The following is a 144,179-nucleotide window of genomic DNA, read 5'->3' on the forward strand; positions in this document are numbered from 1 at the left end:
GTCAATGTCTTTTCCCAGAGTAGAGGGATCCAAAACTATAGGGCATCGGTTTAAGGAGAGAGAGTGGAAAGATTTAAAAGGGACAAAAGGGAAAAAGTTTTCATGCAGAGGGTGGTGCATGTATGGAATGAGGTGTCAAAGGAAGTGGTGGAGGCTGATGCAATTACAATATTTAAAAGGCATCTGGATGTGTACATGGATAGGAAGGGTTTAGAGGAATATAGGCCAAACTGCACTGAATTAATTTAGGATATCTGGTCAGCATGGACGAGTTGGACCAAAGTATCTGTTTCTGCACTATACACTCTATGACTCTATATGACTGTTGATGATATCTCCCATGACTTTACTGATGATCAAAAGTAGACTGATGGGTTGGGTCTGTCTTGCTTTTTGTGTACTGGATATATCCCTGAGCAAATTTTCCACATTGTTGGGTAGATGTGGCTCTTGCAATTGAGTGTTGTCACAGTGGCACTGAAATGTCTCCTTTGAACAGGCACTTGGTAAACAGCTTTGAGTTCCCTCTGGATGTTTGTTTTTAAAAGAATCATGATTGGGTCAAACAAACCCACCTTTGATTATACTCACTTTGTCATCTAATAGGTGTAACCCGGTCTTATCAACTCTGGAACCCAAGTACATCACTTCGACTGCGTAGAACACACACTTTTCCCTGCCAAGGCATACACCTGCACATGATACAGCTAAAGGCAACCTGGGGTAGACTTTGTAAGATGTTCTGCATCGTCTGCTGAAAAATGGCAGAGGCTGATAATACCCCAAAAGGCAGTCTCATATATTGGCACAACCCCTTATGGGTATTAAGGGTTCAATATGTCTAGGAATCCTCATCTAACCACAATTACAAGTATGCATGGCTCATGTCCAGCTTTGTGAAGGACAGCCTCCCTGCCAGCTTTGTGTATAAATCCTCTAGGTGAGGGATTGGACATTTATCCAGCTGTGAAAGGGAGTTTACCATTTGTTAAAAATTCCCACAAAGGTGAACCAACTGGTCAACTTCATAATTGGTATGACTGGTTTGCAGATTCCTTTGCTTTCCGGCCTTCAGATTTCTGCCTCTACTTTTGCCAGAAAGGCAAATGGCACTGGACGGGCCTTGCAGGAATTGCCTCCTGGCCAACTTGCAAGGTGGCCTTGGCTCCTTTGATTGTTGCTAGGCGATTCTGAAATGCCTCCTGGTTTGTAATTAGAAGTTTACTCAGGCAACCATTTTCTAATCAAAAAATATTGAGCCAATCTAGGTGAACCTTTCTTAAACAATTTCAACCCATCAAGCTTGATTCCTTTTACTACAATCAGTGGTAACTGAATCAGCTGCTTCTCATAAAAGTTGTATCCTTAATAGAACATAGAACATAGAACATAGAACAATACAGCACAGAACAGGCCCTTCGGCCCACGATGTTGTGCCGAACTTCTAACCTAGATTAAGCACCCATCCATGTACCTATCCAAATGCCGCTTAAAGGTCGCCATTGATTCTGACTCTACCACTCCCACGGGCAGCGCATTCCATGCCCCCACCACTCTCTGGGTAAAGAACCCACCCCTGACATCCCCCCTATACCTTCCACCCTTCACCTTAAATTTATGTCCCCTTGTAACACTCTGTTGTACCCGGGGAAAAAGTTTCTGACTGTCTACTCTATCTATTCCTCTGATCATCTTATAAACCTCTATCAAGTCACCCCTCATCCTTCGCCGTTCCAACGAGAAAAGGCCGAGAACTCTCAACCTATCCTCGTACGACCTACTCTCCATTCCAGGCAACATCCTGGTAAATCTTCTCTGCACCCTCTCCAAAGCTTCCACATCTTTCCTAAAGTGAGGCGACCAGAACTGCACACAGTACTCCAACTGTGGCCTAACCAAAGTCCTGTACAGCTGCAACATCACTTCACGACTCTTGAATTCAATCCCTCTGCTAATGAACGATAATACTCCATAGGCCTTCTTACAAACTCTATCCACCTGAGTGGCAACCTTCAAAGATCTATGTACATAGACCCCAAGATCCCTCTGTTCCTCCACCTGACTAAGAACCCTACCATTAACCCTGTATTCCGCATTCTTATTTGTTCTTCCAAAATGGACAACCTCACACTTTGCAGGGTTGAACTCCGTCTACCACTCCTCAGCCCAGCTCTGCATCATATCTAAGTCCCTCTGCAGCCGACAACAGCCCTCCTCACTGTCCACAACTCCACCTATCTTCGTATCATCTGCAAATTTACTGACCCATCCTTCGACTCCCTCATCTGTAAAGATTCCCTGGTATAGGTTCTCAGTCTAGATGAGGTTTGTGCAAACTTAAGGGTTGGAGTCCAGAACGAATTTTGTTAAAGACCAGGATCTGTGATCACTGGAACTATCACACTGGTATCAACTTCCATTAGAACAAGGTGACTATTTAGTCAGACATTTTTTGATTGGTTCTGATTTGAATATTGCTGAGCAATTTAACTGTTCCAAACCAGATGTCGGCTGACTTTCCAGGGTGTTCACTCTCCTGGATAGATTAGATGAGATTCCCTACAGTGTGGAAACAGGCCCTTCAGCCCAACCAGTCCACACCGACCATCCGAAGAACAACCCACCCAGACCCTTTTCCCTCTGACTAATGCACCTAACACTATGGGCAATTTAGCATGGCCAATTCACCTAACCTGCACATGTCTTGGATTGTGGGAGAAAACAGGAGCACCTGGAGGAAACCCACATGGAGGATATACAAACTCCACACAGAGAATCACCAGAGGCTGGAATCAAACCTGGGACCCTGGTGCTGTGAGGCAGCAGTGCTAACCGCTGAGCCACCATGCCCGCCTATGTGCTCTCTTTGGCAGGTTAGATCTAGTGGGACTCTTCTGCTGACTTGAGCTCACATACCAGAAACAACTACAATGGCTTGCTGGTCCAGATCCTGAAGAAAATTTTTAAAGTTTGGCTGAGGTTTGGTTTTGTTTTGGGGTTTTGCTGTGGTTTGACCGAGAGTCCCTCTGTCCAGGACAATGTGCAATTGTCTTCACTCAAGTCATGTTCCCCAAGCTCAGTCGGACTAGTGAGGGTTTCTACTTCCGTCGGAATACTCTGTAACTCGTGCTCTACCTGCTAGATTTTCCAATAATAAAGTCAGTTGTAGTGCATGTTTGAAATCTAGTCAGGCTTCAGCCAATAGGCACTTTTCCATAGTTACATCATTAATCCCACATACCAAACGGTCCCTCAGCATCTCATTAAGGGGTAAACCAAAGTCACATGCCTCTGCCAGTTGTCTTAACCTCGTCAAAAATCTGGACACATCCTCCTGATTCTCAAATTGCCAAGTAAAATTGATAGTATCTCAGAATTAGAGGAGGCTTAGAGATACAATACTCCTGAACTAAATCTGTCAACTCTTGAAAGATTTTAGTATCTGGTACCTCAGGGAAGGTCACTGTCCTAATAACCAAGAAAGCTGCATGTTCATAAGCTATTAGGAGAACTACACATTGCTTTTCACCTGTCCCAATGTCATTTACTCACATTCTTTCCACATCCTGGGTTAAGTCTTCAACGGCAGGATTGAATGAGTCAAACTTTAAATAATGGCTTGATGCCAGAAATGCTTACCCCAACTCAAAGATGACAGTTGCAAGCAAATTTCTTCAGTCATGTGCTTTTCTCTTGACACCACTGAAATAGCTCCATAGATGCTGGTATCCTGTCACCAAGTCACCCCTTATTTACAGGTGGTGAGTCCTTGATACTGATCCAGATCCCTCAGAGCTAGCTCAGAGTGAACAGAACCTCTGACACTCCTGTTTATATCTGTCAGCCAGGGCTCCCTGACTGGACCAGTTTAACAGCCCCAGTCAGAGAATTTATGTTTCTGTTCCTTAAAACCTACCTCTGAACAAGTGGTTGGTTATCTATTCATGTATCTCCTTATATAGCTGCCAAATGTTTGTTCTGATTATGTTCTTATGAAGACCTTTAGAACCTCTAAGCTAAAGGTGCTATATAGATGCAGGTTGTGTTTATAATAAGCACTGCCTTGTTTTAAAGGTGGAGCCTGTACTGTGAAATCTTAATGCAGCTCTGTTTCACAACCTGAAACAGTTCGTCACTGAAGCTGGTTTGTTTTCAGACCTGAGACTTGGAGCTTCCTCAATATTGTGAAGTCGGGTGGCAGTTTCTAGCATTGCTGTAAAACAATGAGGATGTGGCTGATCTGAAACTGTCAGCAATCTCACAATGCGCTGACTAATTGTGAAGGTTTGTGACTTCCTTTTGCTGTATCTCTGCCTGTTTTTGCTCAGTTGCTTTGTACAAATGCTTTTTAAAACAATCTGAGAAATTTTCTGTTTGTAGTATTGGGGATCTGAAGCATTTGCATCGTGTATTTGTGAAGTGCAATTCTCTGCCCATGCTATTTTTGGACAGAAATGTTTCAGAGACACTTAAAGGGTTAATTTAGCAGCGCTGAATTTGCGGAATTGGAGCTGATATTGGTGTTTTCTACCAGTGCAGCGGGTTGTCTTTGAGGCTTTCCTTCTGCTCTCGGAAAGCAGCTGTTCGCAGTATCTTGTTTATATTTTTGACTTTCCTCTTCTGGCACACAAAACCTTCACGGAGAGAGAGGACCATTTTGTAAGAGTTTGGGTCACACACTGACTTTGATCATCAATTTGTTACAATCTGGACCACGTGAGGTGAGTAATGTGAGCCTCATGTTGGTGTATTCATGTATCTGTGCATGTGATGTGTGAATTTATTTCTGTGTGTATCTTTCCGTAAGTTTACATGTCACCAAGCATTTGTATATGTGCTTTTCCTATAACTGACCATTCTAATGGGTTAATTTAAAAATGTATTCCAGATCATTTTAATTGATCCATAATTGCATAGCGGAATTCATTGATACTTACTGCCCCAGGCAATGGGGAGGATAAGACTTGTGTGTCAGCTCTGATCTGGAATTGCCACATCTTCTGAAGACTGTTTCCAAACTCACATGCTTCACATATTTGGCATTCTCCTGGGAGAGTGGATTGAAACCAATAACTCATTCTACGGGGTGGAGTTGGTAATTAGGATCAGCACCCCGATTTAAGGTCAATATTTGGAGTCACAATCTGGAATGAGATCATAGCATGGCTGGTATGGGGTCAGGAATTGGGGTCTGTGTCCTGCTGGCATCGGGATTTGGTTCTGAATCCTAATGGGGTTAAAATTTGAGGTTTGACTCCTAATTTGTGGATGGTATATGGGGTTTTGGTGAAAGAGTTTTGTAAACTCCTGGTGACTAATTTAGTTACTGACTGGGTGACGTGTTAAACTGCACAAGGATCGTCTGATCGTAAATGATCCATTTACAACCAGATCCGGTTGAGAGGGGTGTACTGGGATTAAGGGGTCAACCTCAGGCTGCAGTTAATTGGAACTGTCTTCAGAGATCCCACTGGATTGTGATAAGAGTCTAGCTTTCCTTGTGCGTTGTCCTGTTTATAAATGTCAAATCTCTAGAGAAACTAAATCCATGGGCTATAAATAAGAATCCTGAAAGTAGACACGAGTACACCCAGGAGTGAATAGGTCAGCCAGAGACATGAGTGACAATTCTTTATGCCTTTTCAACCTTTCAGTGTCAGCCTCTGCTGTTCTCCCTCCAATATTCTTTTCTCAGTCTTCAAATGAAGTGTTACTAGGGGAACACGTTGGGACTAGTAATCATAATTCTATTAATTTTTAAATAATTATGGTAAAGGATAAGCCTTCCATAAAAGTTAAAGTTCTTAATTGGAGTAAACAAATTTTAATGATATGAGACAAGTACTTTCAAAGGTTGATTCAAGTAGACTGTTTGCAGGTAAAGGGACAAGTGGGAGGCTTTCAGAAGTGTGATAACGAGAGATCAGATGCGTTATGTTTCATTTAGAATGAAGGGTAAGTCTGGTAAGAATAGGGAACAATGGATGAATAAAGATATTGATATTCTTGTTAAGAATAAGAAAGAATCATAAATTACATACAGAAAACTGGGATCAAATGAATCTTGACGAGGATAAAGAGTGTAGGGGCATTCTTAAGAGGGAAGTCAGGAGGGCAAAGAGGGGATATGAGATAGCCTTGGCACATAAAGTTAAGGAAAATCCAAAGAGATTTTACAAGTACATTAAAAGCAAAAGAGCAGTTAGAGAGAGGATAGGGGCCCTTTAAAGATCAACAAGATCATCCATGTGTTGAACCTCGGGAGATCGGAGCATTACTACATGAATATTTCACATCAATGTTTATGGTGGAAAAAGAAATGGAGGCTAGAGAATTCAGGGAAACAAATATTGATGTTTTGAAATCAGTTCACATTGCAGAAGAGGAAGTGCTGGAGAAAACATAAAGGTGAAATGTATCCCAGGACATTGTGGGAAGTGAGGGAAGAAATTGCAGGACTCCTAGCAGAAATAATTGCATCATCTATAACCATGTGTGAGATGCTGGAGGGCTGGAGCATGGATAATGTTGAGCCTTTATTTAAGAAAGTCTGTAAGGAGAAGCCTGGGAACGAAAGACCTGTGAGCCTGACATTGGCAGTTGGTAAGTTGTTGGAAGTGATTATGAAACATATGATTTATATGCATTTGGAATGGCAAGGACTGATTAGGGATAGTCAGCATAGATTTGTGTGAGAGAATTATATCTGACAAACTTGATTGAGTTTTTTGAGGAAGTAACCAAAAAGATTGATGAGGGTAGAGCAGTAGATGTTGTTTATATGGGCTTCAGTAAAACCTTTGACAACGTTTCACATGGTAGACAGTTCATAGAATCATACAAAGTTAGATCACATGGGATTCTGGGGAAGCTTTCCAATTGGTTAGAAATTTGGCCTGACGTTAGAAGGTAGAGTGTGGTGGTGGGGGGGGTTGTTTTTCAGACTTGAGGCCTGTGACCAGTGGTGTTCCACAGGGATTGATTCTGGGTCCAATATTGTTTGTAATTTAATTAAATGATTTGGATGAGAATCTAAGAGGCAAAGTTAGGAAATTTGTGGATGACACCAGAATTGGTGGTATAGTAGACAGTGGAAATGTTTTTCTAAGAGCACAACAAGATCTTGATCAGCTGGGCCAATGAGCAAGGACTGGCATATGGAGTTTAATTTAGATAATGCGAGGTGTTACATTTTGGTAAGACAAACCAGGGCAGGACTTACACAGTTCATGGTAAGGCTCTGGGGAATGTGTAGAACAGGGAGACCTCAAGGTTCAGGTATATAATTCTTTGAAATTTGCGTCACAGGTAGATAAGGTGATTAAGAAGGCGTTAAGTATGTTTGCCTTCATTGCTCAGACCTTAGAGTTTAGGAGCTGGGACATGTTGAGACTGTACAGGATATCAATGAGGCCTCTTCTGGAGTACTGTGTCCAGTTCTGGTTGTCCTGTTATTGGAAGGATATTATTAAAGTGGAGAGGGTTTAGAAAACACTTACTAGAAGGTTGACAGGAATGGAGGTTTTGGGTTATAAAGTAGGCTGGATAGGCAAGGACCTTTTTCCCTGGAGTGTAGAAGGTAGAGGGGTGACCTTATAGAGGTTTATAAAATCATGATGGGCATACATAAGGTGAATAGCAAGGGGCTTTTCCCTTGGTTGGGGGCAATCAAAACTAGAGATTATACTTTTAAGGTAAGAGGAGACTGTTTTTAAAAAGGACATGAGGGGTAACCTTTTTACACCTGGAGTGGTTCGTGTTTGAAATAGACTGCCAGAGGAAGTTGTGGATGCATGTACTGTTACAACATTTAAAAAAAATTTGGATAAGTGTATGATTAGCAAAGGTTTGGAGGGTGGCCTTGTTGGTAAGGGAGGATATTCAGTCCCTTGCGCGGGCGGACCTAGAGTCAGGGGATGTAGAGTCAGTGTGGATAGAGCTTCGAAACACTAAGGGTAAAAAGACCCTCATGGGAGTCATCTACAGGCCCCCAAACAGTAGTCTGGATGTTGGAGGTAAGTTGAATCAGGAGCTGAAATTGGCTTGTCGCAAAGATGTTACTACAGTTGTTATGGGGGATTTTAACATGCAGGTAGACTGGGAGAATCAGGATGGTATCGGGCCTCAAGAAAGAGACTTTGTGGAGTGCCTCAGAGATGGATTTTTAGTGCAGCTGGTGCTGGAGCCGACCAGGGATAAGGCGATTCTGGATCTGGTATTGTGTAACGAACCAGAATTGGTCAGTGACCTCGAAGTGAAGGAGCCATTGGGAAGTAGTGACCATAATACAATAAGCTTCAATCTGCAATTTGAGAGGGAGTGGGTACAATCTGAAGTGACAATATTTCAGTTGAATAAAGGGAAATATGGAGCTATGAGGGAGCAACTGGCCAAAGTTCAATGGTTTAATACCTTAACAGGGAAGACCGTGGAGGAACAATGGCAGATATTTCTGTGTATAATGCAGAAGATGCAGGATCAGTTCATTCCTAAAAGGAAGAAAGATCCCAGGAGGAGACATGGGCGGCCGTGGCTGACAAGGGAAGTAAAGAAACATATAAGGTTAAAAGAGAAAAAGTATAACTTAGCGAAGATAAGCGGGAAAACGGAGGACTGGGAAGCTTTTAAAGAACAACAGAGGATTAGTAAGAAGGAAATACGCAGAGAAAAAATGAGGTACGAAGGTAAACTGGCCAAGAATATAAAGGAGGATAGTAAAAGCTTTTTTAGGTATGTCCAAGGCAAAAAAATGGTTAGGACAAAAATTGGGCCCTTGAAGACAGAAGCAGGGGAATATATTACTGGGAACGAAGAAATGGCAGAGGAATTAAATGGGTACTTCAGATCTGTGTTCACTGGGGAAGACACAAGCAATCTCCCTGAGGTAACAGTGGCTGAAGGACCTGAACTTAAGGGAATTTCTATTTGCCAGGATTTGGTGTTGGAGAGACTGTTAGGTCTGAAGGTTGATAAGTCTCCGGGACCTGATGGCCTGCATCCCAGGGTACTGAAGGAGGTGGCTCGGGAAATCGTGGATGCGCTGGTGATTATTTTCCAGAGTTCAATAGAATCGGGGTTGGTTCCTGAGGATTGGAGGGCGGCTAATGTTGTGCCACTTTTTAAGAAGGGTGGGCGGGAGAAAGCAGGAAATTATAGACCAGTTAGTCTGACCTCAGTGGTGGGAAAGATGCTGGAGTCTATTATAAAGGATGAAATTACGGCACATCTGGATAATAGTAACAGGATAGGACAGAGTCAGCATGGATTTATGAAGGGGAAATCATGCTTGACTAATCTTCTTGAATTTTTTGAGGATGTAACTCGGAAGATGGACGAGGGAGATCCAGTGGATGTAGTGTACCTGGACTTTCAGAAAGCTTTTGATAAAGTCCCACACAAGAGGTTAGTGAGTAAAATTAGGGCGCACGGGATTGGGGGCAAAGTACTAGATTGGATAGAGAATTGGTTGGCTAATAGGAAACAAAGGGTAGTGATTAACGGCTCCATTTCGAAATGGCAGGCAGTGACCAGTGGGGTACCGCAGGGATCCGTGCTGGGACCGCAGCTTTTTACAATATATGTAAATGATATAGAAGATGGTATCAGCAATAACATTAGCAAATTTGCTGATGACACAAAGCTAGGTGGTAGGGTGAAATGTGATGAGGATGTTAGGGGATTACAGGGTGACCTGGACAAGTTAGGTGAGTGGGCAGATGCATGGCAGATGCAGTTTAATGTGGATAAATGTCTGGTTATCCACTTTGGTGGCAAGAACAGGAAGGCAGATTACTACCTCAATGGTATCAAATTAGGTAAAGGGGCTGTTCAGAGAGATCTGGGTGTTCTTGTACACCAGTCAATGAAGGCAAGCATGCAGGTACAGCAGGTCGTGAAGAAGGCTAATAGCATGCTGGCCTTCATAACAAGAGGGATTGAGTATAGAAGCAAAGAGGTGCTTCTGCAGCTGTACAGGGCCCTGGTGAGACCACACCTGGAGTACTGTGTACAGTTCTGGTCTCCAAATTTGAGGAAAGACATTCTGGCTATTGAGGGAGTGCAGCGTAGGTTCACGAGGTCAATTCCTGGAATGGCAGGATTGCCTTACACGGAAAGACTGAAGCGACTGGGCTTGTATACCCTTGAGTTTAGAAGACTGAGAGGGGATCTGATTGAAACGTATAGGCTTATGAAAGGATTGGACACTCTGGCAGGAGGGAACATATTTCCGTTGATGGGGGAGTGCCGAACCAGAGGACACAACTTAAAAATACGGGGTAGACCATTTAGGACAGAGATGAGGAGAAACTACTTCACACAGAGAGTGGTGGCTGTGTGGAATGCTCTGCCCCAGAGGGCAGTGGAGGCCCAGTCTCTGGATTCTTTTAAGAAAGAATTGGATAGAGCTCTTAAAGATAGTGGAGTCAAGGGGTATGGAGATAAGGCTGGAACAGGATACTAATTAGGAATGATCAGCCATGATCATATTGAATGGCGGTGCAGGCTCGAAGGGCAGAATGGCCTACTCCTGCATCTATTGTCTATTGTCTATTGTCTATTGTCTATTGATATGGGCCAAATGTAGCAAGGGAGGCTAGTTTAGTTTGTGAACATGGTTTGTGTGGACTAGTTGGAATGAAGGGTCTGTTTCCATGCTGTATGACTCTATTAAACAGGAGAGCTTTTATTTTTAAGCTGTGTTCCCTCACTCTATTCCTAGGAATAGACATAGATCATTAAGCCTCTCAAATCTCTCCCACACAAGCATGGAATTTCTATTCGATCAAATATCTATCAAACTCAACCTTCGCTGCTCTGTGGAGAAGATATTTCCAAATACTTCCTTATCTCCATCTGAAACGAAGGATGCACATGTTTAAATGGTGTCCCCTAGTTGTCCACATGTGGGGAGTATCCTTTCAGCATCCACCTTGTTAAGTCCTCTCAGGATTGGTTACATCTCAAGAAGATCATGTCTCATTCCTGTAAACTCCATTGAGTACAGGCACAAACTGCTCAACATTTCCACATTGGATAAACCCTTCATCTATGTTTCTTATTACACTGCTTGGCTGCTGCACTTCCCTTTCACAGTAGTGACCCTATCTTGCATCTCCCTTGGTACCACGAAAGCCAGAGTCATAGTCTCAGGCGCTTCCACTGTGTTAGGAGGAATGCAGTTGCAGTTAGTGTACTGACTGTTATGGACTAGGCCAAACCCCCTCAAAACATTTCAAGAAGGTAGCCCAGATTCTAACTTTGCTAGTTGTTTTAAGCAGGTGTAATGTTGATATTCCAGGAAGGATGCAGTTGGTTCAACCACTTAGTTTTGTACAAAATAGAATTTATTTACAATACTACAGAATGAAACACAAACAAACGAGAACAGAATATTGAATAAATTAACCTGTCTGAAAACCCAACAGATCATCCCAACTTAATGAAGTTGTTCCAATACTTGCGACAATCCCCACAAATACCCCTTGGTACAGAAGGTAAAATTAAACACAGGGTCTTACAGGAGAGATGTCAGAGCGAGAGGAGGATCAGCATGGACATGATTCTTTGGGTTCAGCAGCTTTTTCAACTGCCTGACTGCTTTCAGACCAAACCAAACCAGAGAAAAGCTGAACTGCGAGAACTGGCCACCCCCTTTCATTGTACAAGTGTTTTTTAAACTGAAAAGCCTGTTGCCTGAGGCAGTATCTGTCAGCTATAATCAAATTGGCCCCAAAACTCTTTAAATTTAGACTTTTCGGAATCTGTGTCTTTTATGACCTCTCTGAAAAAAAACCAAGGACACCATAACCTTGTTAAGGGAGCAGTATGATCACAGCAGGCTTGACATAGTCATGCACCTCTACCTCCACCTCTGTTTAAATGCCTTCAGATGGCAATCATTAAACACGCATCACGTAAAGCATGGTGTCAGAGTAATACAGTTGAAAATATATGGTGGTCCTTATAGTGTCCCTCACATCCAATTTTATCGACAGCTTGCCTCACACTGTTCTAAAATAACTCAATACTCACTGGATAGCTGCCGAAAAGCTTGCCTTTCCTACACTCGTGCTATCTTTAAAAACCCATTGTGCATTGGGGCAAGCTCCTTTAGTTCGAAGCTGCACTGCGTGGTTCCTGACATTTGACCTGACATGGCCGACGGGGGAAATGAGTGCCCCACTTTACAGGTAGGGATTTAGAGTTCCTCCTGGACAGGACATCCTCTTCCCCGAGAACCAGCCGCAGACATCATGGCACCAGATTATGCCACCTGAGGTGATACTTAAACAGAAAGCTTGACATGATTTTAACAGGCCTCCATCCAGTAAATGGGGCTAGTTTTCAGACAATGGACCTTGCCATGGTAAGTCAAGATTAGCTTCCAATATTAGTCCAGGGGCTTAGACACAATCAGTGAGTATTGAGACCATCAGTGTCTGGATGCTCTTATAAGGGAGAAGCTGAATGTTAGGCTGCTCAAAACCCATCTTGAATCTTTCTGCTCGATGTGAGCTGTTTTCCTCTTGGAATGAGAGAGATAAAAGTGGGTTGCACAGTTGTAACATTTGATCCTGGTGGGGAGGTGTCCTGATCGGCTGAGAAGGCAGTGCAGAGGGCATGCAGGGTCACTGCTGTCAGGGAATGGGCAATGAGAGCAAATGGGGAAGATGTTGTAGGCAGTACTTACAGTGATAGAGCATGAGCCTTAGTGAGACAGGAGTAATTTTGCTGCGATAGAGTGAGTGTAAGATATCAGAGAAGATGGTGATATTAACCCTGGTGGAGCGGAGAAGAATATTGACCTTCTTCTTATGTTGCTGGGCCTTTCTCTAGATGACTGAGACTGTACTGACCCAGGTGGCAAGCTCAGATCTGGCTGGGTATGGTCTGGTGTCATGACCTCCACTGCTGGTCCTAGGGGAAGAGGATGTCCTGTCTCTGTACTATCCTGACCAGGTTGCAGCAAAATGCTCTAGATGCCACAACTGACCTCGATAGACTTGTTGTCAGATTCTGCAACAAATCCTGCCATAGCTCATATCACTCAGACCTTAAAATATCCAGGCCTGAGAGTTTGCATAATCAAAAGATGATCTCATTAAAAATAGGGCTGGCTAAGGTGCTTCCATGAAAGCATCTCTGCTGAGAGAGGAGAAATGTATTCTCAAGCAGTGTCAACATGTACAGAAGCTCGGAAGTTGTCATCATCAGCTAAAGGATATTCAGGGAGAAGATATGAGGCTTTGCATTACATCGAGAGACTTTCCAAGGCTGAATGAAAACCTTAGATTGTGAAGAAGAGAAAAAACATTTGCAGCAAAGGCCACAGAAAAAGCAAGGGCAAAGAACAGGATGTAAATACTGTGGAGATCATCACACAAAAGAAAAAGAAGTCTGTACAGCACGGGGAAAGCAGAGCTCCATCTGCAAGGACAGCTGAAGCTGAGAGCCCAATGCAGTGGGGTTGCAAAGACAGAAACATAGCACAGTATAGGCCCTTCGGCCCTTGATGTTGTGCCAATCTTTTATCCTCCTCAAAGATCAACTTAACCTAACATACCCTACATCTGGAGTTTCAGTTGGTGAACATCTTAAAAAATCACTCAGAAGTAGAGATTTGTATAAATCCAAAGGATCTGAATAAAGCCTTAAATAGATCTCACTACTTCATGCCACTGTTGAAGAAGTTTTATCACAAGTTACCAAGGCAAAGGTTTGGGTTAGGATGTTTAATGAAAACTGCAGTTTTCTAACTACATTTTGGACAGCGTTTGGGAGATCCTGATGGTTCTGCGCATGTCGATATTTCCACTGCTCCAGAAGAGTATCGTTGTGGAAAACATGAGGCAGTCATTGATCTTCCTGGAGTGAAAACTGTTGTGATAATCTGCAAGGCCATCGATGTGGAGACACAATGGAAGAAACCATTACAGATCGGGATCAGAATCTAGAGAGACAGTGAATGCCAGAGAAAGCTCACCAGATAAACAAGAAATAATTGCAGCAGAGGATGCTGACTGGTCAACTTCATCACTCATGTCTGTTATAAAGACCACTTTTCGTTTTCTTTATTTAGTCCACATTCCAAAAATAAAAGAAGGAGGCTGTGCAAACAACTTTTAAAACCATTTTTACTGGAGTATACTGTGAGTTGAATACGATATTGCTTCCTCCTGGAACAGGGACAGCTAAAGCAGACACTATGAACACAATGGGTTCTGAACAAAAGGAAAACTGCTTAGCCACAATGTTCTGATTAGCTCCTGAACAAGTGACCATGGCTTATGAGGGGGCAATGCAGCAAAGGACCACTGAGCCTACAAAGAGAAGCATCAAACAGTCTCTCCTTCTCTGGGTTTCTGTCTTGTTTGGAGACATCCATTATTTTCTTCTTAAATACAGAAACTTGATGAATGTTTTCTTTTCAACTAAGATCATCGGGTGGGTCAACTGAAGACTTTGAATAGTTTGATTAAATATTGTCCCATTTGTGACAACTCTGGAAATGGAGCTTGATTTCCAGCACACGATCCTCAATAACAACCTCTACCAAACAGAGTCCACTTGTCAACCAATCAACAATCTCCTCTCATGCAGTATAAATGGTGGTGTTTCCCTTCCAAATTGTCTGAATGAGTACATGATGAATAGATTTGACAAATTGTGCCTTTGCTCAGTAATTCAAACATCTAGTAATGACAATACCAGTGCTGGGCACAACAGCATCAATGACGAAGTCATGTTGCAGTCATGTGCCAGCAAGATAGGACTTCAGTCAGTTCTTATACAGCAAGGACAACCAGTTGTATTTGTATCCAGGACAGGTTAATGCGAACTGAACAGTATTATGCTCAGATTGTGGAAGAGTGCCTGACTATTGTCCTTGTTTGTACTCATTTTAACTAGTATCTGTGTGGGAGAAGCAAAGTGACTGGGGAGTTTGACCACAACAACACTCAGAACAACTTCTCAAACCCCCTTCACCTGCTGCAATCATCTGCAAAGAATGTTTCTTTGTGTGCTGAGATATCACCTGGACATGGCATACAAGCAAGGAAAACAGATGTACATGCCAACATGCCATCAAGAACAAAGCTCCAAATGAAAGTTATTATGCTAAGGTAGTGTAAACATTTCCAGATTCAATGAGAGGCGACAACTCTACAGGCTCAGAAAATCATCAAGCCAGCAGAGACATTGAATCTGAAAGACAAGAATCTTGTTTAAATCAAGCAAACTACTCAAGCTACAACTCTCTAACTGCTGCAGGAAATTGTGATGGAAATTGGCTGAAAGCATTAAGGATATGTCTGATGATCTAAGAGAGTATTAGGCAGATGGGGGTGAAGTGATAACCCAAGATGAGTCATTATTCCTGACGGGATGCCAAAACAGAGGCTGAAGTGCATCTATGCAAGCCATTAAGGAATTGAGTCTAGTCTGAGGAAGGCAAAGAAGTGCTCTACTGGCCAAACATGAGCAATGAATTCAAAGACCATTTTGACCAATGCAGAGGTTGTAATGAATATCAAACTAAACAAGCTAGGGAACTACTGGTGATTAAATACCATGGATGAAGCTTAATGTATATATAGAACATAGAAAATAGACTTCTTCTCTCATACAAGAACTGTCTATCTCATCATTATCAGACTATTCTGACCATTGGGAGGGAGACCAGCTGACTTCAACAACTACCAGTGAGATTAACCAATACCTGAGAACAACTCTTCAGGTTGTGATTGGCAACATTTGCTCTCAATTCGGGAGGAAAATATTCAGCTCTTTCATCAACGATTGGAAAATTCAACATCACATCATCTCGACATTAACCCTAGTCAAATAGAAAGACTGAAGTAGCTGAGGTAAAAATCACCGCAGGGATCATAAGGAAATTGAACAGATCTGGCATAAACCTGGATGGGCACAGAACTAGGATGGGCTGGTATGATGGTTGCATTGGGAGATGGTAAAGGAATGGGAATAGGTGGTTGGTGGTGTGGTGGCTGGGGCTAAGGAATCATTGAGTTCTCCTAGATAGCCTGGTACACCAGGACATTGAAAAAAACAGGCAGAGTTTTGGGCAAAAGCAGAAATCACTGGAGAGACTCAACAAGTCTGGCAGCATCTGTGGAGAGAAAAGCGAATAAATGTTTCAAGTCCAGTGCTCCAAGAGGTTAGTCATGGCTCACGTCAACACCAGCCTACCAAATTGCCTTGATCCTTCGCAATACCCCTAACAGCACAACAGGTCCACAACACATGCCATCTTCCTGGCCCTATACTCCTCCCTGGAACATCTGGATAACAAAGATACCTATGTCAGGCTCCTACTTATTGACTACAGCGCTGCCTTCAATGCCATAATTCCAAACAAACTCATCTCTAAACTCCCTCCACTGTAACTGGATTCTTGCCTTCCTGATCCATAGACCATAATCAGTAAGAATAGGCAACACCTCCTCCGCAATAATCCTCTAAAACCAGTTCCCCACAAGACTGCGTACTCAGCCCTCGACTGTACTCTTTACACACTCATGACTATGTGGCCAAATTCCACCCCAACTACACTTACAGGTTTGCTGATGACACCACCATTGTAGGTTGGATCACAAACGATGATGAGACATAATACAGATAAGAGATTGAGTGCTTAGCAACATGGTGTAAAGCCAACAATCACTCCATCAGTGCCAGCAAAATGAAGGAGCTGGTCATTGACTTCAGGAAGTGGGGTGGAGGGCACACCCCTGTCTGCATCAATGATGCTGAGGTGGAGATACAGTGGACAGGACAGATTGTTGGTAATCATCACTGCCAGGAACTCGATGCTCTCAGGTATCTCCACCTCAGCATCATTGCATAAACCAAATCATCTGCCGACATTTCCGCCACCTCCAAACAGACCCCACCACCAGGGATATATTTCCCTCCCCACCCCTTTCCGCTTTCCACAAAGACGGTTCCCTCCGTGACTACCTGGTCAGGTCCACGCCCCCCTACAACCCACCCTCCCGTCCTGGCACTTTCCCCTGCCACCGCAGGAACTGTAAAACCTGCGCCCACACCTCCTCCCTCACCTCTATCCAAAGGCCTAAAGGAGCCTTCCACATCCATCAAAGTTTTACTTGCATATCCACCAATATCATTTATTGTATCCGTTGCTCCCGATGCGGTCTCCTCTACATTGGGGAGACTGGACGCCTCCTCGCGGAGCGCTTTAGGGAACATCTCCGGGACACCCGCACCAAACAACCACACTGCCCTGTGGCCCAACATTTCAACTCCCCCTCCCACTCTGCCGAGGACATGGAGGTCCTGGGCCTCCTTCACCGCCGCTCCCTCACCACCAGACGCCTGGAGGAAGAACGCTTCATCTTCCGCCTCGGAACACTTTAACCCCAGGGCATCAATGTGGACTTCAACAGTTTCCTCATTTCCCCTTCCCCCACCTCACCCTAGTTCCAAACTTCCAGCTCAGCACTGTCCCCATGACTTGTCTGAACTTGTCCTACCTGCCTATCTCCTTTTCCACCTATCCACTCCACCCTCCCCTCCCTGACCTATCACCTTCATCCCTTCCCCCACTCACCCATTGTACTCTATGCTACTTGCTCCCCCCCTCCCCCCTCCCCCCCCCCCCCCTCACCTTCCTCTCACTTATCTCTCCACTCTTCAGGCTTTCTGCCTGTATTCCTGATGAAGGGCTTTTGCCCAAAACATTGATTTTCTTGCTCCTCGGATGCTGCCTGAGCTGCTGTGCTTTTCCAGCACCACACTAATCTAGAATTTTATCTGTATGATGTCTCATCATCGTTTGTGACAGCCAAGAAGCTACAACAATGGCTCTACTTTCTCAGGAGACTTAGGAAATTCAGCATGTCCATAACGGCTCTTGCTAATTTTTACGGATGTACCATAGAAAGCATCCAATCTAGAAGCATCACATTGTGGTATGACACCTGCTCTTCCAAGAAATTACAGAGAGTCATAAACATAGCCCAGTCCATCACTCAAATCAGCATTCCATTAATTGACTCTATCTATACTAAGGAGAAAGTGAGGACAGCAGATGCTGGAGATCAGAGCTGAAAATGTGTTGCTGGAAAAGCGCAGCAGGTCAGGCAGCATCCAAGGAGCAGGAGAATCGACATTTCGGGCATAAGCCCTTCTTCAGGAATGAGCCCTTCTTCGAGACCTCGAACAATTCTGATCTGCCTGGATATCATGCAAAACAACACTTTTCACTATATTTCAGTCCACGTGACAACAACAAATCAATCAATAAATCAATCCTTCTTCAGAACTGGGTAGTTGGCTCCCCTGGTCATGTTAGAGTCATAAAGTTGTACAGCACAGAAACAGACCCTTTGGTCCAACTCATCCAACCAGCTATCATAATCTAATCTAGTCCCATTTGCCAGGACTTGGCCCATATCCCTCTAAACCCTTCCAATTCATATACCCATCCAGATGCCTTTTAAATGTTGTAATTGTACCAGCCTCCACCACTTCCTCTGGCAGCTTGTTCCATACACACACCACCCTCTGTGTGAAAAGGTTTCTCCTTAGGTCCTTTGTTAAATTTTCCCCTGTCACCCTAAACCTATGCCCTCTAGTTCTGGACTCCGCCCCCCCCCCACCCCCCCCCCCCCCCCTCCCCCCAACTAAAACACCTTGTCTATTTACCATATCCATGCTCCTCATGATTTTATAAATCACCCCTCGGCCTCCAACACTCCAGGGAAAACAGCCCAAGCTTATTCAGCCTCTCCCAATAGCTCAAACCCTCCAACCTTGGCAACTGGCTTATAAATTTTTTCTGAGACCTTTGAAGTTTCACAACATCCTTCTGATAGGAAGGAGACCAGAATTGCACACAGTATTCCAAAAGTGGCCTAAACCAATATCCTATAGAGCCGCAACATGACCTCCCAACTCCTGTACTCAATACACTGACTAATACAGGAAAGCATACCAAAAGCCTTCTTCACTCTCCTACCTACCTGCAACTCCAGCTTCAAGGCACTATGAACCTCTGCTCCAAGATCTCTTTGTTTAGCAGCACTCCCCAGGACCTTACCATTAAGTGTATAAGTCCTGTCCTGATTTGCCTTTCATCCATAACTTCTTGTAACTTACATCCATATTCGTTGCTATTAACCACTCTATAAATCTGGATGTCATCTGCAAATTTGCTTAACATTTCTCTGCATTTTTATCTTTATCATTTACGTATATAACTAACAATAAGGATCCCAGTACTGATCCTTGTAGCACACTGCTGGACACTGGTCTCCAACCCTCCACCACTACCCTTTGTATCCTATACTCAACCAGTTTCTGATCCATCTCACCAAGTTTCCTTCAATTCCATACACAGACACACAATCCTTTATCTGAAATTCTTGGGGCCAGTTGTTTTTCGGAATTCGGGATTTTTCGGAGTTTGGAATAAATAACATTTTTACAGTGAAATAAAAAACATACTGAACAGCAGAGCCACGTGTAACTAACACAAGCGCTGGGACACAACTGATGCCTGTCACTGCTGGGCCATGCCACCACGTCACTTTTGGGTGACATGGGTCGAGTGGGTGTGGAGTTGGGTCACCTGTTCACATGCCAAACAACCTTGTTATACAGAAAATAGCTTCGTGAAGAAAACTTCGGATTTCAGAGCTTTCAGATAAAGGAGAAAGGATTTTGTATCTGTACTTTAACCTTCTCTATCAGTCTCCAGTGTGGGACCTTGTCAAAAGTTTTGCTAAAATCCACACAAACTGCATCAACTGAACTTACCCATCCAAACACCTGATCACTTTTTAAAAAAAATTCTAACAAATTTGTTAGGTATGATCTCCCTCTGATAAAGCCATGCCAACTATCTCTAATCAATCCATGCCTTTCCAAGTGAGTATTAATTCACTCCATCAAAGTTTTCTTCAATAGTTTCCCTACCACTGACATGAGACTCACCGGTCTGTAATTTCCAGGTTTATCTCTGCCACTGCTCTTAAAAAATGGAACTACATTAGTCATCCTCCATTCTTCTCCTGTGGCCAGAGAGGAATTAAACTTTTGTGTCAGAGCCCCTGCAATTTCCTGCCTCACCTCCCACAGTAGTCTGGGATGCATTTTACCCGGGCTAGGTGATTTGTCTGTTTTTAAGCCTGACAGAGCTTCCAGTACCTCCCCACTTCCTATCGCAAACTGTGTAAGCTCCTCATAGCCCCTTTTCCTGAATTCCATACCTGCATTCTCCATTTCCAGAATGAATACCAAAGAGAAATATTCATTCAACACCCTTCACTATCCTGCAGCTTTATGCACTGATTGCCCCCTTGGTCCCTAATGGGCCCCACATTTTGCCTCTTCCCTTTAATGTATTAATAAAATATCTTAGGATTCCCGCTAATCCTGTTTGCAAGTCCTTTTTCATGCACCCTCCTATATATCTCGAAGGCCACAGCTGAATTGTTCCCTTTGGACTTGCTAAAAGTCCTCCTTTTCTTTTTACAGTCCTGAATTGTCCTCGACATCCAGGGTTCTCTGAACATATTGCTCCTACATTTCCCTCTAAAGGGTATTTGGTGGATCTGTACACTCCCCAGCTCCTTTTGGAATGCCCCGCTCTGGACCTACCCACAAGGAGCTGTTCCTAATCTACTGTGGCTCGATCCTGTTTTATTCTAATAAAATCTGTCGACCCAAATCCAAAGCTGTCTTTTGCAGGCCAGCTTTTTCCTTCCCCAAAACAAATTTGAACTGTACCATGTCGTAGTTCCTCTGCTGCCACATTGGACACTTGTCTGGCTTCTTTCCCCAGAACCAGAGCCAGTATTGCACTGTCCCTTGTTGGGCCTTCTACATATACAAAAAACTCCCTGGATATATTTCAAGAAATCTACCCCTCTAAACCCTTAACACTATGACTATTCCAATTTATGTTGGGAATGCTGAAATTTCCTAATATAATTACCCAATTGTTACTCTTACATACTTCTGTGAACTGTCTACATTTTTGCTCCTCTATTTCCCACTGACTCTTTGAGGACCTATAATACACTCCCAGTAAAGTAGCTGCCCCCTTAACATTCCTAAGTTCTACCCACAAAGCCTTGTTTGAGGACCCCTCCAACATACCATCTCTCCTTTTTGCAGTAACTAACTCCTTAATTAATAATGCTACACCACCACCTTTTTATACTCTCTTCTGACTCACTGAAAGATCCCATAGCCCTGAATGATGACGAAGAACTATGAAGATTTATCCTTCCAGCAGAATCTTTCCTTCTCAGTGGAACGTATCTTTGTTGAGGGGTTTGATATATCTCCTTTAGCGTCTATCACTGTTTCTTTACCATCTTACCTTTCAATGTGTGTTCCTAGTGTGCTTTAGCCAAGTCTTGTCCTCATAACATGTTAATGGCCTTTATTCAAGCTTAAAATATACTAGTTTCAGACCCATATTTTCTAACCTCAAACTGAATGTGAAATTCCATCATGTTAGGATCACTCTTCCCGAGAGGATCTTTACTTTGAAAAATTAATTGTCTCATTACACATTGTCATGTATGGAATGAGCTGCTGGTACAATTACGACATTTAAAAGGCATCTGGATGTGTTCATGAATCGGAAGGGATTAGTGGGATATGGGTCAAATGCTGGCAAATGGGACTGAATTAACTTAGGATATCTGGTCAGCATGAACAAGTTGGACTAAGGGTCTGTTTCTGTGTTATACACTCTATGACTGTTGATGGTACCTTCCATTACTTTAGATTACTTACAGTGTGGAAACAGGCCCTTCAGCCCAACAAGTCCGCACCGACCCTCCGAAGAGCAACCCACCCAGACCCATTCACCCCTGACTAATGCACTAACACTACGGACAATCTAGGATTACCAATTCACCTAACCTGCACATCTTTGGACTGTGGGAGGAAACCGGAGCACCTGAAGGGGACCCACGCAGACACAGGGAGAATGTGCAAACTCCACACAGACAGTTGCCCGAGGTGGGAATTGAACCCGGGTCCCTGGCACTGTGAGGCAGCAGTGCTAACCACTGTGCCCCCATGCCGCCCTTACTGATGATCAAATGTAGACTGATAAGGCGATAATTCGCAGGGTTGGATTTGTCCTGCTTTTTGTGTACTGGACATGGCCCTGGGCAAATTTTCTATAGGGAAAGGTTGAATAGGCTGGGATAGGGAAATCCAGAACTAGAGGGCATAGATTTAACATAACTTCAACATATTGTCTAGCTATCACCATTGTTAACAGCTAACCCGAGAATGCAACTTTTTAAAAAAAGGGTTTTGTGATTTACACATGAAAGAAGTGAAACTATCACTGTATTCTAACAGATGAAAGGCTTAACAGACAATCAATTTTTCAATATATAATTTCAGTTACATCACACTGCAAATTTTTGCTATAAATTCTGTTTTACGATCGAGCCCTCCACTGTCACCTGATGAAGGAGCGTCGCTCCGAAAGCTAGTGTGCTTCCAGTTAAACCTGTTGGACTATAACCTGGTGTTGTGTGATTTTTAACTTTGTACACCCCAGTCCAACACTGGCATCTCCAAATCATGGCATAGATTTAGGGTGAGAGGGGAAAGATATCAAAGAGACCTAAGGGGCAACTTTTTCACACAGAGACTGGTACGGGTATGGAATGAGCTGCCAGAGGAAATGGTGGACGCTGGTACAACTGCAACATTTAAAAGGTATCTGGATGGGTATATGAATAGGAAGGGTTTGGAGGGATATGGGCCGGGTGCTGGCAGGTGGGACTAGATTGGGTTGGGATATCTGGTCGGCGTGGACGGGTTGGACCGAAGGATCTGTTCCATGCTGTACATGTGATTAGATTAGATTAGATTAGATTACCTATAGTGTGGAAACAGGCCCTTCGGCCCAACAAGTCCATACCGACCCTCTGAAGAGTAACCCACCCAGACCCATTTCCCTCTGACAGATGTACCTAACACTATGGGCAATTCTCTGTGACTCTATGTTTCTCTTGCAGATAGGTGTTGTCACAGTGGTGATGAAATGTCTCCTTCAAACAGGCAGTTCCCTCTGGGTATTCGTTTTTAAAGAATCCTGAGTGTTTGGGGACAAGGCTCCCACATACCCAGGATAGCTTTGAGTTTTGCTTTCAGTCGGTTGAATGTTTTTGTTGGCTGCTAAAGCTAAAAGCTTGAGTTCTCTCCTGCTAGAGTTACAGCAAGGCTTCCTCTTAAAAATCAAAACAGGCCGAATGTTTCTTTCTTCTGGGCTGGAGAGAATCAGCAGGTGAGATTAATAACTGTACACCAAAGTTAAAAATCACACAACACCAGGTTATAGTCCAACAGGTTTAATTGGAAACACACTAGCTTTCGGAGCGACGCTCCTTCATCAGGTGATAGTGGAGGATACAATTGTAAGGCACAGAATTTATAGCAAAATTTACAATGTGATGTAACTGAAATGATACATTGAAAAATACCTGGATTGTAAATCACAAAACCTTTTTTTAAAAGTTGCATTCTCAGGTTAACTGTAACAATTGGTGTTATCTAGATCAGTGGTTAGCACTGCTGCCTCACAGCGCCAGAGATCTGGGTTCAATTCCCGCCTGTGTGGAGTTTGCACATTCTCCCCGTGTCTGCGTGAGTTTCTTCCGGGTGATCAAGTTTCCTCCCACAGTCCAAAAATGTGTAGGTTAGGTGAATTGGCTATGCTAAATTGCCCGTAGTGTTTGGTGCAGCGGTAAATGTAGGGGAATGGGTCTGGGTGGGTGTGCTTTGGCGGGTCGGTGTGGACTTGATGGCTGAAGGGCCTGTTTCCATACTGTAAGTAATCTAATCTAAAGTAATCTCATCAACGGGGGTGGAAGTGCCACCTGAGGGGTGTTTGCCTTCCTTCAGTGGGTGTTGAAGTCAAAGGGGGCGGCAAGGGAGCACTGAATGACTTTGTAGAGAGCTTACCAATCACTTGGAAGACTGCTGTGTCCTTGAAAGATATTGCTGTGTGCAGATGGATAGTCGCATAACGAGTCTGTTATTTCCCTGCACCCATGGAGGTGTGCGCTCTGATTGGTTGCTGCGCTGTTATTGATTGTCTTCTCTGTGAATGGCAAACCATTTGAACTTGTTCGCAGTTGGCACTGACTCTACCGCCGAGATCAATATCACCGAACTCGTGTCGCTTCTAGGAAGACGAAACACAGCTTTTCAACTGTTTTACCGGGTGGCAAAATGAATGCGCATTACAACTAATTAGCCAATCAAATTTTGCCACTTGTCTGAGCGTCTTAAAATTATTATGATAAGGTAGTACCCACGATTCCATCAGGGTATTCGAGCGACAGTGTAAAAATGGCATCATTGAGTAAGAAAAAGTGCAGGCAGTATAGCATGGACTATTTGCAATATGGCTTTATTCAATCTCCATCTAATAAACAGTTACCACTGTGCTTGCTCTGTGAACAAAGTTTTTCCAATGAGGCTATGAAGCCTTCCCGTCTTATTAAACATTTGGAAAAGAAACACAGTGATAAAAAGGACAACGATTTGGCATATTTTCAAACATTAAAGAATAAATTCAATCAGCGACCAACGATTTCCACTGCTTTTTCAAAGATGGGAGCCACAAATGTGGATGACCTTGTGGCATCATACAACATAGCGAAGCTAATTATAAAATAAGACCCACAATCACATGGATATTGTTCAGCGTGGGGACCTGAGATTGCTTTTAACAAAACTTGAACCAGATATATATGATTTAGCAAGACAACATGAACCACAAGGATTACATTGACTATTTTGCTGTCACAGACTAAATTTTATACAGAGTGAGCCAAAAGTAGGTGGACAGTAAGAACAGTAATAAATGATAACATTTATTTTTTGTTGTATATAAAACATATTTCACAAAAGTTTTCTGTTTTCAGCACTGCAGTGTATTGCAGTTATATGTGCAAAAACAGACTTTGGTGATTTGGGGGCATTGCAAGGTTTCAAGGATAAGAAGGGGGCGTTGAATATGGAAAGGTTGAGAAGCACTGAGCTAGACAATATGTTGAAGGTGTTAGCCCCCTGTGTTCTCTGTCTATGCCATGATGTTTAGATTGATTCTAATCTAAAAAGTAAAATAACAGATTTTTACATGAATTCATGCAGTTTTTGAGCAAAGTACAATGTAACTCAAAAAAAGGTTTTGTGATTTATACATGAAGGAAGTGAAACTACTATGGTACTGATGAAAGACTCAACAGACAATCCAGGTATTTTTCAATGTATCATTTCAGTTACATCACACTGTAATTTTTTGCTATAAATTCTGTGCCTTACAATTGTGCCCTCCACAACCACCTGATGAAGGAGCGTCGCTCCGAAAGCTAGTGTGCTTCCAATTAAACCTGTTGGACTATAACCTGGTGTTATGTGATTTTTAACTTTGTACACCCCAGTCCAACACCGGCATCACCAAATAATAACTGTGGAACAGTGTTACTGAATTGTCTTTGTTAAGAGTGTGTTTGTGGGATGATGCCTATAATTGAAACAGTTGATGATTAGTGGTTGAATAATACATCATGTATTATAAGGTTATGCCGGTTATTCCTTTCATTGTATTTTAACTGTGTTTTAAGAATAAAGTGTGTTTTGGTTAAAGCTTAGTGCTGGACCAATCAAATTATATCTAGAACACAACATCTTACACTCACCTTTTAACAAAAATATAAAATTTAGGGTCTAGGTAATCTCCATAATATGTTTTGGAAGGTCTGGTCTGGTCTGGTCCATAACAAGACTGTCTTTCTAACTGTATGAAAATGCTGAGTGCAAAGACATCAAACTATAACCTTTCACATCCAATTCATTCCTCACTTTACTATGTGTTATTCCCAGAGCAACTTGCCACTCGCCAGATATCCATCAAAACACCAGCATCCCTGGCATGCAGCCAATCTTTAAATGCCCAAAATTGATCCAGATGAGCACTTGAAGCTCACTCAAGACTGGAGTTTGAACATGTCAGAGAAGGTCAAGATGATGCCACGATTCTCTAAGAGGAACCTGATGGAGGGGGTGGTTCAGAGGAGGAACATCCTCTTCCTAGACGACTGGTAGATAAAGCCATCTCACCAAACCCTGGCAGAATAGTCTGAGGTCACGCCCATGCCAGTGCAGTCTCCATGTTGTGGAGGAAGGGCTAACCTGCTGTAAATAGGTCAATGTTCCCTGCTCTGCAATACTCTTGTTTCTGCTACTTCATACTCACTCTGTCTTTGATACTGAAGCAACATTCATGATCTGCCAGTCTCACTGTCACATGCTCCATCTTTCCTCACATGCTCTCTCCTATTCCAGCCTTGTATTTGAATATCCAAGTTTGAATACAAGATGAGAAATTTAAAAATCAAGGTATAGTCAGACTAGGAGCCAATGTAAGTCTTGGTGTGAGCTAGGGTATAAATCAGAGATCTTGTGGTTTCTCAGTATTTCTTGTCTGCTCTAACTCATGGGTCTGTTCTGTGTTCTATTTCAGTCAAGTGTACTCTGGGGATCAGAAATGAAGGGTGCAGTGAATAAGCCCGTAGCTCCAGTGAGCAAGCAGTGCAACCGGAACATGGAGCGGCCACGAGCTTCCAGTCTCACAACACCTGGAACAAAGTCCTCAAGACCCCAATCCTCATTGCCCACCAACTCCCAGCTCACCAAGGTATTACACAGCTTGCTGGTGTGGGATGGCACTGGCAAAGCTGCAACTGGGAAAAGGGCTTTCTCCCAAGATCTGACATCCCAACTTCGGTTGTAATACATTCCCATCTCAGCTAGAAGAACCATTCATTCCACCTAATGCCTCCTTTCTCCCCACTGTTGTGCAGTGCAGAAGGGAGAGAGGGCAGTGGGTGCCAGGGAATGATGAAGTGCACCAGACAGAGTAACTGTGAGGTGAAAGTGAGGACTGCAGATGCTGGAGATCAGAGTTGAGAGTGTGATGTTGGAAAAGCACAGCAGGTCAGGCAGCATCCGAGCTGCAGGAGAATCGACATTTCGGGCAAAAGCCCTTCATCAGGAATGAGGCTGTGAGCTGAGGGGGTGGTGAGATAAATGGAACGGGGCTGGGGTTGGGGCTGGGGCTGGGGCTGGGGCTGGGGCTGGGACTGGGGCTGGGACTGGGGCTGGGGCTGGGGCTGGGGGGAAGGTAGCTGAGAGTGCGATAGGTAGATGGAGGTGGGGTAATGGTGATAGCTCAGAGGGGAGTCTGGAGCGGGTAGGTCAGATAGAAGAAGGACAGGTAGGACAGGTCATGAGGGCAGTGCCGAGTTGGAAGGTTGGAACTGGGATAAGGTGGGGGAAGGGGAAACTAGGAAACTGGTGAAATCCACATTGATGCCCTGGGACTGGAGGGTCCCGAGGCAGAAGATGAGGTATTCTTCCTTGAGCTTAAACTGTATAAACCCAGTCCTCAATCAAGTCAGAATTGTAATGAAGTGGGCTTCAGTGTTACACAAGGTTTTAACCCATCCAGCAGGGACTAGAAAGGAATGAGGTTAGTTACGAAGAGGTATTATCAATTCTAGAAAGTTGGGAAAGTAGACAAGTCCCCTGGGCCGGATGGGATTTATCTGTAGATTCTCTGGGACGCTAGGGAAGAGATTGTGGAGTCTTTGGCTTTGACATTTGAATCACCATTGTCTATAGGTTTAGTACCTGAGGACTGGAGGATTGCAAATGTTGTGCCCTTGTTCAAGAAGGGCAGTAGAGATGACCCAGTGAGTCTTCCTTATATTGTAGGAAAGGTTTTGGAAAGGACTAGAACAGATAAGATTTGTAATCATCTTGCAAGCAACAATTTGATTTCAGGTAGTCAACATGGTTTCATCAAGAGCAGGTCGTGTCTCACAAACCTCATTGAGTTTTTTGAGAAGGTGACCAAGCATGTAGATGAGGTTAGGGCAGTTGACGTGGTATACATGGACTTCAGTAAAGTCTTTGATAAGGTTCCACATGGTAGGCTGTTGGAGAAAATGCAGAGACATGGCATTGAGGGTGATTTAGCAGTTTGGATTAGAAACTGAATTTCTGAAAGAAGGCAGCGAGTGGTGGTTGATGGAAAATATTCAGCCTGGAGTCCAGTTACTAGTGGTGTGCCACAAGGATCTGTTTTGGGACCACTCCTGTTTGTCATTTTTTTAAATGATGCAGGCATAGGTGGATGGATTAGTAAATTTGCAGATGACACTAAAGTCGGTGGAATAGTGGACAGTTTGGAAGAATGTTGCAGGGGACTTGGAGAAACTGCAGAATTGGACTGAGAGGTGGCAAATGTAGTTCAATGCAAATAAATGTGAGGTGATGCACTTTGGGAAGAATAACAGGAAGGCAGAGTACTGGGTCAATGAAAGATTCTTGGTAGTGTGGATGTGCAGAGAGATCTTAGTGTCCATGTACATAGATCCCTGAAAGTTGCCACCCAGGTGGATAGTGCTGTTAAGAAGGCACACGGTGTGTTAGGTTTTATTGGTAGAGGGATTGAGTTCTGGAGCCGCAATGTCAGGCTAGTGCAGACGCACTTGGAATGTTATGTACAGTTCTGGTTGCCCCATTATAGGAAAGATATGGAAACAATGCAAAGGTGTAGACACCACCACCAAAGATGTATCTCCCTCCCCATCCCTATTTTCTGTAAAGACCGTTCCCTCTGCGACTACCTGGTCAGGTCCACGCCCCCCTACAACCCACCCTCCAATCCTGGCACTTTCCCCTGCCACCGCAGGAACTGTAAAACCTGCGCCCACACCTCCTCCCTCACCTCTATCCAAGGCCCTAAAGGAGCCATCCACATCCATCAAAGTTTCACCTGTACTTCCACATGTCATTTACTGTATCCATTGCTCCCGATGTGGTCTCCTCTACATTGGGGAGACAGGATGTCTACTCACACAGTGCTTCAGAAGACATCTCTGGGACACCCGCACCAATCACCCCCACCGCCCTGTGGTTGAACACTTCAACTCTCCCTCCCACTCCGCCAAGGACATGCAGGTCCTGGGCCTCCTCCATTGCACTCCCTAACCACCTGATACTTGGAGTAAGAGCGCCTCATCTTCTGCCTCAGGACTCTCTGACCCCGTGGCATCAATGTGGATTTCACCAGTTTCCTCACTTCCCCTCCCCCACCTTATCCTAGATCCAACCTTCCAACTTGGTACCACCCTCGTGACCTGCCCTACTTATCCACCTTCCTTCCCACCTCCCCTCTCCTTTTACCCGAAATGTCAACTCTCCTGCTCCTCGGATGTTGCCAGACTTGCTGTGCCTTGCCAGCACCACACTCCTGAGAGTAACTGTGAGGCAGAGAGAGCTAACAGAGAGAAATGTGGGCTGCCAAAAAATGGCTCTAGGTAACAGAGAGAGACTTTGGGGAGAACTACAACATGCCAAGAAGAGCTATTGTGTGTCGGTAAGCATATACAGTAATCTGTAATACATGAGGTTTACTGATGGTCACACGTGGGACTGAGTATTCCTTGTCTCTGACTGTGCTCCGATTCATATTTCACCCAGAATGTGATGTTAAACATTAATGGTCCTTCCTGTTGCAGATGCTTATTAACAGTTTGCATGTTTACAGCATTTTCTGTTTATAGTCTGGAAATGAATTTGTGTTTGTGGAAACAGGCGTCTAGATAAACAATGACCTGGCAAGTGGTCAAGTCTATTGCCGATGTTCGATATGTGAAACATGAGGTTAGCTGCTCTGCATTCGAGAATATCCGACTGGAATAGAGTGTCGTAGTGTACATGTCCGCAGATCATTCAAATCTAGCTCATGGATAGCAACAGGAATCAAAAGGCAAATGGAATGTTGCCTTTCTCTCAAGGGGTTAGAGTACACCAAGCTGGAAGTTCTGCTTCATTTAAAAACCTGCTCAGACTCCATGTGGAGTAACTCTGCCCCATATCAGGCAGTGAATATCTCAGAAGGGCAGGGGGAAACAAGCTGCAAAATCATCAGATGATACTGGGGCTACAACAGTTAAATTATGGGGACAGGTTGAATAGTGCCAGTTTGTATTCCCTTGACTTTAGAAGATTAAAGGGTGAGCTAATTGAGGTGTTTAAAATGATTAAAGAAGTTGATAAAGAGAAGCTATTTCCTCTGGCAAGGGGCAGGGAGCCCAGAACAAGGGGGCAGAACCTTCAAATTAGAACCAAGCATTCCGGAAACATTTCTTCACAGACCGGGACTGGATGGCTCGAAGAAAACAAACAAAATACTGAAGTTATGGGTGATCTAAAATGAATAAAAAAGGAAGTGCCACAGAAACTCAGCAGCATCAGTCTTTGAGAAGGTTTGTAGCTCAGGTTAAGGTTCTGGATGTAAGTTTGCTCGGTGAGCTGGAAGGTTTGTTGTCAGACATTTTGTCACCATATTAGATAACATCATCAGTGAGCTTCCGGATGAAGTGTTGGTGGTAAGGCCTGCTTTTTTATTTATGTGTTTAGGTTTCCTTGGGTTGGTGATGTCATTTGTGGCTCTTTTTCTCAGAGGATGACAGATGGGGTCAAATAGATGTGTTTATTGATAGAATTCTGGTTGGAATGCCACGCTTCAAGGAATTCTCGTGTGCGTCTCTGTTTGGTTTGTCCTAGGATCGATGTGTTGTCCCAGTCAAAGTAGGACATTCTTTTTATGAGCCATCACACACTGCAGCACCGAGGAACTATGAAGAGCAGAAGAGAAATACCTATACAGGAAGAACGAGTACCCAATAAACACAATCCCCCGATTCCTCAGCAAGAAACCCAAACAAGTAGACAAGATGCACCCAGAAACTCTGGCCTCTTTACTGTACATCAAAGGCATCTCTGAAATGACTTCCAGACTACTCAGAGGTTTTGACATCATGGTAGCCCACAAACCCACCAACACACTTAAACAGTGTCTAATGAACTTGAAAGCCCCTATACAAACAACAAGCAAAACTAATGTCATTTACAAAAATCTTGCAAGAACTGTAATAAACACTACATTGGACAAACGGGCAGAAAACTAGCCACCAGGATACATAAACATCAACTAGCCACAAAAAGACATGACTCACTCTCACTAGTATCCTTACATACAGATGAAGAAGGATGCCACTTTGACTGGGACAACACATCCATCCTAGGACAAGCCAAACAGAGACTTAGACGAGATTTCCTAGAAGCATGACCTTCCAATCAGAATTCTATCGATAAAGGCATCTATTTGACCCCATCTACCATCGTCTGAGAAAAAGGACAGAATATAATATCACCAGCCCAAAGAAACCTATAAATAGAAAGTGGTATCTTCCACCTGTGCTTCACTGGAGGCTTACTGATGATGTTACCGAGTATGGTGATGAAACATCTGACGGCAAACCTTCCAGCTCAGCGAGCAAACTTACATCCAGAACTCAGCAACATCTTTGGAGAGAGAAACAGAGTTAATATTTCAGGTCCAATGACTATTCTTCAGAACTGGTTCTGAGAAAACTGCTGGCCACTAAGAGATGGCAGGTCATCATTGCTCAGCCAGATGGTGACTGCTAGGTCTCTCCAGAACAGTTTGCTTTTATTTCAGTGGAAATCTGATACTCTCTTCCCCCAAAATTCTGTGGATGACAGGAGTTAACTGAAAATGTTGTAAAGATTAATGGGAAGCCAGAGGAATGGAAAGCCTTTAAAAATCAGCAGAGGAAGAAGATAAAATATGAGAGTAAGCTGGCTAGTAATATAAAGAAGATGGCAAGAGGTTTTTTTAGATATCTCAAAGATGAGAGAGAGGCAAGAGTGGACTGCTGGAAAATGAGGCTGAAGAAGTAGGAATGGGGAGCAAGGAAATGGCAGAGGAACTGAATAGTTAGGTTGCATCAGTTTTTACAGTGGAAAACACCAGCAGCATACCCAAGCTTCAAGCGTGTCAGGGGGCAGAGGTGAAGGTAATGGCCATTATTAAGGAGAAAGTGCTGGGGTCTGAAGATGAGTAAATCATCTGGTTCAAGTGGAATATACCCTCGAGCTCTGAAGGAGATGGCTGAGGAGATTGTAGACTATAAGACATAGGAGTGGAAGTAAGGCTGTTTGGCCCATTGAGTCCACTCCGTCATTCAATCATGGCTGATGGGCGTTTCAATGCTACTTACCCGCACTCTCCCCGTTTCCCTTAATTCCTTATTTAGTAGAGGCATTAGTGATGATCAGAAATCACTGGAGTCTGGGAGGGTTCCAGAGGACTAGAAAGTGCCTAATGTAACTCCCTATTTAAGAAGGGAGGGAGGCAGAAGGCAGAGAACTATAGGCCAATTAGCCTGACCTTGGTCATTGGTAAAAAGTTTGAGTCCATTACTAATGATGAAATGGCAGAGTATTTGGACGTGCATGGTAAAATAGGTTGAGACAGCATGGCTTCAATAAGGGGAGGTCATGTTTGACAAATCTGTTAGAATTCTCTGAGAGGGTAACAAGGATATTAGATGAGGCAGGACCAGTGGATACGATCTGTTTGGATTTCCAGACAGCCTTTGACCAGGTGCTGGACAGGAGGTTGCTAAATAAGATTAGAACCTATGGTGGTAGCAGCAAGACACTAGCACAGATAGAGCATTGGTTGACTGGCAGAAGACAAAGAGTAGGGATAAAGGAGACCTTTTCACGATGGCTATTAGTGACTAGTGGAATTGTGCAGCGGTTCGTGTTGGGAGCACAACTATTCATGTTATACATTAACAATCCGGACAAAGGAGCTGAGGGTATTGTTGTTGGGTTTGCAGGTGACCCACAGATGGGTGGAGTGGTAGGTATTATTGTAGAAGGACCTGGTCAGACAAGGAAAGTGGGCAAAGAAGTGGTAAGTGAAATACAGTGTGGGAAAGTCTGACGTTATGCACTTTTGTAGGAAGAACAGAGGTCCAGACAATTTTCTAAATAGGGAGAAAGTTCAGAAATCTGAAACACAAAGGAACTTGGGAGATTCTCTTTAAGTTAATATGCAAATTCAGTTGGCAGTTAGGATGGCAAATGCAATGTTAGCATTCATTTCAAGAGGGCTAGAGTATAGGAGTAGAAATGTACTGCTGAAGCTGTATAAGGCTCTGGTCAGACCGCATCTGGAATATCGTGAGCGGTTTTGGGCTCTGTATGTAAAAAATAATTTGATGGTGTCAAGGGGATCCTGAGGAGGATTAAAAGAAAGATCCCAGGAATGAAGATCTTGTCACATGAGGAAAAGCTGAGCATTCTGAGTCTGTACTCAATGGAGTGTAGGAGGATGAGGGGGGAATCTCATAGAAACTTAAAGAATACCGAGAAGCCTGGATAGAGTGTGTGTGGAGAAGATGTTTCCACTAGTCAGAGAGACTAGGATCCAAGGACAGACTCTCACAGAGAAATGAGATGAGGAGGAACCGTTTCAGCCAGAGGGTGCTGATTCTGTGGAATGCATTGTCACAGAAGGCTGTGGAAGCCAAGTTATTGAGTGTCTTTAAGATAGATAGATAGACAAATAGGTTTTTAAACAAAAACTGAAGTTGCTGGAAAAGCTCAACAGGTCTGGCAGCATCTGTGAAGATAAATTAATGTTTTTATATAGGTTGCTTCTTGATTATTAAGGGAATCAAATGTAATGGGAAGAAGGCAGGAGAATGGGATTGAGAAACGTATCAGCCATGATTGAAAGGTGGAGCATACTCGATGGGCTGAATGACCTAATTCTGCTCCTATAGTCTATGGTTGTTTGATCTAAAATTTCAAGACTAGAATTGACAATATGGAACAAGGGAAGGTAAAGGAGCAAAGTTATAGATTGACTATATTCAGTTAAATACTGATCTTGTTTAATTGCCTCCTCCTGTTCCTACATTTGTGAAACTATGATGGATTTTTATTTGTGATGACTCACACAAGGCGGTATGATATTTTGATTGTAACAGACTATCCCAGTGAGCAATGTGATTGTCTCCATTCTGTTGTTACTTTACAATCTTTTCTCTCAGGTGAAGAGTAAAAGCAGTGATGATTTATTGACAAAAACTACTGGCAGCTTCACTTCAAGCTCATCAAGACTGAAGAAAACAGTTCCCATGGGAACCATCACTGAGCTCAGCGAGGACAAGGTGAAGAGCAGCTCAGGTAGGATGTTGTCAGGTTAGGGGAGTTCACCCCCAGGTCCTAGCTCCCAGCCCTGCTGTGTGTTTACTATTCCCCCAGAGCTCCCCCTCACTGAGGACGAACGTTTAGTTCTCAGTAAAGGCTTCACCTTCATCCCTCTACAGTCCCAGATTAATGAGTTCGACACATGTTATGACCTCGAATATTTCTTCCGCTGCCTCTGGGCCCACTTTTTCAATCAAGACTCAAGCCCACTCGCCAAGGACCCCTTTTCTCGCCTCCATCCATCTGAGCACCCCATACTGGCCTGTTACCAACCTTGGCCTCTTCATTTCTGACTTGACATCAACCATCTCAACTGTCCACCCCTCTCACCCACTCCAACCTCCCGCCCTCACAGCATGCAGCTCTCCACTCCCTCCAACCTCACCATCAAACCCACAGACAAGGTGGGGGAGAGGGGGTGCAGCAGTAGTGTGGCGCACCGACCTCTACACCACTGAAGCCAGGCGCCAACTCACAGACACCTCATTCTACTGCTTCCTTGATCATGACCTCACCAGCCATCACCAAACCATCATCTCCCAGATCATCCACAACCTCAACACCTCTGGGGATTTCCCAGCCACAGCCTCCGACCTCATTGTCTGTGAACCCCACACCCCCATTTCTACCTCCTACCAAAGATTGATTCCTGATGAAGGGATTATGCACGAAATGTCAATTCTCCTGCCTGACCTGATGTGCTTTTCCAGCATCACACTGTCAACAGGAGAGTTCACCACCAGACATTGTACCCAACCGAAACCAGGCGTAAACCTCTGGTGGCCTGTTGGGATTTTGATAGATCCCACGATCAGTGTCATCAGCTTTGCTGGACACTATCTGTCTCACTTGGCACCGTCTGTCTCACTAGTTATCATCTGTCTACCCATCATTGTCTGCCTTACTCGGTACCATCTGCCTCACTCAACACGGTCCATAACTGGGTTGAATTTACTGGGGGTGATAGGGATCTTGCCTGTCAGCTGGAGAGAACCAATCACCTTTTGTAGAGAAGGCCTGCTGTATTGTGTGCCAATCAGGCATTTAAGAGGCCAGTGTGAACCTTTCCTGCGATCAAGGACCCTGCTGGTGGGAATCCTGTCCTACCAAGTCCTTCTAACCAATCAGAGATCACAAGTAGTGACAGCTACCAGCATAATGAGCCATGGTCACCAGGGGAACCAGCTCAAGGTGAGTGATGGGTGGGAGGGTGGAAGCACATTGTCAGTGAGCTCTATCCTTCTGGTTGGGACCTCAGTCAGGCACTGAGTGCCTTTCTGTAAGGAATGTCCTATTCTCCAGCCCCAAGCAATTGCATAGAGCCTTGTCTGTCATCTTCAATCCTGGTATGGTGAAACACTGCCCACCACCAGGTGAATATATGGGCATTAGCTGCCTATTTAAGGACCTCACTTGGCAACAAAGCTGCCCCGATGTAATTCGGGGTTGTCGCAGGAAGCTGGTGGTTTCCCAGTTGATTGAATATCTCCTCAGCCTCCATACTCATCCTGGGGAAGCTCCAGGCAGATTCACTAAAACAGATGATCACTGTTTGAAAAAGCCATGCCTAGGATCTTCCCTCACTCTACCTTTACCAATACATCAGGGAGAGGGGAAACTGGGGCCCAGGGTCAGGTAATCCTCAACTCCAATTGATCGCAATCCAAATCTGTCATGAAAATCTGTCCATCTTGATTTGTCTTTATTTCATCGATGGATAGAGGATCTGCTGATTCTCCTGCCTGGAGAATTCTAAAACTTCTGAAGTTATTTTTAGTACAGCAACAGAACAGGGGGCATGTACATGAGGGGTGCCAAATCCAATGCAGCCCTCCACTCTGGCTGTGGCATGGGACCTCAATGGCCAGGTTAGGTCGTGTTACCATAAAGAGTCTATGGACTGCATCTTTTAATATGAACTGCACCTTTTCTCTCAAAATCCAGTAACAGACATGATTTGGAGATGCCAGTGTTGGACTGGGGTGTACAAAGTTAAAAATCACAGGTTTAATTGGAAGCACACTAGCTTTCGGAGCGACGCTCCTTCATCAGGTGATAGTGGAGGGCTCGATCGTAACACAGAATTTATAGCAAAAATTTACAGTGTGATGTAACTGAAATTATACATTGAAAAACTGATTGTCTGTTAAGCCTTTCATCTGTTCGAATACAGTGATAGTTTCACTTCTTTCATGTGTAAATCACAAAACCTTTTTTTTAAAGTTGCATTCTCGGGTTAGCTGTTAACAATGGTGATAGCTAGACAAGATTCTTTAACAGATTTCTTTAACATCACATTTTCAATAGAAAGTATAGACCCCATCCAATCCAAGCAGTCATCAATTAGAGTCCTCAAGGGAGGGATGAATTCAAATACAATTTATAAAAACAGTAAATAAACTGGGTTTAGTATTTAGTGGGTGTTGGAAATGATAAACAGCTCAGTTAAAAGTCCGACTCTCTGAGTTGGAGAGCTCCCTCTGCTGAGACCCCACACTAATGGCAAACGTCACTTGACAAACAGCAAATCCAACTCCTGCCCTCAGTCAGTCCAACTGCAGAATGTATCTGGGTTAGCTCTGCCTTTCCTTCCAGCACAAGCCACACAAGGAAACTTCATATCCCTTCTCCAAAAGCAAGGAACACTGCCCAGGACAGTTGGGAAAATGGGAAACCAACTTGGAAAAACAGAGAATCAGGAACAAGGTTTGGAATTCCTGCCTGAGATATTGTTTAAAGTAACAGTGCGAGACGGAGTGAACAGTGAATGTTATTGTCGGGACGAAGTGATCTGAAGTAATTGGAAAGGGATAAATCAAAAGATCACGAATTTGACATTTTCTTGCCCACAGACAGAAATTTTACCCATTACAAACTTTCAGTAACTGGCAATGTTTGTGGACATATAGCAGTGACTGGAGATTCCTGGTGTCTCTAAGATGATTGTATCAAACATTAATGACCTGTCTCAGTACTTACCAGCCCTGTGTTGAGGTGTTTTAGGTGATATTTGTTTTGACTTGTGGCTGAACAACTCTGGTTTTGATTAGATTGTTGGATTAGGACAGGCTCTCGCCAACAGTGTAGACCACTGTCCCATAAGAATGTAGCCCGAACAGCCAAGTTTCTGATATCAAGAGAGGCGCTAATCTAATGAGGGGTACATTGGGTTCCAAACGATCAATTGTGTCCCTCTCTAGACAGACGTTTCTGTGGCCAGCTGTGAAAAATCAGAATGTTGTGTTGCCTCCCTTGTGCCAGGATCAAGTATGTCTCAGAGAGGATGCAGAATGTTGTCAAAGGGGAGAGGGACCAGCAGGAGGTCATTGTACACATTGGTACCAACCACATAGGAAGGGAAAAGGTTGAGATTCTGAAGGGAGAATACAGAAAGTTAGGCAGGAATTTAAAAAGGAGGTCCTCGAAGGTAGTAATATCTGGATTATTCCCGGTGTTACAAGCTAGTGAGGGCAGGAATAGGAGGATAGAGCGGATGAATGCTTGGCTGAGGAGCTTGTATATGGGAGAAGGATTCACATTTTTGGACCATTGGAATCTCTTTTGGGGTAGAAATGACCTGTACAAGAACGGACGGATTGCACCTGAATTGGAAGGGGACTAATATACTGGCAGGGAGATTTGCTAGAGTTACTCGAGAAGATTTAAACTAGTAAGGAAAGGGAGTGGGACCCAGGGAGATAGTGAGGAAAGAGATCAATCTGAGACTGGTACAGTTGAGAAAAGAAGTGAATCAAACAGTCAGGGCAGGCAGGGACAAAGCAGAGAACAAGGTAGGACTGATGAATTAAACTGCATTTATTTCATTGCAAGGGGCCTAACAGGGAAAGCAGATGAACTCAGGGCATGGATAGGAACTTGGGACTTGGGAATCATAGCAATTGCACAAATGTGGCTCCGGGATGGACAGGACTGGCAGCTTAATGTTCCAGGATACAAATGCTACAGATGGATAGAAAGGGAGGCAGGGGAGTTGCGGGGGAGGGGGGTGGGGGTCATTTTGATAAGGAATAGCATTATAGCTGTACTGAGGTAGGATATTCCCGGAAATACATCTAGGGAAGTAATTTGGATGGAATTGAGAAATAAGAAAGGGATGATCACCTTATTTGGATTGTGTTATAGACCCCTAATACTCAGCAGGGAATTGAGAATCAAATTTGTGAAGAGATTTCAGCTATCTGTAAGAATAATAAGGTGATTGTGGTAGGGGATTTTAACTTTCCAAACATAAACTGGGAGTGCCACAGTGTTAAGGGTTTAGATGGAGTGGAATTTGTTAAGAGTGTATAAGAACATTTTCTGATTCAGTATGTGGATGTACCTACTAGAGAAGGTGCAAAACCTGACTTACTCTTGGGAAATAAGGCAGGGCAGGTGACTGAGGTGTCGGGGGGGAGCACTTTGGGGCCAGCGACCATAATTCTACTAGTTTTAAAATAGTGATGGCAAAGGATAGGCTGGATATGAAAACTGAAATTTTAAATTGGAGGAAGACTAATGTTGATGGTATTAAGCAAGAATTTTCAAAAGCTGATTGGGGGCAGATGTTGACAGATAAAGGGACGGCTGGAAAATGGGAAGCCCTCAGAAATGAGATAACCAGGGTCCAGAGACAGTATATTCCTGTCAGGGTGAAAGGAAAGGCTGGTCGACTTCACCAGTTTCCTCATTTCCCCTCCACCCTACCTTACCCCAGTTCCAAACTTCCAGCTCAGCACCATCCTCATGACCTGTCCTACCTGTCAAACTTCCTTCCCACCTATCCGCTCCACCCTCTTCTCTGACCTATCACCTTTACCCCTTCCTCCATTCACCTATTGCACCCCCAGCTAACTTCTCCCCAGTCCCACCCCCTCCCATATATCTCTCCACCCCCAAGGATTCCAGTCTCATTCTCGATGAAGGGCTCCTGCCTGAAACGTCGATTTTCCTGCTCCTCAGATGCTGCCTGACCTGCTGTGCTTTTCCAGCACCACTCTAATCTTGACTCTAATCTCTAGCATCTGCAGTCCTCACTTTCCCCCTGAAAGGAAAGGCTGGTTGGTGTAGGGAATGCTGGATGACTGGAAAAATTTAGGGTTTGGTTAGGAAACAGAAGGAAGCATATGTCAAATATAGAAAGGAGAGATTGAGAGAATAATTCGAAGAGTATAAAGGCAGTAGGAGTATACTTAAGAGGGAAATCAGGAGGGCAAAAGGGTTTTTACAAATATATTAAGGACAAAAGGGTAAGTAAGGAGTGAATAGGGTCCCTTAAGGATCAGTAAGGTGGCCTTTGTGTGGAAACCACAGAAAACGGGGGAGATACTAAATGAGTATTTTGCATCAGTGTTTACTGTGGAGAAGGACATGGAAGGTATAGAATGTGGGGAAATAGATGGTGACATCTTGAAAGATGTCCATATTACAGAGGAGGAAGTGTTGGATGTCTTGAAACGCATAAAATGGATAAATCCCCAGGACCTGATCAGGTGTACCTAGAACTCTGTGGGATGTTAGGAAAGTGTTTGTTGAGCTCCTTGCTGATGTATTTGTATCATCGATAGTCAGTCACAGATGAGGTGCCAGAAAACTGGAAGTTGGCTAAAGTGGTACCATTATTTCAGAAAGGTGGTAAGGACAGGTCAGGGAACATTAGACCAGTGAGCCTGACATCAACTTGGTGGGCAAGTTGTTGGAGGGAATCCTGAGGGACAGGATTTACATGTATTTGGAAAGGCAAGGACTGATTAGGGATAGTCAACATGGCTTTGTGCGTGGGAAATCATGTCTCACAAACTTGACTGAGTTTTTTGAAGAAGTAACAAAGAGGATTGATGAGGGCAGAGTACTTGACGTGATCAAAATGGATTCAGTAAGGTGTTCGACAAGGCTCCCCATGGGAGACTGATTAGCAAGATGGAATACAGGGAGAACCAGCCATTCGGGTACAGAACTGGCTCAGAGATAGAAGACAGAGGGTGGTGGTGGAGGGTTGTTTTTCAGACTGGAGGCCTGTGACCAGTGGAGTGCCACAAGGATTGGTGCTGGGCCCTCTACTTTTTATCATTTATATAAATGATTTGGACTTGAATGTAGGAGGTACAGTTAATAAGTTTGCAGACGACACAAAAATTGGAAGTGCAGTGGACAGCAAAGAAGGTTACCTCAGATTACAACAGGATCTGGACCAGATGGGCCAATAGGCTGAGAAGTGGCAGATGGAGTTTAATTCAGGTAAATGTGAGGTGCTGCATTTTGGGAAAGCAAATCTTAGCAGGACTTATACACTTAATGGTAATGTCCTAGGGAGTGTTGCTGAACAGAGACCTTGGAGTGCAGGTTCATAGCTTCTTGAAAGTGGAGTCACAGGTAGATAGGATAATGAAGAGGGTGTTTGGTATGCTTTCCTTTATTGGTCAGAGTATTGAGTACAGGAGTTGGGAGGTCATGTTGTGGCTGTACAGGACATTGGTTAGGCCACTGTTGGAATATTGCGGGCAATTCTGGTCTCCTTCCTATTGGAAAGATGTTGTGAAACTTGAAAGGGTTCAGAAAAGATTGACAAGGATGTTGCCAGGGTTGGAGGATTTGAGCTATAGGGAGAGGCTGAACAGGCTGGGGCTGTTTTCCCTGGAGTGTCGGAGGCTGAGGGGTGACCTTATAGGGGTTTATAAAATGATGAGGGGTATTGATAGGGTAAATAGACAAGGTCTATTCCCTGGGATCGGGGAGTCCAGAACTAGAGGGCATAGGTTTAGGGTGAGAGGAGAAAGATATAAAAGAGACCTAAGGGGCAACTTTTTCACACAGAGGGTGGTACGTGTATGGAATGAGCTGCCAGAGGAAGTGGTGGGGGCTGGTACAATTGCTACATTTAAAAGGCATCTGATGGATATTTGAATAGGAAGGGTTTGGAGGGATATGGGCCAAGTACTGGCAGGTGGGAGTTGCACTGAAGGGTCTGTTTCCGTGCTGTACATCTCTGTGACCTAAGAGTTATTCTGATACTTTGGAAACAAATGACTTTCTCACAATTTATTTCTGTTGTGGGCATGAGTCAGAATAGCATTCAGTGAGAGGAGAACTATTTCTCACTGCAACCAGGATGCAGGAGACTGCCCCATCCAGAGCAGGGTGGGGCCTGTCTGAATTGAGAGGGAGCCCAGTCCCCAATGGCAATGTCCCACATCCCTATTGGGAGGGAGCCCATTCTGGATTGGGAGGGTGCCCTGTCCGAATGGGAGGGAGCCGTGTCCAAATTGGGCAGGATCTGGATTGGGAGCAATCTGTTTGAGAGTGTGCTCTATGTGATAAGAATCAGGTGCAGGAATATGAGGAAGTGCTCAGACACAGTGATGTGATGATTTGAGAGGGCTGCCTCTCCTCAAGGCAGTTTCAGAATGAACTGGCACTCAGTGACTCTGTGCTGTCACAACACAGGCTGATGTAATGATGTGGATCACAGTTGGCATTGTTGGCCTGAGAGTCTCCATTGTCTCCACGGCTGTGAGTGTCAGCAACTAATACCAGGGAGCATTCTGGAAATGCTGGAGCTCTGGAACTCTCATTGTCACCAATGAATGGAGCTACAGCTGAGAACTTAAAGTGACCTTACACCGAAACCATTCTGCTTATCCACCAGAGAATAGCCCGACACTGCGTCTGGACAGCTTCTGGAGCAAGTCTACCATTGAAAGCTACCACTCAGAATTCTTACTCCCTTCCCATCCAACTTCTATCAACTCAACTCACTATTTCCCCAACCCATTCCTAATTCAGAGATTTATCACATAATCAAATTCAACAGCAGTATCAGTATGAGGAGAGAGTCAGTGCTGAGGGAGTGCTGCACTGTCGGAGGGTCAGTACTGAGGGCGTGCTGCACTGTCGGAGGGTCAGTACTGAGGGCGTGCTGCACTGTCGGAGGGTCAGTACTGAGGGCGTGCTGCACTGTCAGAGGGTCAGTGCTGAGGGAATGTCGCACTGTCAGAGGGTCAGTGCTGAGGGCGTGCTGCACTGTCGTAGGGTCAGTGCTGAGGGAATGTCGCACTGTCAGAGGGTCAGTGCTGAGGGCGTGCTGCACTGTCGTAGGGTCAGTGCTGAGGGAATGTCGCACTGTCAGAGGGTCAGTGCTGAGGGAGTGCTGCACTGTCGTAGGGTCAGTGCTGAGGGAATGTCGCACTGTCAGAGGGTCAGTGCTGAGGGAGTGCCGAACTGTCAGAGGGTCAGTACTGAGGGAGTGCTGCACTGTCGTAGGGTCAGTGCTGAGGGAATGTCGCACTGTCAGAGGGTCAGTGCTGAGGGAGTGCCGCACTGTCAGAGGGTCAGTGCTGAGGGAGTGCTGCACTGTCGTAGGGTCAGTGCTGAGGGAATGTCGCACTGTCAGAGGGTCAGTGCTGAGGGAGTGCCGCACTGTCAGAGGGTCAGTGCTGAGGGAGTGCTGCACTGTCATAGGGTCAGTGCTGAGGGAATGTCGCACTGTCAGAGGGTCAGTGCTGAGGGAATGTCGCACTGTCAGAGGGTCAGTGCTGAGGGAGTGCCGCACTGTCAGAGGGTCAGTGCTGAGGGAGTGCTGCACTGTCGTAGGGTCAGTGCTGAGGGTATGTCGCACTGTCAGAGGGTCAGTGCTGAGGGTGTGCCGCACTGTCGTAGGGTCAGTGCTGAGGGAATGTCGCACTGTCAGAGGGTCAGTGCTGAGGGAGTGCTGCACTGTCAGAGGGTCAGTGCTGAGGGAGTGCTGCACTGTCGTAGGGTCAGTGCTGAGGGTGTGCCGCACTGTCGTAGGGTCAGTGCTGAGGGAATGTCGCACTGTCAGAGGGTCAGTGCTGAGGGAGTGCTGCACTGTCGTAGGGTCAGTGCTGAGGGAATGTCGCACTGTCAGAGGGTCAGTGCTGAGGGAGTGCTGCACTGTCGTAGGGTCAGTGCTGAGGGAGTGCTGCACTGTCGTAGGGTCAGTGCTGAGGGTGTGCCGCACTGTCGTAGGGTCAGTGCTGAGGGAATGTCGCACTGTCAGAGGGTCAGTGCTGAGGGAGTGCTGCACTGTCGTAGGGTCAGTGCTGAGGGAATGCTGCACTGTCGTAGGGTCAGTGCTGAGGGAGTGCTGCACTGTCGTAGGGTCAGTGCTGAGGGAATGTCGCACTGTCAGAGGGTCAGTGCTAAGGGTGTGCTGCACTGTCGTAGGGTCAGTGCTGAGGGAATGTCGCACTGTCAGAGGGTCAGTGCTAAGGGTGTGCTGCACTGTCGTAGGGTCAGTGCTGAGGGAATGTCGCACTGTCAGAGGGTCAGCGCTGAGGGAGCGCCGCACTGTCGGAGGGTCAGTACTGAGGGAGTGCCACACTGTCAGAGGGTCAGTGCTGAGGGAGTGCCGCACTGTCAGAGGGTCAGTGCTGAGGGAGTGCTGCACTGTCGTAGGGTCAGTGCTGAGGGAATATCACACTGTCAGAGGGTCAGCGCTGAGGGAGCGCCGCACTGTCGGAGGGTCAGTACTGAGGGAGTGCCACACTGTCCGAGGGTCAGTGCTGAGGGAGTGCCGCACTGTCAGAGGGTCAGTGCTGAGGGAGTGCTGCACTGTCGTAGGGTCAGTACTGAGGGAATGTCGCACTGTCAGAGGGTCAGCGCTGAGGGAGCGCCGCACTGTCGGAGGGTCAGTGCTGAGGGAGTACCGCACTGTCGGAGGGTCAGTGCTGAGGGAATGTCGCACTGTCGGAGGGTCAGTGCTGAGGGAGTGCCGCACTGTCGGAGGGTCAGTGCTGAGGAAATGTCGCACTGTCGGAGGGTCAGCGCTGAGGGAGTGCCACACTGTCAGAGGGTCAGTGCTGAAGGAGAGTCGCACTGTCAGAGGGTCAGTGCTGAGGGAGCGCCGCACTGTCGGAGGGTCAGTGCTGAGGAAGCGCCGCACTGTCGGAGGGTCAGTGCTGAGGGAGCGCCGCACTGTCGGAGGGTCAGTGCTGAGGGAACGCCGCACTGTCGGAGGGTCAGTGCTGAGGGAGCGCCGCACTGTCGGAGGGTCAGTGCTGAGGGAACGCCGCACTGTCGGAGGGTCAGTGCTGAGGGAGCGCCGCACTGTCGGAGGGTCAGTGCTGAGGGAGCGCCGCACTGTCGGAGGGTCAGTGCTGAGGGAGCGTCGCACTATCGGAGGGTCAGTGCTGAGGGAGTGCTGCACTGTCGTAGGGTCAGTACTGAGGGAATGTCGCACTGTCAGAGGGTCAACGCTGAGGGAGCGCCGCACTGTCGGAGGGTCAGTGCTGAGGGAGTACCACACTGTCGGAGGGTCAGTGCTGAGGGAATGTCGCACTGTCGGAGGGTCAGTGCTGAGGGAGTGCCGCACTGTCGGAGGGTCAGTGCTGAGGAAATGTCGCACTGTCAGAGGGTCAGTGCTGAGGGAGCGCCGCACTCTCGGAGGGTCAGTGCTGAGGGAGCACCGCACTGTCGGAGGGTCATTGCTGAGGGAGTACCGCACTATCGGAGGGTCGGTGCTAAGAGAGTGCCGCACTATCGGAGGGTCGGTGCTAAGAGAGTGCTGCCCTGTCAGTGCTGAGAGAACGCCGCACTGTCGGAGGGTCAGTGCTGAGGGAGTGCCGCACTGTCGGAGGGTCGGTGCTGAGGGAACGCTGCACTGTTGGAGGGTCAGTGCTGAGGGAGTGCCGCACTGTCGGAGGGTCTGTGCTGAGGGAATGCTGCACTGTCGGAGGGTCAGTGCTGAGGCAGTACCGCACTGTCGGAGGGTCAGTGCTGAGGGAGCGCCGCACTGTCGGAGGGTCAGTGCTGAAGGAGAGTCGCACTGTCGGAGGGTCAGTGCTGAGGGAGCGCCGCACTGTCGGAGGGTCAGTGCTGAGGGAGCGCCGCACTGTCGGAGGGTCAGTGCTGAGGGAGCGCCGCACTGTCGGAGGGTCAGTGCTGAGGGAACGCCGCACTGTCGGAGGGTCAGTGCTGAGGGAGCGCCGCACTGTCGGAGGGTCAGTGCTGAGGGAGCGCCGCACTGTCGGAGGGTCAGTGCTGAGGGAGCGTCGCACTATCGGAGGGTCAGTGCTGAGGGAGCATCGCACTGTTGGGGGGGGTCAGTATGTCTGCCCTCCCAAGTGGGATAAACAATCCCACAGTCACTATTGAAAGAGGTGCAGGTTAAGTTCTACAGTGGTTTGGACAGTAATTATTTCTTGTGCCTCAGCCTCTGACCTCTCTTGGTGCAGCCTGAAACCCATGAGTTGCTTCTATACAGATCAGCCAGTGTGTGCAACATCTCCGAGCACTGCTAGCACCCAGCTGCTGCTGTCATTATGTTAAAGGACAATCACAAGGCCTGATTTAAAGATACAGAGACAAGATTTCACACCTCTAGCTGCTGGGGAATATGATCAAATGGTCTGGAATAAAAAGGTCATATCATTATTGGTGAGCGCCAAACCACCAAACTATTGTAGTAGCCAATGTTCCCTGTTAGCTGCATGGTCACTAGGACACACACACATGTGCATGTATACAAACCTCCATGTGACAGCCCTCAGAAATGGCCCAGCAGGCAACTCACTTATTTTCAAGAACTTGGCTCATTGTTACTTTCTCAACGGCACTGAGGGATGGGCAATGAATACGACCTCAACCAGTGTTAGCAACACCCCATAAAGGAATAAAAGTAAATGGTTGCAAGTGCAGAATGTGTGGGAGGCAAGAGGAATTGGAATGTTTCATACAAGAGCCACGTTGTTTCCATCTCTCCCAGGACACTGCTGCCATTGTCTACCCCAGAGAGGTTGTTCATTTAAAAGAGGCCGGGTGCTGTTTTGAACTGACAGATGTCGGGAGGGTGGGGTGTGAGGGAGGTCTTTAGGCAAAACTGGCTGATATGGTATCCGTCTGAATCTCACTGTTCAGCATCTCAGATGTTCCAATTGCATATCTTAAACAACACCACCTGGAATCTCCTGTAGCCACATTTCTCAGGCAATATCACTTTTTATAGATCAGTTTGTGCTCATGACTATGAGCAAATGTTATTGATTTATTGCAGAATCCTATGAAGTGTAAAGGTGATGATTCCTGATTTGTTGTCTCAAATCCTTGTCCTTTAAGCTGGTACAACACAGATATATTTGAATGTAAGGTTAAATGTCAGAGAGAACAAAGACTCCAGGACTTTTTACTCTAGAAAAGAGAAATTACAGGACACCTAGTGTGGATTGTTTCAAAGGCAAATATAGAGAAGGTGTTTTCCTGTGGGAACAGCAGACCTAAGGAACATCAAGTTAGTCATTAATAAATCCAGTTGGGAATTCAGGAAAATCGTTCTTCTCCACAGAGTAGGGAGAATGTGGAAAACAGTCCTAAAGGGAGTAGCTCAGGTGACTCTGCTTAATATATTTAAGGAGAATCTGGATAAAAGCATGAGAGAGGTAGAATGTATCGATCAATGAAAGGAAAGGGAGGTTGTACTCTGTGGAGGTCAGTACCAAGGGCAGGCCACACCTTTGGAGGCTCAGTACTGAGAGAGTACTGCACGTTTGGAGGGTCAATGCTGAATGAGTGCTGCATTGTCGGAAGGTCAGTACTGAGAGAGTACTGTACTGTTGGAGGGTCAGTGCTGAGGGAGTGCCACACTGTTGGAGGGTCAGTACTGAGGGAGCGGCACACTGTCAGAGGGTCAGTGCTGAGGGAGTTCGACATTGTCGGAGGGTCAATGCTGGGGGGGTGCCTGCATGTCAGAGGGTCAGCGCTGAGGGAATGCCTCACTGTTGGAGATTCAATACTGAGGGAGTGCTGCATTGTCAGAGGGTCAGTGCTCAGGGAGTGCCACATTATCAGAGGGTCAGTGCTCAGGGAGTGCCACACTGTCGGAGGGTCAGTGCTGAGGAAGTGACACACTGTTGGATGGTCAGTACTGAGAGAATGCAGCAAGGTTAGAGGGTGTAAACCGAGGGAACACCGCACAGTCGGACGGTCAGTGCTGAGGGAGGGCTGCACAGTTGGGAGAGTCAGTACTGAGGGAGGGCTGCATTGGGAGGGTCAGCGCAGAGGGAGTGCCACAGTGTCAGAGGCCCAGGACTGAGAGAGTGCCATATTGTCAGAGGGTCAGTGCTGATGGAGTGCCACACTATTGGAGGGTCAGTGCTGAGGGAGTTCCGCACTGTTGGAGGGTCAATGCTGAGGAAGTGCCGCTCTGTCGGAGGGTCAGTGCTGAGGGAGTGCCGCACTGTGGGTGGGTCAGTGGTGAGGGAGTGCTGCGTTGTCGGAGGGTCAGTGCTGAGGGAGTACCACATTATCGGTGGGTCAGTGCTGAGGGAATGTCGCAGTGTCAGAGGGTCATTGGTGAGGGAGTGCTGCATTGTCGGAGGGTCAATACTGACAGAGTGCAGCATTGTTGGTGGATCAGTACTGAGCATTTGGTGCATTGTCGGAGGGTCAGTACTGAAAGAGTGCTGCACTGTTGGAGGATCATAACTGCGGGAGTGCAGCACTGTCAGAGGGTCAGTACTGAAAGAGTGCTGCACTGTTGGAGGATCATAACTGAGGGAGTGCCACACTGTTGGAGGATCAGTACTGAAGGAGCTCCGCACTGTCAGAGGGTCAGTGCTGAGAAAGTGGGCACTGTCGGAGGGTCAGTGCTGAGGGAGCGCCGCACTGTCGGAAGGCCAATGCAGAGGGAGCGCCGCACTGTTGGAGGGTCAGTGTTGAGTCAGTGCAGCATTGTTGGTGGATTAGCACTGAGGGAGTGCAAGACTGTCAGAGGGTCAGTGCTGAGGGAGTGCCACATTATCAGAGGGCAGTGCTGATGGAGCGCTACACTGTTGGAGGGTCAGTACTGAGGGAGCTCCGCACTGTTGGAGGGTCAGTGCTGAGGGAGCTCCGCACTGTTGGAGGGTCAGTGCTGAGGGAGCTCCGCACTGTGAGAGGGTCAATGCTGAGGGAGCTCCACACTGTTGGAGGGTCAGTACTGAGGGAGCTCCGCACTGTTGGAGGGTCAGTGCTGAGGGAGCTCCGCACTGTTGGAGGGTCAGTGCTGAGGGAGCGCCGCACTGTGAGAGGGTCAGTGCTGAGGGAGCGCCGCACTGTGAGAGGGTCAGTACTGAGGGAGCTCCGCACTGTTGGAGGGTCAGTACTGAGGGAGCTCCGCACTGTTGGAGGGTCAGTACTGAGGGAGCTCCGCACTGTTGGAGGGTCAGTACTGAGGGAGCTCCGCACTGTTGGAGGGTCAGTACTGAGGGAGCTCCGCACTGTTGGAGGGTCAGTACTGAGGGAGCTCTGCACTGTTGGAGGGTCAGTACTGAGGGAGCTCCGCACTGTTGGAGGGTCAGTACTGAGGGAGCTCCGCACTGTCGGAGGGTCAGTACTGAGGGAGCGCCGCACTGTTGGAGGGTCAGTACTGAGGGAGCTCCGCACTGTGAGAGGGTCAGTACTGAGGGAGCTCCGCACTGTTGGAGGGTCAGTACTAAGGGAGCTCCGCACTGTTGGAGGGTCAGTACTGAAGGAGCTCCGCACTGTCGGAGGGTCAGTACTGAGGGAGCTCCGCACTGTTGGAGGGTCAGTACTGAGGGAGCTCCGCACTGTCGGAGGGTCAGTACTGAGGGAGCTCCGCACTGTGAGAGGGTCAGTACTGAGGGAGCTCCGCACTGTTGGAGGGTCAGTACTGAGGGAGCTCCGCACTGTGAGAGGGTCAGTACTGAGGGAGCTCCGCACTGTGAGAGGGTCAGTACTGAGGGAGCTCCGCACTGTTGGAGGGTCAGTACTGAGGGAGCTCCGCACTGTGAGAGGGTCAGTACCGAGGGAGCTCCGCACTGTCAGAGGGTCAGTACTGAGGGAGCTCCGCACTGTTGGAGGGTCAGTACCGAGGGAGCTCCGCACTGTCGGAGGGTCAGTACTGAGGGAGCTCCGCACTGTTGGGGGGTCAGTACTGAGGGAGCTCCGCACTGTTGGAGGGTCAGTACTGAGGGAGCTCCGCACTGTTGGAGGGTCAGTACTGAGGGAGCTCCGCACTGTTGGAGGGTCAGTATTGAGGGAGCTCCGCACTGTGAGAGGGTCAGTGCTGAGGGCGTGCCACACTGTCGGAGGATCAGTACTGTGGGAGTGCTGCAGTGTTGAAGGGTCAGTGCTGAGGGAGCGCCACACTGTCGGAGGATCAGTACTGAGGGAGCTCCGCACTGTTGAAGGGTCAGTGCTGAGGGAGTGTTGGAGCATCAGTACTGAGGGAGTGTTGCAATGTTGGAGGGCCATTGCTGAGGGAGTGATCAATTGTCTGAGGGTCAGCGCTGAGGGAGTGCCACATTATTAGAGCATCAGTGCTGAGGGAGTGCTGCACTGTTCAAAGCTCAGTACTGGAGGAGTGCCACACTGTTGGAGCATCAATACTGAGGGAGTGCTGTACTGTTGGAGGGTCAGTGCTGAGGGAGTGCAGCACTGTCAGAGGGTCAGTGCTGAGGGAGTGCCACATTTTCGGGGGTTAGTGCTGAGGGAGTGCCAAATCATCAGAGGGTCAGTGCTGAGGCAGTGCCACACTGTTGGAGCATCAGTACTGAGGGAGTGTTGCAATGTTGGAGGGCCATTGCTGAGGGAGCGCCACACTGTCGGAGGGTCAGTACTGTGGGAGTGCTGCACTGTTGAAGGGACAGTGCTGAGGCAGTGCCACACTGTCGGAGCATCAGTACTGAGGGAGTGCTGCACTTGTTGGAGGGCCATTGTTGAGGGAGCGCTCTATTGACTGTGGGTCAGTGCCACATTGTAGGGGGTCAGTGCTGAGGGAGTGCCACATTATCACAGCGTCAGTGCTGAGGGAGTGCCACACTGTCAGATGGCTGGTGCTGAGAGTGTGCTGCAGTTTCAGAGGGTCAGGACCAAGGAAGTGCTGCACTGTTGGAGGGTCAGTGCTGAGGGAGTGCCGCAGTGTCAGCAGGTCAGGACTGAGGGAGTGCCACACTGTCGGAGGGTCAGTGCTGAGGGACGGTCATGCTGAGAGAGCGGCGCACGTTGGAGTGTTAGTACTGAGGGAGTGCTGTACTGTTGGAAGGTCAGTATTGAGGGAGTGCCGCACTGTCAGAGGGTCAATGCTGAGGGAGTGCCACACCGTAGGAGGGTCACTGCTGAGGGAGAGCTGCACTGTTGGAGGATCAGTGCTGAGTGAGTGCAGTATTGTTGGTGGATCAGTACTGAGGGAGTGCAACACTGTCAGAGGGTCGATGCTGAGGGAGTGCCACACTGTCAGAGGGTCAGTATTGAAGGAACTCCACACTCAGAGGGTCAGTGCTGAGGGGGTTTGACATTGTTGGAGGGTCAATGCTGAGGGGGTGCCACTCTGTCAGAGGATCAGTACTGAGGGAGTGCTGCATTGTCAGAGGGTCAGTACTGAGAGAGTGCCGCACTGTCGGAAGGTCAGTACTGAGAGAGTGCAGCAAGGTCAGAGGATGTGAACTGAGGGAGTGCCGCACTGTCAGAGAGACAGTACTGAGGGAGTGCTGCACTGTTGAAGGGTAAGTGCTGAGGGAGTGCAGCATTCTCAGAGGGTCAGTGCTGAGGCAGTGCTGCAGTGCCTGAGGGTCAGGACTGAGGAAGTGCTGCACTGTTGGAGGATCGGTGCTGAGGGAGCGCCGCACTGACAGAGGGTCAGTGCTGAGCGAGTGTCACACTGTCGGAGGGTCAGCATTGAGGGAGCTTGGCATGTCGAAGAGTCATTGCTGAGGGAGTGCCACATTTTCAGAGGGTCTGTGCTGAGGGAGCACCACAGTGTCAGAGGGTCTGCGCTGAGGGAGCGCCGCACTGTTGGAGGGTCAGTGCTGAGGGAATGTCACACTGTCGGGGGGGGTCAACTCTGAGGGAGCGGCGCATGTCGGAGGGTCAGTTCTGAGGGGGTGCTGAACTGTTGGAGGGTCACTGCAGAGCGAGGGCTGCAGTGTGGGAGGGTCAGTGTAAAGGGAGTGCTGCACTGTCGGAGGGTCAGTACTGAGGGAGTGCTGCACTGTTGGAGGGTCAGCGTTGAGGGAGTGGGCACTGTCGGAGGGTCAGTGCTGAGGGAGTGCCACATTGCCCGGGAGTCAATGCTGAGAGAGTGCCACACTGTTGGAGGGTCAGTACCGAGAGAGTACAGCAAAGTCAGAGGGTGTCAACTGAGGGAGTGCCGCACTGTCAGAGGGTCAGGGCTGAGGATGTTCCGCACTGTTGGACGGTCAGTACAGAGAGACTTCTGGATTAGTGGTGCTGGAAGAGCACAGCAGTTCAGGCAGCATCCAAGTAGCTTCAAAATCGACGTTTTGGGCAAAAGCCCTTCATCAGGAATAAAGGCAGTGAGCCTGAAGGGTGGAGAGATAAGCTAGAGGAGAGTGGGGGTGGGGAGAAAGTAGCATAGAGTACAATGGGAGGGTGGGGGAGGGGATGAAGGTGATAGGTCAGGAAGGGGAGGGTGGAGTGGATAGGTGGAAAAGGAGATAGGCAGGTAGGACAAGTCCGGACAAGTCAAGGGGACAGTTACTGAGCTGGAAGTTTAGAACTAGGGTGAGGTGGGGGAAGGGGAAAAGAGGAAACTGTTGAAGTCCACATTGATGCCCTGGGGTTGAAGTGTTCCGAGGCGGAAGATGAGGCGTTCTTCCTCCAGGCGTCTGGTGGTGAGGGAGCGGCGGTGAAGGAGGCCCAGGACCTCCATGTCCTCAGCAGAGTGGGAGGGGGAGTTGAAATGTTGGGCCACGGGGTGGTGTGGTTGATTGGTGCGGGTGTCCCGGAGATGTTCCCTAAAGCGCTCTGCTAGGAGGTGCCCGGTCTCCCCAATGTAGAGGAGACTGCATCGGGAGCAACGGATACAATAAATGATATTAGTGGATGTGCAAGTAAACTTTGATGGATGTGGAAGGCTCCTTTAGGGCCTTGGATAGAGGTGAGGGAGGAGGTGTGGGCGCAGGTTTTACAGTTCCTGCGGTGGCAGGGGAAAGTGCCAGGATTGGAGGGTGGGTTGTTTGGGGGTGTGGACCTGATCAGGTAGTCACGGAGGGAACGGTCTTTGCGGAAGGCGGAAAGGGGTGGGGAGGGAAATATATCCCTGATGGTGGGGTCTGTTTAGAGGTGGCGGAAATGTCGGCGGATGACTTGGTTTATGCGAAGGTTGGTAGGGTGGAAGGTGAGCACCAGGGGCGTTCTTTCCTCGTTACGGTTGGAGGGGTGGGGTCTGAGGGCGGAGGTGCGGGATGTGGACGAGATGCGTTGGAGGGCATCTTTAACCACGTGGGAAGGGAAATTGCGGTCTCTAAAGAAGGAGGCCATCTGGTGTGTTCTGTGGTGGAACTGGTCCTCCTGGGAGCAGATCTGGTGGAGGCAGAGGAATTGGGAATACGGGATGGCATTTTTGCAAGAGGTAGGGTGGGAAGAGGTGTAATCCAGGTAGCTGTGGGAGTCGGTGGGTTTGTAAAAAATGTCAGTGTCAAGTCGGTCGTCACTAATGGAGATGGAGAGGTCCAGGAAGGGGAGCGAGGTGTCAGAGATGGTCCAGGTAAATTTAAGGTCAGGGTGGAATGTGTTGGTGAAGTTGATGAATTGCTCAACCTCCTCGCGGGAGCACGAGGTGGCGCCAATGCAGTCATCAATGTAGCGGAGGAAGAGGTGGGGAGTGGTGCCGGTGTAATTATGGAAGATCAACTGCTCTACGTAGCCAACAAAGAGACAGGCATAGCTGGGGCCATATGTGTGCCCATGGCTACCCCTTTGGTGTGGAGGAAGTGGGAGGATTCAAAGGAGAAATTGTTAAGGGTGAGGACCAGTTCGGCCAAGCGAATGAGAGTGTCGGTGGAAGGGTACTGTTGGGGATGTCTGGAGAGGAAAGAAACGGAGGGCTTGGAGGCCCTGGTCATGGCGGATGGAGGTGTAGAGGGATTGGATATCCATGGTGAAGATGAGGCATTGGGGGCGAGGGAAACGGAAGTCTTGGAGGAGGTGGAGGGTGTGGGTGGTGTCTCAAACGTATGTGGGGAGTTCCTGGACTAGGGGGAATAGGACAGTGTTGAGGTAGGTAGAGATGAGTTCAGTGGGGCAGGAGCATGCTGAGACAATGGGTTGGCCAGGGTGGTCAGGCTTGTGGATCTTGGGAAGGAGGTAGAACCGGGCAGTGCGGGGTTCCCAGACTATGAGGTTGGAAGCTGTGGGTGGGAGATCTCCTGAGGTGATGAGGTTCTGTATGGTCTGGGAGATGATGGTTTGGTGATGTGGGTGGGGTCATGGTCGAGGGAGCAGTAGGAAGAGGTGTCCTCGAGTTGACGTTTGGCTTCAGCGGTGTAGAGGTCAGTGTGCCAGACTACCACTGTACCCCCTTTATCCGCTGGCTTGATGGTGAGGTTGGGATTGGAGCAGAGCAGAGGGATTGGAGGGCTACGCGTTGTGAGGGTGAGAGGTTGGAGTGGGGGAGGGAGGTAGACAGGTTGAGGCAGTTAATGTCCCGGCGGCAGTTGGAAATGAAGAGGTCGAGGGCGGGTAATAGGCCAGCGCGGGGTGTCCAGGTGGATGCAGTGTGTTGGAGGTGGGCGAAGGGGTTCTTGGAAGGTGGGCGGGAGTCCTGATTGTGAAAGTAAGCTCGGAGACCCAGGCGACGGAAGAATTGTTCGATGTCACGGCGTGTATTAGATTCATTGATCCGTGGACGGAGGGGGATGAAGGTGAGTCCTTTGCTGAGGACTGATCGTTCGTCCTCAGTTAGGGGGAGGTCTGGAGGGATGGTGAAAACTCGGCAGGGCCAGGAGCTGGGATCTGTTGCGGGTGTGGAGCTGGGAGTGGGGTCGGAGCCAGTACCTGGAGTGGGTGTGATGGTGGGGGGAATGGGGGTGGAGGCATGAGCAGGGGTAATGTTCCCCTCGGGGTACTGGGGGGTGGGGATAGTGACAGTGGGGTCTGTGGGGGGCATGTCAGCAGAATGCAGGTGAGTGGCGCTGGTGGGGGCGGACGTGGTGGTGCCCACGGCAGGAGGGGTGGAGGAAGTCACTGAGCATGTGGCATCAGCGATGATGTGAGAGCCGGAAGTGATGTCAGGTGTGATGCATGAGGAATTGTGAGGGGTGGAAGTGATTGTGGGAGTGGCCATGATGGGGGCAGAAGTGACATCATCAATCAGCATGGGGGTGGTAGCTGCATCAGCCACATGGCTAATGGTGGAATAGGTTCCGAGGCCAGGGGAATCTTCTGGAATGTTTGAGGAGTGCTGGTTATGGAGGTGGGTGGATAAAAGTTTGTTGTACTTACTGCTGTGCTCTTCCAGCACCACTAATCCAGAATTTGGTTTCCAGCATCTGCAATCATTGTTTTTACCAAGTACAGAGAGAGTGCTGCACTGTTGGAGGATCAGCACTGAGGGAGTGCACCATTGTCAGAGGATCAGTACTGAGAGAGTACTGTACTCTTTAAGGATCAGTGCTGAGGGAGTGCACCACTCTCAGAGGGTCAGCGCTGAGGGAGCGCCGCATGTTGGAGGATCATTGCTGAGGAAATGCCACATTTTCGGAGGGTCAGCTCTGAGGGAGCATCGCACTGTCACAGGGACAGTGCTGAGGAAGTGACACACTAAATGAGGGTCCGTGTTGAGGGAGTGCTGCACTGTCAGTGGATTAGCACTGACTAAAGGGTCTCCGTGAACTGCAAACACAGAAGTGGAGCTGATGGGCTGATTTGTCTGTTTTCATGCTGTAATTTATTTATTAAATTTGATGTAACACATGATCATCAACCAATTCTGATGAAGTGCTCTCGTTGCCAAGGACAGTTCCTGTCATTGATCGCCCTATACTCCTCACTCTCCAGTCTTCCATCTCGGACCATAAATCACTTACAGCAACGTTTGGGATCCTGCTGATTGTCGTGTGAAGGGTGTGCCAGTATGATGTGGGTGTGAGAGCAGATTGGGATTGAGGAATGTGGAGATTTGGGATGTAAAATGAGGTTGAGGTGGAAGTGTGAAGTGGCATTTAGGTGGGGCATTAGGCATGGGAGGTAGGATTGATGTATGGTCTCAGGTGGAGTTTCTGGTTGGGTGTGAGGTGGGGATTGGGGTTGAGGTGGGGAATGGGTTTGAGGTGGGGAATTGGTTTGAGGTGGGGAGTAGGTGGGCGGCACGGGGGCACAGTGGTTAGCACTTCTGCCTCACAGTGCTCGAGACCTGGGTTCAATTCCCGCCTCAGGCAACGCTCTGTGTGGAGTTTGCACATTCTCCCCGTGTCTGTGTGGGTTTCTTCCAGGTGTTCCAGTTTCCTCCCACAATCCAAAGATGTGCAGGTTCGGTGAATTGGCCATGCTAAATTGCCTGTAGTGTTAGGTGAAGGGGTAAATGTAGGGGAATGGGTCTGGGTGGGTTGCGCTTCGGCGGGTCGGTGTGGACTCGTTCGGCCGAAGGGCCTGTTTCCACATTGTAAGTACTCTAGACGGAGAGTAGGTTAAGGTGAGGGCTGGATGTGATGTGGGGGTTGGGGGTGAGGTGGGAAGTGGAAATGAGGCAGGGTGTGGATTGAGGTGGGAAGTGGGTTGAGTTGGGGGCTGGATATTTGGGTTTGAGGTGGGGAGTGGGTTTGAGGTGAGGAGTGGGATTGAGGTGGGTTTGGGTTTGAGGTGGGGAGTGGGATTGAGATGGGTTTGGGTTTGAGGTGGGGAGTGGGTTGATTTGGGGGCTGGATGTGAGATGGGGGGTGTTGGAGTTGAGGTGGGAGGTGGATTTGAAGTGGGGAGTGGGATTGAGGTGAGTTTGGGTTTGAGGTGGGGAGTGGGTTGAGTTGGGGGCTGGATGTGAGGTGGGGGGTTGGGTTTGAGGTGGGGAGTGGGTTTGAGGTGGGTAGTGGGTTGATTTGGGGACTGGGATTGAGGTTGGGAATTGATTTGAGGTGGGTAATGGATGAAAGGTGGGGAATGGGTGTGAGGTAAGGAGTGGAACCGAGGTGGGGAGTGAGTTGAAAGGGGTGCTGAGGTTGAGGTGGGTAATAGGTTTGAGGTGAGGTTTGGTTTGAGATGGAGAGTGGGTCGAGATTGGGTTTTTGTGGGGAGTGGGTTGAGGCGGGATTGGGTTTGAGGTGAGTTGGATTTGAGGTGGGGAATGGGTTGAGGTGGGGAGTGGGTTGGGGGTGCTGAGATTGAGGTGGGTAATGAGTTGAGGTGGGGAGTGGGTTGGGGGTGCTGAGATTGAGGTGGGTAATGAGTTTGAGGTGGGGTTCGGCTAGAGATGGAGAGTGAGTTGAGGAATGGTTGGGTTTGACATGGGGAGTGGTTTGAGGTGGGGAGTGGGTTTGAGATGGGGCTGGGTTTGAGGTGGGGAGTGGTTTGAGGTGGGGAGTGGTTTGAGGTGGGGAGTGGGTTGAGATGGGGCTGGGTTTGAGGTGGGGAGTGGGTTGAGATGGGGAGTGGGTTGAGATGGGGAGTGGGTTGAGATGGGGAGTGGGTTGAGTTGGGAGTGGGTTGAGATGGGGCTGGGTTTGAGGTGGGGAGTGGGTTGAGATGGGGCTGGGTTTGAGGTGGGGAGTGGGTTGAGATGGGGCTGAGTTTGAGGTGGGGGGTGGGTTGAGATGGGGGTGGGTTTGAGGTGGGGAGTGGTTTGAGGTGGGGAGTGGGTTGAGGTGGGGAGTGGGTTGAGGTGGGGTTGGGTTGGGATGGGGACTGGGTTGAGATGGGGCTGGGTTTGAGGTGGGGAGTGGGTTGAGATGGGGCTGGGTTTGAGGCGGGGAGTGGGTTGAGGCGGGATTGGGTTTGAGGTGGGGAGTGGGTTGAGGTGAGGCTGGGTTTGAGGTGGGGGGTGGGTTGAGATGGGGGTGGGTTTGAGGTGGGGGGTGGGTTGAGGTGGGGAGTGAGTTTGAGGTGGGGAGTGAGTTTGAGGTGGGGAGTGGGTTGAGATGGGGCTGGGTTGAGATGGGGAGTGGGTTGAGATGGGGCTGGGTTTGAGGTGGGGAGTGGGTTGAGGTGGGGGGTGGGTTGAGATGGGGCTGGGTTTGAGGTGGGGAGTGGGTTGAGGTGGGGGGTGGGTTGAGATGGGGCTGGGTTTGAGGTGGGGAGTGGGTTGAGGTGGGGGGTGGGTTGAGATGGGGCTGGGTTTGAGGTGGGGGGTGGGTTGAGATGGGGGTGGGTTTGAGGTGGGGGGTGGGTTGAGATGGGGGTGGGTTTGAGATGGGGAGTGGGTTGAGATGGGGGTGGGTTTGAGATGGGGAGTGGGTTGAGATGGGGGTGGGTTTGAGATGTGGCTGGGTTTGAGGTGGGGGGTGGGTTGAGATGGGGGTGGGTTTGAGGTGGGGGGTGGGTTGAGATGGGGGTGGGTTTGAGATGGGGAGTGGGTTGAGATGGGGGTGGGTTTGAGATGGGGAGTGGGTTGAGATGGGGGTGGGTTTGAGGTGGGGAGTGGGTTGAGATGGGACTGGGTTTCTTTGATGGTAACTCAGGCTGATGGTCTGAGGTAAGAAACTAACAGTCATTCGTTTCTGTCATAGGAGTGAGCTGCTCTAATCGACGCTCTGCTATTCCTACTCCAAGAGATTCAACAACACCTGGTAAAGAGAAACTTGTCCGTGAGCGGTTCCGTATACCGCCTGGCAAGAAGTCAGCTGCTTCAGTCGGCTGTGACACTGCGGCTCCAACACGATCACTTCCAACAGCTTTAAGAACCAGAACCCAGGGTGAAGAAAGTGTTCAAGCAAGGCTCGAGACTCATATTAAAGAACTGTTGGCAGAAGCCAAGGCGAAAGATTTTGAAATCAGTAAATTAAGATGTGAGCTGAACCATCAACAAAATAAACATGAAAAGAATGATCTGGAAGAGTTGTCGGGGTTTCCTGGCAAAGTTGAATCACAAATAAAGACGCTGGAACAAAAAAACCAGATTCTCCAAAATGAGCTCGAGGAGACGCGGGTGGAGAAACAGATCTTACAGGAACAGCTCCTCACCCTGGAGCACCTCAGAGAAGGTGTCCAGTCTGTGACCGAGGGTAACTCGCTGAGTTTAGAAGTCTCCCTCTATAGTGATCCCAGCAGCAGCCTCTGTACCCCATCCTCGTTGGAAAGTACCAGGAATCAAACTAGAGAATCATTCGATAACACCCTCCTAGCTATCAATGGGGGGAGATCTCTCAGCTCATTCTCCAACATGAGCAGTGTGACCCCCCATCCAGATTCAAAAGACCCTAACAGAGTTTTTAACCCCTCTCTCATTAGCACTAATGGTGTTGAAGGCAATATCACCTCCAGTCAGGAACCTCTGAAGTGCACTGGCTCAGTGTCAGTAGATTGCCTTGCTGAAAAGCTACATCAGATGGAAGAGAAGCAGCATTGTACAGCTGAGGAGCTACAGGCGACCCTACAGGAACTAACTGACCAGCAACAGCTTGTTCAGGAACTGACAGCTGAAAATGAGAAACTGCTAGAAGAGAAAGCCAATCTGGAAAGTTCCTTCCAGCTCCAGCAGGAGAGGCTCCAGCAGCTGATCAGAGAGAAGGAGAAACTGGTGTGCCCATTGCAGGAGAGTCCGCAAGTGAACAGAGGGACAAAGCTGGCTGATAGTGTGCAGCCACATGAGGGGAAATTGTTTACAACACAACAGTCAGTCAGTAATTACTGGACTTTGCAGGAGGAGAAGCCAGGAACTGAAGTCCAGCTGGAAAGTCTCCGATATGAGGTCAGAACGCTACAGAAACTGCTGAAAGCAGAACAGGAACATAATGCTTCACTCACAAATTCACTGGCTGAGAGCCAGACTGAAAATACTGGGCTGAGAAATCAGCTGAAGAAACACAAATTGCTGGAGCTAGAGAAAGATGTGGCTGTAAATGCCAAGCTGGCTCAGTCTGACAGAGAGCAAGTGGGATGTGCAGCATTGAACCACAACTCGCTACAAGCAACCGACGTAGGCACTCACCTGCACAACCCCTCAGCAAAGGTGAGCATACATTGAGTGAAGAGGCTTCCTGTGGAACTAGGGTAGATCCCTGGATGTTTTAGGGATGGGGAAGTCAAATGAATTTTGCTTTTAACCTGCACAAAAATGCAGCAATAACCTACACATAGCGCTCAATGTCTGTAGCAGTTCACTAGTAGTACCTGAACATTGGCACTGATCTGGCTCCACTGCAGATCTGGGCCTCTGATGAATATAGGCTCAGGAGCTAGTACATTACTTAACAAAACTCATTCACATCTGTTGAAATCCTGCAAAACCCAAGAAATGACGTGAGAATGTAGGCAGCACAGTGTCTCAGTGGTTAGCACTGCTGCCTCACAGCACCAGGGAGCCAGGTTCAATTCCAACCTTGGGCAACTGTCTGTGTTGAATTTGCATGTTCTCTCCATGTCTGTGTGGGTCCCTACGAGGTGCTCTGGTTTCCTCATTCAGTCCAAAGATGTACAGGTTAGCCATGGTGAATGCAGGGATAGGGTTTGGGTCTCGGTGGGATGCTCTTTGAAGGGTTGGTGTGGACTTGATGGGCTGAAAGGCCTACTTCCACACTGTAGGGATTCTATGTTTACACAGAACACCACATTTTAATTCTGTATGGAGAAGGAAGTTTTTCAAATGTTTTCCAACCATTCCCTTGAAGATGCTAACTCTCAGTGGGATACAGTTCCTGAAGGTGCTGTCTCTCGCTGGGATACAGTTCCTGAAGGGGCTGACTCTCACTGGGATACAGTTCCTGAAGGTGCTGTCTCTCGCTGGGAAACAGTTCCTGAAGGGGCTGTCTCTCACTGGGATAGAGTTCCTGAAGGGGCTGACTCTCACTGGGATACAGTTCCTGAAGGGGCTGTCTCTCACTGGGATACAGTTCCTGAAGGGGCTGTCTCTCACTGGGATACAGTTCCTGAAGGTGCTGTCTCTCACTGGGATACAGTTCCTGAAGGGGCTGACTCTCACTGGGAGACAGTTCCTGAAGGGGCTGTCTCTCACTGGGATACAGTTCCTGAAGGGGCTGACTCTCACTGGGATACAGTTCCTGAAGGGGCTGTCTCTCACTGGGATACAGTTCCTGAAGGGGCTGACTCTCACTGGGATACAGTTCCTGAAGGGGCTGACTCTCACTGAAATACAGTTCCTGAAGGTACTGTCTCTCACTGGGATACAGTTCCTGAAGGGGTTGACTCTCACGAGGATACAGTTCCTGAATGGACTGTCTCTCACTGGGATACAGTTCCCGAAGGGGTTGACTCTCACTAGGATACAGTTCCTGAATGGACTGTCTCTCACTGGGATACAGTTCCTGAAGGGGTTGACTCTCACGAGGATACAGTTCCTGAAGGTACTGTCTCTCACTGGGATACAGTTCCTGAAGGGGTTGACTCTCACTGGGATACAGTTCCTGAAGGGGCTGACTCTCACTGAAATACAGTTCCTGAAGGGGCTAACTCTCACTGGGATACAGTTCCTGAAGGGGTTGACTCTCACGAGGATACAGTTCCTGAAGGTACTGTCTCTCACTGGGATACAGTTCCTGAAGGGGTTGACTCTCACTAGGATACAGTTCCTGAATGGACTGTCTCTCACTGGGATACAGTTCCCGAAGGGGCTGTCTCACACTGAGATACAGTTCCTGAAGGGGCTGTCTCTCACTGGAATACAGTTCCTGAAAATGCTGGCCCCCTTCAGTGGGGGACGCTTTCTCTGTAAAAGGAAATGTTCTGGAATTTAAAAAGTTACAATTGATACATTTACAATATTCAAAGAAATGTTCCAGAAGGTTCCCAAACTCTCATTTCTTCTAAAGCCAAGGCTCTAATCTGTAACCAAAACAAATATTGATAATTCTGTGAGTACACTTTGTGTTTCCTGATCAATTGAATTTGCAATCATTTTGGCGTGTACACTCTCAGCAGTAGATGAATGCTGTTGTGACTTGCTTTGCTTAATGTGTGTCTCATCATCATAGCCTTCTTTGACCATCCATGAATAAAGGATTCACTGGGGTAGCATGGTGGCTCAGTGGTTAGCACTGCTGCTTCACAGCACCAGGGGCCCGAGTTTGATTTCTGCCTCGGGAGACTGTCTGTGTGAAGTTTGCATGTTCTCCCCGTGTCTGCGTGGGTTTCCTCCGGGTGCTCCGTCTTCCTCCCACAATCCAAAAAGATGTGCAGGTCAGGTGAATTGACCATGCTAAATTGCCCGTAGCATGAGTTAGGGATAAATATAGGGTAGGTGAATGGGGCTGGTGGGTTATGCTTCGGAGGGTTAGTGTGGACTTGTTGGGCTGAAGGGCCCGTTTCCTCGCTATAGGTAACCTAATTTTTAAAACTGGACTGTCAGTGTCGTGAATAAAACAACAAACTGTGGACACTGGAGATCTGAAACACAAACAAATTCCAGTAGGTATGGCACCATCTGTGGGAAGAAAGCAGCAAAATGAAGAGTCATTGAACTTGAAACTTTACCCCTGCTTCCCACGGATGCTGTCAGCCCTGCTGAGTTTTCCAGCAGTTTCTGTCAGTGTTTTGATCTTAGTTTGTTACCAAATTTGTGCAGTTTCAATACAAAGTTCTGAGGACATTTGTGATTCCAGGCGCAGTCTGAACAGGACATATCACAGCTCGAGGAACCGTGTCTCCCTGCAGACAAGCTACAGAGTGAGACAAGAAACAGAGAATCAGAAATCAAAGACATGAAAGAGACCATCTTCGAACTGCAGGACCATGTGGAGCAGCTTCAAGCAGTCCAATTGCATAACAACAAGACCATCCTGGACCTTGAAGGTAAGTCAGTATTTCCATCCCAGGTAGTCACGACTGGACTGATAGTGAGGGTGAGAGGTAGGTGCTGGAACATTTTAAATTCCAGATCATCCAACACCCTAAAACCTTGTCCTGACACCTCAACATTCATCAGCCAGAGAACACTGAACTGGGTCAGCCTTAAAGATACTGTGGCTAGGAGAGCAGGTCAGAGGTTACAAATTCTTCAGTGATTAATTCACCTCCTGACTCCTCAAAGTCTGTCCATCATCTACAAAACACAAATCAAAGTGTGATGGAATACTCCCCACTTGCATGGATGGGTGCAGCTCCAACACTCCAACAACTTGTCACTATCCAGGCCCACTTGAATGGCATTGCATCCATAAACATCCACTCCCTTCACCAATGCTCAGTAGCAGTAATGTGTACTGTCTACTGCAGAAATTCACCCATGATCCTTAAACAGCACTTTCCAAATCCACAACCATTTCTAACTAGAAGAACAGGGCAGTAGACACATGGCAGGATCAGCCCTTGCAAGTTGATCTCCAAGCCACTCACCATCCTGAGTTGGAAATATTTCGCTATTCCTTCAGTGTCACTGGGTCAAAATCCTGGAATTACCTCCCTAAAAACATTGTGGGTCTACATACAGCACACGGACTGCAGTGGTTCAAGAAGGCAGCTCACCCCCACCTTCTCAAGGGGCAACTAGGGATAGGTAATAAATGCTGGGTCAGCTAGTGAAGCCCATAGCCCGTGAATTAATAAAAATGTAAATTTAGTCTTTGTTAACTTAATTGGTTTTCTTATAATACTGTCTAAGTAGCATTCTGTATTCACCTTTTCTCTGCCCAATTCTGTGCTTCTCAAATCTTTTCTGAAACTCATTGCATTGGTATTTGCCTTTATCAACTGCTCTTTTCTACATTCCGCCCAATGTAGATCCTCCCCCATGAGGTTTGCACCTGTTGGATGGCTTTGTCCTAATATTCCATTATTTTAATTGCTTCACCACATTGTCCTGACATAAAATGTGACAAACCTACTGTCACTCGCAAACCCTTTCCTGTTTCCCGATGTGATTCCATGCTTGTAATGTCAATACAGATATTGCAGATTCTACCAGCCAATATGCAATATTTACTTTATTGTTCAAATTTCATTTTTCTTTTAGAAATTTAATAAATCCCTAAAGAATTCTGTATTTTATTACAGTATAAAAATGTAAAGAATTTGCAATTGTTTCTGGACCCAAGTCAGACATTTATAATAGGAACTGTGTTCAGTCAGTGGGGTATACCAGCACCTCTGCACATGAGCCTAGCTGGACCATGGTGTACCAATTAATTGATTAATGCATTGATTAATTCCTTTTCTTTTCAGGGAAAGTGATGACTTTAGAACAGCAGAAACGGGATTTGGAGAAGCAACTTAAGATGTCTAACAAAAAAATGAAGGTCAGTAAAACTGTCCTGAGTGAAAGCAGGACCCCAGTTGCACCTCTCACTTCAATCTGCTTTGAATAGGATCTTTAGATTAGAATACTTACATTGTGGAAACAGGCCCTTCGGCCCAACAAGTCCACACTGACCCTCCGAAGAGCAACCCACCCAGATCCATTCCCCTACATTTACCCCTTCACTTAACACTACGGCCAATTTATCATGGCCAATTCACCTAACCTGCACATCTTTGAACTGTGGGAGGAAACCAGAGCGCCCGGAGGAAACCCACGCAGACACGGGGAGAATGTGCAAACTCCACACAGACAGTTGTCCTGAGGTGGGAATTGAACCCGGGTCTCTGACGCTGTGAGGCAGCAGTGCTAACCACTGTGCCACCGTGCCGCCCACTTTAGAGCTATACACAATAATACAACATCTGAAAGGTATCCTGCATTGGTCCAAACTGGATATTTGGACAGATCTGCTCATACTTATAATGGCTCATGGATAAAGATCTAGATTTTCATGCATTTGGGACAAGTCCAGATCCATTCAAGAATGTGGGTGGTTTCTGATCCCAGGAGTCCCTGCTCTGGCTATTTTCACCATTGCTTCCAGTCTGTGTTCCAAACTCTTTAATTACTGACTTTATTCCTCTCCTTGGCAATAGTCTGAGATTGTCCTTCTGTTCATACCCTTGGTTTGATCCCAAGGTAAGCTTCCACTTCATTCATGTCATCATATTGAGTATAGAAGCAAAGAGGTGCTTCTGCAGCTGTACAGGGCCCTGGTGAGACCACACCTGGAGTACTGTGTGCAGTTCTGGTCTTCAAATTTGAGGAAAGACATTCTGGCTATTGAGGGAGTGCAGCGTAGGTTGACGAGGTCAATTCCTGGAATGGCGGGATTACCTTACACTGAAAGACTGAAGTGACTGGGCTTGTATACCCTTGAGTTTAGAAGACTGAGAGGGGATCTGATTGAGACGTATAGGATTATGAAAGGATTGGACACTCTGGCAGGAGGAAACATATTTCCGCTGATGGGGGAGTGCCGAACCAGAGGACACAACTTAAAAATACGGGGTAGACCATTTAGGACAGAGATGAGGAGAAACTACTTCACCCAGAGAGTGGTGGCTGTGTGGAATGCTCTGCCCCAGAGGGCAGTGGAGGCTCAGTCTCTGGATTCATTTAAGAAAGAATTGGATACAGCTCTTAAAGATAGTGGAGCCAAGGGTTATGGAGATAAGGCTGGAACAGGATACTGATTGGGAATGATCAGCCATGATCATATTGAATGGCGGTGCAGGCTCGAAGGGCTGAATGGCCTACTCCTGCATCTATTGTCTATTGTCTATCATTAGAAGTGCTGAATTCCAGCTCTGTAACATTATTTGACTTTCCTCTATGTCGCAGCTCATCTGGTCTTGAAATCTTCATCCATTCTTTTGTTACCACTAAGACTCGACAATTCCGCTCACACCTGGGTGGTCTCCCAAATTCTACCCTCATTCTTACAAACCTCTGTTGCTCATATCTTAACTCACAACAGGCTCCATTCTCCTTTCAAGCCTGTGCTGTCTGACCTATACAGGTCAGGCCACAATGTGATTTTAAAATTCTCTTCCTTGTTTTTAATCCCTCCTTGTCCTTCCCTCTCTCTGTAATCTTCTCCAGCCTCACAAACTCCCAACCCTGGCATGTTGTGCATTCCTGATTTTAATCACTCTGCCAGTTGAAGTTGTACTCTCAGCTGCCTGGGTTCCAAGCTCCGGAATTGCCTCCTTAAATCTCTCTGCCTCTCTATCTCACTTTCTCCCATTTTAGAGTGCTCCTGTGAAGCTCCTTGGCCCGTTTCTTGTGATCAGCCCTGATCATAATCCATGGTGGAGCAGGCTTGAAGGGTCAAATGGCCTACTCCTGATCCTATTTCCTATGTTTCTATGTAAAGGTGTTCCAGAAATGTAAATCTTACAAGACCAAAAGAAATAGGAACAGGAGTCGGCCATTTGGCCCCTTGAGCCTGCTCCGCCATTCAACAGGATCATGACTAATTCAACATTCCTACATCCATTTTCCTGATTTTTCCCATAAACGTCCATTCCCCAACTAATTAAGAAACTCTCTCTATCTCAGCCTCAAATATACACAAGGACTGTGCCCCAATAGCTCTCTGATGTAAGATGTTCCAAAGACTTACAACCCATTGAGAAAAGAAATTCCTCCTCATCCCAGTCTTAAATTGGTACATCTTTATTCTGACACTATGCCTTCTGGACCTAGACTCTCCCATGATGGGGAAACATTCCCTTAGCATTGACCCTGTCAAGCCCTTAAGAATCCGAAATGTTTCAATGAGATCACCTCTCATTCTTCTAAACTCCAGTGAGTACAGTCCCAACCGGTTTAGCTTTTACTCATAAGGCAATCCCTCCATCCCAGAGATCATCCTAGTAAACCTTCTCTGAACCACCTCATGTGAAATAATATCTTAAATAAGAGGACCAAAACCGCTCACATATGTGGTCTCCATATGTGGTCTCACCAGTACCTGTACAGTTGCAGTAAACCTTCCCTAATCCTATACTCCAAACCCCTTGAAATAAGGGCCACTATTCCATTGGCCTTCCTGATCACCTGCTGCACCTCTGTGCTAGCTTTCTATGTTTCTGTTTTTCATTCGCAAGTACTCCCAGGTCCTTTTGTATTGCAGCTTTCTTCAGCTTTTCTCCATTTAAATAATATTCTGCTTTTTGCTTTCCCTTCCAGGATGAACAACTTCACATTTTTACACATTATACTCTTTTTGCAAACTTTTTGCCCACCGAACCTCTCAATGTTTCTCTGTAAACCATTTGTATCCCTCTCACAACCTGTCTTTCCACTTATTATTGCGCCATCTGCAGATTGGTTGCATACATTTGCTTCCTTCCTCCAAGTCATGAATATATATTGTAAATTGCTGTGGTCCTAGCACTGATCCTTGTGGAACCCCACTGGTGATAGTTTGCGAACCTGAGAAAGAGCCCCTTATCTCCACCTGCTGTTTCCTGCCCATGAGCCAATTCTCTAACCATGCCAATATACTATTTCCAACACAGTTGGTTTATAATCCTTAATTTGTATATTAGATTGTGTGAATGCTTCATTGAATAAGACAAGAGACTCTGATCATCATCAAAAACAACTTTCTAACCATCTTTGTATCTGGAAACCACCTGAGCAACTTCAGAGGAGCATTTTAAAACATTGGGCCACATCAGGCAATGTTAGGTCGGGTGACCAAAATGGTGGTTAAAGAGGTATATTGCAAGGGACATCTTAAGGAGGACTGTGAGATAGAGGGGGGAGAGAGAAGGAGGAAATTCCAGAGTTTGAAGCCTTGGTAATTGAGGACCCAGCCAGGATTAAAATTGAGGTGTGTGCAGGAGATGAGGATTGGAAGAATGGAGAGTTGGAGGAGATTACAGAGAGAAGGTGAGTAAGGCCATGGAAGAGGTGACTTTCAAATCATGTTGTTACTTGATATAGGGCCAGTGTGAGTTAGAGAGCTGAGAGGAAACTGGGACTTGGTGTGAGTTAAGACAGCAGACGTTTTGGATGATCTCAAGTTTATAGGCTTGTGTTGGTCATGTGCTAGTTAATCATCATCCTGAATATCTTGTTGCAGTAGCTATTTAGTGGTTACATCAGAAAATCAGAGATTTCCAGAACATGGCTACAACTTCCACTGTGGCAGCTGGGCAATTTATATTTAATTAAATAAAAGAAATCTGGAATTGCAAATTTCTCTTAGTCACGGTGATCATGAAACTACAAGTTATTTTGTAAAAACCTATCTGGTTCACTGATATCCTTTAGGGAAGGAAATCTACCACTTGACCTCCACGTGATTTTAGAACCATAGAGATATGACTGAGTCAAACTTCCCTCTGAATACCCATGCACACCATTCAGTGTAATGAGGAAAGTGCCTCACCAGCACCTTCTCGAGAGATAACTATAAATGCAAACAATGATTAGCTTTCAGTTATTCTCACATCTAGTTCATGGAGAACAATAAAGGTTAATGGAGCTGTCGCCATGAGGAAAGACTCGAGACTATCTGATGAATTCAGTGATTTATACTCGATGGAGTTCAGAAGGATGAGGGGAAGATCTAATTGAAATATGCAGAATACTGAATGGCTTGGACAAAGTAGATGTTAGGAAGATGTTTCCATTGGTAGGAGTGACTTGGACCCAAGAGCATTGCTTTAGAGTAAAAGGAAGACCTTTTCGAACAGAGATAAGGAGAAACGTCTTCAGCCAGAGAGTGGGGAATCTATGGAATTCATTGCCTCAGAAGGCTGTAGAGGCCAAGTCATTGAGTATATTTAAGACTGAGAGAGATAAGTTCTTGCATATCAAGGGGATCAAGGATTATGGGGAGAAAGCAACGGAATGGGGTTGTAAAACTTATCAGCCATGATTGAATGGAGGAGCAGACTCAATGGGCTGAATGGCCTAATTTCTGATCCTATGTCTTATGGTCTCATGAATCTGTTGTCCTTTCTGGGCAGGAGGAGGCTGAGGAATGGCGTCACTTTCAGGCAGACCTGCAGACGGCCGTGGTGGTGGCTAATGAAATCAAGTGTGAGGCACAGCAGGAGATCCATGTTCTCAAGAGGAAGCTGCAGGAGACAGAGCAGGGAATGGAGTTACTGCAGCAGGAGGTGGAGGACCTGAGGAGTAGCAGGTTGGTCACGTGGGCAGTACCAGCGAGCTGTCGCTCTCTGTCATTAACCAGCTAATGCTTGTGTCTAATTGTACTGTCCTGCAGCAAGCTAACCCAGAAGCTGATTCACCCCTTACAAAACTGGTGTCGTCTGGAAGAGAGAAGTTTGACTTCTTTAAATATTCACAATAGTTTGGAATATTCCACAGAGGAAGTCAAATGGAGGGTCATCACCTCCAGAACTGTTCAGAGATAGAGTGCTCACTGCACTGAGTCAGGCCGGCAAGTGGCAGCTTGGAGAGGCTGAAATGGCCTCTAAAGGACCAGATGGAGAGGGATTACTGCAGTTCCCAAGGTGAGATAGTCACAGACTGCACAATTCAAGCAATCAGCAATAGTAGACAGGGCACAGAACATGCACACTCTCTTTGTCTCTCTCTGTCTCTCTCTTTCTATCTTTGCTCTGTATCATTCTGTCCCTCACTCTCTCTTTCTGTGTCTGTCTATCCCCCTCTCTCCCTGTCACTCTGTACTTTTTATCCTGTCTCCCTCTCTGTTTCTGATTCATTTCTTCCTCTAACATTGAGTTTATGTTGATAATTATGTCGTTTGAGTGTGATACAACTCGATAGACGTTTAGGATGCATATATTGAATGTAATTGTAGTAAAGCTTCCATTTAAACCACTTACACATTCCAATAGCTGTTGAAAAACTCCTGCCTCCCTCCTCTTCACTCACGCTTGCCCTCACTTCCACCTCACTCTCCCATACTTCCACCTTGCCCTCAATCTCTCCCATTATTTTTCTTTTCATCCCCCCACGTCCCTCCCCATCACTCACCCCCTCCCCCTCATCATCTTCACTTCCCCCTTCACACCCTTCCTCCTCAATCTCCTCCTCCCCATCACTGTCTCTCCTCCAGCTACAACTCACTACCCTTCCCCTTCCTGCTGGATTCCCAGTTTCTTATGATATCTGCTCCTCAAAAGCAGCTTTGACCCACAACAGACTTCACTTCTGTCTGGGACACTGAGTGAGGAGTAGTTTCTTCATCTGAGAATAACCAGTGAGTGTGCAACTAGTGAGCAAGAGTGACTTAGCCATCATCATCCCTGTGACTGAAATACAGCTATCTCACTTCAATATGGAGTTGCATCAGAATCCACCAGAATCCAAACACGTTTTATTGGGAATTCCAGATAGATTGGCTGTAGGTGTTAAACATTGCAGATTTGGCAACCCCATCACCTTCAGCACAAGGTCCTGGGAATACATCTGGCATTGCAGTGAGTTCAGGGTGACCCATCAGAAAGGTTAATTGAACAAGAATTATTCCTGATCAGAGACACTTTTCACTTAAACTCTTGCTCTGAATGGACATCCCAGAACACGTTAATCTGTTTGTACTGAGCCAGGGTTTCCTGAATGGTCTCTCGAGTAGCACCTGCTCTCTGTGCTTTGCCACCTCTTATTCAGTCTCTGCACCAGCTGCACCTTCAATATTGCTTCAGCCTTTCACCCAAATCAAACTTTCTCTGAGATAGTTTCACTCATTCCTCCACAGGTCTGATCCTTCCCAAGTGTGAAGCAAATCTGAGCCGGTGACCGAGACCCAGGAGCAGCTCCTGGATTAGGGACCGGAGCTCAGGAGAAATTTCTGAAACTCCGAGTCTGGCTACCTGGACACTGGCCACAAGTTTCGTTAAGGCTGTTGGAAGGAGTCTCCCAGGAACCAGAGCCCTGTCTGTGTGAACATGGACCTTTCACAGTGGGCTGTTGTGATCTGGAATGCACTGCCAGAAAGGGTGGTGGAAACAGATTCAATAGTAACTTACAAATCGACAGCGGATAAACACTCAAAGGAAAAATATGCAGGGTTCCAGAGCATAATGGAGGGTGCAGAACTAATTAAACAGATGTTCAGAGAGCTAACTTGGGCACAATGGGCTGAATGTCATCTTCTTATGCTTTTTGATCTTATAATAAATTAAGAGGTGGACCTGATCTCAGCAGCTTTGCTTCATCCCTCAATCCTCTCAGTGTCTGTCGTGTGACTGCTCCTGACTCACTGCCATTTCACATCAAATGTGGTATTGCTGCCACCTGTTGGTGGCTCTGTGTCTGGTTGTCAGCTATCCATTGCTCAGTCAGACATTGTATACACACACTTCGAAATCTTGCCTTTTATTAGCAATGTTAGAGTGGAATGAGGCAGATTGTGTAAAACATTTAGAACATAGCACATTACAGCGTAGTAGAGGCCCTTTGGCCTTTGATGTTGCGCCGACCTGTGAAATTAATCTCATGCCCATCTAACCTACACTGTTCCATAATTATCCATATGTATGTCCAATGCCCATTTAAATGCCCTTACTGTTGGCGAGTCCACTATTGTTGCAGGCAGGCCATTCAATGCCCTTACTACACTCTGAGTAAAGAAACTATCACTGATATCTGTCCTAAATCTATCACCCCTCAATTTAAAGCTATGTCCCCTCATGTTAGCCATCACCATCTGAGGAAAAAGGCTCTCCCTGTCCACCCTATCTAACCCTTTGATTATCTTATACGTCTCGATTAAGTCACCTCTCAACCTTCTTCTCTCCAATGAAAACAGCCTCAGTTCCCTCAGCCTTTCCTCGTAAGACTTTCCTTCCATATCAGGCAGCATCCTAGTAAATCTCCTCTGAACCCTTTCCAAAGCTTCCACATCCTTCCTATAGCGCGGTGACCAGAACCGTACACAATACTCCAGGTGTGGCCTTACCAGTGTCTCATATAGCTGAAGCCTGACCCCATGGCTCTGAAACACAATCCACCTACCAATAAACACCAACACACTATATGCCATTTTAACAACCCTATCCACCTGAGTGGCAACTTTCAGGGATTCATGCACCTGGACACCAAGATCTCTCTGCTCATCTACACTGCCAATAATTTTACCATTAGCCCAGTACCCTGCATTCCTGTTATTTCTTCCAAAGTGAACTACCTCACACTTTTCAGCATTAAATTCCATTTGCCACTTCTGCACCCAGCTCTGCATCTCATCTATATCCCTCTGTAACCCAGAACATCCTCCGGCACTATCCACAACTCTGCCTACCTTAGTGTCATCCGCAGGTTTATTAACCCATCCTTCTACGCTCACATGCAGATCATTTATAGAAATGACAAACAGCAGTGACCCCCACACAGATCCTTGAGGCACACCTGAGCTCCAGAATGAACATTTCCCATCAATTATCACGCTCTGTCTTCTTTCAGCTAGCCAATTTCTGACCCAATTCGCTAAATCACCTTCAATCCCAAAACTCCGTATTTTGTGCAATAGCCTTATCAAACACCTTACTGAACTCCACATACACCACATCAACCACTTTACCTTCATCCACCTGTTTTATCACCTTCTCAAAGAACTTAATAAGGTCAGTTAAGCATGCCCTACCCTTCACAAAAACGTATCTCTAATCAATTTATTCCTTTCCAGATGATTATAAATCTATCTCTTATAATCTTCTCCAACACCTTACCCACAACTGAAGTACAGCTCACTAGCCTATAATTACCAGGATTGTCCCAACTCTCCTTCTTAAACAAGGGAACGACATTTGCTGTCCTCCAGTCTTCTGGTACTACACCTGACGACAATGATAACAAAAATCAAAGCCAAAGGGTCTGCAATCTCCTCCCTGGCTTCCCAGAGAATCCGAGGATAAATTGCATCCGGCCCAGGGGTCTTTTCTATTTTCAGATCTTCCAAAATTACTAACACCTCCTCTTTGTCAACTGCAATCCCATCTAATCTAGTAGCCTGTATCTCCGTATTCTCACTAACACTGCCCTTTCTAATGTGAATACTGACAAAAAGTGTTCATTAAGCGCTTCCCCCATGTCCTCAGATTCCACACACAACTTTCCACTACTATGTTGTGGTTCTGTTCGCCGAGCTGGGAATTTGTCTTGCAAACGTTTCATCCCCTAGTGACATCCTCAGTGCTTGGGAGCCTCCTTTGAAGCGCTTCTGTGTTGTTTCCTCCGGCATTTATAGTGGTTTGTCTCTGCCGCTTCCAGTTGTCAGTTCCAGCTGTCCGCTGTAGTGGCCGGTATTCTGGGTCCAGGTCGATGTGTTTGTTGATAGAGTCTGTGGATGAGTGCCATGCCTCTAGGAATTCCCTGGCTGTTCTCTGTTTGGCTTGCCCTATAATGGTAGTGTTTCCACTACTATCTTTGATTGACCCTAATCTTACTCTAGTCATTCTTTTATTCCTAATACACCTATAGAAGGCCTTAGCATTTTCCTGGATCTTATCTGCCAACAACTTCTCATGTCCCTCCTGGCTGTTCTTTAGATCTTTTCTGGCTAACGGTATAACTCTCAAGCCCCCTGTCTGAGCCTTCACACCTCATCCTCACATAAGCCTCTTTCTTCCTCTTGATAAGAGCTTCAACTTCTTTAGTAAACCATGGCTCCCTCTCTCGACAACTACTTCCCGGCCTGATAGATATATACGTATCAAGGATCCGCAGTAGCTGTTCCTTTAATAAGTCCCACATTTCAAGTGTGTCCATCCCCTGAATCCCAAATCTTGCCTAATTGCATCATAATTGCCTTGTGCCCAGTTATACATCTTTCCCAGCGATATAACCTATCCCTGCCGATTGTCATTGCATAACCGATTGTGGTCACTATCGCCAAAATGCTCACCTACCCCCAAATCTAACAACTAGCCAGGTTCATTCCCTAGTACCAAATCTAATATGGCATCGCCCCTTGTTGGCCTGTCTACATACTGTGTCAGGAAACCCTCTTGCACACATTGAACAAAAACTGATCCATCTAAACTACTTGAACAATAATATTCCCAGTCAATGTTGGGGGAATTAAAGTCCCCCATAACTACTACCCTGCTATTCTCGCTCCTATCCAGAATCATCTTTGTTATCCTTTCCTCTACATCACTGGAACAATTCAGAGGCCTGTAGAAAACTCCCAACAGGGTGACCTCTCCTTTCCTGTTTCTAACCTCAGCCCAAACTACCTCAGTGGATGAGTCCTCAAATGTTATCTCAGCTGTTGTAATACTATCTTTGATTAACAATACCACCCCCCCAACCCCCACCATCTTCTCTGTTCTTACTGAAACATCTAAATCCAGGAATCTGCAACAATCATCTTGTCTCTCCTCCTCCAGCCATGTCTCTGAAATGGCCACAACATCAAAATCCCAGGTACCAAACTATGCTGCAAGTTCACCCACCTTATTCTGGATGGTCCTGGCATTGAAGTCCACACATTTCAAACCAACATCCTAATTGCCAGTGGCCACTTGTGACCTTGTGAACCTACCCCTGACCTCACTGCCCTCAACTGCCTGGATATGAAACTACAATTCAGGTTCCCATCCTCCTGCAGCATTAGTTTAAACCCTCTGAAGACCTTGAGCAATCTTCCCCATCAGGATATTGGTACCCCTCTTGTTCAGGTGCAGACCATCCTGTTTGTAGAGATCCCACCTTCCTCAGAAAGAGCTCCAATTATCCAAGAATCCAAAACTCCCTCCTGCACCATCCCTGCAGCCACGTGTTCAGCTCTGCTGTTTCCCTGTCCCTCAGTTCACTAGCATGTGGCACAAAACTTTTCTGGAGCTTAAACACTGGCACAAATCAATTGAACAAAATGGCCTGTTTCTGTTTTGCAAATTCCATATTCTGTTCTTTGGTCAGATGATTCAGTGTTAAATAAATGATCTAAGTGAATGAGTCCTGACCCAGACCAGGAGGGCCCAGGTTTCAGTCCCCAGCCTGTGGTTAGCTCATCTATCTCCTATGCTTTACAATCATAATGGAAGGGCAACAAAAGCTGGAAATGTTGCATTCAGGCAGCAACAGAAACTCAATTTCCAGGATATTTTACTTTTATCTTTTGATTTTATTTAACTAAATCCAAACTTAACCCAATGCACTCAATGTCCACATTTCAAGAAATGGGTGGTGAGTGTTTCTCCTCAGTGCACCGACGCACCAGTTTAGATTACAGCGCAGAAGATAATCTGGGATCTTCCTGTGCTCTGTTTTAAACTCAGTATCAAATGAACCCAATTTCTCATTTAGCATTTGATTGGTTATTATTCAGGATTTAAGAATGTCTTAGTAATTTGGAGGATTTATTTGAAAACTTTAATGAGAATTTTTCATAATTTAATTCACTACTTGTTCAATGGTTTAATATTAAAATTGTGGCCCAACCTACAGACACCTAGTGGTACTGCAGCCTGGCCACAGTACAGCCACCTACAGGCACACAGCAGTATTGCAGTCTGGCCGCCGTGCTGCCACCTACAGGGGACTATGTCCCTCCCTCTGAACTGTGTGGCTGAAACTGAGAGATGGAGATCTGGCCAACACTAGCCTGTCACTGAGACTACCAGAGGGTAAGACTGTTAGACCAACACAAAGGTGGTCCTTCAGCCAACAACCACAATGAAACAAATGGTGAAATTGGCTTGCTGGATGACATTGCAATGGGGAGCCTCCAGTGAGAAGTTTTAACTGTTTTGGTACATTTAACAGCCTGAAAGTATTAAATAGAATTTACACCGTAGAAATACTATCCATCTAACCAGTTTATGTTGGCATTGATCTCACATAAGCAGCATCCCAATTTTATTTGTAAATCACTTAATTCTTCTTAATGTCTATGTCTAACCCATTTTTACATGGCCTTTGCCACGTAAAAATTGACAACACAATCACAAACACACAGGCCAAATAACAAATTCATTGTGTTCCTGGTCTAACTATTTCAATTCTAAATAGCACTCATTTATTAAACAGTTTATTCTGATACCAGCACCAGTCAACCCCACCACCCCATGGCCCAACATTTCAACTCCCCCTCCCACTCTGCCGAGGACATAGAGGTCCTGGGCCTCCTTCACCGCCGCTCCCTCACCACCGGACCCCTGGAGGAAGAACACCTCATCTTCCGCCTCGGAACATTTCAACCCCAGGGCATCAATGTGGACTTCACCAGTTTCCTCATTTCCCTTCCCCCACCTCACCCTTGTTCCAAACTTCCAGCTCAGCACCATCCCCATGACCTGTCCTACCTGCCAATCCTCCTTCCCACCTTTTCACTCCACCCTCCTCACTGACCTATCACCTTCATTCCTTCCTCCATCCACCTATTGTACCCTTGGCTACCTTCTCCTCAACCTCACCCCCTCCCATTTATCTCTCCATCCCGGAGGCTCCTGCCTCATTCCTGATAAAGGGCTTTTGCCCGAAATGTCAATTTTCCTGCTCCTCGGATGCTGCCTGACCTGCTGTGTTTTTCCAGCACCACTTTAATCTAGACTCTGATCTCCAGCATCTGCAGTCCTCACTTTCACCTACCAACATCTCACAGCATGCTCCATGGGCATTGACTACATACATACCCCAGACCCACAGACAGTGACATTTGATAGTGCCAGCCTTTAAGAACCCCCATGGCACATTTCTGATCCATTTACAAGATGCTTCTGCATTTCAGTGCTGCAATGGCAGATGGTGGAATTTGAACTAAATGGGGGGATCATTGGCAATTTGGCTTGGCCAATCCACTTAACCTGCATGTCTTTCGACTGTGGGATGAAATCTGGAGCACCCAGAGGAAACTCACGGGGAGAATGTACACACTCTACTCAGACAGTCGTCTGAGGGTGGAATCGAACCCGGGTCCGTAGCATTGCATGTTAGCAGTACTTACCATTGAGCCACCGTGCAGACCACCTGCATGTCGATACTGTGTGCTCATGGACATACACTCAGCTCATTGACTGGACCAGACTGCATCTCCAGGCTCTTCATTCATTGTCACTGCACTCACTCACTTTACCTGGATACTACTCACAGCATCCCTACCTTACATTGCCTTGCTTTTCTGTGCATTGCCCCTTCAACCAGAGTTACCAGGCTCATATTACTTTTGTCATGCCTTGCTATTTAGCACAAACACAAAGGCAGGATGTTTGTCATGGTTGGCTGTCTTCAGTCAATTGAAGGGGATAGTCTTCAGTCAGGGATCCAGGCAGAGTAAGTCAAGGGCAGTCTCAATACCCATTCAGGCCCCACTCAGAGAAGGTCAGAGTCAGGATCCTCTGCTCATAAGGGATGAGGAGCTGAATGTCAGGTAGCCCACATTCCAACTAGATTCATTCTGCCTACTGTGTGCTCTTTTCCTCCTGGAATGAGAAATGCAGTTATTACAGGAGATAAAGGTGGGTGGCCCAGTTATTATCGCAGATGGCAAGCACCTGAGCAAGTGGTTAGGAGCTCAAAGAGCAAGCAGGGTTAATGGTGTTGGGCGTTGGAGTGAGGAAGAGCAACAGGGGAAGATGCAGCCAATAGTGAGAGTGATAGAGCTTGACCCTTGGTGGGAGGTGGGTACAGTAGCACAGAGAGAATGAGTGTGAGGCAGTAGAGAAAAGATGGTGGCACTCAGCTTGGGAGTGTGAAGAAGTCATTGATCTTCTCCAGAAAGCACTGGGCATTCCTCCAGAGAGTGGAAACTGCATTGATGCTTTGAGCAGGCTGGGCATGCGCTTGTGTCTGGTGTCATGGCCTCCACTGCTAGTCTAGGGGGAGAGGATGCCCTGCCTCTACATCACTCCATCCAGGTCCCTGCCCACAAAACAGGAACCAAATTTCCCTTGTCTGATGTTTCCAGGGCAAATATCAGCAACTGTGGAGGGCAGCTCCAAACTGTCAGAACTTGTCTAGATGCATGGTGGCCTTTCAAAAAATGGCAGAGGCACGAGGGAATGTGGGTCTGATCTGAATGTGGTAGGCAAGTAATGACATGAGTTTGAAAAACTAGGATAAGAGAACTCATGAGACCCCATGACAAGAAACCCTCCAAGAAGTCATGACACATGAAGGTGCAATCGTCAGAACCTGATCCTGCATCTGTTCCACCTCTTTAGCGTCAACTGAACTTTCTGCGATTCCAGGTGAAACTTTAATGTTCATTTCTGCCAAATCATTCCCCAGAAGTAAAGCAACACTATCTACAGGTCACTTCTGAACTACCCTGACTATAATAGTGAGTCAAAGAGGAGATTGCATCAAACAGCAAAGGCAGAGTAACAAGGAACAAGGAAAATCAAGAACTGATGCTGGACTGAGAAAGCAAAGGAGCTGTGACTCTTTGATGACAAGCACGATACCCCTGGAAGTCTTCAGTGCCACAAAGGCAATGTATGGACCCAACTTCATTGGCCTCAAGCCAGTGCAGATTAAGAATGATACCCTGTTGAGACAGAGAAAACATCAGTCTCTAATGGAAAGAATATAAAGAACTCCTAAACCATGATGCAGTTGTCAACAAGGACGTGTTTGAGGAAATCCCCCAATTGCCCATAAAGATGATTTAGACTCCCACCCAGTGTGGCAGGAGTTGAAGCTGCCATTAGACACATGTAGAATGGGAAAGCTGCAGGAGTAGGCAGGATTCCAACAGAGGAGAAAGTGAGGACTGCAGATGCTGGAGATCACAGCTGAAAATGTGTTGCTGGAAAAGCGCAGCAGGTCAGGCAGCATCCAAGGAGCAGGCATGAGCCCTTCTTCAGGAATTCCAACTGAGACTTGCAAATTTGGAGGAGCAGAGTTTACCTGCCATCTCCATGAACTATCCCTGAAAATCTGGGACAAAGAAGAAATCCCTGTCGATCTCAAGGATGCTGCCATTACCACTATATTGAAGAAAGGAGACAAAATGGACTGTGGGAATGACTAAGGAATCTGCCTGAATCCTCACAGGGCGCCTTCTCCCAGTCTCAGAGAAAATCTTTCCTGAAAGCCAGTGTGGCTTCCGACCAAATCATGGAACTGTGGACATGATTTTCACTGCTTGGAAACTCCAAGAAAAATGCTAGGAACAACACCAACCACTCTACATGGCCTTCCTCAATCTGTCCAAGGCTTTTGACTCAGTCACTCAGGAAGTGCTATGGAAGACCCTGCCAAAGGTTGGCTGTCCATTGAAATTCATCAAATTCTCTGTCTCCTCCATGACAAGATGTCAATGACACTCCGCACCAATGGTAATATGGTCAAGGTGGGTCATATGGGATATGTCATTGCTCTGAGAAAGGGTCACTGGATCCAAAACATTAACTCTGGTTTCTTTTCCCAGATGCTGCCAGATCTGTTGAGCTTTTACACCAATTTCTGTTTATCTCATCATCCCCACTCTTTTCTCCATCATCATCACCTCCATTCTTCATCTTGTCAAGAACAAGCTTCCCAAAGGTGTGCGCATTTTCTACAAGATGGACAGAAAATGTCTCAACCACAGCCTCCACTAGTTGAAATCCAAAGTGAAAGTTACAGGGACTAGATTGGGTTGGGATATCTGATCGGCACGGACAAGTTGGACCAAAGGGTCTGTTTCTGTGCTGTATATCTCTATGACTCTATAATCTTGCTTGTGGAACTTCAGTATGTGAACAAGAATGTCATCTTCACTCTCTTGGAATATAATCTTCAAGCCTCACTTAAGGTTTTAATGGAAGCAACCGCCAAAGTGGTCTCGGTCTCAACCTCAGGAAGACTTAATTCCTTTACCGAACCATTCCAGGTCAAGTTCCAGTCCATCCACCCATTAAGATCAATGGAGAAAACCCCCCAAAGGTAAAACATTTTTCTTACATTGGAAGCTACCTTTTTTTCTCAGGCTGACATTGCATTCAATCTGCAAGCACTGCCTTTGGAGATCTAAGGATGACTGTCTTTGAGGACCAAGACATCTGTGCCGATACTAAGATCATTGTGTATAAGGCAGCTCTTCTGGCTCTTCTACATGTAAAACATATAGACTCCACCTCAAGACCCATGAGAAGTACAATCAATGCTTTTGGGGATAGGTTTTCCACATTATCCGGGAGGATTTGAAGCAGCTAATAACACCAGCATAGGAGCCATGATTATCCACAACCAACTCCGACATATTTCTGACTGCTACAGCAAACCTCCTTTTCCCAGCTCAAGGAAGACACTCAAATGAGAGGAGCACAAAGGAAGCATTTCAAAGACTCTTGAAGGCTTCCCTCAAATAATGCAACATGGATGTCAACACGACATAGGAAGTGAAAAGGTTGAGATTCTGAATGAAGATTACAGAGAGTTAGGTAGAAATTTTAAAAAGGAGGTCCTCGAGAATAGGAAGATCTGGATTACTCCCGGTGCTATGAGCTAGTGAGGGCAGGAATAGGAGGATAGAGCAGATGAATGCATGGCTGAGGAGCAGGTGTATGGCAGAAGGATTCACATTTTTGGATCATTGGGATCCCTTTTGGGGTAGAAGTGACCTGTACAAGAAGGACGGATTGCACCTAAATTGGAAGGGGACTAATACACTGGCAGGGAGATTTGCGAGAACTACTTGGGAGGATTTAAACTAGTAAGGTGGGGGGGGGGGGGGGGGGGGGTGGGACCCAGGGAGATAGTGAGGAAAGAGATTCTGAGACTGGTACAGTTGAGAACAAAAGCGAGTCAAACAGTCAGGCCAGGCAGGAACATGGTAGGACTAACAAATTAAACTGCATTTATTTCAATGCAAGGGGCCTAACAGGGAAGGCAGATGAACTCAAGGCATGGTTAGGAACATGGGACTGGGGTATCATAGTAATTATGGAAACATGGCTCAGGGATGGGCAGGACTGGCAGCTTAATGTTCCAGGATAAAAATGTTACAGGAGGCAAGGTGGGGGGGCGGTGGCATTTTTGGTAGGGGATAGCATTACAGCTGTGCTGAGGGAGGATATTCCCGGAAATACATCCAGGGAAGTTATTTGGATGATCAGCCATGATCATATTGAATGGTGGTGCAGGTTCGAAGAGTAGAATGGCCTACTCCTGCACCTATTGTCTATTGTCTAACTGAGAAATAAGAAAGGGATGATCACCTTAGTGGGATTGTATTATAGACCCCCTAATAGTCAGAGGGAAATTGAGAAACAAAATTGTAAGGGGATCTCAGCTGTCTGTAAAAATAATAGGGTGGTTATGGTAGGGGATTTTAACTTTCCAAACATTGACTGGGACTGCCATAGTGTTAAAGGTTTAGGTGGAGAGGAATTTGTTAAGTGTGTACAAGACAATTTTCTGATTCAATATGTGGATGTACCGACTAGAGAAGGTGCAAAACCTGACCTACTCTTGGGAAATAAGGCAGGGCAGGTGACTGAGGTGTCAGTGGGGGAGCACTTTGGGGCCAGCGACCATAATTCTATTAGATTTAAAATAATGATGGAAAAGGATAGACCAGATCTAAAAGTTGAAGTTCTAAATTGGAGAAAGGCCAATTTTGACGGTATTAGGCAAGAACCTTCGAAAGCTGATTGGAGGCAGATGTTCGCAGGTAAAGGGACGGCTGGAAAATGGGAAGCCTTCAGAAATGAGATCACAAGAATCCAGAGACAGTATATTCCTGTTCAGCTGAAAGGCAAGGCTGGTAGGTATAGGGAATGCTGGATGACTAAAGAAATTGAGTGTTCGCTTATGAAAAAGAAGAAAGCATATTTAAGGCATAGACAGGATAGATCATGTGAATCCTTAGAAGAGTATAAAGGCAGTAGGAGTATACTTAAGAGGGAAATCAGGAGGGCAAAAAGGGGACATGAAATAGCTTTGGCAAATAGAATTAAGGAGAATCCAAAGGGTTTTTACAAATATATTAAGGACAAAAGGGTAACTAGGGAGAGAATAGGGCCCCCTCAAAGATCAGCAAGGTGGCCTTTGTGTGGAGCCACAGAAAATGGGGAGATACTAAATGAGTATTTTGCACCAGTATTTACAGTGGAAAAGGATATGGAAGATATAGACTGTAGGGAAATAGATGGTGACATCTTGCAAAATGTCCAGATTACAGAGGAGGAAGTGCTGGATGTCTTGAAATGCATAAAAGTGGATAAATCCCCAGGACCTGATCAGGTGTACCCTAGAACTCTGTGGGAAGCTAGAGAAGTGATTGCTGGGCCTCTTGCTGAGATATTTGTATCATCGATAGATGCAGGTGTGGTGCCAGAAGACTGGAGGTTGGCGAACGTGGTGCCACTGTTTAAGAAGGGTGGTAAGGACAAGCCAGGGAACTATAGACCAGTGAGCGTGACATTGGTGATGGGCAAGTTGTTGGAGGGAAACCTGAGGGGCAGAATGTACATGTATTTGGAAAGGCAAGGACTGATTAGGAATAGTCAACATGGCTTTGTGCGAGGGAAATCATGTCTCACAAACTTGATTGAGTTTTTTGAAGAAGTAACAAGAGGATTGATGAGGGCAGAGCAGTAGATGTGATCTATATGGACTTCAGTAAGGCGTTCGACAAGATTCCCCATGGGAGACTGATTAGCAAGGTTAGATCTCATGGAATACAGGGAGAACTAGCCATTTGGATACAGAACTGGCTCAAAGGTAGAAGACAGAGGGTGGTGGTGGAGGGTTGTTTTTCAGACTGGAGGCCTGTGACAATAGACAATAGACAATAGGTGCAGGAGTAGGCCATTCTGCCCTTCGAGCCTGCACCATCATTCAATATGATCATGGCTGATCATCCTTAATCAGTATCTTGTTCCTGCCTTATCTCCATAACCCTTGATTCCACTATCCTTGAGAGCTCTATCCAACACTTTCTTAAATGAATCCAGAGACTGGGCTCCACTGCCCTCTGGGGCAGAGCATTCCACACAGCCACCACTCTCTGGGTAAAGAAGTTTCTCCTCATCTCTGTCCTAAATGGTCTACCCCGTATTTTTAAGCTGACCAGTGGAGTGCCACAAGGATCGGTGCTGGGTCCTCTACGTTTTGTCATTTACATAAATGATTTGGATGTGAGCATAAGAGGTATGTTTAGTGAGTTTGCAGATGACACCAAAATTGGAGGTGTAGTGGACAGCGAAGAGGGTTACCTCAGATTACAACAGGATCTTGACCAGATGGGCCAATAGGCTGAGAAGTGGCAGATGGAGTTTAATTCAGATAAATGCGAGGTGCTGCATTTTGGGAAAGCAAATCTTAGCAGGACTTATACACTTAATTGTAAGGTCCTAGGGAGTGTTGCTGAACAAAGAGACCTTGGAGTGCAGGTTATAGCTCCTTGAAAGTAGAGTCGCAGGTAGATAAGATAGTGAAGAAAGTATTTGGTATGATTTCCTTTCTTGGTCAGAGTATTGAGTACAGGAGCTGGGAGGTCATGTTGCAGCTGTACACGATATTGGTTAGGCCACTGTTGGAATATTGCGTGTAGTTCTGGTCTCCTCCCTATCGGAAAGATTTTGTGAAACTTGAAAGGGTTCAGAAAAGAGTTACAAGGATGTTGCCAGTTTTGGAAGATCTGAGCTACAGGGAGAGGCTGAACAGGCTGGGGCTGTTTTCCCTGGAGCGTCGGAGGCTGAGGGGTGACCTCAAAGAGGTTTACAAAATCATGAGGGGCATGGATAGGGTAAATAGGCAAAGGCTTTTCCCTGGGGTCAGGGAGTCCAGAACTAGAGGCCATAGGTTTAGGGTGAGAGGGGAAAGATATCAAAAAGAGACCTAAAGGGCAACTTTTTCACACAGAGGGTGGTATGTGTATGGAATGAGCTGCCAGAGGAAGTGGTGGAGGCTGGTACAATTGCTACATTTAAAAGGCATTTGGATGGGTATATGAATAGGAAGGGTTTGGAGGGATATGGGCCGGGTGCTGGCAGGTGGGACTAGATTGGGTTGGAATATCTGGTCGGCATGGACAGGTTGGACCGAAGGGTCTGTTTCTGTGCTGTACATCTCTATGACTCTATGACATGGGAGACCCCCATTCAGAAGAAATCAACTTGGAGGAAGCTCCTGTCTGAAGGTAAACAATTCTTTGAGAATACCTGATGAGAAGAGGAAGTGTGAAAAAGGAACCGGAGAAATGAATGCCAGTGATTTCAAGACTAAGGAACAATTCCACCTCCCGGAAACACCTGCCAAATTTGTGATGGGAGACGTGTCTCTAGGACCAAGCTCATCACCCACACAAGGACCCACACAAGGACCCACACAAGGACCCACAGAAGGACCCACACAAGGACCCACACAAGGACCCACACAAGGACCCACACAAGGACCCACACAAGGACCCACAGAAGGACCCACACAAGGACCCACACAAGGACCCACAGAAGGACCCACACAAGGACCCACACAAGGACCCACACAAGGACCCACAGAAGGACCCACACAAGGACCCACACAAGGACCCACACAAGGACCCACAGAAGGACCCACACAAGGACCCACACAAGGACCCACACAAGGACCCACACAAGGACCCACAGAAGGACCCACACAAGGACCCACACAAGGACCCACAGAAGGACCCACACAAGGACCCACACAAGGACCCACACAAGGACCCACACAAGGACCCACACAAGGACCCACACAACTCATGACAAGGTACATGGATTTTTTTAGGTGGACAGTCAGAATCATTAGTAAGTAATTACTCATAATAAGAATAATTTCAACTCCGGCCAAGTCATTCCTTGGGGTAAATCTACTCCATCCACAGGCAAGTTCCTAACTGTCCTGATTACCACTAGACAAGTCCCACTCCAACAGGACTTTGTTTAATGGATCAGGGATATACTCTCCACCTGTCCCATTTACCAACACTTGGATTTCATTGAATGCACCGGAGGGAAATCTAAATCCTTCTCCAACAGAAGATTTTGAGTAGCTCTTGTCCCTCTGAGTATGGTGATGGTCTTGGCTGCATCATTTGAAGAAAAAGGGCTATTTTACAATGAGATAAGACTCTTCCCATCTGTCAGTTGCCCTCTGTATTTCTTCTACACTCACTACCTTGAGACTCTTCATTGTAGTTAAAGCTACAATCGGATCCTTGGTCTTTGCCTTTTGAGTTTCCTTTTCAGAAACATTTTGACAAACTCCAATAAGTCCCATGTGTGTCCCTTGCAAACCCCAGCATTCTGAACGAATGTGTCCCACCTCGTTATCATGAAAACAGCTTGGCTTTAGATTTTCATCTCCACCCTCAGTACTTTCCTTTATGATCTGATGAGGAGACCATGGGCCATTACCAGATTCTATTCCTTATCCTGGCTCCTCATCTTCCGTTCATGCCCCCATTTCTTATCCTTTTCACATTTATGAGGGTGATTGAAGAAAGGTTTTATTTTTTGGATTAACTCACAATCTTCAGCCATTCCTGTTGCCTCTCTGGCTTTTGCAACCTTTTGGTCCCCAACATGGGCTCTCATTATGGAAGGTAATGTCTTTTTAATTGCCTCAAAGAGGTTCATCTCTCTACGGAATTCATATGTGGTTTCAGCTTCCAGTGCTTGTATCCACCTGTCACAATTACTTTACTTAACCCTTTCAAATTCATTAACAGTCTCAGATGTTTCCTCAAATCTGGAACCTTTACCCACATGCCTCAGGCATGAGCTCACATTCAGCCAATACAGTTTTTGTTTTTCTGTGTCATAATCCTGAGAAACCTTCCCTTAACAGTGAGGCTGTCAACTTGTTCTGAACAAGCAGTGTCCAATATTCTTTTGCCCAATTCATTTGTCTCGCAATTTTCTCAAATAAGATGAAAAATACCTCACATCATTTTACTCCAAACATGGTAGGGCCTGTACAAACTTGAACACTTCTGTACTGAACTTCAAATTACGACTCAGATTCACCCCACCAGGACCTGCCTCAGCATCTGACATCTCCTGTTTCAACTACATAATTTTTAACATATATTCATGTTCCCTCACTTTTTCCTGTCTACAATTCTCATTTTAGTTTTCTCATTTCCATTTCCTGTCCTTCATATCCTTATCCCTTTTTTACATTTTTTCTGCCATCTCTAATTTCTTTGTTTTTCTGCGTTCTCAAGCTGCTTTAATCATAACTCACATTTATCTTAAATAAACTCTAATTGCCACTCCTTAGCCCATTGGCCCATCTGATCAAGATCCCGTTGTACTCTGAAGTGACCTACTTTGCTCTCTACTACATCTCCAATTTTAGTGTCATCTACAAACTTGCTAACTATACTTCCTATGGTCACATCAAAATCATTTATATAAATGTCAAAAAGCAGTGGACCCAGCACTGACCCTTGTGGCACTCCACTGGTCACAGGCCTCCAGTCTGAAAAGACACCCTCTACCACCACCCTCTTTCTTCTACCTTTGAGCCAGTTCTATATCCAAATGGCTAGTCCTCCCTGTATTCCATGAGATCTAATCTTGCTAACCAGTCTCCCATGAGGAATCTTGCTGAACGCCTTACTGAAGTCTATATCGATCATGTCCACGTCTGCCCTCTTCAATCCTCTTCATTACTTCTTCAAAAAACTCAATCAGGTTCGTGAGACATGATTTCCCACACACAAAGCCATATTGACTATCCCTAATCAGTCCTTGCCTTTCCAAATACATGTACATCCTGTCCCTCAGGATTCCCTCCAACAACTTGCCCACCACCGACGTCAGGCTCACCGGTCTATAGTTCCCTGGCTTTTCTCAATCACCTTTCTTAAATAGTGGCACCATATTAACCAAACTCCAGTCTTCTGGCACCTCATCCGGGACCATCAATGATCCAAATATCTCAGCAAGGGGCCTAGCAATCACTTCTCTAGCTTCCCACAGAGTTATAGAGTACACCTGATCAGGTCCTGGGGACTTATCCACTGTTATGCATTTCAAGACATCCAGCACTTCCTCCTCTGTAATATGGACGTTTTCAAGCTGTCACAATCTATTTCCCCACATTCTATATCTTCCATGAACTTCTCCACATTAAACACTGATGCAAAATACTTGCTTAATATCTTCCCCCATCTCCACACGTAGGCTGCCTTGCTGATCTTTGAGGGCCCTATTCTCTCCCTAGTTACCCTTTTGTCTTTAATGTATATATAAAATTCCTTTGGATTCTCCTCAACCTTATTTGCCAAAGCTATTTCATGTCCCCGTTTTGCCCTCCTGATTTCCCTCTTAAATATACTCCTACAGCCTAAATACTCTTCTAAGGATTCACTCAACCTCTACTGTCCATACCTGACATATGCTTCCCTCTTTTTCTTAACCAAACCCTCAATTTCTTTAGTCATCCAGCATTCCCTATACCTACTAATCTTTCCTTTCACCCTGACAGGAATATACTGTCTCTGGACTCTGATTATCTCATTTCTGAAGGCTTCCCATTTTCCAACCATCCCTTTACCTACGAGCATCTGCCCCCAATCAACTTTTGGAAGTTCTTGCCTAATACTGTCAAAATTGGCCTTTCTCTAATTTAGAACTTCAACTTTTAGACCCGGTCTATCCTTTTCCATCACTACTTTAAAACAAAGAGAATTATGGTTGCTGGCCTCAAAGTGCTCCCCCACTGACATCCCAGTCACCTGCCCTGCCTTACTTCCCAAGAGTAGGTCAAGTTTTGCACCTTCTCTAGTAGGTACATCCACATACTGAATCAGAAAATTATCTTGTACACACTTAACAAATTCCTCTTCATCTAAACCCTTAACACCAAGGCAGTCCCAGTCTATGTTTGGAAAGTTAAAATCTCCTCCCATAACCACCTTATTATTCTTCGAGATAACTCCATACAAATTTGTTTCTTAATTTCCTGCTAACTATTAGGCATGTCTATAATACAATCTCAATAAAGTGATCATCACTTTCTTATTTCTCAGTTACACCCAAATAACTTTCCTGGATGTATTCCCAGGAACATCCTCCCTAAGTATAGAAGTAATGCTATCCCTTATCAAAAACCCACTCTCTATCATCTCTTGCCCCCGTTTCTATCCTTCCTATAGCTTTTGTATCCTAGAGCATTAAGCTTCCAATCCTTCCCTGAGCCATGTTTCTGTAATTGCTATGATATTACAGTCCCAGGTTCCTAACCATGCCCTGAGTTCATCTGCCTTCCCTGACAGTTTGACTTGCTTCTGTTCTCAACTGTACCAGTCTCAGATTGATCTCTTTCCTCACTATCTCCCTGGGTCCCACCCCCTCACCTTATTTCCTCCTGAGGAGCTCTAGCAAATCTCCTTGCCAGTATATTAGCCCCCTTCCAAATCCTTCTTGTGCAGGTCACCTCTACCCCACAAGAGATTCCAATGATCCAAAAATGTGTGCCCTCTCCCCTGCACCAGCTCCTCAGCCATGCACTCATCTGCTCTATCTTCTTATTCCTACCCTCACCAGCTCGTAGCACCGGGGGTAATCCAGATATTACTACCCTCAAGAACCTCCTTTTTAACTTCCTGCTTAACTTTCTATATTCTCCCTTCAGATTCTCATCCTTTTCTCTCCTATGTTATTGGTTTCAATGTGTACAACAACCTCCTGCTGGTCTCTCTCCCCTTTGAGAACATTCCACAACCTCTCCAAGATATCCTTGATCCTGGCACCAAGGAGGCAGCACAACATGCTGATTTCTTGCTGTTAGCCGCAAGAACGTCTGTCTGTACCTCTGACTAGAGAGTCCCCTATCACAATCGATCACTTCGAATCTGACATACGCCACATTACATTAGATACATTTTTAGTACCAGAAACTTAGTTGTTCATACTACATTCCCCTGAGAGTCCATCACCCCTCAAAGTTTCCAAAACAACATACTTGTTTGAGATGGGAATAGCCACAGGAAACTCCTGCAGTACCTGCCCACCCCTCCTACCTTTCCTGGTGTTAACCCACCTACCTGACTGTATCTGCAGCTTTCCTCCCTTCCTATAACTGCCATCCATCACATCCCCAAGCTCCTGTAAATTCTTCATTGCCTCTAACTGCCTCTCCAACCGATCCATGCAATTTGTTAGAATTCGCAGGCAAAGGTACTTCCTGCAGAAATAACCATCAATAACATGGAAACTCTGTCTAAACTCCCACATCCGACAGGAAGAGCACAACACTCTACTAAAGGCCATCTTTGCTCCTTCACAATCTACAGACCCAGAAACTAGCACCATCTTATTGCTCTAAAATAAATCACTGCTCTGGGCTAAATTAATACTACTGGTTTGTAGTTTTAAAATTTAATTGAGACAGATCTCAATAAGACATATAATCAAGAAAGAACCCACTCTACTCACTATTGTACATGTACAGCAAGGTTATACTTAAAAATGATGCACTTACATGTTCCTGTGCTGTGAGCTTTCCCACACAGGTTCCTCCAAGGTCAGCTGTGAATTTTGCTGTTCATTTTTCCTAGACGCAGTCCGATGTCCAGAGATACCTGAACTCAAACAGTAAAGTTAAGAATCACAAGACACCAGGTTATAGTCCATCAGGTTTATTTGGAAGCACTAGCTTTCAGAGCGCTGCTCCTTCACTGCCTGATTTATAGGATCAAGGAAAACCCTAAGGTCTTCTATAGGTATATCAGGAATGAAAGAATGACTAGAATAAGATAAGGGTCAATCAAAGATAATAGTGGGAAGTTATGTGTGGAATTTGAGGACATAGAGGAAGCGCTTAATGAATACTTTTTGTCAGTATTCACATTGGAAAAGGGCAATGTTGGTGAGAATATGGTGATACAGGCTACTAGATTAGATGGGATCGTGGTTGACAAAGAAGACATTTTAGCAATTTTGGAAGATCTGAAAATAGATAAGTCCCCTGGGCCGGATGGGAGTTATCCTTGGATTCTCTGGGAAGCCAGGGTGGAGATTGCAGAGCCTTTGACTTTGATCTTTATGTCATCATTGTCGACAGGTGTAGTGCCAGAAGATTGAAGGACAGCAAATGTCGTTCCCTTGTTTAAGAAGGGGAGTCGGGACAATCCTGGTAATTATAGGCCAGTGAGCCGTACTTCGGTTGTGGGTAAGGTGCTGGAAAAGGTTAGAAGAGCTAGGATTTATAATCATCTGGAAACGAATAATTTGATTTGGGATAGTCAACACGATTTTGTGAAGGGTAGGTTGTGCCTCACTAATCTTATTGAGTTCTTCGAGAAGATGACAAAACAGGTGGATGAAGGTAAAGCAGTTGGTGTGGTGTATATGGACTTCAGTAAGGTGTTTGATAAGATGCCACATGGTTGGCTGTTGCACTTAATCAAGACATATAAGATAATCAGAGGGTTAGATAGGGTGGACAGGGAAAGCCTTTTTCCTTGGATGGTGAAGGCTAACACAAGGGGACATAGCTTTAAATCGGTGGGGGGGGGGGGTGTAAGTTTTAGGACAGATATCGGGGTAGAGTTTTTTTACTCAGTAGTAGAGTGTGGAATGGCCTGCTTGCAACAATAGTATACTCATGGATGGTAAGGGCATTAAAATGAGCATTGGACATACATATGGATAATAATGGAACAGTGCAGATTAGATGGGCATCAGATAAATTTCACAGGTCAGTGCAACAGAGAAGGCCAAAGGGCCTATGCTGCTCTGTAATGTTCTATGTTCTAAAACAGCATATAAAACAATCATTGCTGCTCCTGGAATCCAAGGAAATCACCTCCAATATCTAGTGCTAAATAATTATGAATCACTGACATATAACTTCATTTGTTAAAACTTTAAGCACCTTACAAAACTCCCCTCTATACACACATACAGTCAGACACAAATCAACATTGGTGTTATGGGTGTAGTGCAGTTTAGTGGGCCTGCCCTGGGATGTTTAACCTGCAGAGAAAAAGAAAACACCTTCTTTTCCAGACCTCTGAAAGCTTCTGGCTATCTCCTTCACTTCCACAAGCTGCTCACCTCTCCCTGAGTCACTGACTCATTGAGAACAACAGCAAAGAGTAAAGGCCCTCCAGTCTATCGAGTCCATGTCGGTCAAAAACAACCATCTCGAATATAGAACATTACAGCGCAGTACAGGCCCTTTGGCCCTTGATGTTGTGCCGACCTGCAAAATTAATCTGATGCCCATCAAACCTACACCGTTCCATTATTATTCATATCTATGTCCAGTGCCCATTTAAATGTCCTTAACATCAGCAAGTCTACTCCTGTTGCAGGCAGGCCATTCTACGCTCCTACTATTCTCTGAGTAAAGAAACAACCTCTGACACTTGGTCTAAATCTTTCACTCTCAATTTAAAGCTATGTCCCCTTGTGTTGGCCTTCACCATTCGAGGAAAAAGGCTCTCACTATCCACCCTATCTAACCCTATTATTATCTTATATGACTCGATTAAGTCACCTCTCAACCTTCTCTCAAACGAAAATAGCCTCAGTTCCCTCAGCCTTTCCTTGTAAGACTTTCTCTTCCATACCAGGAAATATCCTAGTAAATCTCCTCTGAACCCTTTCCAAAGCTTCCACATCCTTCCGATAATGCGGTGACCAGAACTGCACACAATACTCCAGGTGCAGCCAAATTCTAATTCCATTTCCCAGCACGTCACCCAGAGTCTTGTATATCTTGGCACTGCAGATGTTCACATCTGTACTCCTTCAATGTTGTGAGGGTTTCTGCCTCTACCACCCTTACAGGCAGTGAGCTCCACACTCCCACCACCTTTTGGTGAAAAAAAGTGTTTCCTCACATCCCTTCTAAACCTCCTGCCCCCGGTCATCAACAGGAAATGCTATCTACTCTGTTTATGCCCTTTATAATTTCATACCTATCTTAAAGTTGTTGGCAGGGGCAGAAGGTCTTTGTCATTGATTGGTCACCACTTCACAGACTCCCAGCAACTTGGTGGTGGCTGAACCTTCTTTTGGACACAGTTCATCTGCAACTCACCCTCCATTTACTGGTTGGACAAAAAAACATGTAAACAGCAATGACAGTAAGTGCTGGTAAAAAGTGCAGCAATTCTCGGTTTTTAAAACCCCCTCCTCCCATTTCAATTCACAATCAAAATCAACAGAACAAAATAGGTACAGTTTATACAATATATACTCGCTGTTGCTCATGTGTGACCACATTCACACACACGCACAGACTTACTGTCACACTCTCATATCACACTCTTATTCACACAGTTACTCACTCTCAGACACACAGACAGATAGACACACACACACGCACACGCACACACACAGAGACAGTTTCTCTGACACAGTCTGTCATGCTCTCACATACTTATTCTCACACTGTCACATGTTCTCACACATTTTCACACGTTCTCACACATACTCTCATTCACACTCTCAGACACACTCTCACCCTCACTCTCACACACTCCCATTCAATTATAGGTGCGAAATAGGAGGTTGATTTAGTTTGTTCTGTTGGCAGTTTCTAAAATTAACTTATGCATCATGTGATCTGTACCAGTAATTAGTCCAGCCAATACCATTTTAAATTAATTTTGCAAGTTCTGAAGAAGGGTCACTGGACCCGAAATATTAAATTTGCTTTCTCTTCACTGATAGTGCCAGAGCTTCTCTAGCAATTTCTGATTTTGTTTCCATTTCAAAGTTAATAAAGAAAGTATAGTTTTGTTTTAAACAACTGATGGTCCCTTTCATATCTTATTGGTGACAATTTTGAACAGTCCTGGGTTGGAGCAGGTGGTGTGATACTGAGGTTGTCTGTGCTGTTAGTGAATGCTACTTCTCAGTGAAGGGAAATGGATTTGAGAAGTTGCAGATCAAATCCTTGTAGTTACAGCCTGAGTTCTGAGTGAGCTCAGAGGAATTCCTAAAAGGTAAATCAGCTCCCCAAAATATTTCTGCATTTGTCTCTTATGTTGCAGGGAAATTGGTGGTGCCTTCAACAAAAAGAATATATTGTAACTCAGGCAAAACAGATTTCTATTCAATCCTGTAACCCTTGCCCCTGACACCGCTCTTATTCTTACCCTTAAACCTTGAGTTTTCCGGTTTTTGCCCCTTGCCTCCCTCCCATTGTACAGCTATTAATGTTGAAAGAGGTTGCTTTCTCTCCAAAGGTAATTAATGTTTGCTCTGCGAGATTATCATGGGCACGAGACATAACTCCCAGCCTGTGGTCTCAGGGATCCTCCAGGTCACTTTGAGACATTTGTGTTCTGATCCTGAGTTGAGGAAAGTCATTCAACGTTAACTTAGCAGTTTATTTAATGTTCCTTCATGGTCAGACACTTTTTGTCATTTATATAAAGTATTTGGATGTGAACATAGGAGGTACGGTTAATAAGTTTACAGATGACACCAAAATTGGAGGTGTAGTGGACAACGAAGATGGTTACCTCAGATTACAATGGGATCTTGATCAGATAGGCCAATGGGCTGAGGAGTGGCAGATGGAGATTAATTTAGATAAATGTAAGGTGCTGCATTTTCAGATGACAAATTAGGGCAGGACGTATACACTTAATGGTAAGGTCCTGGGGAGTGTTACCTGAACAAAGAGACGTTCATCGTTCCATGGATGTGGAGTTGCAAGTAGATAGGGTAGTAAAGAAGGCATTTGGCACACTTGCCTTGATTGGTCAGTACATTGAGTATAGGAGTTGGGAGATCATGTTGTAGCTGTACAGGAAAATGGTTAGGGCCCTTTTGGAATATTGTGTGCAATTCTGGTCTCCCTGCTACAGGAAATATGATAAACTTGTAAGGGTTCAGAAAAGATTTGCAAAGATGTTGCCAGGGTTGGAGGTTTTGAGCTATGAGGAGAGGCTGAATAGAGACGGCATGGTGGCTCAGCGGTTAGCACTACTGCCTCACAGCACCATGGACCCAGGTTCGATTCCAGCCTTGGGCGACTGTCTGCATGGAGTTTGCACACCCTCCCCGTGTCTGTGTGGGTTTTCTCTGGGTGCTCCGGTTTCCTCCCACAATCCAAAAATGTGTAGGTTAGGTGAATTGGCCATGCTAAATTGCCCGTAGCGTAAGGTGCATTAGTCAGAGGGAAATGGGTCTGGGTGGGTTATTCTTTGGAGGGTCGGTGTGGACTTGTTGGGCCCAATGGCCTGTTTTCACACTGTAGGGAATCTAATCAAAAGACTGGAGCTGATTTTTCTTGAACACCAGAGGCTGGGGGATGACATAATAGAAGTTTATAAAATCATGAGGGGCATGGATAGAGTGAATAGTCAATGTCTTATACCCAGAGTAGGGGATTACAAAACTAGAGGGCATTGATTTAAGATGAGAGGGGAAAGATTTAAAAAGGACCTAAGGGGCAATTTTTTCATGCAGATGGTTATGTGTATGGAATGAGCTACCAGAGGAGGTGATGGAGATAGGTCCAATGACAATATTTAAGACATCTGGATGGGTATATGAATATGGGCCAAATGCTGGCAAATGTGACAAAATTAATTTAGAATATCTGGTTGGCATGGACGAGTTGGACTGAAGAGTCTGTTTCCATGCTGTCCATCTTGATGACTTTATGACGTAGAGAGGGCAGCTCTCAGTTTAGATTTTAAAAATTCTATCCACTAATTGTTCAGGATTTCTGTTTTCGTTCATTGGATTATTAATATTTCTAATAATTATCATTTGTGCTCACTCTAATGCTAACTCATTTTCAGGACAAAGAATGAAGACTTGACTTTGGAACAGTTCAGAGGGGCCACAGAGGTTCTGTGGCAGAGAAGGAAGATCGGTCAAATGCCTCCAGAAATTTCTTTCAAAGTCAGGGCACTTATCAAATCCTTCGACAGCTTGCAGCCAGGTATTGTGATTATCTGTTCATATTCCCAGACAGAGTGTGTATGGGTGAGATTTTCTCATCTGTGCAAAATATTTCAACTGTTTATCACTAAGATAACTAGTTATGTTAGTTGTGACTAGTTTGGCTGTAATTTGCCAGCTTAATATCTGTGGCTATAGTGGATTCCTGCTCAACGACTAGATGATTTAACAAATAAATTATTGAACAACAGAACTAATGAAGATATGTTAACAAATAATTTGTTTCAAAGATATTAATAGTTGTTGTATATATCATAGCTATGAGTCTTCCATTCCCCCTCTCTTTTCCCCCAATCACTTTTTCATCCACTTTTACCCCCTCCCCCCACTTGCCCTCTCTTCCTCACTTTCTCTCTCTCTTCTCTGTTACCATTATTTACCCCATCGCCCTCTCTTTCCCCCCATTTGTTCTATTTCTTTCACTTTACCCTCTCTCTTCTTCCTTACCTTCTCTTTCCCCCATTCACCCTCTTTCCCCGATCTGCCCTCTCTCTTCCATCCATTTGCTCTCTCTTTTCCCCTCCTCTTCTTCCCTCACCCTCTCTTCCCCTCCTTTTACCTCTTTTCCCCCAATTCACCCTCTCCAAATCAGCTCACTCTCCTGTACTCCCTGCTCTCCTTATTCCCCAAATCCACATCTCTCTATTTTTGGGCTTGCTGACTCTCTCTCTCTATTATTCTTGGTGGGCATTTTTCTGTCCCCAAATTTCTCACTTTTTTCTCCTCCTGTACCTGTCACTCTCAGTGATTCCTTCCTGTTGCACCTTATTTTCCGCCGTGTTGACGCAGCCAGTGGTTTGCAATGAGAGGCACTTTGGGTGATTGATTCCCATGACCCTTATGCCAAAAAAGTCATGTTTTGGGCTGTGGGTGAATTGTCCTAAGGGCTGTGTTCCAATCTTTCAGTGAATATATATCTTGCAGAAGCAGGCAGTGGTTTCTCGTCACATATTGGACCGGTGTTCGAAGTTTCCTCATTGGCAAGATCCCTCCTGCTGTTGCTGTGTCACCCATACAGGTGGGCCTCAGTATGACTGACTTACACCAGGATTCCCAAATCCCAGGGTTCCTGCTCACACACTGGGAACAAATTTCAGAAGCTCAGCAGGTCTGCAGCATCTGTGGAGAGAAATCAAAGTTAACGTTTTAGGTTGAGTGACCTGAAAAAAAGCCCTGAAGAATGGTCACCGGACTTGAACTGGTAACTCTGATTTCTCTTCACAGAAGCTGCCAGACCTGCTGAGCATTTTCAGCAAATTCTGTTTTTGTTTCTGATTTACAGCACCTGCAGTTTTTTCAGTTTGTACTGGTGACAAATCTCCTGGTGATGGAGGAGCTGGACGTTAACTCACTCGATTGTACTCTAACTACAAGGGGTTCCACATCGTACATTGGACTTCTCAAAACGTTAATGATTACTTAAAGATGGCTGCGTTTAGATCTTGTCTACTGATATTTTTCAGAGCAGGGCTGTGAACCTGGTAATTAACCTGACTGTTAATCCAAGCTGAGTGAAATCCTGGCTGAGGGCATTTTGGTGTTAACTGTGACTGCTCTGATTTTGTTACTGTTTGAATGTTGCTCCACTAGCTGCTCAGAATAAAGACTTGAGGCTGAAGGATTGCCTCTGATCTTACACTTGTCACTTCCTTCACGAGATGTTGATACATCAAGAAGTTACAGTTGGGACAGATTAACTAGAATGTGATTAAAATGGTTCACAGTATTTGAGGAAGTGCCAACTGCAAAATATTGCAGATGCAGGCAAAGTGAAATAAAAACAGAAAATTCTCAGCAGCACTGTTGGAGAGTGATATAGAGTTAATGTTTCTGATCTGTGACTTTTCGTAAGAGCTGGAAAGAATTATTGTCTTTTATAGCTCAGAAAGAGGCCCTTCAGTCCATCGTGTCCAGTCACCAAACCTCCATCTACTCTAATCCTATTTTCCAGCACTTTGCCAGTGTCCTTGAATGTTATGTTATTTCAAGTGTTATTCTGAATAGAGTTAAAAATCGCACAACATCAGGTTATAGTCCAACAGGTTTTTGTTGGAAGCTCTAGCTTTTGGAGCGCTGCTCCTTCATCAGGTGGTTATGATGTGAATAGCTCTTACATTTCTGAGGCTTCCTGCCTCAACCCTTCTTTCAGATAGTGAGTTGCAGATACTAGACACTCTGGCTGAAGACCTTTTCCTTAAATTCTCTCTAAACTTTCTTCTTCTTATCTTAAAACTGTGTCCCTGGTTATTGACCCCTCTACTCAGTGGAAAGGTTTCTCTCTATCCACTCTATCTGTGGCCCTCAGAACTTTGTACACCTCAATCAGACCCCACTCAGTCTCCTCAAAAAAGTTCGATATGTAACAGATTTTAGAAAATACAGAGAGATATAAAGGAAGAATGACAGGATATAAAGAAAGAAAAGCATTGTGAGAGGGTGGATAGCTGGAAAGGTTAAGTAAATGGTGTATGGGATGGTGTAAGACCATACAAGATTTTAGCGGGACAAGGAAAGAAATCAGCATTCAGCTGAGGTCACACCCGCAATCAGAAATCTGTCTGTTACAAAGGCTGCCTGACCTGCTAAGAAATTCCAGTAATTCTCTAGAGGGTTTAGGGTGAAAGAGGAAAGATTTAAAAGGGACTTAAGTGGCAACTTTTTCATGCAGAGTTGGTGTGTGTATGGAATGAGCTGCCAGAGGAAGTGGTGGAGGCTGGTACAATTACAGCATTTAAAAGGCATCTGGATGGGTATATGAATAGGAAGGATTTAGAGGGATATGGACCAAGTGCTGGCAAATAGGACTAGATTAGGTTATGGATTCCTTGTCAACATGGACAAGTTGGACAGAAAGGTCTGTTTCAATGCTATACTTCTCTATGACTCTATGTAAGGAATGAATGAAAAGTTGAAAATGTGAAACAGCGGTATCTGAATGAGAGAGAGTAATGGTTATGATATGAAGCTTGAACTGAATCTTAAGACTGAAGATTTGTTAAAAGCCAAACATAAAGACGATGTGTTGTTTCTCATAATAGTGACAACATAAAGGGAGAGTGGGGCAGAGAGTCTGTAATAATGACTGACGGTCTGTACTCTGTAATAGTGATGGAGGGCCTATATTCTCTATTAGAAAGTGACTGGGTTTCTATATTCTGTAAAAGTGACTGAGGTTCTGGAAGCCTGTAATCAGTGGAGTGCCACAAGGATTGGTGCTGGGTCCATTACTTTTCATTATTTAGAGACACGATTTGTATGTGAGTATAGGTGGTATAGTTAACAAGTTTGCAGATGACACCAAAATTGGAGGTGTAGTGGACAGTGAAGAGGGTTACCTCAGATTACAACAGGATCTTGATCAGATGGGCCAATGGGCTGAGAAGTGGCAGATGGAGTTTAATTCAGGTAAATGCGAGGTGCTGCATTTTGAGAAAGCAAATCTTAGCAGGACTTATACACTTAATGGTAAGGTCCTAGGGAGTGTTGCTGAACAAAAAGACCTTGGAGTGCAGGTTCATAGCTCCTTGAAAGTGGAGTCGCAGGTCGATAGGATAGTGAAGAAGGTGTTTGGTATGTTTTCCTTTATTGGTCAGAATATTGAGTACACGAGTTGGGAGGTCATGTTACGGCTGTACAGGACATTGGTTTAGGCCACTGTTGGAATATTGTGTGCAATTCTGGTCTCCTTCTTATCGGAAAGATAGGAAACTTGAAAGGGTTCAGAAAAGATTTACAAGGATGTTGCCAGGGTTGGAGGATTTGAGCTACAGGGAGAGGCTGAACAGGCTGAGGCTGTTTTCCCTGGAGCATCGGAGGCTGAGGGGTTACCTTATAGAGGTTTATAAAATCATGAGGGGCATGGATAGGATAAATGGACAAAGTCTTTTCCCTGGGGTCAGGGAGTCCAGAACTAGAGGGCATAGGTTTAGGATGAGAGGGGAAAGTTAAAAAAGAGACCTAAGGTGCATTTTTTTCACGCAGAGGGTGGTATGTGTATGGAATGAGCTGCCAGAGGAAGTGGTGGAGGCTGGTACAGTTACAACATTTAAACAACAATTGGGTATATGAATAGGAAGCGTTTCAAGGGATATGGGCCGGGTGCAGGCAGGTGGGACTAGATTAGGTTGGGATATCTGGTCGGCATGGACGGGTTGGACTGAAGAGTCTGTTTCTATGCTGTACATTTCTGTGACTCTATGACTATGAACATTTAGTGACTGGGGATATGTACTCTGTAATAGTGGTATCGGGTCTATATTCTTAATAGGCAGTGACAAAGGGCCAGTGTGCTGTAACATAGGCACCCAGTGAATTTCACTAATTCTACTGAAAGGGCTGTGAGTTCCACGTCACAGGGAATTCATCAACATAACATTTGTTTTAACCTTACAGCGACACTTGACCTCAGGACCATCAGGCATTGCCAGGCCCATCATTCAAGAGCGTGAATCCCAATCCAAACTGCCACTTTCAGGTAGCAGGAGCTGTTGTATTGACTGGAGTAATTCATTGATTTGTCACTCCATTAATTGCAGAATGTGTTAAGAACTGAAGTAAAACGGTAGATCAAAATCGAGAGCACTTCAAATCCTGATTCTCAATTCAGAGATTATTCTAAATGTATTTTCTGTTGAAAGAGATCACTCTCACTGGGATACAGTTCCCGAAGGGGCTGTCTCTCACTGGGATACAGTTCCCGAAGGGGCTGACTCTCACTGGGATACAGTTCCCGAAGGGGCTGACTCTCACTGGGATACATTTCCCGAAGGGGCTGTCTCTCACTGGGATACAGTTCCCGAAGGTGCTGTCTCTCACTGGGATACAGTTCCGGAAGGGGCTGTCTCTCACTGGGATGCAGTTCCCGAAGGGGCTGTCTCTCACTGGGATACAGTTCCTGAAGGGGCTGACTCTCACTGGGATGCAGTTCCCGAAGGGGCTGTCTCTCACTGGGATGCAGTTCCCGAAGGGGCTGACTCTCACTGGGATACATTTCCCGAAGGGGCTGTCTCTCACTGGGATACAGTTCCCGAAGGTGCTGTCTCTCACTGGGATACAGTTCCGGAAGGGGCTGTCTCTCACTGGGATGCAGTTCCCGAAGGGGCTGTCTCTCACTGGGATACAGTTCCTGAAGGGGCTGACTCTCACTGGGATGCAGTTCCCGAAGGGGCTGTCTCTCACTGGGATGCAGTTCCCGAAGGGGCTGACTCTCACTGGGATGCAGTTCCCGAAGGGGCTGTCTCTCACTGGGATGCAGTTCCCAAAGGGGCTGTCTATCACTGGGATGCAGTTCCCGAAGATGCTGACTCTCACTGGGATGCAGTTCCCGAAGGGGCTGTCTCTCACTGGGATGCAGTTCCCGAAGGGGCTGTCTCTCACTGGGATGCAGTTCCCCAAGGGGCTGTCTCTCACTGGGATGCAGTTCCCGAAGGGGCTGTCTCTCACTGGGATGCAGTTCCCGAAGGGGCTGTCTCTCACTGGGATACAGTTCCCGAAGGGGCTGTCTCTCACTGGGATGCAGTTCCCGAAGGAGCTGGCTCTTACTGTGTAATGCTGTATTAAACTGGGTTGGTCACCTACGACCTTTCATTGATGATTCCACATATTCTTTGTATTCACGCAGCTGAATGTTATTAATGTTGACAATGAAACATCGATGTTTATCCTGGAGAGAATTATTTTCAAAACCTGACTAAAACCTGACCTGCTTTCACCGTGCTCTATTACAAGTTGAGAGTTTTCTTTGTTGTTCTCATTGTTGCTGTTGCTGTTCATTGTTCTCTTTACTGACAGGAACTTCCTTGGATCGAGTGAGCAGTTTTAAATCAGACAGTTGTCAGACTGTTAGCCCAAGCCAAGAGCCAAAGCATTTCCTGTCTTCTCCAGGATTCATTTTAAAAAGCTCAATAACTCCATCAAGCAACAAAAACACACAAAGTAAACTGAGGTCAGTCTGAGGACATCTCTGTATGAGTTCCTCTGGGTAGTATCCTAGGCCCAACCATCTTCAGCTGTTTGATCAATGTCCTTCCCTTCATCATAAGGCAGAAATTGGGACGTTTGCTGATGATTAAACAATGTTCAGTATCATTCATGACTCCTCAGATACTGCAGGAGTCCATATTTAAATGCAGCAAGATCTGGATAATATCTAGGCTTGAGTTGACAAGTAGAAAAAATTTTCTTGCCACACAAGAGCCAGGCAAAGCTATCTCAGCAAGAGAGCATTTAAGCATCACCTTTTGCCATTCAATGGTATTCTCATTACTGAGGATACTACTGACCAGAAACTCAACTAAACCAGCCATATAAATGCAATGACTACAGAAACAGGTCAGAGGCTAGAAATCCTGACTTCCTAAAGCCTGTCTACTGTCCACAAGACACAAGTCAGGAGTGTGATGAAATCCTTCCCACTGGTCTGAATGACTGCAGCTTCAATAACACTCGAAACTTGACACCATCTTGGATAAAACATCTACTGATCGATTATCAGATTCACCAATTTCAACATTCACCCACCTTTACTCTACGGTGCCAACAGCGTGCACCATCTACAAGATGAACTGAAGCACTGCACTGAGGCTTCTTAACAGTACTTTCCATCCCAATGATGGTAGCCATCCAGAAAGACAGACACAGCAGCAAACGATAGGAGTATCATCACTTCAGAATTCCCTCCAATTCACTTGCCATCTTGGTGAAATGGAAATAACTTGCCAATATTTAACTGGCACTGGGTCAAATTCCTGTAATTCTTTCCCTATTAACATGGGTATAGCCAGATGTAGTGTGGCTCAGTTAGCACAGTTTGCTGGATAGCTGGTTTGCAATGTTGAGCAATGTTTAATTCCCAATGCCCTTTGAGGTTAGCATGAAGGACTCTCCTTCGCAACTGCTCCGCTTGGTTGAGGTGTGGTAATCCTCAGGATGAACCAGTCATTTCTATCAAGTGAGAGAGCTGCCCTGTGGTCTGGTGCCATGTGCCAACTACAGGTGCAGGACAATTTCCTTGCACTAAGCAAGCTCATGCACTCACATAGGATGATGCATACAGTTGTTTTGTCAGTGTTGAGTGTCAGTGTTTTCTCATCCCTTTGTCTAGTGCTGAGTGAAAAGATCCTCATATTCCACTAGCCAGACAGTATGGTGGCTCGAAAAGACATGCACTCCTGAAATGGTGCCAGAAGAGAACACAAAGCTATGCAGTGAGACAACTACTCAGAGCATGCACTGCTGATACCTGATCGTATTTTAATCAATTCCACTTTGATACAGCAATTAATTATTGAAGAATAAATAGATACAAGTGATTATACCCTAATAGTTTGCCCAGCTATGATAAGGAGTAAGGAGTCAAGAGTGTGGTGCTGGAAAAGCACAGCAGGTCAGGCAGCATCCGAGGAGCAGGAGAAACGATGTTTCGGGCAAGAGCCCTTCATTAGGAATGAGGCTTGTGGGCCGGGGGTGGGGGGTGGGGAGGGGTGAGGTGGAGAGATAAATGGGAGAGGGGTCGGTCTGGGGGAAGGTAGGTGAGAAGGTAGATGGAGGTGGGGGTAAAGGTGATAGGTCGGAGAGGAGGATAGAGCGGTTAGGTAGAAAGGAAGATGGAAGGTAGGACAGGTCATGAGGGAGATGCCGGAATGTTGGAACTGGGATAAGGTGGGGAGAAGGGAAATGAGGACGGTGGTAAAGTCCACAATTGCAGCCATAATAAGGAGTAACCCGAGCCCTAAATAAACACTGACACCGTACGGTTACACAGTGAGTGACCCTTACCCTGAATAAACACTGACTCTGTACAGTTACACAGTGAGTGACCCTTACCCTGCTGAATAAACACTGACTCTGTACAGTTACACAGTGAGTGACCCTTACCCTGCTGAATAAACACTGACTCTGTACAGTTACACAGTGAGTGACCCTTACCCTGCTGAATAAACACTGACTCTGTACGGTTACACAGTGAGTGACCCTTACCCTGCTGAATAAACACTGATTCTGTACAGTTACACAGTGAGTGACCCTTACCCTGCTGAATAAACACTGACTCTGTATGGTTACACAGTGAGTGACCCTTACCCTGCTGAATAAACACTGACTCTGTACGGTTACACAGTGAGTGACCCTTACCCTGCTGAATAAACACTGACTCTGTATGGTTACACAGTGAGTGACCCTTACCCTGCTGAATAAACACTGACTCTGTACAGTTACACAGTGACCTTTACCCTGCTGAATAAACCCTGACTCTGTACGGTTACACAGTGAGTGACCCTTACCCTGCTGAATAAATACAGTCTCTGTACAGTTACACAGTGAGTGACCCTTACCCTGCTGAATAAATACTGACTCAGTACAGTTACATAGTGAGTGACCCTTACCCTGCTGAATAAATACTGACTCAGTACAGTTACACAGTGAGTGACCCTTACCCTGCTAAATAAACCCTGACTCTGTACAGTTACACAATGAGTGACCCTTACCCTGCTGAATAAACACTGACTCTGTACAGTTACACAGTGAGTGACCCTTACCCTGCTGAATAAACCCTGACTCTGTACGGTTACACAGTGAGTGACCCTTACCCTGCGGAATAAATACAGTCTCTGTACAGTTACACAGTGAGTGACCCTTACCCTGCTGAATAAACACTGACTCTGTACAGTTACACAGTGAGTGACCCTTACCCTGCTGAATAAACACTGATTCTGTACAGTTACACAGTGAGTGACCCTTACCCTGCTGAATAAACACTGACTCTGTACGGTTACACAATGAGTGACCCTTACCCTGAATAAACACTGACTCTGTACGGTTACACAGTGAGTGACCCTTACCCTGCTGAATAAACACTGACTCTGTACGGTTACACAGTGAGTGACCCTTACCCTGCTGAATAAACACTGACTCTGTACGGTTACACAGTGAGTGACCCTTACCCTGCTGAATAAACACTGACTCTGTACGGTTACACAGTGAGTGACCCTTACCCTGCTGAATAAACCCTGACTCTGTACGGTTACTCAGTGAGTAACCCTTACCCTGCTGAATAAACACTGACTCTGTACGGTTACACAGTGACCCTTACCCTGCTGAATAAACACTGACTCTGTACAGTTACACAGTGAGTGACCCTTACCCTGCTGAATAAACCCTGACTCTGTACGGTTACACAGTGAGTGCCCCTTACCCTGCTGAATAAACCCTGACTCTGTACGGTTACACAGTGAGTGACCCTTACCCTGCTGAATAAACACTGGCTCTGTACAGTTACACAGTGAGTGACCCTTACCCTGCTGAATAAACACTGACTCTGTACAGTTACACAGTGAGTGACCCTTACCCTGCTGAATAAACCCTGACTCTGTACGGTTACACAGTGAGTGCCCCTTACCCTGCTGAATAAACCCTGACTCTGTACGGTTACACAGTGAGTGCCCCTTACCCTGCTGAATAAACACTGACTCTGTACGGTTACACAGTGAGTGGAGGCTGTGGAGAAGGTAGCACTGACAGGGACTACTTGCGGACACAGAGATGGGCTCAAGTGCGTATACTTCAATGCAAGGAGTATCAGAAATAAGGTGGGTGAACTTAAGGCGTGGATCGGTACCTGGGACTACGATGTTGTGGCCATCACGGAAACATGGATAGATGAGGGACAGGAATGGCTGTTGGAGGTTCCTGGTTACAGATGTTTCAGTAAGATTAGGGAGGGTGGTAAAAAAGGAGGCGGGGGGGGGGGTGGCATTGCTAATTAGAAATGGTATAACGGCTGCAGAAAGGAAGTTTGAGGGGGATCTGCCTTTGGATGTAGTATGGGCTGAAGTCAGAAATAGGAAAGGTGCAGTCACCTTGTTGGGTGTTTATTATAGGCCCCCCAATAGCAGCAGAGATGTGGAGAAACAGATTGGGAAACAGATTTTGGAAAGGTGCAGAAGCCACAGGGTCGTAGTCATGGGCGACTTCAACTTCCCAAATATTGATTGGAAGCTCTTTAGATCAAGTAGATTGGATGGGGCAGTGTTTGTGCAGTGTGTCCAGGAAGCTTTTCTAACGCAGTATGTAGATTGTCCAACCAGAGGGGAGGCCATATTGGATTTGGTACTCGGTAATGAACCAGGACAAGTGGTGGGCTTGTTAGTGGGTGAACATTTTGGTGATGGTGACCACAATTCTGTGACTTTCACCTTGGTTATGGAGAGAGATAGGTACGCACAACAAGGAAGTTTTTACAATTGGGGGAAGGGAAATTACGATGCTGTAAGACAGGATTTGAGGAGCATACGTTGGGAGCATAGGCTGTCAGGGAAGGATCTGGTGGAAATGTGGAACTTTTTCAAGGAGCAGATACGACGTGTCCTTGATATGTATGTACCCATCAGGCAGGAAAGAAATGGTCGTGTGAGGGAGCCTTGGTTGACGAGGGAGGTTGAATGTCTAGTAAAGAGGAAGAAGGAGGCTTACATAAGGTTGAGGAAACAAGGTGCAGACAGAGCAGTGGAGGGATACAGGATAGCCAGAAGGGACCTGAAGAAAGGGATTAGGAGAGCTAAGAGAGGGCATGAAAAATTCCTGGCGGATAGGATCAAGGATAACCCCAAGGCATTCTATGCGTATGTGAGAAACCTGAGAATGACGAGAACGAGGGTAGGTCTGATCAAGGACAGTAGTGGGAGACTGTGTATTGAGTCGGAAGAGATAGGAGAGGTCTTGAACAAGTACTTCTCTTCAGTATTTACGAACGAAAGGGACCGTATTGTTGAAGAGGAGAGTGTGAAACGGACTGATAAGCTAGAAGAGATACCTGTTAGGAAGGAAGATGTGTTGGACATTTTGAACAACTTGAGGATAGACATGTCCCCCGGGCCTGACGGGATATATCCTAGGATTATGTGGGAAGCAAGAGAGGAAATTGCAGTACCGTTGGCAATGATCTTCTCGTCTTCACTGGCAACTGGGGTGGTACCAGGGGACTGGAGAGTAGCGAATGTTGTGCCCCTGTTCAAAAAAGGGAATAGGGATAACCCCGGGAATTACAGGCCAGTTAGTCTTACTTCTGTGGTAGGCAAAGTAATGGAAAGGGTACTGAGGGATAGGATTTACGAGTATCTGGAAAGACACTGCTTGATTAGGGACAGCCAGCACGGATTTGTGAAGGGTAGGTCTTGCCTTACAAGTCTTATTGAATTCTTCGAGGAGGTGACCAAGCATGTGGATGAGGGTAGAGCGGTGGATGTAGTGTACATGGATTTTAGTAAGGCATTTGATAAGGTTCCCCATGGTAGGCTTATGCGGAAAGTCAGGAGGCATGGGATAGAGGGAAATTTGGCCAATTGGATAGAAAACTGGCTAACCGGTCGAAGTCAGAGAGTGGTGGTAGATGGTAAATATTCAGCATGGAGTCCAGTTACAAGTGAAGTTCTGCAGGGATCAGTTCTGGGTCCTCTGCTGTTTGTAATTTTTATTAATGACTTAGATGAGGGAGTCGAAGGGTGGGTCAGTAAATTTGCAGATGATACAAAGATAGGTGGAGTCGTGGACAGTGAGGAGGGCTGTTGTCGGCTGCAGAGGGACTTAGATATGATGCAGAGCTGGGCTGAGGAGTGGCAGATGGAGTTCAACCCTGCCAAGTGTGAGGTAGTCCATTTTGGAAGAACAAATAAGAATGCGGAATACAGGGTTAATGGTAGGGTTCTTGGACAGGTGGAGGAACAGAGGGATCTTGAGGTCTATGTACATAGATCTTTGAAGGTTGCCACTCAGGTGGATAGAGTTTGTAAGAAGGCCTATGGAGTATTATCGTTCATTAGCAGAGGGATTGAATTCAAGAATCGTGAGGTGATGTTGCAGCTGTACAGGACTTTGGTTCGGCCACATTTGGAGTACTGTGTGCAGTTCTGGTCGCCTCACTTTAGGAAAGATGTGGAAGCTTTGGAGAGGGTGCAGAGAAGATTTACCAGGATGTTGCCTGGAATGGAGAGTAGGTCGTACGAGGATAGGTTGAGAGTTCTCGGCCTTTTCTCGTTGGAACGGCGAAGGATGAGGGGTGACTTAATAGAGGTTTATAAGATGATCAGAGGAATAGATAGAGTAGACAGTCAGAAACTTTTTCCCCGGGTACAACAGAGTGTTACAAGGGGACATAAATTTAAGGTGAAGGGTGGAAGGTATAGGGGAGATGTCAGGGGTGGATTCTTTACCCAGAGAGTGGTGGGGGCATGGAATGCGCTGCCCGTGGGAGTGGTAGAGTCAGATTCATTGGCGACCTTTAAGCAGCATTTGGATAGGTACATGGATGGGTGCTTAATCTAGGATAGAAGTTCGGCACAACATCGTGGGCCGAAGGGCCTGTTCTGTGCTGTATTGTTCTATGTTCTATGAGTGACCCTTACCCTGCTGAATAAACACTGATTCTGTACAGTTACACAGTGAGTGACCCTTACCCTGCTAAATAAACCCTGACTCTGTATGGTTACACAGTGAGTGACCCTTACCCTGCTGAATAATTACTGTCTCTGTACAGTTACATAGCGAGTGACCCTTACTCTGCTGAATAAACACTGACTCTGTATGGTTACACAGTGAGTGACCCTTACCCTGCTGAATAAACCCTGACTCTGTACGGTTACACAGTGAGTGACCCTTACCCTGCTGAATAAACACTGACTCTGTACAGTTACACAGTGAGTGAACCTTACCCTGCTGAATAAACACTGACTCTGTACAGTTACACAGTGAGTGACCCTTTCCCTGCTGAATAAATACTGACTCAGTACAGTTACACAATGAGTGAACCTTACCCTGCTGAATAAATACCGTCTCAGTACAGTTACACAGTGAGTGACCCTTACCCTGCTGAATAAATACTGACTCAGTACAGTTACACAGTGAGTGACTCTTACCCTGCTGAATAAATATTGTCTCTGAACAGTTACACAGTGAGTGACCCTTACTCTGCTGAATAAATACTGACTCAGTACAGTTACACAGTGAGTGACCCTTACCCTGCTGAATAAACCCTGACTCAGTACAGTTACACAGTGAGTGACCCTTATCCTGCTGAATAAACCCTGACTCTGTACAGTTACACAGTGAGTGACCCTTACCCTGCTGAATAAACACTGACTCAGTACAGTTACACAGTGAGTTACCCGTACCCTGCTGAATAAACCCTGACTCTGTACGGTTACACAGTGAGTGACCCTTACCCTGCTGAATAAACACTGACTCAGTACAGTTACACAGTGAGTGAACCTTTCCCTGCTGAATAAATACTGACTCAGTACGGTTACACAGTGAGTGACCCTTACCCTGCTGAATAAACCCTGACTCTGTACAGTTACACAGTGAGTGACCCTTACCCTGCTGAATAAACACTGACTCAGTACAGTTACACAGTGAGTGGAGCTTTCCCTGCTGAATAAATACTGACTCAGTACAGTTACACAGTGAGTTACCCTTACCCTGCTGAATAAACCCTGACTCTGTACAGTTACACAGTGAGTGACCCTTACCCTGCTGAATAAATACTGACTAGTACAGTTACACAGTGAGTGAACCTTTCCCTGCTGAATAAATACTGTCTCTGTACAGTTACACAGTGAGTGACCCCATATTCTGCTGAATAAATACTGACTGTACGGTTACACAATGAGTGACCCTTACCCTGCTGAATAAACCCTGACTCTGTACGGTTACACAGTGAGTGACCCCTACCCTGCTGAATAAACACTGACTCTGTACGGTTACACAGTGAGTGAACCTTTCCCTGCTGAATAAATACTGACTCAGTACAGTTACACAGTGAGTTACCCTTACCCTGCTGAATAAATACTAACTAGTACAGTTACACAGTGAGTGAACCTTTCCCTGCTGAATAAATACTGTCTCTGTACAGTTACACAGTGAGTGACCCCATATTCTGCTGAATAAATACTGACTCTGTACGGTTACACAATGAGTGACCCTTACCCTGCTGAATAAACCCTGACTCTATACGGTTACACAGTGAGTGACCCTTACCCTGCTGAATAAACACTGACTCTATACAGTTACACAGTGAGTGACCCTTACCCTGCTGAATAAACCCTGACTCTCTGTACAGTTACACAGTGAGTGACGCTTACCCTGTTGAATAAACACTGACTCTGTACGGTTACACAGTGAGTGACCCTTACCCTGCTGAATAAACCCTGACTCTGTACTGTTACACAGTGAGTGACCCTTACCCTGCTGAATAATTACTGACTCAGTGCAGTTACACAGTGAGTGACCCTTACCCTGCTGAATAATTACTGTCTCTGTACGGTTACACAGTAAGTGACCCTTACCCTGCTGAATAAATACTGGCTCTGTACACAAACAAGTTAAGATGATAACGTTTGTGAGTGCTTCCCTTTTATTTTGATGGATAGTGAATAGATGTAGAAAGGTTCCATGTATTTAATAATAGTGTCACACAAGCAGCAATTAATTGTTGGCCTACACCATCTGTTTATTCAAATGTCTCATTTTTCAATAATCTCCTCAGTAATACTTAAAAACGCGTTACAGGATTAATGCATCAGTAATGATTTATGTTCAGCAATTGCTTGAGATGAGGCATTTTTAGTGTACTTCGCACCCCCCTCCCCACCCCGCTCCCCACCCCCCCCCACCCCCCGAACCCCTTGCCAAAACAAGCGGAAGTCTAAATAACTCGTTCATGTTGACAGAACTGTAAAATATTATTTGTGCAGCTGGCCAACAGGGAGTGCTGTGACTGTGTGAACTTTGCATTTTTCATGCTTATGTGTTAATATCTTTTGAAGAGTGTGTGTCCATGAAAAGGTCTGTGTGAGATTGTCTTTCCAATCTTTATGTCTCTGTGCATGTGTTTGTTCAAATATGTGTTCATGAGTGTTTTTGCATGTATCTCACTGTTTGTATCAGTTTAACGGGATGTTTTTGTCTGTATTTTTTCCTATGATTCTGTTTCTGTATCTCTGTGTGTGTTTCTCTGCATCTGTGTTTTAAATGTACATTTCTGTCTATGATTGTGTGTTTTGATGTCAGTGTGTTTATTTGTGTGCCTGTGTTTCTGTGTCTTGATTTCAGTGCATTTCTGTCTGTTTTCTGCATCTCTGTTCCTTTGTGTTTGTATTGTCAGATGTGTTTCTGTGTGACTCGGTGCCCTGTTTCTGTCTCTGGGTGTATGTCTGTATGTGTTTCATTTGTTTCTGTGTCTATTTCAGCGTTTTTGTATCCAATACTTCCATGCACATTTTCTGTGTGTTGGTGTCAGTTTTTCTGTGTTTATCTATGTGTGTTTCAGTCCGTCTGTTTCTGTTCCTTTCCTGTGAATTTGTGGGTGTATTATTGTGTATTTGTGTTCCTGTTTCTGTTTCAATGTGCTCATATTTCTGTGACTGTGTGTGTTTCTGTGTATTTAAATTAAATGGGGTGTGTGTGAGAATTCTGGAGAGGGAGATGCGAGCTTGCAGGATAAAGGATATTCTGTAATGACTGAAAGGAAACGATAGTGGGGTAACTTTGGTCGTGGGGGATGGAATAAGTACAAAGGCAAGAAATAATCATAGATTGGAAGATTTAGAATCCATCTGGTTGAAGAAAATAAATAACTGGTGAGAATAGTCTGTAGGCACCCTCCGGCTCGAGACGTCGATTTTCCTGCTCCTCGGATGCTGTCTGACCTGCTGTGCTTTTCCAGCAACACACTCTCAACTCTGATCTCCAGCATCTGCAGACTTCACTGTCTCCACCATAAGAGTAATTGTACAGTGGGACAGAGAGTAAAATGGGAGATAATATGGATATGTAGTAAAGAAATACATGAATCATGAGTTATTTTAACCTTCATGTAGATTGGAATATTTAGCAGAGGAAGCGATGAGGAAAAATTCTTAGAGTGTAGTCGGGGCAGTTTCCTAGATCAATGTTGTGGATCCAACCAGGGATCAGGCAATTTTGGATCTACTGATGTGAATTGAGGCAGGTTTAATAAATTATCTCAGAGTAAAAGGTCCGCCAAGAAACAGTGACTAGAAGATGGTGGAATTTAGCATTCAATTTGAAAAAGCATTCAGGCAACCTGTTCAAGAAAGTGAGATATCTTTTTAGATTAGAATTGATCTAAACATTATGGCATAGGCAGAGAGCACAGGGGGCTAACACCTTCAACATATTGTCTAGCTATCACGATTATTGACAGCTAACCTGAGAATGCAACTTTTTTAAAAAAGGTTTTGCGATTTACACATGAAATAAGTGAAACTATCACGGTATTCTAATAGATGAAAGGCTTAAAAGACAATCAATTTTTCAATGTATAATTTCAGTTACATCACACTGTAAATGTTTGCTATAAATTCTGTGTTAGGATTGAGCCCTCCACTATCATCTGATGAAGGAGAGTCACTCCGAAAGCTAGTGTGCTTCCAATTAAACCTGTTGGACTATAATCTGGTGTTGTGTGATTTTTAACTTTGTTCAAGAATGTTATGACATACACCTGAAGCAGGTGGAACTCTAACCTGGTCACTTGGCCCAGAGGTAGGGACACTACCTCTGCATCATAATAGCCCTCTCATTCACTTTGTATATGAGAAAACTGGGTCAGAAACAACTATGCTAAACTTAAATTAGTGTAATTACACAGGAACAATGGACTGCACGGAGAAAGCGGTTTAGCAGAAAAGATGGTTGAGGAACAATGGTAGATGTTTAAGAAAATTGTATGTATGTGTGTGAGAGAGAGAAAGACATTGAGATTCCTGAAGGATGTTCTGGAAGCTGTGAAGTCAGGGAACACTTATTTCCTTTCAATGTGAAACATTTCTAAATTCTGGGTCAGTCTGTGGCTCCCGACTATGCCTGCTGTGTGAGTGGGAATAGTTACAGAACTGCACACACTCTCTGGTCCAGGGGGGGGATGTCTGGATCTTGTGTTTACATCAATGGTGTTTTTGATGATCCTACAAAGAATCCTTCCCTACAGTACCCAAACAGAATGTCAGCTTACATTCAAGAGCAACTCATGATTCCAGGTAAATTGGACAAATGATTGAGTAGAAGTGAGAGTTAGTGCTGTGAGGGTGAGGGGGCAGGGGTTGAGAGGGCGAAAGAGTAAGGGTAAGTGGGGGAGAAGTGAGCAGGCAATGAGTCAGTGGGGAGAGAGATTGTGGATGAGGGGGCATGGGTGTGCAGGGGGAGGGAAGGATGTTAAGGTGTGTGGGTGAAAGAGACGGGACATAGAATGACTGGGGTATGAATGAGTGGCAGATGCTGTCGGGGGCTTCAATGTCAGGTATCTATGTAGTTAAAATTACAGTCACTTCCAGAAATTATTTTTTGAAGGGAAATCATTCTGATATAGGCAAATGGCAGCCCATTTTCACACATCAGGATCCTACAAACAGTGAGGAATAATTGACCAGGTAAATTTGGTATCTATATGAGGTGCGTTAGGTTGGAATCATGGGATTGGAAATTCTTTTGTTTGGGGAGTACGGGCATGTCTGGCTGTGTATATGAAAGTGTGCGTGGGTGTCTGGCTGTGTGTGTATGTGTCTGTGATAGTGTGTGTGAGGGTGTGTGCAGGTGTGAGTGAGAGGGTGTGAGGGTTTTTGTGAAGGCATGCGTGTGTGGATGAATGTGAAATTGTGTGCAATATGTGAGAGTGGGTGAGTGGGTGTGAGGGTGTGAGGGTGTGTGTGAGGGTGTGAGGGTGTGAGGGTGTGAGGGTGTGTGCAGGTGTGGGTGAGTGGGTGTGTGCAGGTGTGGGTGAGTGGGTGTGAGGGTGTGTGCAGGTGTGGGTGTGAGGGTGAGTGGGTGTGTGCAGGTGTGGGTGAGTGGGTGTGAGGGTGTGTGCAGGTGTGGGTGTGAGGGTGAGTGGGTGAGTGGGTGTGTGCAGGTGTGGGTGAGTGGGTGTGAGGGTGTGTGCAGGTGTGGGTGAGTGGGTGAGTGGGTGTGAGGGTGTGTGCAGGTGTGGGTGTAAGGGTGTGTGCAGGTGTGGGTGAGTGGGTGTGAGGGTGTGTGCAGGTGTGGGTGAGTGGGTGTGAGGGTGTGTGCAGGTGTGGGTGTGAGGGTGTGAGGGTGTGTGCAGGTGTGGGTGAGTGGGTGTGAGGGTGTGTGCAGGTGTGGGTGAGTGGGTGTGAGGGTGTGAGGGTGTGTGCAGGTGTGGGTGAGTGGGTGTGAGGGTGTGTGCAGGTGTGGGTGAGTGGGTGTGAGGGTGTGAGGGTGTGTGCAGGTGTGGGTGAGTGGGTGTGAGGGTGTGTGCAGGTGTGGGTGAGTGGGTGAGTGGGTGTGAGGGTGTGTGCAGGTGTGGGTGAGTGGGTGTGAGGGTGTGAGGGTGTGTGCAGGTGTGGGTGAGTGGGTGTGAGGGTGTGAGGGTGTGTGCAGGTGTGGGTGAGTGGGTGTGAGGGTGTGAGGGTGTGTGCAGGTGTGGGTGAGTGGGTGTGAGGGTGTGAGGGTGTGTGCAGGTGTGGGTGAGTGGGTGTGAGGGTGTGAGGGTGTGTGCAGGTGTGGGTGAGTGGGTGTGAGGGTGTGTGCAGGTGTGGGTGAGTGGGTGTGAGGGTGTGTGCAGGGTTGAGAATATTTGTGGGTGTGTGAAGATATTTGTGAAGATGTGTGTGTGTGAGGGGATGTGTGTAAAGGTGTATGTGAGGGTGAGTATGACAGTTGTGTGAGAGTGTGTCTGAAGGTTTGTGTGCTGGTGTGTAAGATGGTCTGTGTGAGGGTGTACGTGAGGTTGTCTGTGAGGATGTGTGTGTTTGAGTGTGTTGTGTTTGGGTGTTTGTGGGGGTCATCAGCCTGTTTCTCTGTGCTTGTTTGCATGTGTACTTATTTGACAGGTTTTTTCCAGGTTCCTTTCCAAGATTTTTAATGTATCCGCCTGCCCGAAACATTGGGGAGAAGGCCCAGAATCAGCAATACTTTGTATTGCTGTGTTGTGCTGGAGCAGGGCAGGAAGCCGATCTCAGAACCAACATTGTTATCCTGAGGAGTTTCTGGTCCCTGTTCCCTGTGAAGTCCATCCACAGGATAATGTGGGACCGTGGGAAAGGGCTTGAACTAAGGCCCATGTACAGGAAATGGTTGGCTCCTTAAGAACAGAAACATACAAGGATTGAAAGAGTCAGAGAAGAGGGAGAGTGAGTGGGAATTCTGCCAAAGATCTCTTAGATTGTCTTAGTCAGGGTCATGCACTGGAGCATTTCCATGATTGTAGTCAGCATTGTCGTAGTTCCAATATAACAGCTGCTCACAGTCTCTCAGTTCAGGACTGCTCCTTGATCCCAGTCACTGAGGCTGCGTGTTTCTGTGGGAATGTCAAAGACCCAATAGTGCAAGGGTGGGAAGAAGCCAGGCAGAGAGAGAGGGTGAAAGGAGGGAGTGCAGGAGGAGGAAACTGCAGAACCTCATGTGTACTTGGAGTAGGTTACCATCAGAGGATGGAAGTCCCAACGCCAAGACTCCAGGCCTGAATTTGGACATTTAAACTTTCAGTTGAATGCTGAATGTCCAAATCACAGCCTTCTGTTGATTAAAAGATCAAATTGTTTTGTTGCTGTAAGTAATTTGTTTGACTCATACTCTCCATCTTGACAAGCCACTGGATACCTATCTTCAAACATGTCTGAATATTTGGCCAATAGCTTCCTTTGGGGCTATTAGTGACAGACCACTGTCTGCCTTGCACCACTCAGTGCACTATCCTACCTCCTGCCTCAGCTTTCCTTTCCCTTGATCTCCCAACCCTGCCTCCTGCAACTTTGTGAGCTGCCTTCGCTGAGAAGGGGTTCTGTATAAAAGCTAGTCTGCATGTAAAGCTTTTTACCTTCTGGACCTCGTGACAATATTCAGTCATTTCAGTTTTCTTTGCTTTACAACTTGTGGTAGATGATCAGCTGAGAGTAACTGTGTCACCTAAAGTATGATTAATACAGGAAGATGTACTCACTCATGTATTATGCAGGAGGCATTGCTGCAACAGGGACATCACAACACCCACATCCTCTCAATTAAACCTAAAATTATTTAAGAAACAGAACATATCAACATTTGGCCCTCTTGTCTATGGGCTAGACCTGTCACTCAATGCAATCATAGATGATCTGATTGTGGTCTCAATTCCATTTTCCCATCTTCCCCCTCTAACCCTCGATTCTCCTGTTGAACAAGGTCATGTGACCAACCACTTAGTGCATTAAACCCTTACAGACTGACTTATTATTCAGGCAGACAGCATTTTTTTGAATTTGCATTTTCTATGCTTCCTGCTACTAGTTAATTATCAATTAATTTCTGAACTGCTTTAGTCTGTGACAGCTCCAGCTTTTATATTGTACACAATAGTTTGGCAACCTCATGCATTATTGTGATAAGAGTTAGTATCTCTGATAAAAGACAGATTCCTGAAAATCAGTACTTGAACTAATGTTCTTTAGGGAAAGAAATCGGTCATCCTTACCTGTTCTGGCTTACATGTGCCTCCTGACCCACAGCAATGGAGTTGATTGTTCACTGTCCTCTGGGCAATTAGGGCTGAGCAATAAATCATGACCCAGCCAGTGGGGCCCACAACCTATGATCAAATAAAATTTGATCAAATAAAATGCCTCGGTGACGAGGCATTGGTTGAGATCTTTCAAGAGTCACTGGAGTCAGGAAAGGTCCCGGATGATTGGAAGATGGCTGTTGTAACCCCCTTGTTCAAGAAAGGATCAAGGCAAAAGATGGAAAATTATAGGCCAATTAGCTTAACCTCGGTTGTTGGTAAAATTCTAGAATCCATCATTAAGGATGAGGTTTCTAAATTCTTGGAAGAGCAGAGTCTGATTAGAACAAGTCAACATGGATTTAGTAAAGGGAGGTCATGCCTGACAAACCTGTTGGAATTTTTTGAAGAGGTAACAAGTAGGTTAGACCAGGGAAACCCAGTGGATGTGGTCTATCTAGACTTTCAAAAGGCCATTGATAAGGTGCCACACGGGAGGCTGCTGAGCAAGGTGAGGGCCCATGGTGTTCGAGGTGAGCTGCTGGGATGGATTGAGGATTGGCTGTCTAACAGAAGGCAGAGAGTTGGGATAAAAGGTTCTTTTTCAGAATGGCAGCCGGTGATGAGCGGTGTCCCGCAAGGTTCGGTGCTGGGGCCACAGCTGTTTGCATTATATATTAATGATTTGGATGAGGGAACCGGGGGCATTCTAGCGAAGTTTGCCGATGATACGAAGTTAGGTGGACAGGCAGGTAGTACTGAGGAAGTGGGGAGGCTACAGAAGGATCTAGACAGGTTGGGAGAGTGGTCCAGGAAATGGCTGATGGAATTTAACGTGAGCAAGTGCGAGGTCTTGCACTTTGGCAAAAAGAATAAAAGCATGGACTACTTTCTAAATGGTGAGAAAATTAATAAAGCCAAAGCACAAAGGGATCTGGGAGTGCTAGTCGAGGATTCTCTAAAGGTAAACATGCAGGTTGAGTCTGTGATTAAGAAAGCGAATGCAATGTTATCTCTTATCTCAAGAAGGTTGGAATATAAAAGCAGAGATGTACTACTAAGACTTTATAAAGCTCTGGTTAGGCCCCATTTGGAGTACTGTGTCCAGTTTTGGTCCCCACACCTCAGAAAGGACATACTGGCACTGGAGCGTGTCCAGCGGAGATTCACACAGATGATCCCTGGAATGACAGGTCTAGCATATGAGGAACGGCTGAGGATCCTGGGATTGTATTCGTTGGAGTTTAGAAGAATAAAGGGAGACTTAATAGAGACGTACAAAATAATACATGGCTTGGAAAAGGTGGATGCTAGGAAATTGTTTCCGTTAGACGAGGAGACTAGGACCCGTGGACACAGCCTTAGAATTAGAGGGGGTCATTTCAGAACAGAAATGAGGAGACATTTCTTCAGCCAGAGAGTGGTGGGCCTGTGGAATTCATTGCCACGGAGTGCATGGAAGCCGGGACGCTAAATGTCTTCAAGGCTGAGATTGATAGATTCTTGTTGTCTAGAGGAATTAAGGGCTACGGGGAGAATGCAGGTAAGTGGAGCTGAAATGCGCATCAGCCATGATTGAATGGCGGAGTGGACTCGATGGGCCAAATGGCCTTACTTCCACTCCTATGTCTTATGGTCTTATGGTCTTAAAACAACAGATAAATGCCTACAAGGGGGAAAGATCAGTCAATATGATCAGCAGTGAGAATATACAGAAATATTCATGGTTGGGACTGTGACAGCAATATTTTTGCATCACTGCCCAGGGAAACAGGTTGTATGAAGCCAGGAACTAAACTCAAGATTGCTCAGAGGAGTAGGCAGGAGGAGGACCCATAACAGGCAATCAGCAACACCTCGGAGAACGTGAGGGCTGCAGATGCTGAGGATCCTCCATCACCAAACCCCAAACACCCAATGCCTGGAGGAAGAACACCTCCTCTTCTGACTTGGGACCCTCCAAGCACACGGGATCAACGTGGACTTCACCAGTTTCCCCATTTCCCCCCCCCCCCCCCCACCACCTTATCCCAATCCCAAATTCCCAACTCTCGGCACTGCTGTCTTGAATTGTCCTATTTGTCCATCTTCCTTCCCACCTATCTGCTCCACCTCCTCTCTGACCTATCACTTTCACTCCCTCCTTCATCTACCTATCGCATTCCCAGCTGCCTTCCCTCCTCAGCCCCACCCCCCTCCCCTTTATCTCTCAGCTCCTATGGCCCACAAGCTTCATTCCTGATGAAGGGATTCAGATGCTGCCTGACTGGCTGTGCTTTTCCAGCACCACACTCTTTGAGTCAGCAACGCGTGGAAGAGTGGGTGAAAGAAGACCATAAGACAGGGAGTCAGCAGTACTTAACAAAGGGTACAAAGGGAGGAGATACTGAGACAGGAGGTCAGAGACAGAGCCGATTGGCCAATAATAATTTTCAGTTTAAAGTAAATGGTTTGAAAATAAGCATAAGGAATGGCGGGGGGCAGTTCAGTTGCATGGAATTTCTATCATGTTCCATGTGGGAACATAGATGCTTTCTGTGGCCTAGACACTCATGTGGGGACTATTTCCAACTAGAACATTGAACAATACAATGCAGAACAGGCCCTTCAGCCCTCGATGTTGCGCCGACCTGGGAACTATTCTCAGCTCGTCCCCTCATCATCATCCATCTGCTTATCTAAGGATTGTTTAAATCTCCCTAATGTGGCTGAGTTGACTACATTAACAGATAGGGCATTCCACGCCCTTACCACTCTCTGTGTAAAGAACCTGTCTCTGACATCTGTCTTAAATCTATCACCCCTCAATTTGTAGTTATGCCCCCTCGTACAAGCTGACGTCATCATCCTCAGAAAAAGACTTTCACTGTCTACCCTATCTAATCCTCTGATCATCTTGTATGTCTCTATCAAATCCCCCCTTAGCCTTCTTCTTCCCAATGAGAACAGACCCAGGTCTCTCAGCCTTTCCTCATCAGACCTCCCCTCCAGACCAGGCAACATCCTGGTAAATCTCTTCTGCACCTTTTCCAATGCTTCCACATCCTTCCTGAAATATGGCGACCAGAACTGTACACAATATTCCAAGTGTTGCTGCACCAGTGTTTTGTATAGTTGCAGCATGATATTGCGGCTCCAGAACTCAATCCCTCTACCAATGAAACCTAACACACCGTATGCCTTCTTAACAGCACTATCCACCTGGATGACAACTTTCAGAGGTCTATGTAAATGGACTCCAAGGTCCTTCTGCACTACCACACTACCAAGAATCTTTCCACTGACCCAGTACTCTGCCTTCCTGTTATTCTTCCCAAAGTGAATCACCTCACATTTAGCTACATTGATCTCCATTTGCCACCTCTCAGCCCAAATCTGCAGTTTCTCCAAGTCCTCCTGCAACCTGTAACATTCTTCCACACTGTCCACTACTCCACCAACCTTAGTGTTGTCTGCAAATTTACTAATCTATCCACCTGTGCCTATGTCTAAGTCATTTATAAAAATGACAAACAGCAGTGGTCCCAAAACAGATCTTTGTGGCACACCACTAGTAACTGTACTCCAGGCTGAATATTTTCCATCAACCACCACTCGCTGCCTTCTTTCAGAAAGCCAGTTTCTAATCCAAAAACTAGATCAATTTTAGCTTCAGATTCTGAAACTCAAGCAGCAGCTGAATGCTGTGATGCATTCACAAAGTTGGAAATTATGGGATAACATGTTGAATAAAGAGCTCACTCTGCAGATTAAGACCAAGGAAGCTGAGAGAAAATCAGTGACCAATACGTAGTCTGCGTAGACCAAGCAGGTAGTGCAGGAGCCTCGTGAAATTCTATGATTTACTAATCATTTTTCTATTTTGGTTACTGGTGAGGGAGATCATTCATCAGAGGAAGGTAGGGAGGGCTAAGCTTCTGGTACTGTCATTTGCTCAGCGACACAGGTGGTTGTGGACCAGGCAAGTACTGGGGTCAAGAATAGTAGATGATTCGAGAGTATGGGAACAGGCAGATTTTTCTGTGGTTGCATGTGACTCCAGGTTGGTGTGCTGCCTCCCTGGTGCCAAGGTCAAGAATATCACCGAGTGACTGTCGAATATCCTTTTCCGGGAGAGCGAAAAGCAGGACTTTTTCCACAGTGATCTGAGGATGGTTCCCAGTACCATGGCCTAATAAATGTAGTAATAAGAAGATTGAGCAAATCAATTACATTGCTGAAATTAAAACCATGCAGGAGTTACAGCTGGAGCTTCTGGATATTTAAATCAGTTCTGCATCAGGTAGGATCTGTACAAGGAGGGCGGATTACACCTTCAGAAGTCACATGACACCAGGTTATAGTCCAACAGGTTTATTTGAAATCAAAAGTTTTCAGAGCACTTCACATGACCAAGGGGCTATGCTCCAAGAGCCTGTGATTTCAAGTAAGCTTGTGAGACTATAATCTGGTGTTGTGTGACTTCTGACTTTGTCCACCCAGGTCCAACACCAGCACCTCCACAGCAGGGTTATACTTGGCAGGATTGTGACTAATATTCTCACAGGGAGATTTGCTAGTGCTCTTGTGATTGTTTAAACTGTTTTGCTGGGGATGGGAACCGAAGATGGAAAGCAGTTACAAAAAGAACAAAGCTGTCATGGGAAGTAGAAGCATTGAACACAATGGATGTAGGTTTGCTCGCTGAGCTGGAAGGTTCATTTTCAGATGTTTCGTCACCGTACTAGGTAACATCTTCAGCCCCCAGACAAAACACTGCTGGTGTTTCCTGCTTTCTGTTTATATGTTTGGGTTTCCTTGGGTAGGTGATGTCATATCCGGTGGTGATGGCATTTCTGGCAGTGATGTCATATCCTATGATGACATCATTTCCTGCTCTTTTTCTCAGGGGGTGATAAATGGGGTCCAAGTCAATGTATTTGTTGATAGAGTTCTGGTTGGAATGCCATGCTTCTAGGAATTCTCATGTCTGTTTCTGTTTGGCTTGTGCTAGGATGGGTGTGTTGTCCCAGTGAAAGTGATATACTTCCTTATCTGTATGTAAGGCCAGAATAATGTCATTTACAAAATACCATGCAAGAACTGCAATAAACACTACATTGGACAAACAGGCAGAAAACTAGCCATCAGGATACATGAACATCAACTAGCCACAAAACGACATGATCCTCTCTCACTAATATCCTTACATACAGATAAGGAAGGACATCACTTCAACTGGGATAACACATCCATCATAGGACAAGCCAAACAGAGAGAAGCACGAGAATTCCTAGAAGCATGGCATTCCAACCGTAACTCTATCACAAACACATTGACTTGGACCCCATTTACCACCCCCTGAGAAAAAGAACAGGAAATGACATCACTATAGGAAATCACATCACCACCAGAAATGATATCAACAACTCAAGGAAACCCAAACATATAAATAGAAAGCAGGAAACACCAGCAGTGCTTCATCTGGAGGCTCACTGAAGATGTTACCTAGTATGGTGATGAAACATCTGAAAATGAACCTTCCAGCTTAATGAGCAAACCTACATCCAGAACCTCAATCTGAGCTACCAACCTTCTCAAAACATACTAATTGAATGCAATATTTGGAAGAGGAGAGGTGAATTTATGCATTAGATGAAGTAATATTGTATGTTTTAATTACCATTGTGGTGACATGCCTGCAGAGTGACCAAAACTGGGAACTTAATATTAGGGGTTACTTGAAATTTAAGAGGGATAGACAAGTAGGAAAAGGAGGTGGGATAGTACTGATAATAAGGGACAGAATTGATGTATTAGTGAGAGAAGATCTCCAATCAAAATAATAAGATGTAGAACCTGTTTGTATAGAGCCAAGAGCTAAGAAACCAGCAAGGGTCACCAAACATTAGTTGGTGTATTTTAGACACCACCAAATAGTAGTGATAATGTAGAGCACTGCATAAATCAGGAGATCAGAACAACATTTAACAAGGGGAATGAAGTAATCATGCGTAACTTCAATCATATTTAGACTGAGTAAATCTAATCAGCACCAATGTTGTGGAAGAAGCATTCCTCAAGTGTGTTTGAAGTAATTTTCTGGAGCAATATGTTTCGGAATCAGTGGAGTGCCCAAGCAATTTTAGATCTTGCATTATGCAATTGGAAAGGGATAATAAATAATATTGTAAAGGAAGCTTCAGGGAATAGTGACCGTACAGTGATGGAGTTTTCCATGAAGTTTTAAGAAGATGTCGTTCAATTTGAAACTTAGTGTCTTAAGTCTATACAATGGTAATTAGGCAATTAACGAAGGGAAGAGGAGAATGTTGGGTATGAGGGATTGCAAAATCATGTTAAGATGTTTGATGAGAAAAGGCAGTAGCTAGTATTTTAAAAATTAATGCTTAATTTAAAAAAAAATACTTTCAGGCAAAAATATTCAACATGAAAGGCGAGCCAGCCATGACTAACAAGGAAAGTTAGAGATTTTATTAGGTCAAAAGAGATAGATGATCGGCCATGACCCAGTATGGCAAAGAACACTCAAGGGGCTAAATGGCCTATTCTTGCTCCTTTGTCTCTAAAATAAAAGAAAGTATTTGGAATGAGAAAGTGAGTTTTAAGGATTGGGGTGTGAGGGGGGTCCTCTTTGTAAATGTTCTAACCTTAAGGGAATCCTTGCCGAGAATGCGTTTGATTTAACCTTACATTTTGCTGCAGAATTGGAATTTCAAAGATGTTGCTAGTTTGCTGGTACTTGCTAAAGTTGAAATAGCATAATTAGAACAATTTAGTGTATATCCAGGAGTGACTCACTCAGCACAATGTTAGACCCCCGCTTCCTGTTTATAAACAATTGCAGAGTTCCTGCTGATGATGTCAAAGGCCACTTTGTATTGATGAAAGCGGAGTATTGAATATTTGTGAGGATGTGGGATTGTTACTGCTACCTGTGGTGTGGGATTTTATGTTACTATGTGGCTTGCAAGCTCTATCATTTTTTTTAGTTTTGGTGCAAGCTGTCCCTAAGAGCAGTTGAATGGTTTTGATAAAAAAAACTGCGTCACATCGCATAAAAAATGCAGTGTGTACCTCACAGACCTATAAATATGTTAACTTGGAAACATTTCCTGCTTTTCACACTGGCCACTTTCATTACTGGCAACCAATCAATGCCTGTCGCCAGGAAAAATGTGATCAAAATACAAAATACAGTGAGAGAGAAAATACAGTGAGAGAGAGAGAGAGAGAGATATCTGGAATTAAATAAAGATGTAGAGAGAGAGAGATGGAGAATGAGAGAAACCACATAGAGTGCAATGGAAATAAAACTGTTTCTGAAATGCTAAGAAATAGAACAGGGCAAGAGAGATTACAGAAATAGGCATAAGGGACAGGAGCAAGGTGTGACCATTCAGCCCATCATGCCTGCTCTGCTATTCAGTAAAATTAAGGGTTTGGTGGAATGGGATTTAGGGGCTGGGCAACAGTGCAAAGAAGGAAGTGTGATCTTTCATAAGGTGGAGTGTGGAAGAAAAGGGTCCTTTGGCCAGAAGAACAGATGTGCAGAGTAATTCTTAAATGGTGTGAATTTGAAAAGTGTAGATCTACATACAGACCTCGCTGTCCTTGTTGATAAGTCACTGAAGACTAACATGAAGGTGCAGCAAATCATTAGAAGACTAATGAAATGTTAGCCTTCATGGCAAGACAATTTGAATACAAGAGTTCATGAGGTCTTGCTTCAATTGTATAGGAGCTTGTTAAGACTGCATCTGAAGTACTGTGTGCAACATTGGTCTCCTCATTTCAGGAAATATATTATTGTCATAGGTTCACCAGACTTATTCCTGGGATGGTGTGACTGTCCAATGAAGGGAGATTGGGCAGTCTAGCACTGTATTTTCCAGAGTTTTGCATAATGAGAGGTGATCTCATTGAAATTAGAAAGTATTTAAAAGGACAGTCAGAGTAGATGCAGATAAGATGTTACCCTTAGTTGGTTGTCTGGAATCAGAGGGCACAATTTAAAAATAAGAGGGGTGCCATTTAGGTCTGTGATGAGATTTGTTCTACTCAGAGGGTGGGGGAACCTCGGAATTCTGTACCCAAGAAGGCTGTAGAATTTAGTATTTGAGTATCTTTAAATTAGAAATTGATAAATGTTTGATTATCAATGGAATACAGGCTTACAGGGATAATGATAGTAAAAGTGTTCGATCAGCTATGTTTGTAATAAAATGGTGTAATAGGCTCGACAGGCTGAATGGCCACCTCCTGTTCCTATACGGTCAAGATATATTGTTGGTATTTCTTGAAAGGTAAGGTGAACTGCCCAAGAATTTCATGAGTTTGCTCATTTCATCAGTCTGCACCCAGCAGTGTTAGTGCTGGCCCTGCCTATTGACTGGATGGATGACTTCTATGTACCCAAAGACATTCTGTTTAGTAAATTGGCCACAGGGTTGAAACCTCATGGGTGTCCACATCTTCATTACAAAGATGCCAGCAAATGAGATATGGACTGCGAAGAACGTTATTTCAGAGAACAATGGAATCTTGATCAAATGTTTGTGCTACGAGCTAGTGAGGGCAGGAATAGGAGGATAGAGCAGATGACTGCATGGCTGAGGAGCTGGTGTATGGGAGAAGGATTCACACTTTTGGATCATTGGAATCTCATTTGGGGTAGAAGTGACCTGTACAAGAAGGACAGATTGCACCTAATTTGGAAGGCGACTAATATATTGGCAGGGAAATTTGCTAGAACTGCTTGGGAGGATTTAAACCAGTAAGGTGGGGGGGGGGGGGGGGGGAAACAGGACCCAGGGAGATAGTGAGGAAAGAGATCGATCTGAGACTGGTACAGTTGAGAACAGAAGTGAGTCAAACAGTCAGGGCAGGCAGGGACAAGGTAGGACTAATAAATTAAACTGCATTTATTTCAATGCAAGGGGCCTAACAGGGAAGGCAGATGAACTCAGGGCATGGTTAGGAACATGGGACTGGGATATCATAGCAATTACAGAAACATGGCTCAGGGATGGGCAGGACTGGCAGCTTAATGTTCCAGGATACAAATGATACAGGGAGGCAAGGTGGTGGCATTTTTGGTAGGGGACAGCATTACAGCTGTGCTGAGGGAGGATATTCCCGGAAATACATCCAGGGAAGTTATTTGGATGGAACTGAGAAATAAGAAAGGGATGATCACCTTATTGGGATTGTATTATAGACCCCCTAATAGTCAGAGGGAAATTGAGAAACAAATTTGTAAGGAGATCTCAGCTATCTGTAAGAATAATAGGTGGTTATGGTAGGGGATTTTAACTTTCCAAACATAGACTGGGGCTGCCATAGTGTTAAGGGTTTAGATGGAGAGTAATTTGTTAAATGCATACAAGAAAAATTTCTGATTCAGTATGTGGATGTACGTACTAGAGAAGGAGCAAAACTTGACCTACTCTTGGGAAATAAGGCAGGGCAGGTGACTGAGGTGTCAGTGGGGGAGCACTTTGGGGCCAGCGACCGTAATTCTATTAGCTTTAAAATAGTGATAGAAAAGGATAGACCAGATCTAAAAGTTGAAGTTCTAAATTGGAGAAAGGCCAATTTTAGCGGTATTAGGCAAGAACTTTCAAAACCTGATTGGGGGGGGGGCAGATGTTCGCAGGTAAAGGGACGGCTGGAAAATGGGAAGTCTTCAGAAGTGTGATAACAAGAATCCAGAGAAAGTATATTCCTGTCAGGGTGAAAGGAAAGACTGGTAGGTATAGGGAATGCTGAATGACTAAGGAAAATTAAGGTTTGGTTGAGAAAAAAAAGGAAGCATGTGTCAGGTATCGAAAGGATAGATTGAGTGAATCCCCAGAGTATAAAGGAAGTAGGAGTATACTTAAGAGGGAAATCAGGAGGGCAAAATGGGGACATGACACAGCTTTGGCAGGAGACTCCAAAGGGTTTTTACAAATACATTAAGGACAAAAGGGTAACTAGGGAGAGAATAGGGCCCCTCAAAGATCAGCAAGGCGGTCTTTGTGTGGAGCCACAGAAAATGGGGAAGATACTAAACAAGTATTTTACATCAGTATTTATTGTGGAAAAAGATAGGGAAGATATAGACTGTAGGGAAATAGATGGTGACATCTTGAAAAATGTCCAGATTACAGAGGAGGAAGTGCTGGATTCCTTGAAATGCATAAAAGTGGATAATCCCCAGGACCTGATCAGGTGTACCCTAGACCTCTGTGGGAAGCTAGAGAAGTGGTTGCTGGGCTTCTTGCTGAGATATTTGTATCATCGATAGTCATAGGTGAGGTGCCGGGAGACTGGAGGTTGGCTAATGTGGTGCCACTGTTTAAAAAGGGTGGTAAGGACAAGCCAGGAAACTATAGACCAGTGAGCCTGACCTTGGTGGTGGGCAAGGTTTTGGAGGGAATCCTGAGGGACAGGATATACATGTATTTGGAAAGGCAAGGACTGATTCGGGATAGTCAACACAGCTTTGTGCGTGGGAAATCATATCTCACAAACTTGATTGAGTTTTTTGAAGAAGTAACAAGAGGACTGATGAGGGCAGAGCGGTAAATGTGATCTATATGGACTTCAGTAAGGCGTTCGACAAGGTTCCCCATGGGAGACTGGTTAGCAAGGTTAGATCTCATTCAATACAGGAAGAACTAGCCATTTGGTTATTGATTGTATCAAAGGTAGAAGACAGAGGGTGGTGGTGGAGGGTTGTTTTTCAGACTGGAGGCCTGTGACCAGTGGGGTGTCACAAAGATCGGTGCTGGGTCCTCTACTTTTCGTCATTTATATAAATGATTTAGATGTGAGCATAAGAGGTACAGTTAGTAAGTTTGCAGATGACACCAAAATTGGAGGTGTAGTGGACAGCGAAGAGGGTTACCTCAGATTGCAACAGGATCTTGATCAAATGGGCCAATGGGCTGAGAAGTGGCAGATGGAGTTTAATTTACATAAATGTGAGGTGCTGCATTTTGGGAAAGCAAATCTTAACAGGACTTATACACTTAATGGGAAGGTCCTGGGGAGTGTTGCTGAACAAAGAGACCTTGGAGTGCAGGCTCATAGCTCCTTGAAAGTGGAGTTGCAGGTAGATAGCATAGTGAAGAAGGCATTTGGTATGCTTTCCTTTATTGGTCAGAGCACTGAGTACAGGAGTTGGGAGGACATGTTGCAGCTGTATAGGATATTGGTTTAGGACACTGTTGGAATATTGTGTGCAATTCTGGTCTCCTTCCTATCGGAAAGATGTTGTGAAACTTGAAAGGTTTCAGAAAAGATTGACAAGGATGTTGCCAGGGTTGGAGGATCTGAGCTACAGGGAGAGGCTGAACAGGCTGGGGCTGTTTTCCCTGGAGCGTCGGAGTCTGAGGGGTGACCTTACAGAGGTTTACAAAATTATGAGGGCATGGATAGGATAAATAGACAAAGTCTTTTCCCTGGGGTTGGGGAATCCAGAACTAGAGGGCATAGGTTTAGGGTGAGAGGGGAAAGATATAAAAGAGACCTAACGGCAACCTTTTCACACAGAGGGTGGTACGTGTATGGAATGAACTGCCAGAGGAAGTGGTGGAGGCTGGTACAATTGCAACATTTAAAAGGCATTTGGATGGGTACATGAATAGGAAGGGTTTGGAGGGATATGGGCCGGGTGCTGGCAGGTGGGACTAGATTGGGTTGGGATATCTGGTCGGCGTGGACGAGTTGGACATCTCTATGACTCTATGACCCTAAATGGGCCAATAGTACAAGGAGTGGCAGTTGGAGTTTAATTTAGATAAATGTGAAGGGTTGCATTTTGTAAAGCAAACCAGGGCCGTATACACTTAATGGTAGGGTATTGGGGAATGTTGCTGATCAAAGAGATGTAGGGGTGCAGATGCATAGTTCCTTGTAGATGGAGTTACAAGTGTACAGGGCGGTGAAGATGTTTGGTATGCTTGCCTTCATTGATCAGAACACTGAGTATGAGAGTTGGGATGTCATGTTGCAGCTGTACAGGACTTCATTGGGGCCAGCTTTAGAATATTGCATTCAATTCTGGTTGCCCTTCTATAGGAAGGATGATGTTAAAGTTGAGAGGGTGCAGAAAAGATTTACAAGAATGTTGTTGGACCTGGAAGGTTTGAATTATAGGGAGAGACTAATTAGGCTGGGGCTTTTCTCCCTGGAGCATCAGAGGCTGAAGCATGCCTTATAGAGATCTATAAAATCATGAGGGGCACAGATAGAACAAAAAGCCAAGGTCTTTTTCCCGTGTTAGGAGAGTGCAAAACTGGAGGGAATAAGTGTAAGGTGAGTGGGGAAAGATATAAAAGGGACCTGAGGGGTAGCTTTTTCACACAGAGGGTGGTGCGTGTATGGAACTAGCTGCCAGCGGAAGTGGTGGTGGCTCGTACAATTACAACATTTAAAAGGTATCTGGATAGATACATGAATAGGAAGGGTTTAGAGGGATTCAGGCCAAATGCTGGCAAATGGGACTAGATTAATTTAGGATATCTGGTCGGCATGGATGAGTTGGACCAAAGGATCTGTTTCTGTACTGTATGAATCTATAACACTTGGGTGTAACATGACAGATATTGTCACTGATAACTGGAACAATCACTGACAGTCATGATTTCTGGAGTCTCACTGTTTTGGAACATCATTGGAAGAGGCCAGCAGAACTGAAAAGTTCAGCTAGTTGAGAAGAAGGGCAAGAGAAAACAGAGACCAGTGAATCATGACTTTTTCATCACATCGCCTTCCGACACAGTAAATGCAGTGACCACCTCGGCAGAGTGAGGCTCCTTATCTCAGAGTTGATCATCATCACACAAACTGCCTTCTCAAGATGAAAGGGAGCTCCCTCAATGGAATGGAATCGGGTAGATAGTGAATGGAGTTTGAGACAGGAACTATAGAAATTACTTCTAATCTTCTCAGTGTTTAAAAAGGAGGAAATTATTGCTCATCCAGGATACAATGTTGGATAAACTGAAGAAATAGATGGGTTACAAGGTATATTGGAGAAATGGAACAGGCTGCTGCTGGAGTACATATGGGCAGATACGGACAACAGGGACACAGGCAGATCAGCAGGCAGGAGCCAAAGATATGGACATAGAGATGGAAAATATATGAAGAAAACAGAGATAAATGGACAGAGTCAGACATGAAGGGATATAGACAAAAAAATAAAGCCTTATGATTCTGCAGTCAGATGGAGTGAGCTGACTAGTTGGCCAATTACTAAAGCACTCAGAAAAATAAGTGGCTGCTCCTTCATTACCACTGAATCCCAATCTGAACTCCCTCCCTGACAGCTCACTATCACATTCTTCATGGCAACTAGGGAGGGCAATAAAAGGTGAACCAGCCAGTGATGTCCACATCCCAAGATACAATTAAGAAAAAGAGACACCCACCGACTGAACATGCATTAATCTCACCACTGCTGTCTTTGCTGATTCCGCAACTGCTAACACTATAGGATCAGTGTGCTACTTGCTTCTCACAGTGATCTCAGGCTGAATATTGTTCTGTTAAAAACCCCTTGTCACTTAAATTCAGTTACTGACTCCTTTCCAAGTTCCAGCAGTAGCTAAATCCTCTTCTGATTCCTTCAGTACCTTCTGACAATGTACATAGAACATAGAACAATAGAACAATACAGCACAGAACAGGCCCTTCGGCCCACGATGTTGTGCCGAACTTCTATCCTAGATTAAGCACCCATCCATGTACCTATCCAAATGCCGCTTAAAGGTCGCCAATGAATCTGACTCTACCACTCCCACAGGCAGCGCATTCCATGCCCCCACCACTCTCTGGGTGAAGAACCCACTCCTGACATCTCCCCTATACCTTCCACCCTTCACCTTAAATTTATGTCCCCTTGTAACACTCTGTTGTACCCGGGGAAAAAGTTTCTGACTGTCTACTCTATCTATTCCTCTGATCATCTTATAAACCTCTATCAAGTCACCCCTCATCCTTCGCCGTTCCAACGAGAAAAGGCCGAGAACTCTCAACCTATCCTCGTACGACCTACTCTCCATTCCAGGCAACATCCTGGTAAATCTTCTCTGCACCCTCTCCAAAGCTTCCACATCTTTCCTAAAGTGAGGCGACCAGAACTGCACACAGTACTCCAAATGTGGCCTAACCAAAGTCCTGTACAGCTGCAACATCACCTCACGATTCTTGAATTCAATCCCTCTGCTAATGAACGATAATACTCCATAGGCCTTCTTACAAACTCTATCCACCTGAGTGGCAACCTTCAAAGATCTATGTACATAGACCCCAAGATCCCTCTGTTCCTCCACCTGACCAAGAACCCTACCATTAACCCTGTATTCCGCATTCTTATTTGTTCTTCCAAAATGGACAACTTCACACTTGGCAGGGTTGAACTCCATCTGCCACTCCTCAGCCCAGCTCTGCATCATATCTAAGTCCCTCTGCAGCCGACAACAGCCCTCCTCACTGTCCACAACTCCACCTATCTTTGTATCATCTGCAAATTTACTGACCCACCCTTCGACTCCCTCATCTAAGTCATTAATAAAAATTACAAACAGCAGAGGACCCAGAACTGATCCCTGCGGAACTCCACTTGTAACTGGACTCCATGCTGAATATTTACCATCTACTACCACTCTCTGACTTCGACCGGTTAGCCAGTTTTCTATCCAATTGGCCAAATTTCCCTCTATCCCATGCCTCCTGACTTTCCGCATAAGCCTACCATGGGGAACCTTATCAAATGCCTTACTAAAATCCATGTACACTACATCCACTGCTCTACCCTCATCCACATGCTTGGTCACCTCCTCGAAGAATTCAATAAGACTTGTAAGGCAAGACCTACCCTTCACAAATCCGTGCTGGCTGTCCCTAATCAAGCAGTGCCGTTCCAGATACTCGTAAATCCTATCCCTCAGTACCCTTTCCATTACTTTGCCTACCACAGAAGTAAGACTAACTGGCCTGTAATTCCCGGGGTTATCCCTATTCCCTTTTTTGAACAGGGGCACAACATTCGCTACTCTCCAGTCCCCTGGTACCACCCCCGTTGCCAGTGAAGACGAGAAGATCATTGCCAACGGTACTGCAATTTCCTCTTCACTTAGCTTGACTCCATTATTTTACATTTCTGGTGGTCTGAAGTCTCTGAGCCATTTTTGCAATACAGAATCCTTCAAATTTAGGTTTTTACTAGGCTTTCTTGCCTCATATTTCAATTCATGTTTAGGTTCGGCGATAAACTTCCCCAGGAAGTGTCTGGTTGTTGTGATGCCTGGTGTTGATGCAATTGAGCAGTTTTGTAGTCATTTCAATCTGTTACACAGTGCTGGAGAGGTATAGCTCTCAGTGTTAGTCACATAATGAATGAATGAATGATTTATTTATTTATTGTAACATATATCTTGAAGATACAGTGAAAAATGTGTTGTCACACAATCTGGTGCCATTTTGAGTTACAATAAGGATAAAAATGATTTATTAAAAAAGAGTTCATCTGCTGCTCAAATTGGGGTCTCAAGCACAGCTTCAGGACTCTGCAAGGTGTTCTGGCCCTCAAAGCCTCCTGCTTTGGAAACAGCAATTGTGACACCAATGACACAGGAGACACTGGCTCTACTGCTGCTGCTGAGAGAGCAGGCTCCAGACACTGCCACCAGGACTCCCCACTCTGGGCACTGATGCCACCAGGAGTCTGGGTTTCAGGCTGACCACCGCTGCCAGGAGTCCTGGTCCACACTGCCAATGCTGCAGCCACCACCCTGACGACACCACTGTGGCCTCGAAGATGAAGAAATGAAAAAAAAGGTAAAATATAAATAGACTAAATGATGCTGCCGGCCTGGAGCAGCTGGGCTCTGATGAGGCCAAACATTACCTGCTATGCCAATGCCATGTGGGAGCTTAGTGCATTCTTAAACTTTGTGCAGGATTCTGACTAGTTTCTCATTAAGTGTGGCTCACAATCCAGTTCCCCAGACACTGCATCCTTTGCTTTTTATAGAACATCTGTTCTGTTTATTTAATTTCTGCATTTTGTTCATGGCTAAACAGCTTTGCTTTCTTGGAGCTCACTCTGTTCACCAAAGTTAGTTTGCACAAAACTAGGATCAGGAGACACAATTTCAAAATAATAGTGCACATATTAAGACATTGGATGAGGAGAATTCTTTTCTCATTTATATGAATTATAAAACATCAGAGGTATCATTAGTAAGTTTGCCGATGTCACCAAAATTGAGAGCGAAGAAGGTTACCTGAGATTACAAATGGGCCAATGGGCTGAGGAGTGGCAGATAGAGTTTAATTTAGATAAATGTGAGGTGCTGCATTTTGGAAAGGAAAATCAGGGCAGGACTTAAACACTTAACAGTAAGGTCCTGGGAGTGTTGCTGAACAAAGATACCTTATTCATAGTTCTTGAAAGTGGAATTGCAGATGGATGGGATAGTGAAGAAGGCATTTGATATGCTTGTTTTTATTGGTCAATGTATTGAGTATAGGAATTGGGAGGTCATGTTGAGGCTGTATAGGACGTTAGTTAGGTCAATTTTGGGAAATTGCATACAATTCTGGTCTCCCTGCTATAGGAAGGATGTTGTGAAACTTGAGAGAGTGCAGAAAAGATTGAAAAGAATGTTGCCTGGCTGGAAGGCTTTAATTACAAGGAGAGGCTGAATAGGCTGGGGATGTTTTCCCTGGAGTGTCAGAAGCTGTGGGGTGACCTTATAGAGGTTTACAATCAAGAGGGGCATGGATAGGGTAAATAGGCAAAGCCTTTTCCCCAAGGTGGGGGAGCACAAAACTGGAGGACATAGGTTTAGGGTGAGAGGGGAAAGATTTTAAAAGGATCTAAGGGGCAACATTTTCACACAGAAGGTGGTACGTGTATGGAACAAGCTGCCAGAGGAAGTGGTGGAGGCTGGTGCAATTACGATTTTAAAAGACATCTGGATGGGTATATGAACAGGAAGGCTTTAGAGGGATATAGGCCAAATGCTGGCAAATGAGACTAGTTTTATCTAGAATATCTGGTTGGCATAGACAAGTTGGACTGAAGGGTCTGTTTTAATGCTGCTCATCTCTATGACTTGGAGGGTATTTAGCCCATAGAATTATTTTCCCCAGAAAACAGTGGAGGCTGTATCAATAAATATATTTAAGGTAGAATGAGACAGATTCTTGATTGACAAGGTAGTCAAGGCATATCAGGGGTAGGGTTGGGTTTTCTGATTTGGTCAGTGGTCAGTGATAGGAGGCTGTCCCTCCAAGTGGGGCAGGTAAGGGGACCCAGTGGATAGGAGTCCAAGAGTCAGCCAATAGATCAAGTTAAATTTCACAAAACGAGTTAAAGGATAAAACTAAAGACTCTGTATCTGAATGCATAACATGTTTGAAAAAGAACAGATGGACTAAGGGTGCAAATAGAAATGAATATATATAATTTGGGAGCCATACAGAGAGGCATGGTTTGGGACCTGAATCTTGAAAGATACAGGGATGACAGAAAAGTTGGAAAAGTGGAGGGGTGGCTCTGTTGGTTAATGATGGTATTAGCACAATAGAGAGGAATGACCTAAATTCAGAAACCAGGATATAAATTTACTCTAAATTGAGTGATTTACCCTGTACACCAGTCACTTGAAGGTAAGCAAAAAGGTGCAGCAGGTGGTTGAGAAAGCAAATGATATGTTGGCCTTCATAGTAAACTCTAAGATGGCTGCAACAGCACAGTAGTCGAGGCCAAAAGGCTCTATGATTTCAAGAAGTTGGAAATGGCACTTGGGGGCTAAAAGGGATCAATGGATATGGGGAAGAGCATGAACATGCTTTTGGATGACCATGATCAAAATGAATGGTAGAGCTGGAAGGGCTGAAAGGCCTACTCCTGCTCCTGTTTTATGTTTCTATGGATGTGGAAACAGTTTGGGTAGACATGAGAAATTACAAAGACAAGAAGTTCATCTATGGGAGTGGTAGACAGCCTCCAAACTAACCACATAGTTGGTGCAGCATTAACTACAAAATGATGACAGCTTTCAGAATGACACAGTCATAGTTATGGCTGTTTTGAATCTACATATTGACTAAAAGGGTTAAATAGGTATAGGTAGCCTAGATGGGGAGTTCAGGGAATGTTTTTGGGATGGTTTCTAAGAACAGCATGTTCTGGAGCCAACCAAAGAACAGACTGCATTAGATCTGCTTCCATAATCAGATAGGATATATTAATGTTCCCAGAGTAAAGGCACTATATGTTAATAATGACTATAATATGATTTAATTTTATATTCAGTTTGAGTGAGGGGAGATTGTGTCTGAAACTATTTTAACAATTTAAATAAGAGGAATTATGAGACTATGAAAACAGAATTGGCTAAAGTGAATTGTCAAATTAATTAAAGGCTAGGTCAATAGTGACAGACATTGAAGAGGATAAATCACATACATAGAATAGGTACAATCCAATGAGCAAGAAAAATTCCAAGGGACAGTTCCACCATCTGTGATTAACTAGAAATGTTAAAAATGGTATTAAACTAAAAGAAACAAAACATATAACTGTGCCAAAACAGATTGCAAGTCACAAGATTGGACAGAATATGAAATAAAGCAAAGAATGACCAAAACAAAAAGGAAAAATGAAGAGTAAAAGAAAAAGCTAGCCAGAAATATAAAAACAGATGGTAAGATTTTCAATAAATAGGTAAAGAAGAAAAGGTAAAGAAATAGGTAAAGAGCGTTGGTCATGTGAAAAATGAGACTGGAGAATTAATAATGGAAAATAAAGAAATAACAGTGTTTTGCATCAGTTTTCACTATCAGTAAAAATTTGCTGGAGTCCCTTATAAAATATTTAATATCAGAGCACTTGGAAAAGATGATTGGATCAGATCACTTTCTCCTTCTTTATTAGTTTTTTTTACTTATTCGTAAAATCTGACTATTCTGACCCACCATCAATTGTCACAGATTAGTAGAGTGCTTCTGTCAATTTAAAGTTTCCTTCACTTCCTTATTTAGCCATAGATGGTGCATCCTTATCAAAGAGAATTTTTCTGACTGGGATAGATATTTGCTGAGAGCTATGAGAGATTTCTTTAAATGTTTGCCACAGCGTCTACTGTCTCAACTTTTTAACCCTCATTTTTCATTTCACTTTAGCCACCTATGCTTCTCTTCCCTTATAATATCTATGTTTATGTTTAAAACAGTAGTGTTACACCCATACTTGTCCCCTTAAACAGAATATAAAATTCTATAATGTTGTGATTGTAGTCACCTACAGGCTTTTTACAGTGAGATCTTTGAGTAACCCTATCTTATTGTTTATTGCTAGGTCTAGAATAGTCAGTTTCTGGTTATCTCTAGAACCTCCTGCTCCAAGAATTTATGCCGAAAAAACACTCTTTGAACACATTTTCTAGGCTTATTTTGCCAATGGAATTCAGGCAGTTTACATGCATATTAAAATCACTCATGACTATTATGGTATCTTTCTTACATGGTGCCTTCATTTCTTTTTGCTTTTTTTCTGTTCTGTGCTGTAATTACAGTTATTGTGTCCATAAATGATTCCCTCGAGTGTCCTCTTGCCTTTCATATTTTGTGTCTCTACTCAAATTGATTCTATTTGTTGATTTGAGCTAGCCTCATGCTGGCCTTTTGGACACTGAATACATCTGAGATTTATGTTTTAAGAAGAGTTTTACAGTGATTTCACATGGTATGCATGATATAATAAATAAAGACATCTATCTCTATTGTGACTTTGACAACCTCCTAACAGCTGAAAGCACTTTACAACCAATTAAGTACATTTGAAGCGATGTCAGTTTTGTAACTGAGGAAATATAGCAGCCATATGAAATACAGCAAGATCTCACAATCAGAAATGGGATTGTAAGTAAAGAATTTTTTTCCAGATATCAGTTGACGGATTTTAGTAATCGCAACACCAAGATGCGCTCCCCTACACTTCTTCAAATATTAACTTATAGAATTTTTACTTTCATGTGAAAGGGCAGATGTTACCTTGGTGTGGTGTTTCATCCAAATGACAGATATATGTAAGCCTTCTGTTAAATGCATAAATGTTTGAAATGTGTAGCTTTACTTTGCATTCCAGGAAGCTCTGCATCTCTGGGAATATCACTTTAACTCTGTTTTCTCTATAATTTTACTTTCTCCAGAATATTGACATCACTAACTTTAGCAATAGCTGGAGAGATGGGTTAGCACATTGTGCTAGCTCCCTGCTCACATCCCATACCAGCAGCTGTACAACCAGGACAGAGTGAGCTAGCACAGAGCTTCATAAACCTTTATGGGTTAGGCTGTCCCACTGGCTGTTTGTTTGCCTTTCTGTATTGTCTGCATAACTGTGCAAATCTATCTAAAAGTGAACAAAGTCACCAGCTCCTACCAGCATAAACTGTCTGTTATTGTCACTTAGTGAATTCAATGGAAAGTGTTTCTTCAATGTTTCTGGGAGTCAGTTTTCTTTCACCTGCAACAGTGTTCCAATCTCCTTTGGAATTTTGTTGAGGACATCCTGAACCAACGGGACTTTGTCCTATTACACAACTCTTTAACCATAGCTTTATGTCATTGATTGATCCTGAAACAGCTCCCTAGCCAGGCCCTGCTTGGATTTGAGGTTACTGTGTATCCACGACTTATTCCTGACATATATTCATGACATGATCTGACACTTTCTTCATTATTTGACAGAAGAGAAACCTAACCTTAGCATTTCAGAAAGCAGAAAATATTGGAATCAAGTCTACTCTGGTAAAAGGAAGCTTAGCATTTGGGTATAGCTTTGTGTCTGTTGTTTGTAGAATTAGTGTAGTTGAATGGAATATTATAGGCGTCTGTTGACAGGGAGTTTCGTGCAAAATAGGACGAGATATCTGGTGAGGGCAAACCGGACATCAGGATCACCGCCCTCCATCTTGCATGCTTTTCATGAGTGTTGTGGCAAGTGTCTCACTAGGCAGTGGTCAGTTGCCATTCAGGGGATTATTATTTGTTAAATACCTTGCTAATGGACACCTCACCTCATTAATGTTCAGCTTCCTGTCTTCTCAAACACACTCCACATTGGGGAAACCCGACAAGAAAGTCAGGGTGGACTCGTACCTGGTGAATTCAGCTCCCAACTTGCTCCAAACTACCTCCATATTGGAAACCAAGCACCAACATCTCAGGGCAGACTCCATGGATACTGGCAACACATTACCCACATCCAAAGTTTGGGAGAAGATTTGTAGCTTGGGTGCTCGTTGTTGTGGTTCTGTTCGCCGAGCTGGGAATTTGTGTTGCAGACGTTTCGTCCCCTGTCTAGGTGACATCCTCAGTGCTTGGGAGCCTCCTGTGAAGCACTTCTGTGATGTTTCCTCCGGCATTTATAGTGGTTTGTACCTGCCACTTCCAGTTGTCAGTTCCAGCTGTCCGTTGCAGTGGCCGGTATACTGGGTCCAGGTTGATGTGCTTATTGATTGAATCTGTGGATGAGTGCCATGCCTCTAGGAATTCCCTGGCTGTTCTCTGTTTGGCTTGTCCTATAATAGTAGTGTTGTCCCAGTCGAATTCATGTTGCTTGTCATCTGAGTGTGTGGCTACTAAGGATAGCTGGTCGTGTCGTTTCGTGGCTAGTTGGTGTTTATGGTTGCGGATCGTTAGCTGTCTTCCTGTTTGTCCTATGTAGTGTTTTGTGCAGTCCCTGCATGGGATTTTGTACACTGCATTGGTACACTACAATCCAAAGGACTAGCCACACTACCATACATCAAAAACATTTCTGAACTGACAGCCAGATTACTGCGACCACTAGGACTCATAACAGCACACAAACCAACAGCCACTCTCAGACAACAATGCACCATGACAAAGAACCCGATACACAGCATGAGCAAAACTAACGTAGTGTACAAAATCCCATGCAAGGACTGCACAAAACACTACATAGGACAAACAGGAAGACAGTTAACGATCCGTATACACGAACACCAACTAGCCACGAAACGACACGACCAGCTATCCTTAGTAGCCACACACTCAGATGACAAGCAACATGAATTCGACTTGGACAACACTACTATTATAGGATAAGCCAAACAGAGAACAGCCAGGGAATTCCTGGAGGCATGGCACTCATCCACAGACTCAATCAATAAGCACATCGACCTGGACCCATTATACTGACCACTGCAGCAGACAGCTGGAACTGACAACCAGAAGCGGCAGATACAAATCACTATAAATGCCGGAGGAAACATCACAGAAGTGCTTCACAGGAGGCTCCCAAGCACTGAGGATGTCACCTAGACAGGGGTCGAAACGTCTGCAACACAAATTCCCAGCTCGGCAAACAGAACCACAACAACACTACCCACATCCATGGACAGTGGCATTGACATGTCCACACTCTGAGAATCCTCACAGCACATCTCTGATCCAATTAAAGTACACTTCTGTATTTTATTGCTGCATCTCGGGCTGCACCGACAACAATCATTGTAATGCTTCAGCAAGGACACTGTGTGCTCACTGATTCACACTGCTTGTGGACTGGACTACATCTCTGGGCTCTTTGCCCACTGTTGTAGCACCACTCACTCTAACATTATGTGTATTCTCACACCATCTTTGTCTTGCATTGCCTTGCCCCTTGGCACTTTGCCCCAACATCCAGAGATACCAGGCTCACATAACTTCTGTCTTGTCTTGGAAGCTTGTCATGGTTATCAGCAGGTGTCGATCAAGTGAAGGAAGATTGTCTTTGTTTAGGGAGTCCCAGCACAGTAAATTGAGGGTGGTCTCCAATACCAACCTGCTTGGGGCATTTCACATCAGTTTATTCAGGCCCTGTTTCTGCTCCACTAATGATTTCCTTGAGATTTCCAGCAAGCTATCCTCCTTTTACACTATAAATCCTGAGGCAAAGTAATTATTCAACATGTCTGCCATTTCCCTGTAGTCACTGACAATATCCCCACTATCAGTCTTTAGTGGGTCAACATTGCTCCTTACCACCCACATACCCTTCATGAAACTAATAAAATTTCTTCTTTAGATTTTGATGTCCCTGTCAAGTTTCTTTTCATAATCCTTTTGAATAACAAAGAAGACTCAAGACCGAGTACCCTACTTTTGCTTCTATGTCTTTTTGTCTTATGGTCTAAACTGGAGTGGAAGCAAGTTACCTTTCATTCTGAGGGACTGCCTAAGAAAAATAAGCAAAGTCTTTGTGTGTTTGCGTGAGTCTAAACATGCATCCCTTTCTGTGTGTGTGGGTGCACACGCGCACGCATCCCTTTCTGTGTGCGTGTGTGTGTGTGTATTTTGTGTTTGTTTTTCAGTTTTATATTCAAACTGCCAATTTTAATGCAGTATTTACAGTTAATACTGGCCCCACAAGAACTTAATTTCCTCTCCTCTATTTTTGCATTGTTTCACAGTTTTGCATTCATTTCCTGTTTGCAGTGTACAATAAATGGGTGAACAACCACAGTAAAATAGAGCAGGCAGAAGCTTCTTACAAGTTTGATAATCACTGCTAGAATGGATAATGATAGAGAGATTTAGAAATAGATATTATTGGCCTATGCACAGAGCATAGTGATCTCTCGAAAATATTTGCAGCTGATTCCTCTATATTTCATTCAGAGGTAATAAACAAGAAAGCCTTTTGAAAATTTTCAATGAAATGGCAAAGATGCAACAACAATGGCCAAGAGAAACACAGAATCTGACTGAAAGTTCTCTGTTGTCTGGCCTCTCTGTTGTCTGGCCTGTTATAGTGAAGGAAGAGATAAATAATATTGGCCCTTTGCCTCACCACCCCCAGAACATCCCTCAGCTGGAGACAGATTCCTTCAGCAATTCCAAAATGACAGATACAGGAAAAAGGAACATCAGGAAATTAGCATTGTAATAAATAGATTCTCACAGGAAACTGAATGGGTGGTTGTAACTGGAGCTATCACACCCATAAAGCGTATCCGAGACACAGATCAGTGAAAAACTGGCTCCTAGCAGCAAGGCTTACAGCAGGTCATTCATACTGAGTGGATCTATTTGCCCCCAATGGCCTCTCCAAAGATCTGAAAAAAACTGATGGTCTGCATTCCCAGGAAGGTTTCAGAGCATGGAGCAGAGAGATATCTGTAACACAACCAGTAAGACAGACATTTATTGAATGGAGACTAAAAATATATCTCAGATGCTCAAAAAGTTTGTTTGCTCACAAGGGAAGAGTCTGATTCAGTCCTGGGATCTTTCTAACGTCATGTTATCCAGCTGACGCTGAGGCTGGCCTGGTCCCTGTAAGAAGGAAGACTTCATTAGCTTTGGAGTATTGACATGTAAAACTTCTGACACATCTTCATGCTGCTTCCTTTCTGCTCAATTTCTCAATTTCTTTTCCTCATTCATTCTGTCTCAGGACCTGAATGAAATGTTGAGGTCAGAATGTCCTGACTGGCAGTCTCTGATGTGATACGTGGCACAGATCTATAGGTACTTTGACAGCTGACGGCAGCTGAGGGTTCACAAGGCAGAGATGCAGCTGTCACTTGCATCAGCAAAGGGCAGTTTTCACAAAAACGCTGTAGAGTCATCATCTGTTTAACAAGACATCAACGAATAGAAATACCAACTGCTGCTGATATCTGCTTTCTTTACAATTCCTAGCCAAGGCTAATTTAAAATTAATAGAATATCAGATAAAAGTAATTGATTTATGGCCCAATAATCATAAACAAGGTTTTTACATTGGGCAGAAGATACAAGATTAGATTTCCTACAGTGTAGAAACAGGCCATTTGGCCCAACAAGTCCACACCGACCCTCTGAAGAGTAACTCACTCAGACCCATTTCCTGACATTTACCCCTGACTAATGTATCTAACACTATGGGCAATTTAGCATGGCCAATTCACCTGACCTGCACATCCTTGGATTGTGGGAGGGGACCAGAGCACCCAGAGGAAACCCAAGCAGACACAGGGAGAATGTGCAAACTCCACACAGACAGTTGCCTAAGGTGGGAATTGAACCCAGGTACCAGGCGCTGTGAGGCAGCAGTGTTAACCACTGAGCCACCATACTGCCCCTTATAAACACTTCATTTCTGTTAAAATTGCAAAGGAATATTATGTGGTTATAATATCATTCATAATACCACTGATATGTTATGGTTACTTTTCTTTAGCTGGTTAAGTGGGGAGGGAGGTTACGGGTGTTTCTGAGTAGCACCTTTGGTCCCACAATGTAGTGACCAGATCATGTTTCCATATTGTGAGGTTGACATTATTTTGGATCAGTACACTGCTTAGGAACTATTAAACATTGGCTATATTGTGGCAGGAAACCTTTCTCTGGGGTTTACAGCAGAGAAACCCACTTCTACTGATAACTCATTACACCATAATTACACAGCTTTGCTCATATCTCATTTAACATCACTTTCACATTTCATCAATTGCTAGACAATGCTAAAGAACAGTGATGCTGACAGGATAACATGCACACTGTTTTTATGTCCGATGAAGGGAGCATCTGGAGACACTGGATAGGAACTGGAGGAGGAGATGGGAGATGGGCTGGAGGACGAGATGGGAGAGTGGCTGGAGGAGGAGATGGGAGAGGGGCTGGAGGAGGAGATGGGAGAGTGGCTGGAGGAGGAGATGGGAGAGGGGCTGGAGGAGGAGATGGGAGAGTGGCTGGAGGAGGAGATGGGAAAGACGCTGGAGGAGGAGATGGGAGAGGGGCTGGAGGAGGAGATGGGAGAGGGGCTGGAGGAGGAGATGGGAGAGAGTCTGGAGTAGGAGATGGGATAGGGACTGGAGGAGGAGATGGGAGAGGGGCTGGAGGAGGAAATGGGAAAGACGCTGGAGGAGGAGATGGGAGAGGGGCTGGAGGAGGAAATGGGAGTGGAGCTGGAGTAGGAGATGGGAAAGAGCCTGGAGGAGACGGGAAAGACGCTGAAGGAGGAGATGGGGAAAGAGGCTGGAGGAGGAAATGGGAGCGGAGCTGGAGTAGGAGATGGGAAAGAGCCTGGAGGAGATGGGAGAGGGGCTGGAGGAGGAGATGGGAGAGGGGCTGGAGGAGGAGATGGGAGAGGGGCTGGAGGAGGAGATGGGAAAGACGCTGGAGGAGGAGATGGGAGAGAGTCTGGAGTAGGAGATGGGATAGGGACTGGAGGAGGAGATGGGAGAGGGGCTGGAGGAGGAGATGGGAGAGGGGCTGCAGGAGGAGGAGTTGGGTAAAGGGCTGTACACCAATAGGGACATCAATAATAATGCTATTATTGAACAGAAGTAGTTTTCACTAATAACTATTGTTTTTTGATGTCATAATGAAGCATCTTAAAAATTGTTTCATGAAAATGACTTGTTAAAGCTCTGTCTTGTGTTACGACACAGGGTAGACCCTCCTGCTTAATTTAAACCAGCAGTACAGAAAAGGTTTATCACATGCAGTAATCTATGAAAATTCAAGAGGCCAAGAACTATTTAAAGTAAAAATTAACAACTTTAGTTCTTAAAGTTTAATAGAGAATAATTAACTAACAACTATTTATAACTCCTTCCTATAACCTATCTTTTACTTTCCCTTCTACAATACCAGTCCAATAAAATGCCCAATTAAGGTTTACCAAAAATTCAAATTTTCAAAACCAGCCAGATGTTGAATCTTCTCTTATATCTTCCTTGGTCTTCTTTTCTTTTTATGGATTTCTGTTTCACATTACTGACCGATAAAGGCACCTTTAAGAGATCTATTCTTTGGGCAGTTTGCAGATGCAGGTGGCATGGCAGATCTCTTCCCAAATATTCAATTTTCCCTGGTCTTATACTCCCCACCCCCCCACCCCTCCCCCCCCCCCGCAAGCATTGGGTTGTATCATTGGCTTTTAAGATTGTCAATATATTAAAGTCAAACTTGATTGGAGTTTTGTATTTTTTGGGATATAATTTCAACTGACTGGTCTAATTTGAATTTGTTTTGTCATCTCCAGGCAACCAGCTAATCGAGTTGTTCGATCAAATGTTACATTTTATCTTGTTCAGAACACTTGATGCTGTGTCAGGTAGTTCTGCTAGCTTTTAACTCTCTCAAAGGCACAGTACATAACACATCTTCATAACACTTAGCTCACTCCTGGCAAAGAGTGAGACAAACAGGGAAATATGGAACAACTTACAGAGCAGGCTTCTTGCTTGTTGGTAGTTGGTAAAATAAAACATTAAATGATCAAACGGTGTCCCTATTTGACAGCATATTCGTTCTGCTTGTTACAAAACCTTTTGAGTCAATAGCAGCTCTTTTCCATGGAAAGTTTGGACATTCACATTTGCTCCTGATATCCATCTGTATCCGAGGAGACTGGTCAACATCAGAATCTCATGGCTGGCTCGATCACAATCACTCCATTCTTACTTGATAACATCCAGCAATGGTTTAACTCTGCTTTAAGCATGTTTGTAGCTATATGGCCTCCTAACACAAAGAGTGGGGTAAATTGTCCACATGGACAAAATAATTTCTGATATATTTAAAAGAGGTTCACATGAAGCTCTTCCAATAGACAAAGGAATTGTGCAAAGAGCTGCTTTCAAAACCTGATGTGGTAATAACTAAAGCATGAGACTGAATGAGAACTGGGAACATTGCTACACACTTAGTAACAAACAAATACAGAACAACAAACAGTAAACCAGTTAGAATTAAAACTCAAAATACTGGAACTATGCACAAGCAGGCAGCATCAACCGTGAATTTGAGTTCAGACCTGCTGAGTATTTACAGCATTTTTTGTTTTAATTTCAGATTTCCAACATCTGCAATATTTCTGGTTTATTTAGAAGCAAAGCTGAAGTTAAACTTCAGTTGAAACAGCAGGACCCTGCTGCAGATGTGAGGTCTTGCACTTTAGAAAAAGAATACAGGCAAGGACTGTTTTCTAAACAGTGCGAAAATTCAAAAAGCCAAAGTACAAAGGTATCCGGGAGTGCTAGTCCAGGATTCTCTAAAGGTAAACTTGCAGGTTGAGAAAGCAAATGTAACGTTGTCATTTATTTCAAGAGAGTTGGAATATAAAAGCAGCTTCTGAGACTTTATAAAGCTCTAATTAGGTCCCATTTAGAATACTGTGTCCAGTTTTGGATCCCACACCACAGGAGGAACATACTGGCACTGGAGTGTGCCCAGCAGAGATTCACACAGTTGATCCTTGGAATGGTAGGCCTAACATAGGATGAGTGACTGAGGATCCTGGGATTGTATTCATTAGAGTTTCGAATGTTGAGGGGTGATCTAATAGAAGTTTACAAGGTAATGCATGGCTGGACACTGGGAATTTGTTTCCGTTAGGAGGGAGACTCGGACCCGTGGGCACAGCCTTAGAATTAGAGGGGGTCAATTTAGAACAGAAATGAGGAGACATTTCTTCAGCCAGAGAATGGTGGGCCTGTGGAATTCATTGCCACGGAGTGCAGTGGAGGTCGGGGCGTTAAATGCCCTCAAGGCACAGATTGATAAATTCTTAATCTCGCAAGGAATTAAGGGATATGGGGAGAGTGTGGGTAAGTGGAGTTGAAATGCCCATCAGCCATGATTGAATGGCGGAGTTGGCTTCATGGGCCAAATGGCCTTAATTCCACTCCTATGCCTTATGGTCTTACGGTTTTATGACCCCACTTAGAGGACGTTCATGATCAAATACTCCAAGACAGGTCGCTACTAACAATTTGTGCTTGTTCTCAAGATATTCCAAATAAAACTAAGAAAAAGGAAGACTTCAATATCATGCTTTTCACAAACATAGGATTTCCTAAAGCATTTTGTAGCCAACGCAGTTGAAGTGTAGTCACCGTCATGACATTGGAAACATTGCAGCCAATCTGTACAGCAAGATTCCACATCCAACAAGGTAACAATTGACCTAAGTATCTGTAGTATCAATGTTAATCCAGTGATAAATCTTGCCCAGGCCACAGGAAAGAATGCTGTTGGTCTTCTTTCAAATAGTGCAGTGGGGTCTTACATGTCTAGGTTTGAGAGTAAATCAGACCCCAAATTAACTTCTCAATTGAAAACCACCACATTCCTCAGTGCTGACCCTCTGACAGTGCAGCACTCCCTCAGGACTCATTCTCTGACAGTGTAGCAGTCTCTCAACACTGAACCTCCAACAGTGCTCATTTCCTCAGTATTGACCTCCAATAGTGAGGTAATCCCTCAGGACTGGTCCTCTGACTGTGCAGAGCTCCCTCAGCACTGACAGTGCCCGCTCCCTCAGTACTGACATTTTAATATTGTAGAGAGTTTGGAAAAAATACATCTCAAAAATGACTGAAAATTCAGTTGTAAAAGTGCAGTCAGGTAACATGGTGATAGCAAAAAGATAATTCAAGGATGTTATAGAACATTCTCTGTTAAGAATATTGGGTTCCCAGAGGGATCAGCGAAAGGTGAAAACCTTTGGAATGCTTTAAAATCCTACTGTAGCTGCAATCAGATAGCTACAGAATGGATGAATATGATAAAGAATTGCTATTCCATATTCCTCATTATTTTATTATATTATGCTCTGATTTGAGTGCTCTGTTTTTTGAGTAATAGTAAATCTCTAGCGTTTTGTAATTCACCAGATTATCTCAAGGAGATCAGGGCATGGCCCTGGAACTGGTCCCAGGTCTTGGTCCTTTCTCCCACAGCAAACATCAACAATGGCTTTGGGATTGAGGGCACAAAGACCTCTGAAGAAGCTGAACACTGATGGATTTTACCTATTCTTACAAATACTCCAGTGGTACTTTGTACAGATGATGTGGAGGATTCTGCCTGGTACTTCTTTGTTTGAGCTGAAGGACAGAGTGCCCCATTGGTAAAATGTGTTCCTGTATCTTGGATTGTCACAGTTTAAGAAGGGATTGTGTGCATTAATAAAATCTCTAAGTTTGATTATATCAAAATACAAAGTGGAGAAATTAAT

At 45.3% G+C, this 144,179-nt stretch overlaps 2 protein-coding genes across 8 annotated transcripts in view; one reads left to right on the forward strand and one right to left on the reverse strand.

The window, feature by feature from the left end:
• The first annotated feature begins 4,144 nt into the window (after window positions 1-4,144).
• specc1 (sperm antigen with calponin homology and coiled-coil domains 1) lies at window positions 4,145-98,126 on the forward strand. Of its 7 annotated transcripts, XM_072590131.1 has the most exons (10): window positions 4,145-4,284; window positions 26,561-26,734; window positions 34,044-34,179; window positions 57,612-59,053; window positions 61,659-61,848; window positions 63,217-63,290; window positions 67,843-68,018; window positions 93,483-93,625; window positions 94,570-94,663; window positions 98,038-98,126. In XM_072590131.1, the coding sequence occupies exons 2-10, from the start codon at window positions 26,585-26,587 to the stop codon at window positions 98,045-98,047; spliced, it is 2,415 nt and encodes an 804-aa protein (XP_072446232.1). In that variant the 5' UTR covers window positions 4,145-4,284; window positions 26,561-26,584; the 3' UTR covers window positions 98,048-98,126. The 7 variants fall into 7 exon arrangements, with proteins under 7 accessions (XP_072446232.1, XP_072446233.1, XP_072446228.1 ...); XM_072590132.1 differs by lacking the exons at window positions 94,570-94,663; window positions 98,038-98,126 and adding an exon at window positions 94,928-95,019; XM_072590127.1 differs by lacking the exon at window positions 98,038-98,126 and having other exon boundaries at window positions 94,570-94,768.
• A 38,392-nt stretch (window positions 98,127-136,518) lies between these two features.
• Window positions 136,519-144,179, reverse strand: part of zswim7 (zinc finger, SWIM-type containing 7) — a 129,061-nt gene continuing 121,400 nt past the window's right edge. The window contains exon 8 of the transcript XR_011963349.1: window positions 136,519-138,502. The gene's annotated coding sequence lies outside the window, so the exon portion shown is untranslated. The remainder of the gene's footprint in view (window positions 138,503-144,179) is intronic.

This window comes from Chiloscyllium punctatum, chromosome 19 (genome assembly GCF_047496795.1).
Source record: "Chiloscyllium punctatum isolate Juve2018m chromosome 19, sChiPun1.3, whole genome shotgun sequence".
Taxonomy (NCBI): domain Eukaryota; kingdom Metazoa; phylum Chordata; class Chondrichthyes; order Orectolobiformes; family Hemiscylliidae; genus Chiloscyllium; species Chiloscyllium punctatum.

Excerpts from the sequence above, each read along its gene's own strand:
- specc1 (XM_072590127.1), top strand. The coding sequence starts at position 26,585 with ATGAAGGGTGCAGTGAATAAGCCCGTAGCTCCAGTGAGCAAGCAGTGC. Across the intron at positions 63,291-67,842 it reads TGTCTAACAAAAAAATGAAG|GAGGAGGCTGAGGAATGGCG; the intron begins GTCAGTAAAACT and ends CTTTCTGGGCAG. Across the intron at positions 68,019-93,482 it reads GAGGACCTGAGGAGTAGCAG|GACAAAGAATGAAGACTTGA; the intron begins GTTGGTCACGTG and ends ACTCATTTTCAG.